This window comes from Anguilla anguilla, chromosome 14 (genome assembly GCF_013347855.1).
Source record: "Anguilla anguilla isolate fAngAng1 chromosome 14, fAngAng1.pri, whole genome shotgun sequence".
NCBI lineage: Eukaryota > Metazoa > Chordata > Actinopteri > Anguilliformes > Anguillidae > Anguilla > Anguilla anguilla.
The window spans coordinates 7295403-7439581 of record NC_049214.1 but is presented as its reverse complement, the minus strand read 5'-3'; the positions used below and the strand labels follow the sequence as shown (position 1 = coordinate 7439581).

At 39.5% G+C, this 144179-nt stretch overlaps 10 protein-coding genes across 18 annotated transcripts in view; 6 read left to right on the top strand and 4 right to left on the bottom strand.

Annotated features, from left to right (window-relative positions):
- Positions 1–18970, top strand: part of LOC118213329 (SET-binding protein-like) — a 48800-nt gene extending 29830 nt beyond the window's left edge. For both annotated transcript variants that reach the window (XM_035392199.1, XM_035392201.1), the window contains exons 2-3: positions 872–4286; positions 13688–18970. In XM_035392199.1, the coding sequence (XP_035248090.1) occupies positions 872–4286; positions 13688–14154 (3882 nt within the window). In that variant the 3' untranslated portion in view covers positions 14155–18970. The remainder of the gene's footprint in view (positions 1–871; positions 4287–13687) is intronic.
- A 6769-nt stretch (positions 18971–25739) lies between these two features.
- On the top strand, positions 25740–39063 carry LOC118212480 (urea transporter 2-like). 4 transcript variants are annotated; one of them, XM_035390373.1, is made up of 10 exons: positions 25740–25775; positions 31872–32015; positions 34237–34423; positions 34571–34760; positions 34974–35102; positions 35527–35719; positions 36211–36358; positions 36676–36810; positions 37957–38006; positions 38277–39063. In XM_035390373.1, the coding sequence occupies exons 2-10, from the start codon at positions 31914–31916 to the stop codon at positions 38589–38591; spliced, it is 1449 nt and encodes a 482-aa protein (XP_035246264.1). In that variant the 5' UTR covers positions 25740–25775; positions 31872–31913; the 3' UTR covers positions 38592–39063. The 4 variants fall into 4 exon arrangements, with proteins under 4 accessions (XP_035246264.1, XP_035246266.1, XP_035246265.1 ...); XM_035390372.1 differs by lacking the exon at positions 25740–25775 and adding an exon at positions 30617–30746; XM_035390375.1 differs by lacking the exons at positions 25740–25775; positions 31872–32015 and adding an exon at positions 30616–30746 and having other exon boundaries at positions 34294–34423.
- Positions 39064–39737: 674 nt separating this feature from the next.
- LOC118212263 (RGM domain family member B-like) lies at positions 39738–47859 on the bottom strand. The gene is made up of 3 exons (XM_035389980.1): positions 47234–47859; positions 44734–45239; positions 39738–43546 (listed from the first exon to the last, which is right to left on the bottom strand). The coding sequence occupies exons 1-3, from the start codon at positions 47337–47339 to the stop codon at positions 42830–42832; spliced, it is 1329 nt and encodes a 442-aa protein (XP_035245871.1). The 5' UTR covers positions 47340–47859; the 3' UTR covers positions 39738–42829.
- An 8676-nt stretch (positions 47860–56535) lies between these two features.
- Positions 56536–68370, top strand: LOC118213307 (antiviral innate immune response receptor RIG-I-like). Its single transcript, XM_035392171.1, has 18 exons — positions 56536–56887; positions 57506–57643; positions 58734–58915; positions 59168–59339; positions 59439–59525; positions 59683–59814; positions 60099–60252; positions 60545–60803; positions 61036–61198; positions 61733–61834; positions 63163–63320; positions 63451–63586; positions 63711–63859; positions 64537–64627; positions 64899–65066; positions 65186–65337; positions 66441–66590; positions 66768–68370. Exons 1-18 carry the CDS (start codon positions 56794–56796, stop codon positions 67080–67082), a joined length of 2802 nt encoding a protein of 933 aa, XP_035248062.1. The 5' UTR covers positions 56536–56793; the 3' UTR covers positions 67083–68370.
- A 6800-nt stretch (positions 68371–75170) lies between these two features.
- LOC118213454 (dnaJ homolog subfamily B member 5-like) lies at positions 75171–84403 on the top strand. 3 transcript variants are annotated; one of them, XM_035392454.1, is made up of 4 exons: positions 75171–75238; positions 77179–77434; positions 78932–79563; positions 82069–84403. In XM_035392454.1, the coding sequence occupies exons 2-4, from the start codon at positions 77224–77226 to the stop codon at positions 82300–82302; spliced, it is 1077 nt and encodes a 358-aa protein (XP_035248345.1). In that variant the 5' UTR covers positions 75171–75238; positions 77179–77223; the 3' UTR covers positions 82303–84403. The 3 variants fall into 3 exon arrangements, with proteins under 3 accessions (XP_035248345.1, XP_035248344.1, XP_035248346.1); XM_035392453.1 differs by lacking the exon at positions 75171–75238 and adding an exon at positions 75245–75407; XM_035392455.1 differs by lacking the exon at positions 75171–75238 and adding an exon at positions 76097–76253.
- A 2621-nt stretch (positions 84404–87024) lies between these two features.
- Positions 87025–89393, top strand: hwa (huluwa). The gene is made up of 3 exons (XM_035391586.1): positions 87025–88271; positions 88370–88568; positions 89213–89393. The coding sequence occupies exons 1-3, from the start codon at positions 87645–87647 to the stop codon at positions 89377–89379; spliced, it is 993 nt and encodes a 330-aa protein (XP_035247477.1). The 5' UTR covers positions 87025–87644; the 3' UTR covers positions 89380–89393.
- A 1038-nt stretch (positions 89394–90431) lies between these two features.
- LOC118213001 (transitional endoplasmic reticulum ATPase-like) lies at positions 90432–106324 on the bottom strand. Its single transcript, XM_035391585.1, has 17 exons — positions 106169–106324; positions 101401–101512; positions 100706–100878; positions 100061–100203; positions 99621–99751; positions 98634–98765; positions 98378–98480; positions 97844–97977; positions 96761–96896; positions 96146–96258; positions 95641–95805; positions 95322–95444; positions 94988–95200; positions 92606–92914; positions 92265–92420; positions 91664–91818; positions 90432–91003 (listed from the first exon to the last, which is right to left on the bottom strand). The coding sequence occupies exons 1-17, from the start codon at positions 106183–106185 to the stop codon at positions 90898–90900; spliced, it is 2421 nt and encodes an 806-aa protein (XP_035247476.1). The 5' UTR covers positions 106186–106324; the 3' UTR covers positions 90432–90897.
- A 3565-nt stretch (positions 106325–109889) lies between these two features.
- Positions 109890–112681, top strand: LOC118212990 (proteinase-activated receptor 1-like). The gene is made up of 2 exons (XM_035391574.1): positions 109890–109896; positions 111564–112681. The coding sequence occupies exons 1-2, from the start codon at positions 109890–109892 to the stop codon at positions 112679–112681; spliced, it is 1125 nt and encodes a 374-aa protein (XP_035247465.1).
- A 1810-nt stretch (positions 112682–114491) lies between these two features.
- Positions 114492–125601, bottom strand: LOC118213083 (E3 SUMO-protein ligase PIAS2-like). Of its 3 annotated transcripts, none has more exons than XM_035391746.1 (15): positions 125516–125599; positions 124651–124735; positions 123412–123880; positions 122900–122984; positions 122742–122792; positions 121222–121312; positions 119953–120087; positions 119534–119639; positions 119268–119341; positions 117681–117841; positions 117364–117497; positions 116976–117159; positions 116674–116813; positions 116395–116432; positions 114492–116117 (listed from the first exon to the last, which is right to left on the bottom strand). In XM_035391746.1, the coding sequence occupies exons 3-15, from the start codon at positions 123875–123877 to the stop codon at positions 115932–115934; spliced, it is 1851 nt and encodes a 616-aa protein (XP_035247637.1). In that variant the 5' UTR covers positions 123878–123880; positions 124651–124735; positions 125516–125599; the 3' UTR covers positions 114492–115931. The 3 variants fall into 3 exon arrangements, with proteins under 3 accessions (XP_035247637.1, XP_035247638.1, XP_035247636.1); XM_035391747.1 differs by lacking the exon at positions 125516–125599 and adding an exon at positions 125253–125509; XM_035391745.1 differs by lacking the exon at positions 124651–124735 and having other exon boundaries at positions 125516–125601.
- A 5591-nt stretch (positions 125602–131192) lies between these two features.
- Positions 131193–144179, bottom strand: part of LOC118212176 (AT-rich interactive domain-containing protein 3A-like) — a 56458-nt gene continuing 43471 nt past the window's right edge. The window contains exons 4-8 of the mRNA XM_035389827.1: positions 138164–138347; positions 137281–137525; positions 136144–136425; positions 134835–134924; positions 131193–134026 (exon numbers count right to left, since the gene is read on the bottom strand). Of these exons, the coding sequence (XP_035245718.1) occupies positions 133839–134026; positions 134835–134924; positions 136144–136425; positions 137281–137525; positions 138164–138347 (989 nt within the window). The 3' untranslated portion in view covers positions 131193–133838. The remainder of the gene's footprint in view (positions 134027–134834; positions 134925–136143; positions 136426–137280; positions 137526–138163; positions 138348–144179) is intronic.

Genomic DNA, 144179 nt, shown 5'->3' with positions numbered 1-144179 from the left:
TGCGGGTATGTATGAAAGAGTGGCACAGGGCTGGAAGTGCAGTATGCGTGCGATCTGTGCGAGTCATCGCAAGGATGCATTTAAGGGAGGATCTCACAAATAATGGGCGCACATATAATAAGTGTGGCTTGTTATGTATTCTGTTGAATATACTAAAGTTCACACAATTTGCAAGGGTTGATTGTTCCGTGAAATTTCTCAGCCTTTAAAGAGCAGGTGTAAATCAAGGTGCAAGCAAGATGGAAAAACAGATATATGCCTAGAAGGTGCACTCGAAAAGACTCAACTCCCCAAGCCAGAAATAATCAAGCAGCACAGATTAAGCACCCATGCAATAATTAAGGCTGGGTGTTTGTCACAGAAAATACTGGCTAAATTTATGGAGCAGTCATGGCAAAGCTGTTAAAAATAACAAGTGTTCAAAAAACAGATTTATTAAATTAACCAATAGATCTCCTGCAGCGGTGGGATATGATTGAAATAACATGCACACCTGTAGTGATAGTAACAAGTGCTTGACGTTTCAAAAAACCAGGGCAACTGCTAGTAAGAGATATGCGTAAATTGGCTGGTGTATTTAATCGCTTTTGTCCTTCACGGAAAGGACATGCTTTTTGCCTTTATCGGAACATTGTTAGAACTAACACTTCTAAAATAATATATACATACATACATGCATGTCCATGTTGGATCAAATATGTATTTATTGATTGATTGATTGGTTGGCATTTAGGAATCCCTTCCAGGTATAGACTAATGATGAACAGAAATATCAGGAGCAGGAATGTTATTCATAGTCTAGTAGAGCCCTGGAGAAGTACCATTTTACAGAATTGTAATTTTTTCCCCTTACTTTTCTGTTTCTCTTCAGATGTATGAGAGTCCTTTCAAGCCTGTTGCTGACCAAGATGCAAGTAACCATCTGGGAGAATCCATGAAACCAAAGCAGCAGCCCAAGGGCAGTCTCCAGCATCAACTGGATTTGATAAAGCCACCAGTCGGAAGGGGCTCTTCCCAAGGGAATGTTACTGATGTTTCTGAATCAAAAAGAGAACTAGCATCAGTTAACAGGAGCTCTCTTCCACATTCGACAAATGCTTACACCAAATCACTACAAAGGAAAGTGACAGGAAGCTCACCTTCATGCCCGTTTACTTCAGATATGTTAAGCCAAATCCCTGGCTCCCAAACAAGTCCGCTTTCTGCAGCAAATATGCCACCAGCCACACAGACAGAAAGTAGTATTACTACACTTATAACTTCAAAAAGAGACAAGGGTCTACTGGAGGTCACCGAGCTTGTCTTTGGTAACATCAAGAGGAAATATGGCCGAAAAGACTCGGTGAGAAATTTGACATCATACAATTCAGAATTTCAGATTGGGAAGAAGGCAGGAAATGACCCTTTGACTGAAACTCCAGATAAAGCTAAAGAGAAGCAAACTTTTCAGCTTGAAAAAACTAATGGACCTCTTTCTGGAGGGACCGAGACTGCTGGGAAAAATGCAGAGATGGAGGGCAAGTATCTTCCGGTAGCAGTTCCAGCAAGGGTCGATGAGTATAAAGTGCATCCTTGGAGAAAGAAACAATATGGAGAGTCATTGAAAGATCCCATCCCTCTGTGGGATTTAACAGAGGTGGCCTCTGAGTTGGACAGAAAGGCTGACAGAGGTTTTTCTGAGCCAAAACCTCCAAATAGGCTTGAGCTAAGGACCACACATCAGATTGAAAACAGTCACACTGAGGCAGGGACTGTGGTAGCAATGACTGAATTAGCTGACGTATGTAAGAATAAGCTGAGGAAAAACCCTGTGAGGAGACCTAATGCACCAATGGAACTGTATCATCATGATACAAAACTTCTAAAACCAAAAGGCAAGGAAAGGTGGTCACATCTGAAGTCCAAATCCTCCCATCACCAGACAAATAGTAGCTATCTAACATCAACTGTCTTGGAGCCTCCTTCAGCTTATCCCATAACACCCTCTAGCCCTCTCTATACCAATACTGACAGCTTGACAGTCATCACCTCCTTAAAAAAGAAGCGTGGACGACCAAAAAAACAGCCTTTGCTTACAGTAGAAACCATTCATGAGGGAACATCTAGTAGTCCTATAAGCCCCATTTCAGGAGAGTCACTTGGTAAGAAAAGAAGGAAGAAGCATAATTTTTCAGGAATTGAGGTGGCTAAAGTAAAAGCCTCCACTTATTCTAAACAACTAAACCATAATAAAAACGCAGGGAAAACTAATGTCTGGGACAAGAACAACCTCAAAAAGACAAAAATGGTCAAGATGAATCACATTTTGAATGAGATTTTGTCATGTTCAACCAACAGTAATCTGATTTTGAAATCCAGAGCTCCTGTGACAAATGCTATCTCAACTGTTTCAAAAATTGAGGCCCACTTGGGCAAGCAGATCAATATAAGTAAGCGAGGGACTATTTATATTGGCAAAAAGAGGGGTAGGAAACCGAAAGCTGAGCTACAGGCCCAGCAAGACCAACACAAAATCAATGGTAAGCATTCTGTGTCTAGCCAATTTGTGAATCCAACAGTGCCTTCTAATCCACAGTCAGTGTTAGCAGTTGCTTCTCCTAGGATCATGCCATTACCCTCTGCTCCAGCTGCAGGTCCTGGTGGGAAACTATGCCTTGCTAACACAGAGACAGGTCTGAGAGAGTTGAAGACCATGCCAAATCTGCAGGTTGTCAGTGCATTGCTCACAAAAGCTCCAAAGGGTTTTCACAGCAACACCTGGAAGCTCTCCCCCCCTAGACTTATGACAAACTCACCATCTCATCTCTCTGAGGTGACTTCTCTGAAAGAGGGCACCTTGTCTCCCATCAGCGAGTCCCACAGTGAGGAAACGATCCCAAGCGACAGTGGAATCGGAACTGACAACAACAGCACTTCAGATCAAGCAGAGAAAGGCCCTACATCTCGCAGGAGGTACTCTTTTGACTTCTGCAGCTTTGAGCCACCTGAAGGTGCTGCACTTGCCTCCAGCAGAGCCAAGCGGGGACATTGCCAGAAGCATGTGGATGCTGTCACTGTAAAGACTTTCCTTGCACAAGAAAACCTGAAAAAGCAGAAGCACCGTCGCAAAAGGAAGGGCATTCAAAGACGAGATGACCTTCAGTTTTTAGCTGACCTTGAGGAACTCATTGACAAGTTCCAGGTCTTCCGCATTTCCCATCGCACTTACAGCTTCTGTCGTGAGAGCTTATATCCAAGCATCTTCCGGGTGAACTTCAACAACTACTACCCTATGCCATACTTCCCTTTTGATCCACTGCATTATCTTCGCAGGAATTCGGAAATCAAGCCTAAAAAGCGGTGTGGTAGGCCAGCCCAAGCTAATGAGCCAATGTCAAAAATGCCTTTCATCCCAGGATTTAGCTATCCCTTTCCCAGTGGCAATTACTATGCACCTTACGCAATGCCTTATACATCAATGCCGATTGCCACCAGTATGGTGAACCTAGGCTATTATGGCCAATATCCAGCTCCTGTGTACTTGTCTCATACTCTTGGGGCAACAGCCTCTCCTTTCATGAGGCCAGCCGTGCCACCACCCCAGTTCCATTCCAGTGCCCATGTAAAATTAGCAACTTCTGCCAAACATAAGATCAAACTTGGATCTCAGCAGATGCCCTCTACTGGAATGGAAGATGCCAAGTCGTTGTTGGTGGCTCCTGCAGGTGGTGCGGGTAACTTGCCTAGTGTTCGGGTTCACAAGCGCAAACACAAGCACAAGCACAAACACACTGAGGACCAGCTCTCCAGGTCTGAGAGCAAAGACCTGGGTGGACTGTTCAGTGGATCAAAGAACCGTTGCTTCCTGAGCCTTCGGAGTGACAGGCTGGGGGTGTCTGACAATGAAGCCCCTTTATCGAAACTGAAAGATACGCTGCGGAACCAGCAAAGTCCGGGCACTCTGTTAAGAAGCTCCAGGAACATCTTTGAAGTGGACAACCTCTCTACTTTATCTCTGTCTGACTCACAGCAGTGGACGTGCACTCATGAGCAGGGGGAACTGGTACATGACCTCCATGCTGCCTGCTCCCACCGGCTCTCCAAGAGAATCCGGACCGGAAAGGATCTGCCTTCTGACCTGCTAGGCAGGCTGCCGTCTCCGCAGGTGGCCCAAGCTGCCATCAACAACAAGAGGCAAAGCTTGAAGGTGTTTGAGCTGTACAGACCGCAACACATGGAGCCCTTCAGGAAAACCAGGATGGAGAACATGGAGCAATCATTTCACTGCCCAAGCCCTTCATTGGAAGGTAAGTGTTCTTATCATCCTTATTTTTATTTCAGAGACATCAGTGAAGTTGTGATTAAGGCCCTGGATTAATATATTATGGATTTAGATTTCTATCCCCTTGATCCCTATAGTGGAAAATGTATGGATTTAATATTTAATGTATAATATTATACTATTTGATCATCATAAATAAGGAACATTATGATATACCCTTTAAAATTAAGACTTTTTCCATGGGTATAGATCTCAGCGTCACAAGCTCTGTACCTCTTTAGGCTGCCTTGGTTTTAGTTTCATATATACATCTTTATTTGAAGCGCCAGCTTGGAACAAATATAACAGTACATGTTGCAAACTTATCAGCTCTAGCCTGATGAAATGTAATTCATGGATGAAAACATTAATTTTCATCCAATTTTCCTCAAACTTGCCTGATCCCCTTGTTGCATTATTTACACATTTTGATGTATTTTGTATACAGACCTGTGCAACCCTTTTCCCTGAGTTAAAAAAGCTGGACAGCAGCCAGAAGTCTAATGAATCTGGCCTGTTCCATTGAAGGGGAATTGGAAGCCCTCGGTTAGATTGCATTCCTACTCCCTAGGGAAAAAAGGGAAGGAAATTGTTCTGCCTAATCACCATCCAGATCCTTGACTGACATGCTTTCGTGCTTGACAGATCTGTCTTTGCTACAATAAGCACAACTGTATTTTATGTATATTTCTTGTAAGCATAAATGTGTGCCTACATTAACCTGAATGTTCATGGAATACTGTAGCTTTGTGAGAACTTGAACTGACTTAATTTTCTGTCGGTGCAAGATTCCACAGAGATTGCAGTTTTTATTTGCTATGATTTTTTTTTTGTGCGTAAAAACATGCATTTTAAAATCTGAAATATCATACAGGTGAACATGTAACTTATTGTCACGTATTGTCTAAATGATAGCCTAATGCTTTGACCTTGTCAGTTGTTACCCAGTATTGCGTGAAAAAAATATGAAGTTGCTGTTGTTTTAAAAAATCTTGGCGCTTGCTTATAAATGTAATAAGTGACCTAGTTTTTCCCCCATTTACATTGCTGGAGGACACTTTCTTGCTTATTAATTTAGCTTTTCCACCGGTCACTCTACCACCTTTCCCTCTTCAGTTTTGTAATACTACATTAGGAAAGACAACAAAAAGTGCTCATTGGTTGAGCACTTCTGGTTGAAGGCAGCACTACGGTCGACTCATACTATCCAAATGAATGCCTAGTAGCCCTACCAACACTAGTTTTACAGGAGGGAATGTTGAACAGCAGTAAACAAAAAAATGACTTTTTTATTCAAAATATGAGGGAAGATTTTTACATTTTTGGAAACCTGTGGCAGTTAGTTAAGAGTTCTTAGTAAATACATTTTCTTTTTGCGAAGCTGCATCATTGTAAGTTTCCATAGCAGTAGTGTGCAGAAGTGATTATTTAGTATTAGTAGTAGGCTATGCAGAACATACAGTAGTATGACATACTGGCAGGAAGTCAGAGAGAATCAAGTTGATACCTGCACCGCAGCTGTTGAGGGGATATTAAGCATTTTCATGAGGTCAGTTGTGCTGGTCTTTGGTGAGTTGTGAAGTTAAGCCCTTTGCTATTCATCATAGGAAATGGACATGTGGTTTCGATTGGAAAGCTGATGGTATGCCATACTGTGAGGCTCACATGATCACAGTGTAGTCGGCTCACAGTGCGTTTGAACTCTTGATATCCTATGTGGTGTGTTGTGGTTGTTGGACTCACGCTCACCAAGATCATCCTGACCGTAAACGTTTTCTTTTGTTGCAAAAGAAAATAAAGAGTTTCATGATGCACTTGATGTTTGCATGCATGTGTGTAAGAATTTGTTTTAATCCATGTGCTGGCTGTTTTTGAAAATGTTGACCAGCCCAAGCTGTAAACAGTTAGGTCTATGTCTTAGATCTGTGTGCTTTTTCTGTAGGCGTAGGCAAGGGACGTGCATTTATGAGAAAGATGCTATTATTTTTCGGAACAAGTGAAGCTGAAGTGATGAATGGCAGGATACATCTTATTTAATATTAATATCAGCTTACTGTATCATTAATCTTATGCTTTAAAATAACCCCCCAGAAAGCATTTCACTCAAAGCTTTGTTATTGTTTAATGTAATGTTGCACTGTGGAGATGCTGTATACACCAGTATATTGGAAATTACACCGTACTATTTAAAATCTTGCCAATTTTTCAGTTTATTCAGCAAATAAAGTGTAGTTGTACAGTTATGTTTTATTTGATTGAGATATTTTAATGTGTAAAACAGATTATTTTCATAGGCAGGAAAGGGTCACAGCCTGTGTATGTGCAAATTTCAGTGCATGCTCGATATCAAGAGCTAGGATATTCTTTCAAGCCAATGCAAGGCGTGAATGTGTTATAAAATGGCTGTGGAGTCAGTCCCAGCAGAAAATACATGAGCACCTCCTGTCAGTGTGAAGTACTATTAAACCATCAAACATGAGTAAAGAATCCACATACATTCTGTTAAGCTAATCCATTTTCTGAAATTCTGATTCTCTCTGTGTAGCTAAATGTATTGCACTTCCTCTGTGTAAATATTATAACTACTGTTCCTGAAAATTGAAATTTGCATGACATTTGAGAAGGATTACTTACTTGAAGGGGTTAATTGCTCACATGATATTACCCACTTGTTCTCCTACTGGCTTTTGACCCGTGAACGAGAAGCAATTGCCGTGGGGCCAGTAGGCCTATATCATATCTGTCATACGATCAGCCGTGTTCCCTGTATCCTGAGAGCGAAAAATTACACTCTTGGGCTATTGCTGCGGAAAAGGAGGTGACACCTTATCTGGACCGTGCTCCTGGGGTTGGTAATTGACTAGCAATGCTCCCTGTCATCTGATAAACCATTTGCAATAGAAATTATTTGCTGGGACTGTTAAAACTGTGAGGTGTTTGCTCCACCCTTGTCAAGTCAGAATGTAGCACAGCTGTAACACCCAGCAGTTCCAGGGTATGTTTTAACCTCGAACCCCAGACATTGGTTTCAGACAGTGGGAAATTGGCCTCTGCCTGTGCGATGGGTGCTGGAGGGAATGCACAGAGGTCGGTCCATGATTGCGTGTCCTTAATGAAAACACGCTGCACAGGATGCCGGTAGAGATTTGGGGGGATAAATGGCTTGTGACGGTCCCTTTGAAAATTAATGTCTCTTGCACATGATTTGTTGGCTTTCAGGAAGGCTACATGAGGTTCTCGGCCTGGGAGCCTGGGATCGCTTGGGGTCCTGGGGGGGGGGGGGGCGTTTGGTTGGATCTTGTGATTAAAACCAAATGAGGAATTTGTCCGTGTAAGCTTGACCTCTCGTCCCCTGTGTGTATTTCTGGGGTCTAATTAATAATTCAAATGTGTTTTCCTCACATATTTCACTCTCGAGCATATGCTAGTCATGTGTGATCTTTCCACAAGTTCACCTTGTGAGTGAAACAAGGCGGTTGTGCTTACAGTTTTTCTTACATTGAAAGGATATGCGTGTTGCACCTGGAGGGGGTACTTACAGGGCAAGAGGATGTATGAGGAAAAACACTCCAGCCGAGCTCCCATGTCGGTGTCGACCTTTGTTGTGCACTAGGAAATGCTTCACCAATAAAAGATGTTTTTTTCATACCTCCTGCAGTGTTAGTGTTAGTTAGTGTTCCTGTTGTGTTTTTCATTGGGAAATCTATATTTTGGAGCTCAGACATCTATGTGTTCAGTGGAGGAGAGATTAATGCTGTATGACTATTTGAACAAAGGTTGATGGGCTCAATGTGTACTCCCTTATGGTTTAACTTTGGGTATGCATGCCTACCATAGACCTATACTGATTTCATCATAATTCATGTGCAACATTATCGTGTAATTTGACAATTTTTTCATCTTAAAATAATCGCTGACCTTCAGATTTAATGTCATGTAGCCTAGGCCTATTCATCACCCCAGTGACCATGCCATTCGTTAACAGCTATTTATTTGTTAAAAAAAAAATTTCACAAAATTAATTTTGCTGAACTGCACTGTAGGTAATTTTTTCATGCTATTCATTTTGTATTTTAAATAAATAAAGAAAGACCTGAAAAAGCTATGGATGGTATAGCTAATCTCTGTATTTAGTCATCTGTTCCTCACATGGTGGACCAGAAGCACTAAGCACAGCTTCTGAGGCACCATGGATAGTTTTTTGCAAACATTCTGGGTGATCGCTCTGTTTTATGTTGCTGTTGTCGGAGTGGTATTGGGTAGGGAATGCTCCCCAGAAGATTATTTAAATTTTGCATTTAGGGACATTTTGTGTACAGTATTGTGATTGCTAAATTCAACAGTACATTCAGTAGTACAGATTAGGCTTGTAATGCACCGGACTCCCGTAATGTTGCATTGTTGGGCCAACTTGTAAAATGAAAGGTTATCATTTAAAGTTACAATAACAAGTTATTACAATAATTGTCTATCACCTGTGTCTATAAAATAGACCTTTCTTAATCAAGCCATCATATAAGTAGGCCCTATATACTTTAGTTTAATGCATTATGTAGGCTATTATGAGCTAAAATAATTCATGATATTCTTTGGAACTTCCAATAACAGTCAAGCCACAATGCAGGCTATAGGCCTACATTATTTGTCATATATTCTGCATATACTTTGTGGACATTTTACTCTGAAAGGGCAGAATATTTTAGTTGTGCTTTTTAATACAAGAAATAATACTCCACTGAAATTTACTGAAGTCTGAAGTTTACAACTAAAAAAGTAAGTTGGAACGAACAGCCCCCCCCCCCCCCCCCCCCCCCCCCCCCCCTTTGTTTCTGTTGGCTCCTAAACTGAAAGGCTATTCATGAAGATCTGATTTGTAGCTAAAGCACTGACTGGCTTCCTGAAAGTGTATTAAGAAGTGGTTAGTTGGCACTCTTCGTATTAAACCTGGCAAGCCTACTCTATACTTAAATAGCTGTTTACCTTTGTTGAAGTAAATATTGGTATAGACCATCAGAAAATGTTGTTGATGACCTACCTGCCAAATGTGTGTTTTTCCCCTCTGTGACCCACTTATATGTATATTTTTCACCACTAAATTGAGAGAAGACATTCTTTATGAAATGTGATACGAAATGTCATTAATGGTTCACAGCTGAATTTAAAAACACCCTGGATTGTTTTCTAAAAAAAAAAATCTATAAAGAATGTTTTTTATGTAACTTCTCAAATGTTTATCAGTTTGACTTATAGGTAGGATATATGTACAGTACTTGGAGTTTTGAAGCTTCCATCAAACCGTGTTTGGAAATCTTTGAGAGAGGACTTAGGCTATTTCTTGATTTCAGGGAGAGTTCAGCTTGGTGTATTCTTTAGGCTTGGCGTATTTGTTGTCTCAGGTCCCATGCAAATATAATGAGAAGTGAAATCACTGGGGGAAAAAGGAATTTAAATTCTATTGAGGTATAGCCTAATAGTTAAATCCATTAATCCAGAAAAGGGTTTTACGAGCTATTATTCAAAACAAGTTGTGTACTTGCTGTAAAGTAGGTATTTTTTTCTGCTTCCGAATATAGGAAATGTAATGACTGAATTATGTTATATGTACAGCAAAATCTAATAGCCTACTTCATTCAGACAGTATGCATCTAATGTGTTATGCTGTGATGATGTCATTTTAGTCAACATTTCATGTCTTTTAAGCTTAGAGCTTAGTTGATACAGTTATTACATAGGCAGGCATTGCTTTGACTTTCTTCGTTCTTAAACATTCGTTTGTATTTTTTTGATGTAGGCATTTGGCTTTGTGAACAAAATTGAGAATATTGAATATGAGTGTAGTTTTAAATCCTATGCAAGACCCCGTTCTTATTTGGGAAATGTGTGATGTCAGCAGTACTGTACATTTACGTGTTAAAGGCTCCGCTTAGCTATTTGTTTCAAGGTTTATTAAATGCTTGGTCACTTTTGTTGTCGAGTGTGTCCCTGTTAAGCTGGTAAAATATGAAATCTGTAAAACGTTGTGCCACATTTACTCCTAGAAAATGTGACCGGACAAAACAAACCAGTTGGATTTGGCACCAGATCTGATGTAGATTCTATTTCAATCAAAGCAGCCAATCATCTTTGATCTACTATTCGCATGCACGTGCCCTGCAAAATGTAGTCTGTTTTCCTGTTCGGAGGGTATTATTTAACAGTGTCCGCAGGTGCACCCGTTGAGATTCATGGACGAATTGATCAGTCACATAATTATAACAAACGCATGTTTGATTTAGAGGATAATTACTTTGATGGGGCATTTTTATATAGCCTATTTTTTACAGTTACAATTAGCTAAAATAGTAAGTGCTTGGATGTAAGCTCTCAATGCTCTACAGCTTTCTAGCTAACTAGCCTGGTATGCTGTAGGGAACCTATTGTTTGCAATTAGGTATAAAAAACGTTTCCATTCAGACACTTCCTGCAGGGCCCTTTCTTCTTGATCCAGCTTCTGTTTCCCCATATGTGGCTCATACATGTATAATGGGGCTGCCACCCATCCCTTAAAATTCAGAATCATCTCATACTGAACAAAATGTTTTGTTTCTAATTAAATCAATACAGGATTCACTTGTTTTTTTCAAGTGCTCTTTGAAATTAGTCGTTTCACTGTGGTATGCCAAATTTAAGTTACATGGCAGTACATTTTAGGCATTTATCAGACGCTCATATCCAGAGCATCATACATAGCTTACATTCTTGTACATGCAATCTATTCATAGAGTTGGGTATTCACTGAAGAAATTCAGGTTTAGTCCCTGACTCAAGGGTACAACACCAGTGTCCACCTGGGAATCAGACCTTATAGCCTCAGAGTTCCAAGTTTAGCTGCCTAACCGTTATACAACACTGCTGTCCAAATTGTTAATGTAAATTGGCAATTTACATTTTGATAGTTGTTTTTTAAAATACTGGCATACAGGACATTCTTTTTGACATCTTTTCCTGTTTAAGCCTATGTGACAATGTGTTCCTGTTTAAGGCTATGTGACAAGCCTATGAGAACTAATGTTAAAAATAAAAAATAAAAAAAAACTCCTGGCAATCTTACCACCACTCTTGTCCTAGTACTGGTGTTGTACTAACGTGTAGTCAGATCATATCAAGCATCTTCCATGGACGTTCCCTGGTCCAGGGATATGCTCCGGGTTGAATGTGACTCAGATAGAGATGACAAACACTGACATTGTTCCTTTTTTAGTGTTAGTTCTCTGGGGTATTTAAATAGCACGTCCCCATTCCCACTGCTTCATTTAAAAGCTTTACAGGTTTTTAAACACAGGAAATCTCACTGGTTATTTGTCAGCGGCTTTGAGCAAACTACCCAGTGCTGTTTCTTATTCACGTACTTATGAGTCTGAATGTGGTCTCTGTGGTTAGGGCACCAAAGTAAAGAATTGCACATTTCATTTCTGTTTCAATATACTAAACCAGAATGCACAGATAGCACGAGTGCCTTTAGGGAGCGCGCGTGCAAACGTCAAAAAGATGCTTTCCTGCATGAAGCTCCTTAAATCCTGTGATCTGTTGCTAGTCTGGTGCCCCCCTCCGATCCGTGTTTGCCTATTAGATTCTCCGCAGCTCTAGCGGTGTTTGTTTTCTGGGACTGCTGCCCAGACGGAATGACGCATAGCAGAAGAGAGAGAATTCTCCAAGGATAGGTGAGGCTCACAGATCTCTGAAGTGGAGTACACACTCACCGGCAGCTTTTCTTGGGCAGCTTTCGGCTGTCTGAACTCATTCCACGCGAGACCAGTGGAAGGATAACTTCTCATCTGGTCTGGGCTGTCTTCCAAGTATCTGAAGCAAAGTGGGAAGGCAATAAATTAATCACCTATGCATCCCTGGCCCTTCGGTTTACAGCTTGAGTTTGCGGGGGGCTTATGTACAAAATGCGGAGGAGAAACGCTGATGATATTCAGATGGGGGCCAGTAAGACGGATGACTGCGCGTTCGCTAATTATGCGCACGGTCGTGGTTGTTTTCCAGATGTTAAACATAAAAATCCCTTTGTCTTGATGTGCCGCGATGCTTGGTTCTCTCGGGTCATCCTTGAAGAATGTGTTTATCTGCAAAGTGTGCTTTTTGTCTTTATTAAGTGAGGGTGTTTATATCGAAAGGGCGCACGGCTCTTGATTCCGGCTCTAAATCATTCTCGCGTTTAGTATTACCGACTGAACGGAAAGGTAAATAAGTGAACACACACTACCATCCGCTTGCATATGTACAGACGCGAGTGCAAATAACTATCCTGAAATCCAGCAGGAGTGATCGTTTCCTCCGGGGCCATTTCGTGTTGTGACGAGGAAGTCTCGTCTGTAAATTTAGTCTGCATGGATGAAAATGTGCCCCCAGAACATTTGTTATTATTATTATTAATTACATTTATATAGCACTTTTCCAGATGCTCAAAGTGATTTACAGTGAAGGGGAACTCACCTCACCCACCACCAATGTGTAGCACCCACCTGGGTGATGCACGGCAGCCAATTTGCGCCAGAACGCTCACCACACATTAGCGAAGGTGGAGAGGAGAGAACATTTATTTAGCCAATTAAGTCTGGGGATGATTTTTAGTGGCAAGTTTGTGAGAGCCAGATCTGGGATTTGGCCAGGACACCGGGGAACCCCCTACTCTTAGCGATATGTGTCATGGGATCTTTAGTGACCACAGAGACCTCAGGACCTCGGTAGTGCTTGGTGCTTGTCACTCATCCATTTTTAAAAATTTTTTCATTTTTTTGCCATTTTCTCCCATTTTCTCCCCAATTCCCCGTGTGTATCACGGTCCTGGTCGATGCGCTATCCTCTGTCGGTCTGGGGAGGGTGTAGACTACCACATGCCTTCTCCGATACATGTGGAGTCGCCTGCCGCTTCTTTTCACCTGACAGCGAGGAGTTTCACTAGGAGAGCGTAACACGTGCGGAGGTTCACGATATCTCCCCAGATCCCCTCCCTGTTAACAGGCGTCCGGACCAACCAGTAGGAGTCGCTAATGCAACGATCAGGCCGGAAGTACCACTACCCAGATGGCCCATCACTCACGCTTAAAGCTTTTTGGTGTCAGGAGACTGTGGTAATCTGTAGGGCTTGTCAGTGATGTGTTTACAAAAGAAGAACTTTATATTATGACACTTGTTATGCTCATTTGTTCCTCTGAATTACTGATTTTCATATGTGGTGTTGTGTAAAGGTGGTGCGTATCATTTTCACTTTAGTCAAAACAGCCAAAGTGTATAATTTGTCACACATGTTAATGCTAAACAGCAGGCTTTGACAAGGTGTTGAAAGCATCAGTAATGTTTTCTGGAACAAGCTAACAAATTCCTTCTGTCTGTCCACTGCAGAACACAGTCACCCGGTGAAAAAGATGTTCAAAAGAAAAGAAATTGAGGAGATTCAGTGTGAAGTGCGAAAGAGGTGTGCCTTCTCAAAAATCCTCTCCACCAAGAAGAACCTGGGTCACGTCAACAAAATTCTTAGGGCTAAGAGGCTCCAAAGGCAGGCCAAGACGGGCAACAATGTGGTGAAGAAGAGACGGGGAAGGCCCAGGAAGAACCCCCTGCCCCTGGACCAGGAGCCCGTGGGCCAGATGCCCGTGCTGGAGAGGTGCGTGGATCTCCCCGAGAGGAAGGTGGGCCACTCCAGCCTGGCACCAGAACCCTTGGAGTGCTTTAGCCAGGACTCCATCGTGGATGCCATTGAGTCAGTGGTCCACATGGTCCATAAGCAGCCTCAGGTGCCACCCACACGGGGCAGTAAACGTTGGTCCAAGACCCCAGAAGAGGCCCGGTCTAGCCGGCCACGGAGGTGAGGGGGGGAACACGAAGGAAGAGGGGTCACCGTCCCTTTGAACCAGAGAAGCCCTGGATTCTTTCCAGCCTGCGACTCCTTTGTGCGCTCAGCACTGTGATTGCTCCTTGCACTTGCAGCCTTTAACTATTACGAGGTTTCAGATGTGGAATATGCCGCTTGTTTGCTTTCCTTTTTAAAAAAAAATTAAATATAACAGGAAATACATTGCACCTGAATGACAGTATTCCAACAAAGGCATGATAGTGTTGAAGTAAGTTGGACTGAAAAGCATATAGTCTCAGCTGTGGCCCTGCAAGCCTTTACCAGCAAGTATGTGTCTGCGTGTGTGGGTGTCTATATACAGTATATGAAACTTTGGTAACTGGACCTTGATTTTTATTTCATTTTTTTTTGTCAAAGTACAACATATTGAGTATTCTGACCGCGCATTGACAGATGCTACTTTATAACCACACTTGTGTTCAGACTTGTTTTGTCTCTGATTCTAAAGGTAGATGGCAATACTGACAAGAGGACCCATTGGAGGTCATTTCTCCAGACTCATTCACAAAGGGCCTAACTGTATATGGGACGCTTTCTTCTAATAACATGCCTTTTTTTTGTATAATATTTCAGAAAAAATATAAGGCTTTTGTTGGTTAGTGACCAGGCAGGTTTACTATATAAAAACTATACTACATGTAGAAATATTATGCCATTGGCAGGAAAGAGTTATTGTTGTTGTATGTTATTTCGTACACTTTAAGTTTACACCAATTCTAAATATCAAATGAATCAGTTTCAGCACTTAAGATACTTAATACTTGTTGCCTTAATTCATTTTTGCTGGCTTTTGTTTGACACAAATGTTAGCGATGCATTTTAAATGCCAAAAATATAGCTTTAATATGCTGCCAGTATGCCCTTCAATTGTGTATGGTGATCTGTCAATTTGGAAGATGATATAGCCTACATACATTGAACTGGACTGTATTCAGACCTGCAGCATCCTAAGGTTCCAGTGAAAACAAAAGCAACCAGAACTATAAAAGGATTGAATTCAATCTCTAGACCCTAGTTCTCTGTCTTTAGATTATCTGGCCACAAAATATGCAGAAATTATTTTCTATGTTAGTGGTTTAAGGCCTATTTGTAAAGCAGGTATAAAAAAGCCCTATTAGAATGAAGTTATAATTTGGTAGTCCTTGTGATTCATGAAATTTGGACAATACATACACTTTCATTGTAATTGCCATGTAGCAGTTAATATAACCATATCCAAGTGGCACAACATTAAGTATTTATTTAGCTATAACTATGTATATATTTTAAAGACCTGAAATAGTCTGTAACACTATAATAGCCTTCCATAAAAATATAAAATTAGGACAACATACTTGGTCATTGGTCATTTACAGAATATGTTCACACTGACCGGTAGATTACAGTATTACAGTAAGTAGGAAAAATGCTACTTACTTGCACAACCCATTGCATTATTGCACTGTACAAAGTAATTCTCCTTTGAAATTTGAATGTTTGAGCGTGCTGTCACAAGGAAGATGTTTGTATTGGGCAAGTGTCTTGTCCCTTTCCCAAGAAATGCACTAAATACATATTTTAATTATACAGTCATGACAAAGCACTTGAATCATTGGTTATATTGGTAGAAGACTACATATTTGATTGGTTTCAGCCATGTTGATGCAAACTTCATAGTCATTGAATAGTGCCATGAAACATATTTTGCTGATGCAATAGTGGTTTTTGCAAGAAATGCCTTGATAATGCATTTTTTTCAGTATTAACCTGTTTTGGCTGTAGACAACTATCACCAAACTAATCAGTAATTTTTAAACAGATAAAACAAGCTTATAAATATATTTACTGTGGAATGTAATTTACAATACTGTTAATTCACGTATTTAATGCATACAATTACTGATTATATTGGAAGTAATGGTATAAATGGTAAGATACATGTGATACTGAGAAGTAACCTAAACTTACAATGGGAAACCACTAATTTATCTCTAGCAAATCAGGGCCAGGAAGAATAGCACTCTTTCAGTGTAAAACCATTTTGCAATGAGGATTGAGAGACTGCCATTATACATTAACCAGAATTCTTCAGCACAATATAATGTTAATGTGAATTGAAAAGACCGAGTTGTAGAAAAATAAAACATTGCCTGAGATTAGGTATTAATTGTTACGAGTTATGTGTTCTACAGATACAACTTATTGAAATACAAAAATCCTTGAATGGTTGTTTTAAGTATCTTTTTAAAAATGGCGTGATACTTTATGCATACCACAAGCTTATGAATCATTTCACTTAGGAAAAACTTACGCAATAATATCTGAAAGATCAAGGGCAATACTCCGTGATCCTTATTTCATTTCAACTGAATAATTTTTTTGTCAAGAAGTTGTAAAGAGCTTCATATTTTTTTTTACATCTTATTGCTTATTTCCCTATGCTTCAACTCTCTAAGGATGTGCTCAACTTCGGAAAAAACGCCCTGCTGTTCAGTCATTATTCAGTGTTTTATTGGAGTCCAGCATGGACAGTAAGTCAGTTCACACTTTATTTAGTTTGAAAAATACAGTGGATGCTCTCAGTAGCTAGCTCTGCATGTATAGAAAGATGATCGTTTTGTTTTACAGTAGTTATTAATGTGCCTTATGTTTTGTTTCCAGATGCATTTCATGTGTGGCAGAAGCCTATGAAAGTAACAGTCGACTCTTAACAAGCTTCTGTTTTTCATTGTGCCTTCTCACTGCATAGGCTCTTAGCTTATTTTAAAAATCAGATATTATTTGTTACTGTATAATATTTAAATTGTACATATTCCATAATGAAATGTGTCATTGCTGAAGACTGAATTGTGTATATTTGAGTAAATATGGCCACCAAAATAGACTGTGCCCTTGAAGGCTGCAGGTAATTTGTATTTAATGGCATCTACACATCACTACTTTATGTTTAAATAGTTACAGTACTGGTCCTGCTAATAAAATAATGACATTGTATATCAAAGATGATGGATGATATGAAAAGTGTTCGGTGTTTTTGTAATTAGCGGTGTACTCCCCACACATTCGTTGACATATTTGGTTTTTTTTTTGGTTTTTTTTTTTTGTTTGTTTTGGGTATACCCCTTCACAAATTGTAGGATTGGTCCAGTGCAGCCATACGCACATTAAGAATTTGTTTTTCACTTTCACAAATTTTGAGCAGGTGTCAATGTTTTGTGATTGCAAAAAGAAACATTTTGTGTATTTCAGCTTGGAGCAAAACAAAACAACAGCAACAACAACTGCCTTAATGTGTCATAGGTGTGACTAAGCCACTGGGATTGAGCCCACAAAGCAACTGGATTTATTTTTGAGAAAAGAATGTAATGAAAGTAATACAAGTTAAATAATGTTAATAATTTTGTAACTGCAAAATGTCACTATCACTGTGACTGTATTATTCAATGTATTAGCAAAATGCAGCTTTACTCTGAATTAAGACCATTGTAAATAATGTAAGTAAATTAAGCTTGACTGCATGGATGCAATCAAATTTAAATCAAAGTTGGACTGTTCATAGGTTTATGTCATAACTCCAGCTGGCTCAGCTTAAAATATTGCTAATAGCTGAACCCTGACAGGTCTGAAGTTGTTTTGTATTGTTTCTCAGCCATCAAACATAAGTCATTCATTTTAGGTACAAAATCAGAACTCATAAACTTTATTTATATGGGACTGATTCTTAACATCATTTCCTTGCCAAAAATTAAGAATGATGTCCTTGATAAAACCCTAAGTATTAAATCTTTAGCTTTTGAAGCCACTAAATCTTTATTTCCTGTCTTTAACCATCCTGCATTAAAAATGGAAACATACCATTGTTCATTGCTGTTAATGATCTTAGCAAACGTAGGGGTGGAGTGTATGTCTTCATAAATGTATTTCCCTTCACCTCATAGACCAATCAAAATGTCTCATTTATTTTTTACTCTACCCGCTTGTCGGTGCCTTCCAAAAAAAATCTTTATCTGGTTTTTAAACTTCTGCAAGGAACAGTGGGGTATTTTTGATGTGAACTGAACTGTGCTTATGTATTTGGTGTGAGCAATGCTGAGCTACAGTAGCATTATTGATTATAGTGACAGTCTACAAAACTGAGATTGTAACTGACTTTGAAAGGAACCGTTGGTAGCAAACTAAAATCTTATTGCTCCATTCATTTTAAACATCTCATCATTTTAGAACAGAACTGGTGTTTAAAAAGAGCATTCTAATGAAAGTTTGATAATAATAAATGTAATAATGTACATTTTGCAAGAGTACTGTGTAAGCTCTTAGACCATGCTGGTATATTTAAGTTTGTATACATTTAGTGTTTTAACCTCTTTTAAATGGAGTGTATTTTTTCCTTATTTGCATGTTCCTTGATTGTATGTATACATATTTTCAAAAAGCGTTTGTTGTATTTCACCTTTGAGGAACACTTGTACATTGTTTGATATGTTCTTTCTAATTCATAAAGCATTTTGTACATTATGGATATTGAAACATGTATTTGGCATATACATAGGTATATATTTGGTAAAATGCATACATACATTTATGGACACACACACACACACATATATATATATATATACTGGCATGTTTTTGGTCATGTTTTTTCATGATCTAGTTGTCTGATTTTTATTTAATTTCCCCTTTTTCTTAAAGAAAAGCTCATAATTTTGCTGCCATTTTCCTGGCTTGCAGTATAGAGCACTTAAAGCTGATCTTGTTCATTGTGTGAAAATAAATGACTTTATTGAAACCCATAAATGTACGTTGTATTTATTTTTTATTTTTATTTTTTGGTCAGGTACAACTTTACATTGGAGCAGTGTGGTAACAATTTTCTGTGCTTTAAAAAAAATGAAGACCTTTTCCAGCTCAATTCTGAATCTAATTGGTTAATGAATTCAAATACCCGAGTGCTAGACAACCCAGCTGGATTGATACTGGAAGAGGCCAGAACTATTAAGTATGTAGCAACTTCAGTTTAATACAATGACCTCAGGATTTACTCCAAGCAGTGTTTTTACATTCTTGGCTGCGGAATTGATATTTAATTTCATAATATCACATTTGAACATTTCACCCAGACCTCAAATGCATTCAATTGCAAGGCCTTGTAGACATGTTAAAATATATTTGGAGGAAACTACACAGAACTACAAATTACACTAGAAACCATAAAGTAACTGAGACAAATGACTAAATTTTCCAGTCAGTGCTTCACATCTGAAATGCTGTCATTCATAGCAGGGGTATGTAATGAAATGAAGTGAATCCGTGCTCATTTGACACTTCCATCTCATAAATGCTCAGTGTTTGTGTAATATTCTGGATCTTTAATAAATAGATTGGACCAATTCCCAAAGGCTGATTGGTGGGAGCTCGGTTGAAAGTCATTCACCATAGGCTGATGCCTCTCTGTAGAATCCTGTTGCCATGGTTGCTGAGTGAATTGCCCGTATGCTCCTGGGCAGTAGCACTACTTCCTTGCGAAAAGTGATGTTGCAGATATTTTTTCCACAGTGCAGAGCACCATTTCAGATATCTGCCATCTGAGGGAACACAAAATTTAGTTTGGCGCCATTTTAAGAAATGCACTGTCATGCCGATTCATACTGATACAGTTCAGTTCATTATCGCCAATAAGGAGAATTCTTCTGCATAAGAAACCTTAATTTTAACAAGCTTTATTTAATAAACACAAATGTGTAGCAGGGAATTTGTTTTTATTTTCTCAAATGTAAAAACTTAATTTTACTGGATTAATGTTGAAATATTGGTGCCAGCATGGTTCAAACATCATCACTTTAAACAATGACCGACGGTTGTAACACTGCCTTTGGCATGGGATAATATGAGTGATCAGCATGACGTCCAGGCACTGGGGAAACATCAACACTACTGTTTATCAAGACACTTGCAGAGAGTTTCCTGCATTTGGACCATTTCCCTCTACAAAGCATCGCTTTAAAGACAGAACAAAAAAACATCTGTTCCATTCTTAGGAGCCAGTTGCAGTCCCATGCATGTTACAGCGAATGTACTAATCCTTAATAAGATAGACGACCCAAAAAGACTGATGTATCCAAATTGATTTTTTTATGGTTAAAGTGGTATCATGCAATTTGAGCAAACATGAAGTCAACAACTTCTTAATCCTTTGCAAATGAAAGGATGAGTTGAATTTTAATGCAGCCCAATGAGCCCATGGCTATGTAAAATTTTGTGAATTTTAATTTGTTGCCTTAATGTGTATTCATGTTTAATTAAAAAGATATTCTGCTCTAATGAGACTGCCCAACTTTCCCTTATGTTTGCAGCACACATACAGAAACGTTTTTTACTCTTCCTTTGGTTGAGTAAAAATCTTCACCTTAATTATGTTAAAAATCTATATTTAACAAGTTAAATAGATACAAGGAGAAGCCTATATTGAGCACTATTGTAATTTAAAATAACTTTGAAAGTGTGAATTAAAACTTCTCATTGTAATGAGATATCCCCTGCTTAAGAACAATTTGGAAAGAATGATGCAAATTACTAGCTATAAATACATTTAATACGCTTACTTTGTGAAATGAAAGAAATAAGAAATGATTGCATGGAGAGTGGTGTTTAAACTATTTAATTATTTTCATGCAAGCACAAATGAATCAAACTGGCCCATTTAATGTGTTTAATTTTGACTCATGTTTAAATGTGTGTATTTTTTCCCCAAATCAACTCACCAAACTGTGTTTGTGAAGAAGAAATCTACATTTGCTGTTAATCAAATCCAAGAAATATGTTCTGTGAGAGAATGTACTTTTTCAATGAAACAGTTTAATTAGCTTTACAGCTAATATATTGAGCTGCCACAAATTCCTGGAAAATCTTCTCTGTGCCATGTCAATATATCAGTGCATTATATGAGTTGACACGGCTACTGGTCAGAAATATTCATTTTATCCAAGACCTTGGGTCTCAGTGTATTATTATTAACACCCACCCTTGTGAACACAGGCCTGTTACAAGGGGTATCCAATGTCTATTTTGCAGCATTCACTGCCATTAACAGTAGCCTTTCCTCGTTTTTGGGTTCCGAAGCCAGTCTTTTTGCATTCAAGCAGAAAATATTGAACAATGAATGTGTCTCTCCAAGGACTAAAGGTTATCAGTTTGAAAAACAAGGAAATGCACAACCACAAGGAAAATGTCAAGTGATTATCTGATATGTCTGAACAAGCAATAAAGCAGCCAACAATAAACAATGAATCTGCAGAGGCTTGAATTTTGGTATTGTGGAGGGTTTAGAATCCTGTACCAGGGTATCAATAAATTGAATGTTGAGAAAGAAAAAAGAAACAGGAAATTAATGTAAGAGCCATTCAGCTTGACATTAGCCCTCTGATAAGCCTTCACTCTGATAAGCCCTCACTGTACAGTATGTACAGTCTCGTAGAAACTAGTATGGATTGGATCATTCTCTTCAGACAACATGCATTCCCCACTGGGCAGGGCACATGAGTGGTTATTATGGATTCTCAAGAGAAATACATTTTTGCCAAGATTGTTTCAACTGCTGCACATCATTAAAAATAACAATTATGTGTTTTTATTTTTTTTGTCCTGCTCTCTGCCAGTTTGTACTTCAGCTGGATTAGTGTAATGCTTACGTTTACTTGTAAGTCAAAGTTAAGGACAAATGTTGATAGAATACAGGCCATGGTTTTTTCATAACCAACAAAATTGTACTTGTTACCGTTGTTCATAAGAGGATATCACCAGTTTTTATTTTGGTCGCCAAACCAAATAGTAGAACTGAAGAATTTCTTTTTTTTTTCTTAAAACGACACTTCCATCCACAGTACACCTCCGAGCCACATGAGGGCGCTCATGTGTAGGTATGTCTACCAACATTAGTGAGCTCCGCTGTGCATTGCACACCTTTTACGACATGAGTGACGACACTACAGTACATAGATATGCATATTTTACCAGACAGGAAAGCATACCCCTCAACCAACCGGAACTGTGAAGCCCTGGAGTCAAGCTTGTTCTGTGCAAGTCTGTACTGTGAGGGCAAAACATCAGAGCTCCTCATGAAAGTGATGGAGCACCGTTGGAGAGTCAAGCTCAGACAGCTTGCGTGACTGAGAAGGCCAAAAGCCCAGTTAGAGCACATAGAGGAAAATGATGCACCTTCACAGATATCAAACACCTCTTGTCACCTTGTCATCTTGTTTTTATCTTCTATATAATTATTTTATTACTATGTTTTATTGTTTCCTTTTATTCTTATTTTTATTACTTTTATATTCATTTTTGGTATTTTTAGCTTGTTCAAGCACTTTGGTCAACTGTGGTTGTTGTAAATGTGCTATATAAATAAACTTTGACTTGACTTGACTTGACTTGACCTGAATAGACTTATTCAGGCACATGTAGCTGCACTCATTGACAGATTTGATGGGCATTTGCCAAAGGAGAGAGAGAAGCAAGCCCTTTAGCAATCACTTTAGCAGCTCATAAGTAAAATGAAATAAAATGAATAGGCCTGAGTTAAATACATAGTTGGATTAAGTGAAGTGTTCCGATATTATTGAAGATATATTGCAAATAGGCAATACTAATAGGCCTGATGATAAATACGTGGTCAACGATTTTGAGGATAATAGCTACTGCACTTTGCCTAAACCTCCTGAGGGAACATAGGCCTACTTGTTTTGATAATAGGCTTCTTGATGATACTGCACTTTAAAAAAAAAATGTGATGAATGCACTTATTGAGAATATATTTTAGGACAATATTGATAATAATAACACTGAATTTATTGAAAAAAGCATGTGTTGGCAATATTGATAAGACTCCACTTGTTGAGAAAATTAACTTGTTTTACTAATGATAAGAGAAATTAAATGTAGTAGGTGCAAAAACTCCTGAATAGAGTTATTTTTATTTGGGTAGCAATGGTTAGTTAAAGTAGTTTTCTTTAGCATATTCTTATATTCTTGGTATATTCTAATAAATAAATAAATAAATAAGAATAGCAGATCTTTCTGGTTTTCAGTCCTTTTTTAAAGTAAAAATTTTAATGTTAAAAAGGAATATCACATGAATATTTAAGAACATTTTCTGACCTTTTGCCAGACCCGGCCTGTTCTTTTTTTTTTTTTGTCCCCAATTTAGTCTTTATACCAATTCCCCATGTGTATCACGGTCCTGGTCGATGTGCTATCCTCTGTCGGTCTGGGGAGGGTGTAGACTACCACATGCCTCCTCCGATACATGTGGAGTCGCCAGCCGCTTCTTTTCACCTGACAGCTAGGGGTTTCACTGGGAGAGCGTAACGTGTGCGGAGGTTCACGTTATCTCCCCCAGATCCCCTCCCTGCTGAACAGGCACCTCAACCAACCAGGAGGAGTCGCTAATGCAACGATTAGGACTCATACCCTCACCGGCTTCCCACCCGCCAACACTGCCAATTGTGTTCGTAGGAACGTATAAGCGAGTGCTTATACCTCTATACTACCCTGCCTGTTCTGAGGGCTCAGAATGTTTTAATGGTTTAACCTCACTGCAAAAAAAAAAAAAAAAAAAAAAAAAAAAAATAGACAAATTGTTACATGTCGCTTTTCCACCTAATATTACATTTTAGGGTGCATTCATTTTTAGTATAATGTACACACATTAGGCATTCTATGGTGTTGTTTTACAGCTTTGCGTCACAAAGTAAATATTTCAAGAAATTCCCTCTTACCTTTATCTTCCCTCTGGCAGCCTTACAATATCTCAATATACAAGGTTTATACAGACATATATAAGCAAAGCCAGGCATCAATAATTCAGACTGCCTGTAATACATTAACTGCAGATATGTAATCAAAATAAATCAAAGATGGTGAGAAGTTATTTCGCCACACCCTTGACATTGTACAATTGCCACTTTCGGGGTCACAAATTCTAAAAGCAGGCCAAATGATTAAACTTGCCAGATGTCGAATGTTGTATTCTGGAAAACACATCTGAAAGAAAATAGTACACTACTGAGAGCTGTTATGGCAGCCAATACTGAAAACTACGCAGACCTTTTGTATCTTGGGCCAGCTTCAATCTAATCTTTCCATATGCCTAGTTTAACTGTGCAAAATTCTGGTTATTGTTTTGATATACACAGTCCTTGATGATGTGACAGAAGGCCATGTTATGTTTATGGAAATTAGAACTTAGTGCTTGGACCCTCAGCACTGTATAACACTGTTTGGTGCCAAACTTGCCCCAACATCTTCAGTACTTAGAGAAATATGTTACTTTTAAACATTACTTGGTTCCCTGTTATTATAATTGTGGCAAAGATAAAAAACAATTCTTCTTTTTATAATTATTCATAGATAATAAATATACCTAGTACTATACCGCAATGTGACAAATCAGTCTCTGAGTCTTTGAAATGAATTTGGATGTTGTCCTTTGGATGGTTAGGCTGCATTTATAATGTTGAGTTATATTGTATCTTACTGGTTGACTGTGGCCATATTTTTTGACCCTACAAACATATTTTTACATGAACTTGGTAGATGTTCATAGAAACAGTATGTTCAGTTCATTTTAATGATATGACAAGGAGTTTAAAGAGAAACATTGTAAAAACACTTTTGAAAACATCCAAAATAGCAACCACTTTAAGATTCTGGCAGCCCATAGGGCAAATATTTTGAACTGGTGAAGGGATTGGTTACTGCAGGAAGATTGAAATCTGTGCATAGTAACAGAGATTTTAAGATCATTTTTGAAGTTATTTTAAATATTTGAAACTCTATACTGCCACCATGTGTGCTGATTGGGTCTATGCTGGTGCTGGATACTTCATATAACAGTCAATGTGAATGCCTAGTTACATCATTATGTATAATACAGTATTTTGTGGAAGATAACTGCTTAGAACACAACATAAATTCCACAAGATACTACAATATACCTAAAACTAGCAATTTCGGTAGTATTATATTGTATTTCATTGAAGATAATATTTACCAAGGCACAGTTAATATTTAATGTGTTTCTGTTAAACCACAATATCACAATCCTCAAACTTGACCATCAAAACCGGTACTCAAAAGCAGTTAAAAACACAAACCATACACAGCACTAAACCTTTGTGAAACTACTACACCGAATGCATTCGCTGACAGTGTTAGCCTATGGTCGGGATTAACCCCTTAAGGTCTGAGATCAAAATATGTGATTAGAAGGTTATTAACTGAATATTCTAATGCTGATGTACCTATCTCTTCTGGTAAAATGGTTAAATGAAAAACAAAGCATTCCAAAACCCCTACTCTAAGGGTTAATGGGGGGAGTGGGCAGGTATGCACAGGAAGCAATTAAAAGTTAGCGTTTTAAGATGCATACCCTCTGGACAAGGTCAGAAGCTGTACAGTGCAGTAAACATGCAGGGGCTATAGAGAAGGGACGTTTAAATAGTTCCAGACAGAAATATTATCTAATTAAGGGAATTAGTGAGAGTGCACTCTTCGTAGGTGGCTTGCCTGATAAATGCTTTCAACAATTCTCATTCTTTATTGGTGAGTATACTGCACGTTCTCTAAATTACCTTGAGTGATTTACCAGAGCAGGCACACAAATATAAAAATAATTGTACCTCCATATCACAATTTATATAAATAATCATACATGCTTGTTTTGTTTTTGACTATTTCTTTGTTTTAGTCATTTGTCCCTTTCAGTGACTGACTTTTCAATATTTTCTGTGAATGTTTTAATTGTTCATATTTCTATACTGACATTAACTTTGAGGGTACAGGGGATATTGGTGAAAAGGTTTTATCATCTTGGCAAATGGCACATCAGACATAAATTTAAAAATGTCTTTGCTTATGCAGTTCCCTTTCTGAAGTATTAAAGTACACTACAATGCCAAAAGTATGTGGACATCCCTTCTAATCAGTGGATTTGGCTACTTAATCGTACTTAATCATTAATCATAAGATGCCACCTTTCTAACAAGTCAGTTCACCAAATTTCTGTCCTGCTAGAGCTGCCCTAGTCAACTGTAAGTGCTGTTATTGCGAAGTGGAAATGTCTAGGAGCAACAACAGCCCAGCCGTGAAGCGGAAGGCTATGCTGGCTCACAGAATGGGATTGCCAAGTGCTGAAGCACGTAGTGCGTAGAAATTGTCTGTCCTGGGTTGCAACACTCACTACCGAGTTCGAGACTACCTCTGGAAGCAATGTCAGCACGAAGAACTGTTCGACAAAGGGCTTCATGGAATGGATTTCTATGGCCGAGAAGTAGCACACCAGCCTAAGATCATGATGCGCAATGCCAAGTGTCGGCTGGAGTGGAGCACACCGCCATTGGACTCTGGAGCAGTGGAAGCATGTTCTCTGGAGTGATAAATCACACTTCATTATCTGAAAGTCTGACGGACGAATCTGGGTATGGTGAATGCTAGGAGAACGCCACCTGCCCGAATGCGTAGTGCCAATTGTGAAGTTTGGTGGCAGAGGAATAATGGTCTGGGGTTGTTTTCATGGATTGCGCTTGGCCCCTTAGTTCCAGTGAAGGGAAATCTTAATGCTACAGCATACAATGACATTCTAGAGAATTGTGTACTTCCAACTTTGTGGCAACAATTTTGGGAAGGCCCTTTCCATGGTTTAGCATGACAATGCCTCTGTGCACAAAGTAAGGTTCATAAAGAAATGGTTTACCAAATTTGTGGTGAAAGAATTTGACTGGCCTGCAGAGAGCCCTGACCTTAACACCACCAAATGCCTTTGGGATGCATTGGAATGCTGACTGCAAGCCAGCCTTATTGGCCAACATCAGTGCCCCAACCTGGAAGCGAATCCCTGTGGCCATGTTCCAAAATCTAGTGGAAAGCCTTCCCAGAAGAGTGGAGGCTGTTATAGCCACAAAGGGGTGGGAGGTGTGGGGGGAAGTCCATATTAATGCCCATGGAATGCGGGTGTGATGTTTGGGTGTCCACACACTGTACTTGTGGCCATGTAGTGTATGTCTTACTTTTCTCTTTACAAAAACAAGAATGAATCCATCAGGTTTATAACCACTCTGTTAGTTGCCATGGAGACACTTGTATTTTTCCACTTCCTCTTTATAACAATGGATGTCTTGGAGTGTACAGTATGTGAACTCCAGGTCTGAAATCATGCTGTTTTTATTCATATTTTTTTTCTCTAGAATCTGCAGTCATGATAGGGTTCAAAAGAAGAAGAAAAAACAACAAACAAACACATGTATTAATTCAATTATTTGTAACTATAAGTAGTTAAATATATTTACATACTAGTATGTACATAAACAAACATACATATTAATAAGGGTAAACAAAATCAAATGTCAAATAACAGTTGAGAAATGCTTTTAGCAGTACATCATTTTGGAAACATATAATTCAGGGAGCGTATTGACAAACCAGGACATACAGTACATTTCCTTTCGACAGAGTAGGCAAATGGCTTGTAGTCCTACTTGTTGAAAATCAAAACAAGCAAGAGTACCTGTTTTGTCATGGGTCACATATAAAGCACATTTGACATATGATTTCTCATATTGGGTGCTATGCACTGACGTGTCTTGGTATAAAAAAAACTGTCTATGAAGTTTCCGGTTCTGTATAAGCACGTGTAGTATGAGCTTTTTGTAGTTCCCTGATCCTCGACCGACACATAGCAGATTTAAGCCATCCCTTCAGGTTGCAAGGTTAAAAGGATCGCAGAAAATGTTTGGTATGACTAAATCCTATTTAATTATTCATTTATTTTGGGTCACATAAAATCCCATGAAAACAATTAATTTCAATTAATTTAAAAAACAATTAATTAAGATATTTTATCCAGATCTGCACAGGAATAGACTAAGCATATTACTATTACTATCCTCTAGAGGGAACTAAAATACTACATAATTATCTTTAGAGCATAAGATATAAAGATGGCCATATTCAACCAAATGCACTTTGACTGTTTAAGGGGACATGCAATTAAATCAAAACCTCCATATTAACACTGTATCTCAATAAGTCATAGTTTATGCATATCAGCTACAGAATTGCAATGTTCCTGAAAAATGTGATGTTTCTGCAAATGTGCATGAAGTCATATTTTAATTTATTCATTGTTTCACATATACCATATTTTTGTAGATCAGGTAAGCTGAGCTATTTTTGTTACTGTATGATTTTATTTAGGATATATTACTATTTTCCTTACCTCAACAATATGTAGAAATACATTGCATTAATACAATGAACATAAAATGAGATGATTTTTTTGATGATTAGGAAGATGAAAGGTGAAGTGGTTGTATTGTGTACACACTACAGTGGGAAATATTTGTCATATGTAACAGGTTAATTTAAAAAGCATTCCATGTTATATGACACAGTTCATTCTGTCTCTTTGTGACACTTCATTGTGTCTCCGGCTTGGAGTTAGTTTTGATTCTTTAACGTCACCAGTTCAAGACCACTTACATAAGAAGAGGACACTTGACTTTGTTAGTCATTAGTCATTTTTTTTTTTCGTTGATAAGGCTGACTATTTGTTCTTCTTTACCGTGCATTTCTCAGTTTGTGATCTTGCAGACCAAAATGATTATATAACGGTTCCATTTCTCCACACATAGATCTGTGTTTTAAAGTACTCTGGCACCCTCTGCAGCAATTGGCTGGAGATCATGCACAACGATAACAATACCCAAAAATGGCGCTTTTCCATTTTTTATGCAGCTCTCAGAAACGTGAAATTTTACCCACAAAGAATCTTGGTCGGTCTTGTTTTTGTCATTTTTATATATTTTTTATTTGTTTATTTTTATTTATTTATTTATTTTTTTGAGAAAGTTTTGTTCTTTACACAATCATTAGAGAAAAAACAAGAAATGGCATATTCTAATGAAGGGATACACAATGTTTCCAAAGACATACAGTGTGGTCCATAAGTAGTTGGACTGTGACACAATTCGTGTTGTTTTGGAATGGAGCATCACTAGTCCAAGGTATTCTGCAAATTTCAATGTTTCTACCATAAAATGGTGAATTGAACACTAGGTCACGCATTATTTCAAAGTGGCCATTGCTATGATGTGTTCGTCCTGATTTCGGCAGCTGGATAAAAACGTACTCCTGCTCTTCCCTAAAACCTTGCTGAATAAGTTTCTCATCTCTGGCAGGGAGCATTTTAATTTTTCCCTCACATCGTGATACTGTATCACGTTCATGGCTTGGTCACTGCTACTTGCTTAAATCTCACAGGAAACAACAAGATTAAAAGCTCACAAAAAACAAAAAAAGCAGTTTTATTTCAGCGTCATAATTTTAAAAATGTAAATGTAAAATGTCAGATGCAACCTATATTTGCCAACAACACAATTTTTGTGTTCGATTATAAAAGGCAACCAATGTATTCAACTCTTTCCGAGACTTTGATGGCCCCACAGTTGAATAAAATTACATTCCTTTCTGCGTTTCATGCGCGACAAGAAACTAAACTAACAGCAGCACTCAAAAAGATTTGTGGGGTTGTACCATAGCGGTACCAGTCTTGCCACGCATAACTGGACAGTCCCCAAAGAATCTTCTTTCCTGCCCGACAGATTTATATGCACGCCCATTTTCACTCATGCATTTCAAATGCATTAGCAGCTCAATGATGAATATCCAATCAACCTGATGTTTCAACACTGTTTTCTTAGGAGTCCAAACATTTTAAAATGGAAGTAAACTGGGAAATGATTCCTACAACCCTCAACACTAGCACACCACATTCGGATAGCTCAGCAGTGGTCACACCAGGTAGACTTATCAGAGCTAGCCTTCATACTATTATATTATTACCGGCTGAACATAACATACATACATACACATATATACATACACACAAACACACATATATATATATATATATATATTGCTAATGGGTTAAATCTTTGTGGTTCCTAAAATATGCAATTAATAAACACAGTTGGTTGTTTCCTGGATAATTGTATAATTTACTACGAAATAAACTAATAATTTAGGTGTCTAAACAGTGGTAGGCAATTGGAATCATATTACAGGCTGGTCATATAGAAGATGAGATGGCTTCCCTTCGGATTTTTAGGACAGAATCATTTCTCTCTTTACCTATTTCTTTATATTTTGAGACTGTCACACGCCAATGTGACAGTATTCCAACTTTTCAGCTGAGGATCGCTTTCTTCTTGTGCTCAAAATAAAACAAAACCTGAACTCATAATTGCGCTCTCGGTGTTAGCTCCCGGTCTCGGCCCTGAACTGTGGAGAGCAGCACACCTTTAAGCACCTGGGCTGATTAGTCAACGCAGCCCAGGTGTGTGTGCTCTCTCCACCAGCCGGCACAGCTGAGACCAATCCGCCTCTCAGGCAGACCGACTGCCACAGAGACATCAAACTTCATTACGTGTGCATAGTCAGGGAAGAAAAGCTAAAAACGCAGTTTATGGACATGAAGAAGCAATCCGTTATATGCAAGAGAAATTAATAAATGCTCTGGTAAGTTATGCATACTTGTGAAAGATACACGTTTGGTGACTTCATTGGGTGGATCATACTTGGCTCAACAAATGCATTTGTCATGCGACTTCGCAATACATGAACCAAGTTAGGTTAAGCAGTTACATGGAGCAAGTCATTCAAAGCAGTGGAATGTTTAGGTGACCAAAGCTATGACAAACATGAGCTGAATGCCAAAATGACAATGAAAACAAAGGGATATACCTTTAGGGAGGTTATATAGCCTACTTCGTTTTATCATTCCTCATTTTTCAAATTTTTTGCTTCTCTCCATAATTGTACAAGATCAATGTTGTTTTTTGTTGGAGGATTTACAGTACTGGCAAATAGAGCCTGTTGAAACTTTGATTCCTTCTTGACAAAAGCATAGGTGTTTTAACAAATATGTTTTCCTGTGGCAGAAGAGTGAAACTTCAATGTTAAGTTTTTTTTTAAATTGCATGCGGATTGAGCATCAGATGTGCCATTTCGGTTGTAAATATGTGTGTCTGTGTGAGTGCAGGTCTGTGTTTGTGTCAGGGGAGGTGTCCATCTCCCTCCCCCATCCTTTCTTTCACTATATGCGCCTTTCTTTTAGTTAGAAGTCAATTTTTAAGCATCTTAGAGAGAAGTTAGTCTGTAACAGTTAGTTGGAAGTGCCATCTGAGTCCTGCATCTAGATCTGATGTTCTGCATTTCATCTCAGGTTTCTTGGAATACTCTACTGTCTTTTGGTTTTTGAATATTGGGATTGGGATTACTTCGGGACAAACAAGCTGCTGTTTAGTATCTTTAATACATTTCTTAATTTTCATCTGGTTGTGAGTTGTATATTTTGACAAGGGTTGACCCCAAAGTTTGCTCTACCTATGAACAATTTTGGTGATTTAATTTATAATTCACATCTTCGATAATAATTACCAAATTGAAATCAATAAATATATTTTACATGTTGGATAAGTGAGGTGTTTTAACAGTTGATGCACTTCAGTTTCAGTATTCAGCCGTCAAACGAGAGTGCTAACATTTAAACTGCTTTGATTGGAAAATAAAACATATTTCACATGATTCTCACCTTGTTGAACGTGTTTGCATTTGTGTTACGTACAATCAACACTCCCAAAGAGAGGCAGAAGAAAGGAGGAGCAATGTGGTGGAGTATAAAAAATGGGTTCAGATTTAAGGGAGCATAACCTTCCTCAGGATAACCAATTAATAGTACACCCAGCACACACTACTGGACACTTTTATGCCCTCTGCAAAACTGAGGTAACTGCCTATTTTTACGCTATGTACTGTGTTTGTGTGTATGTATGTGTGTATGTGCAATGCTGTAGCCACATATGAGGACACCAAGGTCCAGTTCTCATAAATTTTTCATGTGAAATTTGAAAATGTATGTTATTCATAGCTATAACCACATGAACACAACATATTTTATGCTGTGCCACCGCACTGTGTTAAACTGTGTGCCCAGCGCTCCCTGGCCCACAGGCTGGTTCAAGTGGAGAGCTCCTCTCTTGTCAAGGTAGCTGTATGTATGCACCCTTGTTCTGGCTTTACAAAAAAAGGAACATCACATGCCTTTGCTGGCTACCACACTATTTGAGTTATTTGCTTGCATCTCCCACAATGGATTCATTTTTTAAATAATTATTCATAGCTCCATGTGCAGGCAGCCATGCTTAATATGCTTAGTTTAACATGCTTGCTTTGAACACATCTCCCCACATATAATTGTGAGGTGATAATTTAATGGAAACGACAGAATCTGCCATTTTTCTATTGCCTAGTTCATATGGGCATAAAGTGCAGAAATATACTGCGAAAAAAGCAGGAAATTGGTGTTATACAGAATCCAAGTTAAATATCATACATTGAAGAGCACAGCATTTAGGATTAACTTATGCTGCTGCCCCACATGTTTTTTTGTTTGTTTGTTTTTTTGTTAATTAGCCTCTTTTACAGGACTCTTACACATACACACTTTAATTTTGAAGGCAAAAAATATTTTTGTTGATGGGCTTAAAATCTTTCACTTCATGCTTTCATGTACTTTTAAATGGTGTCAGCAGTGTACAAGTGCTATTTTAAAAAAAAAATCTTTTAGACAATAAAGTCTTGGATTGGCTTAAATGTGTAGTGCAGTGGTATTTCAACAAATTTCATGGTTCTGAACAATTAGCCACAATACAACCTTATCTTAGCACAAATGTGTGCCACCAATTATGATACTATATAAATATAAATACTATTCCTTGACAGCGCTACAGAATATCCCCAGGCCACATGTAAACCACAGATAAGGGACAGGTATACATCTGTGAATGAGCGTGACTGACATGCGCAGCCCACAAGCAACTCTGACGCCTCAGCAGCCTTTCACAGACGACCATGATTGAGAATGACTGAACTTCTCATGATTGACATGTTTAACATGTCTTTATGATGGTTAGACAGTTACGGCGTGCTTTTCAACGCAGTACACCCTGGGCCAATAAATCTTCAGCTACTTCCTTATTTTAGTGCAGCACATAAACTTTCCAAATATCTGAACGGCATGTCAAGCATTTCAATCTCCCACGCAAGACAGTGTGCTACTGAAGGCTGGGGGTTGAAAGATTTTAAGCTGTGCTAAAGTTACGCCATCCACATGAGTACCATGCTTTGCATCTTTAATGGACAGGAGTTGTAATTATTTGCAGTTATGGTCATTTCGGAATGGCAGTTAGAGAAATGGTAAATGGACTGCATTTATATAGCGCTTTTATCCAAAGCGCTTTACAATTGATGCCTCTCATCCACCAGAGCAGTTAGGAGTTAGGTGTCTTGCTCAGGGACACTTCGACATGCCCAGTGCGGGGATCGAACCGGCAACCCTCCGACTGCTAGACAACCGCTCTTACCTCCTGAGCTATGTCGTTAGAGTTGTTCAAGACAGAGATACGAACAGGCTCAGGTACATTTCACAGACTTTTGCGTCATGATTCATTTAATATTGATAGGACCTCCTTCAGGTTCACATTACATAGCATTACTGGTATTTAGCACATTCTCTTATGCAGACGTACAGATCACAGAAGCCCACGGACGGATATGACATAAAAAAAAAGAGTACTGTGTAATGGTTCATTTTTGAGAGATGTCTTGTTACCCTATATTTACCCAGGTGTTTTTTCATTATTCATTTCTCTATATATTTTTAGTATATTACCTTCTGACGTGTGTTCTGGGTAAAGCATTTTCCATACTTATGATGAAACATTTTCTGTTGGCTAGGCCATAGTGTATCACTGATAATTCAAGGTTAAGGGGGACAACTATTAAAGCCTATATATATATATATATATATATATATATATATATATATACATATATATATATTCATTAGTGTACTTAATTTTCCTTCCAAATAATCATAAAGCTACAGTTCTTTAAACAATACTTAAAAACATTTATTTGCCATACAGTAAACCTTGATGTCTCACAGGAACTGGAAGCTCTCGTAATGAATACAAATCCTGAGATGTCTGCAAACCGCAAAAAGCAGGACGAAGAAAATATTGGCCACCAACAGTCAGAAGTCCCCTCCACAGCTCAGAGGGCCAAGCTTGGGCTCTTCAGGGTGATCTCCTACTTCTCTGGAGACATGAAGATCTTTGGAGAATGGATGAAAAGTGAGATTTTGTCAGTGGTAATTTGCAGAGCAAGGGTGATAAATCAACTTCTTATTGTTTAATGCCTAGAGAAATACATCTAGCACAATTTCAGCTACACTGATCACAACCTGCTATAATGCTTTCTTCTTCTCTATTTAAATCTAGGGCAGTTTTTCCTTCTGCAGCTTCTAGACTGGGTGCTTCGAGGAGCAGCACAGGTCATGTTTGTCAACAATCCCCTCAGTGGCCTAATCATCTTTGGTGGATTAATACTTCAGAACCGATGGTGGGCACTCAATGGCTTTGTGGGCACGCTGTTTGCCACTATATCTGCCCTCCTTCTCCATCAGAGCAGGTATCAACACTTGTTTTTCAGTTTATACTAAAATTATGACCATTGACACTACATCATCTTTAAGTTGCTTAACATTTGATTAATGATTTGGTTGGTTGGATGATGGGGTTATGATTTGATTAAATAATATATTAAATTATATATATATATGACCTGCAAATTTTTGTATGTTTCATTCTTGTAATATTTCTTTCCATTTATGTTTTCCTACAGGGAAGCAATAGCTGCTGGTCTATATGGATACAATGGAATCCTGGTTGGCCTGCTAATGGCAGTCTTCTCTGATAAGGGTGACTGGTATTGGTGGCTTTTACTTCCAAATATCTTCTTGTCAATGACATGGTGAGTGTAAATTATTTTCTCTCCTTGGAAACATATCGTTACCAAAGCTTGAATTAACAAACCTGTTTTGGACAGGAAAAACCTACCAGTTTGTAATGTATTTATATCTGTAATATTTGATGTGAGACCAGTTTTGTAGCAATAAAATAACTGTGCTACTCTGAGATCAGAATGTAGTTATAAATACTGTAATATATAGAATTTAAATGGACCACGGGTCCAATTAAGAGGTTATTTTGAACCTTCTATTTAAAGTACATTTGAGGCAGGATGAATTCCATTTAAGTACATGTGAGGCAGGTTTAAACTTATAATGTTGAAACCATGTTTCTCTGAATAGTTTTTGAATACTGTGTGGTTTTCACTTGAACTGTCCATTTCCACAGTTCTGTACTGATTTACCGATTTAATCTCCATTTCCAAGCCCAATAGTTTCCAGTGCCCTGGCTTCAATCAACAGCAAATGGGATCTTCCTGTTTTCACCTTGCCTTTCAACATCTTGGTCTGCTTGCACATGGTGGCCACTGGTCACTACAACCATCACTTTCCTCAGGTCCTCATTCAGCCAAGGACGTCCCTCCCTAACATCACCTGGTCAGAGATAGACGTGGCCAAGGTAAGATAAACACACTTCCAGCAAACATGGTTCCTAATAAGCAACAGCAGACATGTGAATCAGAAATAAAGATCAGTATCCAGTGAACAGCTCTGTCAAATTTAATGAATTGAGACAGGGCTCATCTGGGAAGTAAACCATCCATACATAAGGATAATGGGACAGCAGGTCTGCAGTTTTGGAATGCTGGCTTAAGTGTGTAGATATGAGCTTGCCCCAACGCTGGTGCTGTCTTTGTGTTGTTCGGTTGAGCTGGAAATTCAGAATTTTCAAACAGTTGACCAGATTTCTTACACTCAGCCACAATAAATGTTCAAAGATAAGTGCCATGATATTCACAACTGGAGAAACGATTGTTTATATAGCTCGAGTCAATGCATGTTTTGTCTTGCTTAGGCAAAAAATTATCAAAACAATTTTTCGAAATATGGACAGAAATGTTGAAACGTCGATACAGTATGTTGATTTTTTTTCATTTTGTTTTTGCCCAGCTTTTTCGTGCAGTGCCAGTTGGAGTTGGACAAGTATATGGGTGTGACAATGCATTGACTGGAGGAATTTTTATTGTTTCCTTGTTCATTTCCTCACCAATTACTTGCTTGCATGCAACCATTGGCTCAACCGTTGGCATGGTGACAGGTGAGGGCTTTGCTTGTTTAACTTTGTGGCAGAGTAATGGACGTGGCAGGTGGTGAGTGACTATAGACAATGGATGTTTTGTGAGTGGGTGTGGGTATGGTCCCATTTACATTTTCTAGGTCTAATGTATGATGAATGTGCATATGCATCAAATGACCATGAGGGGAAAAGAGAGAGCAGTGGCATGTCATAGATTTACAGAGAGAAACCCTAAAACAGTAGCCTACTTGGACACAATTAAGATAAAACAAAGGGAAATATAATTTTGATATATTGTATGTAATTTACATCACCGACAGTGTCTCAATTTCTTCCAGGTCTTGCACTTGCTGCACCTTTTGAGGATATCTACTTTGGTTTATGGGGCTATAATTGTGTTCTGGCCTGCATTGCAATTGGAGGAATGTTTTACGCCCTGACCTGGCAGACGCATCTCCTGGCAATTTTCTGCGGTAGGTTATCTCAATACCGGCAGCCAGCTTTCTTAACCTGTGGCAATCCTTTCTTCCCAAGCATTTAAAATGACAATTTTCACCTGGGCATACTACTAACTGATAAAAAAAAAAAATTAATATTAGTTTGGGTTTGACCAAATCTCCACTTAATAAACATGAAAATAAAGCCGCTAATTAAGATTTGCTTTTTCATGCTCTTCAAATACTTCTGTCACCACTTTTTTCTCTGATCCACCTTAATTATGAATGCATTTTATAGCGCAATGGCAAGTTGTTAGGAGAACTAGCTGGCTTTTGGGCGGCGCACTCACTGTCAGCACGATATTCATGACGCAGAGCCCCCCTGGCAGCACGCAGTTAGATCATTTGGGACCCATTGACACCAATGAGGGCTCATTTCAAAGTATATAGTCAATGTTAAATTTTTTCTGTAAACTGATTGACTTAAAATTAAACCTATCACAGTTCAGATAACCAAACGGCTGCTATACAAAGTACTGCTGCACTAAAAAGACCACTATGGTAGTCAGATAAACCGGCCATGTTCTTAATGGATTCTTGTCGTATTGAGTTGAAAATAGAACGTGACCCAGCTAACAGCGTTAGCTTGAATACAAGCGAAATAGAGGCATTTTGTATTACAAAAATGTGTACATAGACAAAAGAGCCAGCATTGTATATACCAAAAGTGAATTCAATGTTAGTACATTACATATGGATATTTCAAACTTTTTTCTGAATGATTTATTTGGTTGATCTGAGCTACTGTTCTGAAAGTTGAAAGGGTATACGATTTTTTATCATGCAAAAATAAACGAGATGAAGTGATTGTATAAAAAAAAAAAAAAAGTTTTAGGATGGGGTTACTGTGTAATAAGTGATTGGGGAGTGGGGGGGCTCCTTTCATTTCCCTGCGCGCTGATAAGAGAACAAGTGGTGTTGTTGACCATAAAGGAGTCTGTTGCGGGCGCTGACCTCAAATTTGTGGAGTGTTTGTGGCCCATTTAAAAAAAAAAAAAAATTGTGATTCTTTGCTTTATTACCATTCTGTGTGCACCGGCGCCCATACAAATAGAGGGCAGAAGATGTTGTGTTAAATTCCTACGGTAATTCATTTGCAACTCTCTCCTCTCGTCTCTGCAGCGTTTTTCTGTGCATACCTCGGCTCTGCCGTTGCAAACGTGATGGCCACAGTAAGTCTTGTTCATTAAAGTCAGGGGTTAATTATTCCACACCTTAATTTATCGTGAAAAGTATTTTTAGAACATGTTGGACAATACTTTCTGAATGAACCTTCTGTTGTCAGAAAGGTATCTGTAAACCATGGGAGTATATGCAGGACATTGAGTAATCAATAAAGACAGTAGTAAGGCAGTATAGCTTCCATTCACATAGATTGGTTTCAGAGTAATTGTGGCTTGTGGCAAATGAGCTAACATTCCTTTGATTGATTTATTTTACAGTTTGGGCTACCAGCCTGTACCTGGCCTTTCTGCCTGTCAGCGCTCACCTTCCTGCTGATCACTACGGAAATCAAATCCATATACAAACTGCCTCTTGCAAAGGTGACTTACCCTGAGAAAAATGTCAGATATTTCTTGAAATTGAAAAAAGCTGAGAAGCTTAACAATAATCAGGAGGTGCAAAAGCCAGAAATAGATGAGGACTCGGCAATAGAGCGTAATACAATGGAGCAGGAAAACATAAATGTAAACAGAAACAGCTTGGTTATAGACCTTGACAAATTCATGAATGAGGATGTACAAATTCATGTATGAGGATAAGAAAATAGGGTCTAGCTGAGAACTGGCATTGGCCTCCAGTATAGTTAAACACTGTAGCTTTGTTGTATTATTAATAAATCTGATAGCCGGACTATATACCGGGGACTGAAAGTAGTCTAGCAGTGTGTACACCTATATTACAGTAGCACTGTATCAGTATAATATACCCACAAAGACACAGGAATTGCAAGAATTATGGATTGCAAGCTATCAGAGATTCTGCATAGGATGCCATTTGGCCATACAACACAGCGGGGAGAAGGACCAGTGCATCCTTCAGTGCATGGGACAGTCTTGCAACTCGGGCTGAAAGAGCCAGGACCCAGGCTGTGTCATGGGGTAAACAGATGACCAGATGTTGTCATGTCAGATAAAGACCAGATAAGGACCTACATTATGGACTGAAAGAATGCATTATGCGTGCATGTAAATAAATGAGGATGATGATAGTATATATCAGTGTTCCCTTTGTGTTCCTTTCCTTTTATCTGTTTCATTAAATGTGCTTTCATAGAGCATAGTCTTCTTAAGTTGTCTTATAAATAAAATGTTTACCTTTTGCCTGTGTTGAAACTGCCTATCCTCGGCTATTGCCAACCGTTGTTATAAACTGTTGTCCCTTTTCAGTGTATCCATGGTATGTGGTGTGCTTATGATTGAACAAAACAGGTCTATTTGACAGAGATTTATTTTTTCCTGACAAAATGACTATTGGGATCTCAGAGTCTGTTGAAGCTGCAGCTAGCGCCAGTGTTAATCAGACAGTGACTATTATAAGATGTACTTGCATTAAATTGCTAATAGAACTACTAGATTACTCTTTGAAAAATACACCTTTAAGAATAAATTATCTATTTTCATGCTTCATATTTAGGATATATCAGAGTTACATTGCAAGTTTTGTGCTTTGAAAGCAACAATAACAATGTACATTAGGCTAGAAAACTGTCTTAGTACTTCTATTTACAATTTCCAGTTTAAGCCACGCCCACTTTCAGGTTTGTATCGAAATATACAGCCTCATTTCACTGGACTGAAGAATTACAACAAAACTACAATTGCCATTCATGCACCCACAATAGTTCCGCACTCATCTTTAGATATAACAAACAGAAAATATAAATACCAGCACTCAAGTACAATTTTTCTGAAGTGTTTTATTATATTTCCTTAGAAGGAAAGCTTAATTGTTTGTATTAATAACATTCACCATCTCCAGCCAGTTTACATGCAGCTTTTTTCATATTACCCTCATGTGAGGGTCACTTTGTCTGTACATAGAAAATGTAATCATTCATTTGAATCAATTTATGATTATGAACGATCATCAATGTTTCTTTGCATTACTTAAGTTCATCCAATGGCTTAGTATATTTGATTTCTTGTCCTAAGGGCGGCCCTAGCCTTGCATAAGCAATACGTCTTCTTCATACATTATTTTAATTGAGAACAAAGCAATTATGACAATATTAAAATACTCAAAAGGAATTTTAGTTGTAGCATATGCAGTGTTATAAATTGTTCATGCAGTCTTTTAACTTTGCCGCTGCATAAAACACACTGTACCCTGCTGATTTTCTTTTCTACCGAATAGCTAATTGATCAATTAATGACACTGATTGGCCAGAGATTTAAGTCACCTGTTGTCCCAGGTTTATATCAGTCCTAAACAGAGGGGAAGAATGAAAGCCAGCAGCACTACAGACCTTGAGGACCAAATTTGAATATGTGGTTTAGCACTAGAACCTTCACTAGCAGCTTGTCTGCAACTGTCTACATTTATTGAATTTGTATTTAGTATAGTTATCATCCATCTGACTTGCTACACATCAATTTTATCAATATGTTCATGAATATTATGAAAAAAGCTAGACTTTTTATTGATTGGAACCAGTAAAATACTGAAGTAACAACTGCCCACTAGGTGGTACTGCAGTCATTTGAAACGATTTACAACAGCAATGTGCCACTTACGTTTCCTCTGCGTGCACACACACCTAATCAGAGTACTTACAAACTTAAATCATATTACATTCATACGCCACATTAATAAAAAACAAAAAAAAAAAAACAGAATGAAGGATACCTATCAATGGTTTATAAATAAATATTATCTGATACGGTACTGTACTGTATATAGTTCTGGCAATCTCGACACAATAAATCAACAGCCATCAGACAATCAGCTATTTGCAAAAATAATAAATAATAAAGTCATGTTGGCAGCAGTTTAATAATGGCTGTAGACTGTACTAAATGTTCTCTAATTTGAAGGGATTAAATGACAGGCATTGTGTGACATGCTGGTGTGCATTCCAGGCATACATGCATTCAGTGCATCAGGTACAGCACTTCATGGACTATCTAGCAGATGCTGTATTATGGATTATGATTATATTTCACACATGGAATGAGCGCACATTGTCTGAATTGGTTTCCTGAGCAGACTGCAATTTAACTTTGCATTCCATCCATCCATCCATTTATACACCATCTATACCCGCTTATCCTGAACAGGGTCGTGGGGAGTGCTGGAGCCTATCCCAGTGTGCATTGGGTGAGAGTCAGGAATAGACCCTGGACTGTGCCGCCCTTAACTTTGCAATTCAAATGAACATGACCTTACTGCACCCCCAGGGACACAAAACTCAATTCAGTGGAAGAATGCAGGAAAACAGAATGAGTTCACTGTATGCCCGTCTGTCATCCTTCACAAGACGCACCCAAACAATTCTGAGAATCAATGATTGAAGGAATTTTCCCCACTTCTGAAAACCAGTTCTATTGCTGACATTGAAACGGACACCTTATGCACATTTGATCAGTGTGTTGCTATTAAACCTATTTTTGCTGATTTCATTTAGCCTATCTCCTAAATTAAAGGCTGTTCTACAGGTTGATGTTCACTTAAAAATTTCCCACAATATATGTGGTGAATCAGTGATAAATTTGATTTTATCCTCTGGATTGGTTATTTGGAAATACATTTTCAACCGTAAAGGTAGTAATTGTACAACTATGCTTTGCCATTTTTAGAAAAGAAATGTACTTTATTTAATGTACTGTATTGTACTGACCAAAAGGTCAAAGTATTGCAGCAGTAGCTAAATTTAAAATTTTAAAGCTCATAAATATATAAAACATGCAACACTATAAAATTAAGAGAATTACAGTGCTGACTGCCAGGCTGGATTGCTCTAAATAATCATTTCTTTGTCCCAAAATTAAATAAAAAAATTACATAAAACTATTCAGTTCTAGTTCATCAGTTCAGTCCAGTCAGATCAGCTTTCTTAAATGCACACAATTTGAAATATAATAGGTTACTATCAGGAGATCTTGCTGTAATATGAGGGAACATATGTAATACATATTTGCAAAATAAAGTGCCTCTGTTTAAACAATGTGCTCAATGTCAGGGTATTTAAAAAGTCTCAAACAAATCACTACGCGCTGCTATATGTGCAATGTACCTGAAAATAACATAGCATTTACGGACAGGATGTGTCCTTTTCCAAGATTGTCTGTTCATTTGCACAGTACATACACCCAGTGGGCACTTTATGAAGTACACCTGCCCCCTAACAGCCGGCTCCTCCAAACAGCAAATAATGTATCCGCAACTCAATAGATGAAGCATGCAGATATGATGAAGAGGTTTAGTTTCCATTCGACTAAATATTAGAATGAGAAACAAGAAGCATCTAAGCAACTTTGACCATAGTATGAGTGTGTGGTGATTTTAGGATCTCAGAAACAGCTGCTCTCTTGGGATTTTCGCACACTATAGTCTGAGAGTTTAATGGTGAGATAAACAAAAAAACATCCACCAAGCGGCAGTTCTGTGAGTGAAAATTCCATGGTTCCATGAACATGACAGGGACTTCAGTTTACTCCAATGACCTGCATAGTCCCCAGATCTTAATCCAATACAGCACTTTTGGGATGAGGTGGAATGGCAGGTTCATAGCATAAAAATCTGAAGGGACTGTGTGATGCTATTTTGTAAGCCTGTACAAAAATCCCTAATGAATGTTCCCAGCACCTTGTTGAATCCATGCTGCAAAGAATTCAGCTGTTCTAGAGGCAAAATGGTGACCAACTCGGTAAAAGATAGGTTGATCTAATTAAGCAGCCATCAAGTGTGTGTGTGTGTGTGTGTGTGTGTATATATATATATATATATATATAGGTTTTTCAATACATTACGGCAATATCATTTATTATAAAGTTCACTTTAGAAAGTCAAACAAAAACATAAAAAAGAGAGAGCAGAGGAGAAATAGTCTGTGGTGGAGATGACTAGGACCAGGGGAGTAGGACCTGGGGAAAATCTGCCAGCGATCCCTCATAGGGTGGAGTGTCTCCATATCCTTTAAGGCATTGTAGGCAGCAGAGATGAAGTCGCTGTCTCCGGTGGTGAGGAGGTCAAACACACAGGAATGGAAGTAGATGTCCTTGACCTCCAGCTGCACCTGGCACGCCATCACGGCGGCTTCCAAGGTGACGCTGCTACGTGGGGCTGCCACGAGGCCCTGATTGGCCCTGGGGTGCAGCTGACGATACTGGTGCTGGGGGCCGGCCCAGCGAGGACTCCGTTCCGGCAGGGGGAGGCGCCCGCCCTGGTCGATGCGCTCGGCCGAGGGGCAGCCGTTCACGCAGAGCTGCAGGTCCTGGCTCTCGTCGAAGGCCATGGCCACCTCCCTGGGCACGCGGGCTGCCAGCGTCAGGTAGCGACCCAGCTGCCGCACGATCACCGTGGTTCCGATGTAACCCGCGCGGACCTCCACGTGCCGCCCAGCTGCCTTTTCCACAATCCAGAGGCTGTGGCCATTGCTGCCGCCCCCACTCACTGTGCCATCCATAAAAGCGGCCGGCAGGTCGTCTGTCTGAGCCTGGTACACCTTCTGGTCCGTGCAGTCCTGGTGTGGTTTGAATATCATTGTGATCTGAAGAAAAATTTGAAATAATGGACTTATATAATCATCCGTGTATTTTTTAAATGCTTGTTCATATGGTGTTCAAGGAAGTGGGGGACTCCCTTCACAATGATTTAGCACACATTTATTGGACATCAATAGGCCACTGGAAATCGTTGAGAACAATCTTCCTCAGAGAACATAATCCTCAATCCTCATTTCCAAGGAAGAATTTTTACAATTTGATAAAATAGATGAATTGTGGAAGGAAATTTTTAGTGTGGCTGCATGTTTTATGGAAGACCTGCAGATTGTAGAATTACTATAAACCCATGTTTCCTGGATCGATTTGAAAAATAGAATACACATCAAAGTTTTCATATTAGTAACAGAGACGGACTACTTTTTACAATAAAAATCTCTATAAAGATAAGGCTGCAAGTGTCAAAAGGGTTATTGTTTCCACAAGAGCCAGCCATCATATCAAAGCCTAAATATAAAGTGCTCAACAAGATTCCATGAATAAGCTTCATAAAGAAGTCTAACGACTCCTTACATCCCATGCAGAATACCAGTGTGCACAAAATCAAGGATTCCTAGCCTTTCTCTTGATCGGTTTTATCAGCTGGACACCACAAAGAGGGACGTATAACCGCTGCATACACTCATAAGGCCCAGTCATAGACCCTGTCAGATCTAGACAGAAGACAGCAACTGAGAAGGTTATAGGATCATACAGAGCAAGCTCTTTGTGGACTGTGGATGTATGCAAAGGGACCAGAGATGTCCTGTAGGACTGAGGATTTCAGTCAGTAATTCCACGTTGCCCTCGGAAACAGCAGAGTGCAGACAGCTTCCCACTGGGCTTCACAACATTCAATGGGACACAGGCAGGCATTACATTTTTTGCATCCAAAAAAACCCTTTAACTTCCAGCCCATGAGCTGCAGCAAAGAATCAGTGAGAGATACTGTACCAGTAAAGCAGACCTGTCTCATCACAGAAACCCCCACTGGATTCATCCCACGGGCAAAGGCAGCCAAAGTAATGCTACTACTCCATTAACTTGATAATCAAAGTCAAAGTGTGTAGGTAAATACCTCAGTATACTGGCTTTAATAGTTAAGGTCGTAAATATGATTTGTTCAATGAGGAAGTTATATTAGATCCACCCTTAAAAACTGTTAAAGAGGCTGCCATTTAAAGGAATGACTCACCTTAATGGTTGCTGTGGCATGGGAACCTGCTACAACAGGAATGTTTGTTACCTGCACTGACAGGTAGTTGTTGTCAATGAGGGGCCATGCTCCCTCAACCTTACAGGTTTGAAAGTCATCCTTAAAGGTCCTAAGGTGGGGATCCCCAAAGAGGCCACAGAAGAGGTAGCCGGGGTGAGAGCCCTCTCTTGCCCCCGAGCCATGCTGGCGGCTGTGGTAGTCACAGGGCTCCGTAGGGGCCTCCAGGCGGGTGGCGGAGGTAGGCCCGTCCCTGGAGCAGTTGCGCTGGGTCATGAGGTCGCTGATGCCCAGCGTGGCCGAGTGGAACACCAGGTTGCCGCGGCAGCTCCTGGATGTGTGCTGGGTGCAGGCGGAGTAGGCCCGGAGCGCCTTGCAGAACTCAGTGTCGAAGCCATGCAGGGACGGGTTGAGGAGGGAGGTGAGGGAGACAAAGCTTGTGGTGCACTTCTGAATGTGGCACTGAGAGTATTGTGCTTGGCACTCCCCTGGGAAGCAGAAAAAAAAATCAATATGTAATACTACCTTATTATGTATAAATTCACCAGAGCTTTTTTTTTCCCCCCAGTGCGCAATGTTCACAGCAAGCATACTAAAAAGGCTATGGTTCATTTACACAGAAGAAAAAATGCCTGTCCTTATATGTAAGCGTAACAACCTATACACGATTAGAAACATGATTTCATTGGCTAAAATGCCTCTCAGTCACCGCTATCATAGCTTTACATTAGCAGGTTATGTACTGGGAAGAATTTATGCTCTCCATGAGTTTTGTTCATTTCAGGGAGGCTTGGTCTTAATACTGATAGCACAGCAATCAACACATGTCCTGTGCATGTCCTGACATTTGGTGATGCAAAACATTACCAACTCACGGCTCTGTTTAAGTTTAGCTAGCTAATAGATTCTCATATTAATCTGATATTGAATCATTTCAAAGAACGATTAACAACCTTGCCTAGCTATCGGGTCACTTATGTGACAGCTCAAATTTTTTAACCACTCAATACACATATAGGCTACTGTTTGAACAGAACAGACTCTCACAAACAGAACTATGTAAACTACTGTAACATGATAAAAGCAATGCCATTTGAGTGTTGTGTTTACATACATGTGTTAAACTTATTATTTCCATAATTACTCATTGGTACAGAACACTCAAAAAATGAGGAAGACTCAAACAGACATGAAGACATTGTTCTTTCTTTCCAGGAAAAGAGTAATACGAAGAATACAAATGTACGTATTTTATAGCATAAAACTTTTTCATTCCTCAATCTATGAGCCTGCGTCACCATGAGAAAGATAGACACCCTGCTTTCCATTGAATGTGCACAGATGAGCAGGCGATTCATTTCACACAATCAAGGTTTGAAAAACAAAATAAAAACCTCCACATTCTGCCTGCTACGCAGCTGTTAAAATGAACTCCCTTAGTAAGCATCGGGATCCTTGACCTCACTGCCCTGGCAAAATTCCACATCTTGAAATTTCACTCTGGCACACTGACTGGGCCCCTTTAGAACCGAGGGAGAGAGGGATGAAAGGACTGCTCTGTTCAAACCCAACCTTTTTGCATTAAGAATGTACTGTGTTCTCTGACCAGACTACTTCTATTTCTGAAGCATGAACCACGTTAATCAAGCAACAGAGTAAGAGGAGGGGGAAAAAAAATGTGTTTTTCACCATTACACCGAGTATAATTAGATCACCCTCAAGTGCATATTCGTGTTTTACATTAGTGTCTCCCTCTTCACCAGCCTTGACTGAACTGGTTTTAACTGGTATTCTCTCACAGACATTGTGACAGCTGCAGTTTGTTTGCCTGAATTCTGTAAGAGAAGTGCCAATTCTTCCGCTGTTCTAAGAGATGCACTATGCTTCATTAATGGTGTTAAACTAGCTAGTGTGAAAGTGCCAGGAAGATAACTCAGGACAAGGGGAAAGGTCTGATGTGCGTCAAAAAAATAAATAAATAATAAAATAAAAAAATTTAAGTACACTGACCGGGATTTTGTTTGTTGTGACTTAAATAGATCCTCATTCTCCAAAAAAGAGAGTGCAAAATGTAACATAAATATAATAACCTACTGAAACCACGGATAGAACACATAAACACAAACACTTTTCAGTGTGAAATCAGCTCTAACAGAGTAAATTCTAAAAGAGTGTGCGTTATCCCTATATCCCAGATATTGCTGAATGTTGAATTAAACCTTAATTAATTGTGCATGGACACAAACATAAAGTACTGCCTCCGAAGCCCCATCACCAAAGTTAGGTAATTTCAGGTAAACATAAAGACTTGATTTAGACTTGATAAAGACAGTGGAGCATTAGCTTGCAAGAATGTTAGATAGATCAGAAGCCTTATCCAAGGTTTCGAGTTACTAAGGCAAATATAAGTTTTTTAAGTTTTCGTGGAACGTGAAAATTTGCCAACAAAGCACAAGCGTAACGTCAACAGAGATGTTCTTACCTTTTTCTACCCAGGAGATCAAAGCAAGCGACACTAGGCAAATTGATGCTGCGTTTATGAGGCGATCAGCCCCGGGATAGCAAAATCCACTTTTCCCCATACCCATCCATCCAGGTCTCTGTAGTGATGCACTCGGGTGCTCAGCTGAAAAATAGAGCTAGACTTGCCCAGTTGCCGGGAAACTGGGCCTCAGCTTGCAATCCTCTCGCCACCTTGGTCAAGCAACAGCATGAAAAATGCTACGGTACAAGTCACGGACGCACAAGTACAATAACGACTGCAAAAGTGCGGGACAGATTCTAGCTAGTAACGCGGCGGTGTGTGCAGCTGCATGGAGTTTACGTCAGTTTCGGATGAGGTTACAGTAGGCTAACTTCGTTGTACAGCCTTCTTTTTCGAACGGCTCCAAGTGATATCTGCCGCTTTGACATTACACACGCACAACATAGAACTCACATAAAAAGGAAAATCAGATCACTTCAGTTTGATGTGATCAGCTGCAAATTCAACAATACCCTTCACGCATGACCGGAACACCCGCCCCACATCTACATGCTAGCACCGCCCAGACAACCCAAAGAAAGCCGAAGGAACACAAACGCCTATATTGGCTCTCGTTAGCCCACGAGACAACATGAAGTTGACGAATTACTCTAATCTGTTATATGAATCGGGTACCATGTGAATGTAAACGTAAAGCAGTAGGCTACTCTGCATAACTTGTGTGTAATAAGGCTGAACATTTTGGTGAGGATTAAATTTTATGTTCAACAGCTATATACAATTACCCGAATAAATGAGAAATCACATCAGTTTCTACATGCAGAATAAAAGTTTAGAATTAGCTGATGATTTCATTGCCTTTTCCTCGAAATATGCATTCTAAATTGAAGGCATAGGAGTTCACAGATTTACGCATGCTGAAGTAAATAGATGCGAAAAAGTACAGTAGCCTGCACTCACAGCCTTTATGTCAGATGTTTAACGATTCTTTCGTGTAGAGTTGTTGTTTTTTATTGAGCCATTGAGATGTACTTTCAGGTGTAATTAAACAGAGACATTGAGGTGTACTTTGAAAGGTATATTGTGAAATATTTTCACATCACACAGCCAACGAATCTGTCTTTCTGACTGATTGGGGAAAGTCGTTTCAGCATCTTTGAATGAGGGCAGAGATTAATAGTGGCTGCCGGCAGCCTGAAGGGATGGGACAGCCAGGTGGAGATACGATGCTGATCGGAGGGGTCTGGGTGAGTGTTTGGTGTGATCATTGTCTGGAGATAGGATATGGCAAATACCATTTGCAGTGTTCAAACGTGGCTTAGCACGTGTGAAATTTCAGCAGGTTTTAGATCAGGTGGACAGCAGTATGCTGGACAAGTTGTAGTTGCCTGAGGGCACAGGCTGGTAAGCCAGCCAGCAAGACTACAGTAGTCTAGATAAGTGATTATAAGGTCGTATACAAGCAGGTCAGGTGAATTGTGCAGTTCCACAAAAAGCACATTTCTTCTACATTCATCCTATCACTGCTTTGAATAGAGAATTATGTTTTGTTACAGAATAATTTAATTTTTTTTCTTCTAAATTGAATCGCTGTTTACTGCTATATTTGGTGTGCTATATATGCCATATGTTGCTTTCAAGACCCCAGACCACCCTCTTCCTGTTTTTCTGGCTCCCTACATATTCTGGCATGAAACCTCCCAATTGTCTGGGTATGGCCAGAAAGGAGAGATTTAATATCCATTGAGGGAGTTGAGCAAGTCTTGCCAGTAAAGAGCACTCGCTTGACATCAAGATTATGACTCGATGCAGTCATGCAAAGTAGCAGGCATACTAATAAAGCAAAATGTTGTCCTCATGGTTTTCTTTGTTCCGTTATAATACACTTATGGAAATAAACCGTTTCATGGTCACTGGGTGTGTGACAGCAGATACTGGCTCATGACTGGCATTATTACATTACAGGAATTTTTAGCAGACGCTCTTATTAATTTAATAAGTTTTAGGAAGTCTGTTTCTCCAGGCAGGACATTGCCTGTCAAAGGCAGCTCTCTTCATTAGGATAACATCTCATTTTTTGGCAGGAGGTGCTAATTTCTTTAACTCCTAGGTGGGAAAGAAAATCTGAGTAGAACACTTCAAATACTGTGTATCATATTCTCTAGCTCATGCTCAAAATTGTTACTGTAATGCTCTCTGCCATTGGCCTCATCTCAGACTCTGTAAAAAGGTAAAATATGATCTACTGTTCTCTTTGAGGAAAAATGCATAAACCAGTTTCCTTGGCAAATGTGTGAGGAGATCAGAGGTCTTCCCTGGGTTTCAGTCTCCCAAAGATTCAACCTTTAATAAACAAAATCGAGTGACATAGCTATACAGGTTAGGGTAGCGTACAAAGACACTGAGCGTGCTAGGCCCACACACAAGATCACAACAAACAAATACACCAGAACAGATTAATCCAGCTTCAAGTACTTCACTTTGAAATGATAATATAGGACAACTGGAATAGCATAAGGCAGTATGCAGGGCAGCTCGTATGTCTCACACAGACAAATCACTGAATCACAGGCACGTAATCTCTCTCTCTCTCTCTCTCTCTCTCTCTCTCTCTCTAACACACACACACATAAAATGCCCACAGTGTCCATCCATTCTTAAGCTAATATTATTCTCATTGCGCAGTTTTTCTTCTGGTCTCTTGATTCCTCTCAAAATGCAAAGTGGATATCTTGCTAGGACAGTGCTGAATTTAACAATATGTTTTTTCACTCGCTGCCATTTTCATTACTGAGCACAGATATCCTGTCTTTTTGCAGACACTGTGTTCTCCCCTCGTCTAAATGGCCTTTGCTTGGTAACCACCCATTGTATCACAAAACATCATGTCAGCTGTCAGCCTGCTCTGTCTGTAACCTATCCATTAAAAGCACAGCCAAGGAAGATAATATCTGTAATACTTGTCAACGGTGGATGGAGTCTGATTGTCTGCTGCTGTGCTGCAGTGTATAAACTGAGGTAAGGAGATATTTGGACCTGTCAGTGCAGAAAAGTGTAAATCCAGGGAAGCGGTTTGTAAAATGAGTGAAATATTATCTCTTGAAAGGGGAAATAATAGAGCGGCATATTGTTTTCTAATGACAGAGATGCTGTCTGATGGGAAAATGAGTTGCCAGTGGTTTATATGGTATTTACAGTGTATGACTTGATTTGTTTCATATATTTGCACAAAAACACAATAAAAGACATAAAAAGATACCAACATCATACTTAAAATACAAGACAGTTGTGCGGGAGAGGAAAGAAACCCTAGTGGGCTTATAAGAGTTCTAAAATGCATGTGTGCTTAAGCACTCAAAGAGGTGCATAAAAATGAACTTTTGAGGAAAGCATCACAAATTCTGTCCAGAGTAATTGGGAATTGCCTTCCAGTTGTAAGGTGTTGTTTTATTACGAAAATCTGCAATCTTTCTATAAGAATATTAGTAACAGAAAATAAGTTAAATAAGAGCATTTGATGGAGGAGCTGGAAGATCAGTCCTTGGTTCAAAAATGAACAGCCCAGAATTAAAGTGTGTCTGAGATGAGAAAACCCTCAACCTTCAGAAAATTGCAAAATTGAAAATTCAGAAAATATCAATGATAATGTGATATAAATCACTACAAATTCAAATTCAGCATGTGTCTGAAAAATACATAAAAATATTAAATACATTGAATCTGAATGGGGTTCCAGAGCTGAAGACCAAGTTACCTGAGAGTACTTTATAAAAAGTTTTTTTTAGAGACATGGCAATGAGTGTTTACACTGAAAATGTGGATGAGGATTATTTGCTTAATGACATTTCATTTTTATCTTTTTATTCTGTCTGCTGCTAATAAAATTGTTCTGCATCTCTGTGGGGCTCTGTTTACGGTGGAAAGGATCAAATGTACAGTAAGAGAAAACTTACCCTGGCAATTTGAAAAAGAGTGTGGCAGTGGAAAGGCTAGTCTAAGTTTGCAATAAAACTGAATTCAATAGAAGGAATTCCTGATCTAAGCCTAATACAATAATGTGTGACATGTGGAGTTGTTTAATTTGCCATGATACTGTGACTGAAACACTATTTTAAAGTGATAATGAATATGCCATATCAAAATGGATGGATGGATTAAACAATTGATCTCAATGATTATCTCCCCTCATCTTAATCATTAGGTGTAAACCAGTCCCTTTAAATCCACCTGATAGCCCCACCGAGACAAGAAGACTCAAATTGGATTTAAAGTATGTAATTACACTTCCTTTAATGACAGAAAAGACTGCACATGGATGTAATATGGTGCCCACTTTGTGCAGCTTTATGCACACATATCTTTTTACAGGTACAAATTGAATCCCTTTCTTTGAAAAAAAAAAAAATAGCCATTGCATTTCATTGCTGACACCATAAATGCAAAGAACACCGATGATATTTCAGAGAGCAGAAATGCTACTGGACAGAAGTGGAGCTCTGTGGGTTAGATAAGTGATATTTAATCGCTTGTGAGTTCCATGCTGGCATCAAAAAAGGTTTTTATGCGTGAAATGGGACAGGATCAAGCTGCACTGGGGTCTGATTTACATATTGTGTAACTTACCCTTCCACCACAATATCCTGAAAATGGCAATGGCTGAGCAGCAAAACGGAAGTGAATGTGTTGTAATTAAAGTAACCGTGCAGAACTGATCATCAGTAATAGCCATAGTTCAGATCTGACTATTAATTTGTGAGTTAATTTAATGGAAATAATAAGTAGTAGTCATTCAGATATTCTGAAAGTAATTTGGTAGTGAAGAGAACTTGCAGCTGAGAGTATCAATAGACATTTGTAATCTCTAAGTCAGGGCTGCCCAACCCTTTTTTTGGAGATCTATCATCACCCCTATTTTGGCACACCTGATTCTATAAATTAGCAGCTGAACAAGTACTCTAGCTGTTGAATAATATATGCTTTGTAAGGGCTGGAGTGAAAACCTACAGCACGGTAGATCTCTAGGAACAGGGTGGGGCACCCCTTCTCTAAGCTCTGTTCCCACGGCCATGTATGCATAATAAGTAAATTTTAAAAACATCAGTCTGACTCAGTGAAAGGTATGTGTAAAAATGCTTCTATATTTTTAATGCCACTCAAATAATGAATACAACGCTTAGTTCACGTAGAATTATTTCACTGCGTCATAAAAAAAAAACATTTTTCCTACAGTGATCCTTTATGGATATGACAAATACAAATGACAAATACAAATGAGACAAAGAATTATATGAAATGGATCTTCCTTTTCACGTTTTCCAATATGTGTTTAGGACTTTTTTTTATCACTAATTTGAACACTGTCCTTTTTTTGATGATAATAATTCACCATTCCAGTATGTGTTGTCTACATTTTTGTTTTGGCTTTTTAAAATGATACCTTAAATGCAAAATGTCCACCTCATTTTTTTATTTTTTTATTTTTACTTCAACTGAAAGTAATATTTTGTTTACATTACAATAAGCATAAAACATAAAATGTGCATAAACTAGAGCTCTGCTACCCAAGGCAATTTTATTATTTAAAGGCTAACTCTACAGCTGAACTAATACTTTAACTGAAACAATGGCCTCGAGGAGAACAAAATGTCTTGAGTAAGGACACCCCTGTACCAAGCATTGGACCATTACAGATCTCTTTTTACCCCCCTCTCCTTTTCATTTCCTCTCCAACCTACGACCCCTCCTCATACGCACAAATACGCACACACACACGTGGACACAATACAACTGCTCTCTTCTGTCTGCAAATATGCTATCACACACCTAATTAATTTATTACTATCAACATAATTATTTATTTTCCTCTCTGTTTAACCCTTGCTTTGCATATATATATATATATATATATATATATATATATATATATATATATATATGCATTAAGTTTTAATGAAGATGAAGACCGATGTTTCAGTATTAGCTTTCTTCAGTAAAAATTACAAATGACACTGGGAGGCCTCTATGTGCAGATCACCTGTGTTTAATTGAAAACAATTAACGGTCTTCATTGAATTGTTTTTAAAGGGCCAATTGCAATAATTTCAGTGCAGTGAAAAATCAGATGTTAAGACCAATATCCAATATATAAGTAGTATATCATTCCGTAGTGAGAAAATAGCCTTACATTTAACATATCAACAGGGGGGAGGGATTGTATCTTCAATTTATACATGTAAAACAATACATTACAGTTCAAATATAATAGAAAACAATTTTTACATTACAGATGAGCAATTTTTCATTTATAGACAGTTCATTTAATTTTTAGACAGTTCAGTTTATATATCCATCTAGCTTCCAGTTTTAAAAGTTATTTTTCCATATCTCCCTCTCTACGATTGAACTTTAATTTGTCAATATCTGTACATTTAAGGTCTTTTGCTTGATTTTTTTTTATCTGTAAAATGATATTGATGCCACAACATCACTTCTCTTGATGCTAATTTTGTTCTGTTAAATGTGTTTTACTTTTATTGAAGTTTTTCCGACATAGTACAAATTTCATGGACATGATGATAAATAAATTATATGGTCAGAATTACAGGTCATACATTCTTTATTCTTAGAATGTAGAATGTACCATTTGCATAGAAAACCTTAGTGCGATCCATAAATTTAAATCCAGGTTCTATGGTTCTCAGTAATTCTCCTGTGGACATTGCAAAATAATGCACAACATTTTCGGAGTGAGTTGTGCTTTGTAAAATTTTTAAATGCTATGAGACCAACAGCAACTCTGGAGCGTTCAAGAGAAATTTCTCCTTGAGGCAATAATGTTGTATCTATTATATATCTAAGTTGCATCACATCTGAGGGAACTGTTCACAGGCTGGCCTTAGAAATTCCCATTTTTACATGGCTCTCCAGTGACACCTTGTGGAAAGATGCCTCTGTCAATACTTAAACATCTAAATTTCTCGCCAAAATATATTATGTAATCATAAGTTGTCATGGATATAGCTGAAATTTATCCAGAGGGAAACATAGCACACGCTGGTATGAAAAACCCATAAAATGCTTTTTATTTTCTGAAATTGGAACTGTGGAAAAAAATGGAACTGAAAATGTATAGGTAGAGGGAATTGACCATTACCCCTCTGATATCTAAAACTGGCAAACATGTATGTATGTAATTGTATAATATATGTATAATGCAAGTGTTTGCTGACACCAAATTACAACGAGATAAACCAGCATTGTGTTAAAATATGATTAACCATACAATTGTGGTAGACCTTAAACATGTTGTCAAAACCTTCATTGATCAAGAGATTGCCTTTGACAAAAAAACAACAAATGCAGTGGTTCCCCATGACTGAGGAAGTGCAACAGTGATTTAGCTGACCACACCAAAAATCAAGACAGCCTGCACAATATCAACGAGCAACAAGCAACATGAAGCAGCTGCAAACTAACGTAAAGGTTTCCTTAAAAGTGTTTTTTTTCCCTCCTCAGTCCTTAATATTTAATTTAAAACGTTGTGTCATATTTTGAATCAGAAATAAGAAATATCTCCCTCTACTACAGCACCTCTCAATAGAAAATATTTCTTATCATTTATAATTTGTTAAAACAACCACTAAATATTTCTGAGTTTCACAACATCTTTATTCTTTTTCACAATAGTAACCTGAAACCAGAATTTGTTTGCTTACATTTGGAATGCGATCACTTGCATACAGGCACAGTTTAGTCTTTATAGCCTAGTAACAGGTCAGGTCACTCAATATTTCATACCACATGTACATTAGTAACACAATCATCTGCTAAGCTTTTCAACGTGTAAGAAGTCAGTCCAATGTCTGCCTGTTTGAGATATTAGACGGAAAACTAAATGCATTCTGCATTAGCAGGCCATCAATGCTGGAGAAAGAAAAGCCAAAATCAATTGTTCTGGACACTCTCCATCAGAAAAGTCTGAGGTCCAATCATGGCTAGAGCACCTTAAGTGCCTCTCTGGGCCAGGGAGACTGACAGCTTCTTTGTTTTGAGGTATGTGTCCTCCAGCTCAAATGGTGTTGAGTTGCACTGTGTGTCATATGTGGAGACTACGTCGTCTGGAGGCCTGGAAGATGACTATGAGAAATTGCTGTGGCCCTCTCCTAAGTATACACTTTCCTACATTAGTGTAAAGAGACACACAGATGGAGAAGAGTCTCATATCATGCTTTCTAGAGTATTTAGGCATTGTGCTCACATCTGCGCTGTTAGAACCTAACCCCTAAGTTTATAAATCTGTAAAGAGTGGAAGGAAGGTTGTTTTCTATAAAGCTAATATCTCAGGCAGTGGTCCTCTTTCTAATTCAGCTAATATTGGATGTATAGAGGCTACCATGGCAATCTTAGAAATCCATTCATATAACCATCCATTTTCTTAAACTGCTTGTTCCTGCTCAGGGTCATGAGGGGGGACTCTGGAGCCTATCCCAGCATGCAATGAATGAGAAGCAGGACAATTCACTCTCACTTTCATACCTACAGACTCTCAACTAGCCTACTGCATGTCTTTGGGGAGTGGGCGGAAACCAGAGAACCTGCAAACTCCACGCAGAAAGGCCCTCGGTCAGGATTCCAACTTGGCACCGTCTTGCGGTGAGGTGAAAGTGTTATTCCATGCAGTAATGTGCTGCCCTGCAAGCACAGAAATGCACCTTCTAATAACTCTCTGTGAGTTTGTGAATGAGCTGTGAATTATCCACTCCGGTCTTGCTTCCCTGAAAATATTGTGGCCAAATTTCAAATCGACTGTACAAGTAATCGTGTATACGTATGTAATCATAGGTTTATTTTACTGTACAATACTGAATCTATATTTGCTTCACTTTAAACAATGTAATACTAATGGTTTATATAACAGATTCTTAGTCAGTATTGTGTCATGAATAAACTGTTGCTAAGCATTTAATTTGTACACAGTTATCTATTTTCAAAAGCTGTGGTTACCATTCTCTATTAACTAGCCTCACTTATGTGTGTCATGCTTAGTGCTGAATGAGACAGGCCTGAACAGTACAGCCATACCAAGTTAATATTCAACTTTCAAACTATCTGTGTTGACATCTCTCATGTACTACACGAGTTAAATCCAGTTTTGCTTGTTTGGTAATTTATTTATTTATTTTTTGTCATAGCAACATAAACAGTACTTTTTTTATTTTTATTTTTTAATGACTGACTAAGGCGGCACATACAGTTTATTCAGCAAACAAAAAACAAAATGAACGACAGAACAAACACACACCAGTTCCCCTAGAAACAAAATCAAGTTATTTTTATGTGATGGGCGTAACCATCAATGGGCAACAAACACAATGTCTGATATCACATCAAATGTCAAGGGATTCACTGTCTATTCTGAAGCACTTTTTTTTCTTTGCTTCCGTGTTTCGTTTCGTTGAAAGTTACCTACCCTGGACTGAACAGATTGCTGGGAAACGAAACTGAACCGGGTAATAGATCGCGTCGCCGAAGTGCGAGTTTACACTCATCCGTAGAAGATGACGAATAAGGACGTTCTACGGCAATATCAGACATATATCACAAATATTATCCAGCCATCATGTATACTACCCCTGGTTGAATTTCTGAATGGTGAGTCAGACATACTTCCGTTATATTGAGCATTTTTAAGTAGTTTGTTGTGTATATTTCCATCTAACAGCAGCATCAGCAGAACCATTACAACCACTTTATGTTGGAGATTATGGTGGCCGATTAAGGTTATCATTATGCATGTATGTACGTATCCATATATACCATATATATGCACACGCCACGTCTCACGTAATCGAAGCACGTATATGGTCATGGATATGAATAGGTTAAATAGAATGTTTTAGACAGGTACTGACACTCGTCAGTTGTCAACCTCCTGTGAGTTTTTGGGAATTGTCTTTGTCATTTGGCCACTATTGAGCCACATCTGTATAAAACAATTGTGATTTTGGCACTTAAATGTATTTGGATAATTTATACAGTAGACGAATGAACCTGACAGTGCACATTGTCAACATTTCCCTGTTAGTCCAGTTGCACTTTCCACCCAATGTGGAACTTTGCCAATTTTCAGCTCACCAACCACCGCTACGTCAGAGCACACGCTGTACCTCATCTTCACCGCTATTAGGCTTTAGCCTTAGCAGTTATTGTTGTTAGCCACAGCATTATAATCAAAATTGTAATATGATCATCGATAATCTGTATTTGCAGACCATGAGGGTCAAATCCAGACCGTAGAGGACCAAAAGGGCCTGACCGAGGCAGCCACTCTGATGATGTCATTGATTTATGACCTCCCAGAGACCCAAGGCTGGTTTCGCATGCTCCTGGATGGCTTCAGCAATGCAGGTATACATCCACCCATCCTTATTCTGAAAGAACCATTGGAACAATTCAAATAATTCCAGCCATATTACCAGGTTCATGGTTTTATATCGGTGGCTTCCAAAAAAAGAAGATGGGATCAATATGGTGAATCATATTTTTATTTTTTATGTAGCCTTTATTTACCCAGGGCAGGTTCGCTGAGCACGCTGCAGCAACGCCCTGCTTCACACTCATACACATTCACACCTGGGAGCTGCCCAGTACAACCACAATCCTGTGTTGTTGGCCACTGAGCAGCTCCACTGGAGGGAGAGAACATTTTTTTAGCCAATTAAATCAGGGGATGATTAGGTGGCAAGTTTTTGCAAGAGCCAGAGCTGGGATTTTAGCCAGGACACCAGGGAACCCCCTACTGTTTGCGAATAGTGTCATGGGATCTTTAATGACCACAGTGAGTCAGGACCTCGGTTTAACGTCTCATCTGAAAGAGGGCATCTCCTACAGAACAGTGTCCCCGTCACTGCACTGGGGCATTGGGGTTTATTTGACCAGAGGGAAGATTGCCCCCTGCTGGCCCACCAACACCACTTCCAGCAGCAACTCAGGTCTCCCATCCAAGTACTAACCAAGCCCACACTTGCTTAGCTTCAGCCAGGTGGCAGGAGCAGAGTGCATGGTGGTATGGCTGCTGGCTATATAAGGGATTGGGGTGAATTTAATGACAAAGATGATTAAAAATAACTTGCTGTATATTCTACATTTTCCATTGGAATTATAACCTGTCAAATTAAACACTACACTTGTTACAAGGATTTCCGAAGTAACTGAGTTACTATAGTTTGTTTGGCGTACTTAAAACTATTTTCCCAGTCAATAGATTTCATTAAATGGAATTTCTTCTTATTTGTGTTGTTTGTTCATCTTCCTTTGGATTGTTTTCCTCCATTGGCTTGTTCGCTCCATTTTCTACCAACAGTGAAGTTTACAATGTCCATTGTATATATTTCAAGGTTAAATACCCATAACTGTAATTTTGATACTGTCCAATGTTATCTCTTGGTTTGCCAACAATTGCTGTAACTTCTGTGATTTCCACTGCTTGTGTTTCCAGGTTACTCTACCCTTGCTGAAGCCATTGAATCCAATGACTTTGCTGACATAGAGAAGGCAGCAATTCACAAAGAGGAGGTGAGGAAGCTCAGGGTCATGCTGGCGAATCAGCTAAAGCCCCTGGACATTCTGCCATACATGCATGAGGTACTGCTGCCATCCCAGAGGGAGAGGGTTGAGCAGGTGAGTGAGATTCAGTCACAGAGCTTCACACTCAATACATTAACAGTGGGAAAGCTTTGTGTCAGCAGCATTACTGCAACAGTTAAGGAGCACAGCCTGTAACCCAAAGGTCATGGGTTTGACACCCAAGTGGTGGACTGCTGCTGAAGCTGTTAACAAGGCCATTAGCTTGCTACGTCTAGGTCGTACCATAAAAGAGCACCTGTCCATGTTTAAGAAGTCACATGCCCTTTTTTCTTCTCACCTTTTCAGATAACTGAACTGAAGGGAATGGTGCGTGGAACTCATACACTGCTGGATTTCCTGCTCAGAACAGATAATCCCCGGTGGTACACTTGCTTCCTGGATGCCCTGAGGAAGGGTAGATTTGATCAAGTGGTGAATGTTCTGGATGATCAGAGTGGCAATGCATCTGAGCAAAGTGGTAAATTATTTGCCCGCTAGTTTGCATGTGATGCCTGTGTTGATCCCCAGGCAGCTATTAAGGTTGATCCCTCCCCCCCCCCCCTTTTTCTTATTTCAGGTGTTGATGGCAAGGAAGAGGCATTGGAGGAAATGGAAATTTCTTTCAGCGAGGAAGCAGGTCCCTCCAATCTCTTTGCCAGTGCAGGTAATTTTATCCATGTTTGCCAAATACTGTCCTGTAACTCCAGTGTAGTCATTCCTTGGATATATCTGTAACTCCAGTGTAGTCATTCCTTGGATATATCTGAATTCTGACCAAGGTTGCATAGGTGCATTGTATGTTTTTATATTGTCTGTTTCAGATGCTGGAAAAGATGGGTGCCAACCAACATCAAACTATGATGCGCCTTCTTCTGTGGCACTGCGAAACTACCAACTAGAATTAGCTGAACCAGCTCTGAAGGGCAAGAACACTATTATATGTGCTCCAACAGGTGGGATTATAGCATGTGAAAGCACTTTCCTAATTTTATATGAAACAGTATGTGTTTGAGACAAGTTACTGTCACGTCAATTCAGTGGTTCTTAAAACATTCCTGTGCACCAGTTCCATCCTATTGAAACACATGCTGTAATTTGGGCTAACATCAGAGGTACAATCCATGTGGTAGACTTTCTGAGCCGAGACATTCCAAATACAGATTTCCAGATGATTCAAAGAACTCGGTCTGTCACTTTGTCTGGCCAATGAGACCAAGAACACTTTGTCTTGGCTCAGGCTCAGGGAAAACGATGGTTGCCATGGAGATCTGCAGGCATCACTTGGAGCAGAGCACAGAGGAGAGGGGGCGGAAAGTAGTGTTCCTGGCCAACACTATCCCACTGTGCCAACAGCAGATGGAAATGTTTCAAAAGTACTTTGAGAACACAGAGTAAGGCCTGCCCCATTTTTAGCCATTTTATCTCACCTGTGACTCCTATGATTCATGTTGACATGTAACAAAAAACATGTCTGTATGAAAGGTATGATTACAACTTAAGGGTCCTGCACTGTGTACAGTTAAGTATGTTGGATGTAAGATTGTGTCGATGTTCTATGTATCCAGGAGGTGGCAGGCATGCCCTGCTTAAAAACCCAGTGAAAACCAGTTGAATTTGTAATATGTGAAAATGGGTCTGGTTGGAGATCTTTGTTTAAACCCTGATATTTGTCTGTTGTATTAGCGTTGGAGTGACCGGTCATTTTGGGGACGATGCCAACCCAATAGCTATCCGTGTTTCAGTGGAGACTTGTGAGATCATAGTGATGACACCAAAGCTTCTTGAGATTAACCTTCAAGATGGAACAATCCCTGGACTCTCAACATTCACCCTCATTTTCTTTGATGAATGCCACCACACCATGAAGAACCACGCCTATAATGCAATCATGAAGATGTACTTGGACATCAAGCTGGGTCCTGAACCAACACCACTCCCACAGGTAGCTTACTGAAGAGTCCGAACTAGATAACCATGTCTTCCTGGGTTAAGCAGAAGTCTATGTCATGCTCCATAAATATTAAAAAAGAATGGTGAGGTACATTTCAGCAATCATAAAAACATCTGCAAGTATGTCAAAGTATTATCATTTAACCTATAAGCATTTTGAGTAAAAAAATAAGCCTCGACTACAACATCCCTCTACATGAACATACCTGTACACCACTCTTCAGATTGTGGGTCTGACAGCCTCTGTTGGAGTGGGCAAGTCCAAGAATGAGCGGGATGCCAGAGAGCACATCTACCAGTTGTGTGCCAACCTGGACACTGACACCATCTCCACTGTGAGACAGAATGAGGGAGAGCTTAGTTCCCATGTCTTTGTTCCAGATAAAGGTACAGTGCAGCTCATTATCTCCTGGTTATGCATTTCCTTTAAGCACTGCCAGCTTATTCATTCACCATTCTGGCCTTCTGTGAGTGTGTCTGTATTGATGTAATTACTACTTCAGAATATGTTACTGTGGCCTTCTTGCTTGTCGCTTATCAGAGAAAGATTACAGTTATGTGATATATTGATTTCCTGGCCAGAAACAGCATTTATATGTGTTCGTGTAACTCTATCAATACTGGTGGAATAGATTGAGTCAGAGGTCAGCCCACTGTTGGGTTGCAACTTACACCATTCAAGTACTGATCTGCTGCCTGTATATCTACTGTCTAAAACTGCATTGTGCTGCCATTATTCATATGAGCCTCTTAATGGTCAGACAGCAGGGAAACATCTTATCGCCCACTAAAGATAGTACTGTAGTCTCAGTTGAATACTGTTATCATTTCTTGTGATATTATTTGATGTCACAAATATATTGTATCTTCTTGTGCGGATCATGGTTTCAGTGTAAGAGAATATTCACATATCTTTCATAGATACAAGAATTGCCAAGCGCCGTGTCGCCAACCCTTTCATGGATATTGTGTTGGAACTGATGGCCCATGTGGAATCCCTTGCAAACAATACCTACAACATTGGTAAGAATTGCTCCAAAACCACTGTCTCAGTGTTTGGTCGCTAGGCCTATTGCTCATAAGTAAGGCCACCAGTCTGTCTCCTCTCGTTTTCTCACATGCTATTCAGTTCTCTGCCAGCTAGAGGTCATGATAGCCTCTTTGTCAAGTCCCTTCTCAAACAATTATTCCATTTGCACCACCTCGATAATCTAAGTTGATGAAGTAATTGGCACTAATCAAGAACAGACAATGATTGACAGTGATGTTCACAAGTGACACTCCCATGTTAAATTGAGTTCAATTACTACTGTGGACATGTTGCAGTGAATATTTTCAGTATTAAATGTTGTACAACGGCATGATAGGTTTTGTTGAAAGCAGTGAGAAATGCCCACATTAAAAATGGAGGCAGTTATATTACATTTAACTTGCACAAAAAAGTAAATTAAAAAAGAAAAAAAAATCATGATTCAACTAATTAACTAATCATGGTCTTCAATGAAGACCTTAAGTAGAATCAAGTGTCTTAATGCTGTGCTAAAACAAAAATCTGCACCTACACCGGCCTTTTTCGAATAAGATTGGATGCCCTTGCTTTATATGGATGCATTTTTCTTTTTACTGCAACGATACTCAATCCTGGTCCTGTAGAACCACAGATCTGCTGTTTTTATTTGTTTGTTTTTTTTTTCTTTCTCTTAAGATCAGCGATAAATTCAGACCCAAGAAAACAGGTGACCTGAGTTAATTGTGTAATCGACTGCTTTAACCGATCAATCTGTACTGAAGTACTGAGTCACAACAATAGCCAGCAGACCCTGCAGCTCTTCATGACCAGGAGTGGACCTGCATTTAAACTTCTATCCATGTTCACTTTTCTTCCTGACTTTCCCCAAATTAGATCAACTAATTGTTTATAAATGTCTCAATTAGTAACACATTGTGTGAATTGTCATTTACCTGTGCCATTGAAGTGCCTATGGGCACTCCATCAGGATAACCATGAAAATACAAGTTTAAATCCCTGTAGGTCACATGGTGGAGACAAACAGGTGGCCCAGGTGGTTGTTAGTTGAAATTATTTTGTGTATTGATGTAGTAATTTAATCAAAATACACACATTTATTTTGTTATTTATGTATTTATTCATGTATTTAGGCGCCATGCATACCCAGAGTAATTTAACAGGTTAATGTGGTTCAACACAATATGGCACTATACATTAAATGCATCACATTAGAAGAATAGCTATAATGTAAGGGCAGCATTATTTTTAATAGAAGGGTCACCCATAATTTTTGCTTTCTGTCATTGTTTGGGTGATTATCTTGGCTCCTTAAATCCACCAGACTCCCTGTCCAAGATCCCACGTAGCACACGTGGGAGTCAGTCTTATGAGCAATGGATTGTGGAGGTCCAGAGGAACTGCAAGGTTCTGAGGCTGGACAATGAGGATGAAGAGAAAAAGGTCTGCAGAAAGCTGGTGACCTGTGCAGAGCACCTTAGGGTACGACCATACCCCGTTTACCCACAGGCGGTCACATGACCCAAATCCACCTCCAAAACGTGATTTTACTCAATCTCTCCCTTTCTTAGACTATAATATTATATTTGCCTTGTGTTTTTTCATTATACAGAAATACAACGACTGCCTGATCATATCAGAAGACGCTCGGGTGAAAGATGCTTTCAAATATCTGCAGGAGCATTTTGACAACTTGGATCCAGAATATTTCGATGAGACTGATGAGAAACTGGTGAACTATTTTGAAGGTAACTTTCTGTTTCTGAACGCTTTCCTCCTGCAGTATCTCTTGTTCTAACACATAGAACACACTTTCATATGCAGACCAAGGAAATGTAACTGCAGCAAGTCTCATTCATAATTTTGTTCCAGATAAGAAGGCCATGTTGAAAAATGTTGCGAATGAGAATGGTATGGACAATCCCAAGCTGTCCGAGCTGCAGCTGGTCTTTGAGGAGCAGTACAGGTTCAAACCTGAAACTCGCACCATCCTGTTTGTCAGGACCAGGGCACTAGCAGAGGTGAGGTGTGCACTCTTTGAACATATAGTGAACATATATCAAACCAGTGAATGATCCATCCCCATAGCTCCTATTAATGGAACCTGCTCTTGACCTATTAGAATTTTTTTCTTTTTTTCTGGAACCATGTTTCTTTGGACAATGCATGTCAAATGACTAGAATAATGTGCATCGAAGACCATCAGGCAAGCAGACAAGAAGCTGCAGAATCTTGTTCATTATGAAAAATATGAAAATAGCAATCGCCCCCCCCACCCCCCATTACTATGCCCATTTGACCCATTGCATTATATTTCAAAGTTCCCTTTGTCATTTGTATTGCTCGGAGCCATTTAGCAATTGCAGCTTTAGTAGGTGATCTGAGACAGCAATGTTTCAGAGACCCCTTCATTATGATTCCCAGAAAATGGCAGTGCATTGCAGAGACAATCAATCAGGAGCAACAAAACAAATGAAATTATTTTTGTACAGACAACTGTCTATAGTACCATACATCAAGAATAATCTCTGCATTAGCCCATATATAAGCATGCGTGTCTTACATTTTTAGCTGTTTAGTAAGACATCTTGCTCTTAAGGAAATTGAGGACTGGAATGTTCACTGGATTTGAAAACTATTGAATATTTCCTAATTGTATATAATTACTACTTACTGTATCTTAATTTTCTTTTGCTAGGCAATTAAAGAATGGGTTTTGGAAACACCTACTCTAACTCATCTCAGACCAAAGGTTCTCATTGGACGTAGAAAAACTGACAAAGTTGAAGGTAATGCATTAGGGTTAGGATTGTGCAGACACTATTGGGAAAAGCCTGAAGCCCAAGAAGCAGAATTAAGCTTTACTGGGAAGTTGAGCTGTTGAGAAGAAAGAATGTTAACATTACAGTAGGGAGGGGGTTTACAGTAGAGCTTTACAGCTAAGGCTGCTATTTTGTCAGTCCATGAATTGGCTTCCTCCTATAGAAATATTTATGAGTGAGTTCTGTATGGAGGACCTACCGAAGTGTGTTGTAAGCATTCTTTGTGTGTGTGTCCTAGGAATGTCCCTGTCCAATCAGAAAGCCGCCCTGGACGCCTTTCAGGAAGGTGGCAGCAAGTTGCTAATTGCCACTTCTGTGGCAGACGAGGGCATCGACATTGCCAGCTGCAACCTGGTACTGCTCTATGACTATGTGGGCAATGTCATCAAAATGGTGCAGACCAGAGGTACATTATGATAGAGCTCTTGTGCAATTGGGTTGCACTTTTACCATATCAAGCTTGCTCTTTCAGTGGTGTAGAGCATTGGTTCTCAAAATGCGGTGGCAATGTTCTGTGTGTCGCAGGCCGTGGCAGAGCAAAGGACAGCCTCTGCATCCTGATCACCAGCAACTCAGAAAGTGCCACTAAGGAGCAGATCAATATCATACATGAGAAGATGATGTATGATGCTATAAAGAGCATACAGAGAATCGACCACACCCAGTTCCTGGCCAAGGTAAGCTGCAGTCCACTCTGCAGAAGACCATCAGTCATAGTGGCAGACATTTTACTAAGCAGAAAAGCAGCATGCTGTGACATGACTCTGAACACTTTCCTCAATGTTGATGTTTGCTTATTTTAACTGCAAATTAAGCATCTTTAAATAAACAGATTGATGCAATTCGGTTTATTCTCTGCTAAAGAATTTCTAGTTCACAGGTGGCAGGCACGGCAAAAGTTCAAGATTGCTGAGATGATTGCATTAAAAATGTATGACACAATTTGACACAGTTTAAATGGCTTTTTCTCTAAGAAAAGTCATTTATCTGCTATAATGAGGACGTGGCTGGACTTGAATTGCTTGAGGAGAGTGAACACTACAAAGCAACGTTTTTCTTCTTGAAGGGATTTTTAATTAAAAACTTTTATTGTATGTTTTCAATTGGCCTTTACAGTTTTATGAGCAAGGAAGAATATTTTAGACACTTAAAACATTTCTGATCACCTGAAAAGTTCAAGTAGCTGTTTGTACAGCAATGTTTTGTTTCCAGACTGTACATATGATTAAGTTAATTTACATAAATGTCAACTTTTATGTAGCGCTGGTACTTATTTCCTTCTAATTCTCAAGAGGCACAACCTCTTCCCTCTCAAGAACCAGAGAACCATGGTTTAGATTCAGGTGGCAATGGGGTATCTGTCCACTCTGCCTGTGCCAGTTGTTACATGCCTAACATTCGCCAGGTTGCTAACAAATTGAAATTGAGGCTACAAATATGTCCAACTGTGAAACAGAGAAGAGTTTTGGCTACAATTCCAAACCTTATTTGTTCAGGGTTCAGGTTGGGGAGAAACTATGCAATTTTACAAAACTTGCATAGATTTGAAATAATGTGATATAATCAGCTGGGAAACTGACTAATATGACTTGCATTAACTTATCCTGAATACAATGTGGTAAAACCTGGCCACTGAGAGAAAGAACATTTTTGATTGATGAGCTGAAAGTTGTGAGCGTGCATTTTGGTTTCAGCTCACATACACAAAATTAGTCTATCTGATCAGCTGACTCCTAATTCTAACATCTAGTGGTTTATTCATTTCCATTTGATAATTCAGGTGAACAAAATGCAGACAATCATGAAGAAAACATACGATATCGAGAGACAGATGGCCCAAACCAGGAGTCAGGAAACGGACCCCTTTGTGCTGCTGTGCGGAAAATGCCGAAAATTTGCATGCAATACAAAAGATATCAGAGTCATTAAGGTAGAGTACACATGATTTTTGTTGTTTGATTTTTAATTTCTCTGTTATTTTAAAATGATATTATCAGAATATCGGTATGTATCGATAGAAATATCTCAGCAGAAAGTGGTGTGCGGTCTGTGCATATTTGTAGGGAGATTTTTTACGAGTAACACTGGATGTATCATTTCTGTGCAGAACGCTCACCGGGTCGTCATCAACAAAGATTTCATCGACCTCTGCAATGTCACACCCCACCCGAAACCGAAGAAATATGATGATATGGAAATGAAACGCAAGATAGCCTGCAAAGACTGCAACCGTGACTGGGGCATCATGGGATCATACCTGGGGCTTCCTGAAGTGCCCCTCCTCAAAACAGAAGGCTTTATCTTTGTCAACAGTCGCACCCAGAGCAGACCGAAAGTGAATAAATGGCAGGACTTTCCAGGAGTCATAGAAGAGTTCGACATCCTGGATAAGAGTAGTACTGCACAGGGAAAAGGAGTGTAGTTCCATGAAGTACAGTAGCTCTCGTATTATTCACCAATCGTGTCTTAATTATAATTCTGACTTTGAAATTATATTATTCATGAGTTCACGTGGTAATGGGAATACAGGTGGGAAATACAGGCAGCATTAGCCTTTGGTACTGATATGATGACTTTTTATTACTCTGGTATATCCTGCTTTATCATTGAATGTTTGACAATCATTCTACATTCATTTGTACTAGTGTCATTTTATTTGCACTTAGTATATTTTGTTCAGATTTTTTGTCGTATTCAATCTTGTTTTTACAAATCGTCTTTTCCAGCATCATTTTGTATTTTCACTTTTTGCATCTTGTTGATGATACCACCCTGTTATAATTTTCTGTTAAGCACTTGAGGCTGTATGAAATGTGCTGTATCATGCACCTTTGTATTTTGAATGAGCATTCATAAGTAATATTCAGTGGAACGAAACAAATCATTGTGAATAAAAATGCAACTGAAATGTTAGGGAATTGTAATTCAGCTCACTTTTTAAATCAGCCCGTGTGGGAATGTGTAGACTGCCTCGGGGCACGTGGCCTGCCCTGTTGAGCAGGACTGTTAGATGCTGGTTTGTATTCCAGGTGTGTGCGGGTCTGGAATGGATGGCTGCAGTATTGCTGTGCCGAGTCTCCCAACGACGCAGCAGACAGCTGCGTGACCTTAATTTACCTTAACTCTCTAGCACTGCCGCACTGCACGTCGTCCTTTCTAAACCAGCAGGGAAAAATCTACATCCTGAACAGCATTCTTTTTTTCCTGTCACACAGAGAAGAGAATGTGGTTAACAAGCCACAGTAAAAAAAAAAATTAACAAAAGCAGTCTGCATGCATACAAAAAGAACATCTTAACATGAGCTATTTACTCCATTTTGTACTCTTAAGATTTCTGGAATGTGTAAAACACATGTACAATAACAATACCCTAATCTGTTATAGCCTTAACAATGGGTTTGATTTTTGATAAAGCATTTAATATAGATATGTAATATGTGCATAAAATGCAAGAACATTTGCTTGTCTGACAGCCAGGGCTGCTCAGTAGCTTGCAGTGTGGTCTGTCTGTCGCTAGGCAGAACGCAGCAGCCTCATGTGAACTTGCCGGGGGAAGTAATAACTACAGTGTCTCTGTGGTGCAGATACTGTTGAGCTGTGCGCAGAATTTTAACAGACGGCTCTTTATTTTTTATTACTCATGTATAAAATCATGTATTATGCAGAAAGATCAGTTGGACAGTCACAAGAAATAAAAACATGCAATTATATTGATTTGTAATTATTATCAACGAGACATTGTCTTCCTGTAAGATTTTACCTGAGAACCACACATTCACACATACATGCTGTCAGCTGTTATTGAATCAATCTGCACTATAAATAGATCTTTTTCACTCACTTTGTAAACAGAACCCCTGGCGGTGACCTCTACTAATTTAGTTCTTTACAGTAGAAGGCAAGCACTGTTGCCAATGCTATAGAGGAACACCCATTCTGCCATTCTGGTCTTTTTTGGAATAACTTGAGGATGGATACTCAAATCTGGACCTCAAATCCAAATCCAGCCCTGGTTTTCTTTTCCTCCAGGTAACTAACTGAAAAATTAGTGCTACTTATTGGGCAGACTGTATTTACACCTGACTCCCAGGTAAAAGGAGGGTGGAAACCAGAAGTTATTGGACCTCAAGGACCATGATTTCAGCAACAGGGAACTACAATATGAATACTCAAAAAATGGCCCTTGAATCAAAATCTGGCCCTGATTTTCATTTCTCCCCAATAATTAACTGAAGAATCAGCGCTACTGATTGGCCAGACTGTCTTTGCACCTGATTCCCAGGTAAATGGAGGGTGGAAAACCAACAGTTCTCAGCCCTTGAGGGCCATGATTTCATTAACAGCAAACTAGAGGATGTAATTCTTCCCTCGCTGTTCCCTACAGTAAGCAACCCTCACTATCCTACTCCTAAAGTAATAATATTCTACAATTAAAAGTCAGAAAAGTAGTCACAACCAATAGTAATTTCCTTTTTTGCCCTCATGGGACTGTAAAAAGGCCTGCAGGCATAAGAGATGTGCTGAAAAATATGGCAGTGAATATTATGCTTTAGGCAGAAATTGAGTAATCTAATACACACTGGTACACGCTTATCAAAATACACTGAGTAGTATAACCCACAAGGCTAATATACAGATAAACAACGAATGATAATATACAGATAAACAACAAATTTTTAAATTAATGTATCCAACACAGGCCAATAAAACCCCCCAATTGACTGATAGCTGAGGTGTGTGGGTGGGTGTTGGTCCTAATTGTGTAATGTGCAAGTGAACAAGCCACTATTCGTTTGATGTTTGTATTCAGCCTCCTGGCATCTTAATTAAATTCAGAGCAGAGACAGATGCTAAATACTAGGAAATTGTCATCACAAGTTGAACATAATCAAGGGGTGTTACTAACCCTGATTTTCTCCAGACCTGTATTATCATTATTAACTGCTGTAAAATAGCTGAGCAAACATCATTTATGAGTGAGCTGTTGTGCAATAGGGTGAAGGGACACACTATCCCTTTACACTGCACTAAGGTGTGAGATCCTCTCAGCATTACACCACTAATGAGAACAAAGCACAGTACCACACCAGGATATAAAGACAACAGGAAATAAAAGATTGAATTTTTTATGATACATTAAGACAGCACAATTCCCATTATTTATAAACTTGAATGGGCAAGTCTGAAATTCTACTCACAGTCATAAACTTGAATGGTGACTTTGAATTGCAGACCTGGTCTAAACAGCAAAGCAAACTAAGATGGAAAGATAGACACCTTGCTGGGTATTCTGGGTGATTTGAAGTGGGACACTGCTTTGAGGTACTGCTGCCAATGCTTTTAACCACCCCATGACACTTTAAAAAGTATTACATCTAAAATACCTAATCCATAAAAGCATGCATAACACATGTACATCCATAAACAAACATGTGCCAAGAAATATTAATAAAAAGCAGAAGGCCAACATCCCTCTCAACTCTCAGTGCCTCTGGAACTGGCATTGCAGCTAATAAATGGGAGTCCTCCTTCTGTTTTATAGATTGCAGAAATCCCCTGTTACTATCTGAATAAACCGGTCTATAGAACGTTCACTTCACTTGCCCATTATGCAGAATGAAATCGCCAGAGAATGATCTCCAGCTAAAGTGCAACACTCTTGCACAGCTAAAATAGGAGCTTTGCACCCAGAGTAATGCCTGTTCTAGATTTTCACATTTGAGTCTTCACAACCTGTGGAAGAAATGCTTAAGGGACATGAATTACTCTCTAAAGAGGCAGAATGTGAACACATTAAATGGAGTTTGAAGGGCTGTTGCCATTTTGGTGCTGTGCCATTTAAGAGCCTTCCGTACCCCAAGCAAACAATTAGTGAGAAAATGGGGTGTCAGTGGAGATGTCAGCCATCTGGTTACCATGGTCACCGTTCCTCTACAAATACACATTTCCCTCAACTCCATCAGTATTGCAGTCATTCCCTCTCATAGTCACTACTATCCTCCTCACAGCATGTAAAAATAGCATCTTTCACCGGAACCTCTCCCCCTCCTTCTCTCTTCTTTACTTGGTGCAGCTCCACAAACGCTCTCTCTCTCTCTCTCTCTCTCTCTCGCTCTCTCACACTCACACACACACGCACACACAGCATCCACTAGCTGTGTGGATGCAGTCACACTCACAGACATGTGCGTGGGCTGTGGCTGGTAGGAGAGAGTACACAGTGAGACTGCTGCAGCGCAGTGTGCATATTACATATCCATAGTGAAAACCCGGCTTCCCACGCCTGTGGGCAAGGGCATCGCTTGCTGAAATCGTGCCTGTCGGAGAGGACAGAGGAGGGAGAGGGGTGGGGTGGGGGGTGGACGGGGGACGTGAAATCCAAGCACAGCATGAGGGAGAAGAAACGGTCACAACTCAAATTAGGACAGAGCCTTCTTCTGTGAATAATGTATTAGTTTATAAATAAATCGTTTCAATCCAAGCAACATTCTTTGAATTAATTTATTTCACGTTTGACCAAATTATCCTTTTTTTGTGTTATAATGTAATCATTCTCCATAGCGTTTTTGAAGGTGTACATTCATTTTATATCCACCATAACGGATGACTCTTTTGGTCCACTGTTTTTATCTCGTCCTGGGCATATAATGATCACAAAGTCTGTTACTATGAATTTTGTAATGGCACATTCAAAGGATAATCACCTCCTTTAGAGAAAATACAAAATTGTGCGATAAAAAAACTGCAGCAATTTATTTCTGTATATTTTTTTGTGTTTCCCTGGGAAACCAGCAGCTTAGCATAATGAAATAATAGATCTTGGCCGTTTGAAAATAAAAAAAACTTCATATCCCTTTTCAGACATTTCAAGGTGAGCAAAGTGCACTGTGTGAGATTCAGCACATAGATAAAATCAAGGTTGAAGGATTTTCTGCACAGGGTGAAGGGTGTGCTGTGAAGGGAACTTGTATGTGGAGATCCAGAGGCCAGAGGAGGTTTCTACATGACAGTGTGCATTTTGCATATTTATCAGCAGACATTCCCTTTCAGGGTTCAGGGGATAATCTGGTCTGATGGCATGAGGCAGGGTCCAAAAACATGATATTTGAAGCTCAATGTGCGAGACTAAGAGCCTGACTTACTAAAACTTTAAGGGTGCGCAAAACCTTTTAGCGCACGCAAAAATAATAACACAATCACTCGCATAACACAATCATTGGTCATGTTATTGGCGTTGTGTGTGCTGCTTATGGAGAGGCTAACCAGATAATTATAATTAGGTGAATTAATCCGTTAGTTACAATAGACAGAGATACTAAACGCAAAGACACTTAGGGCCTGGAATAAGACCTGTAGCATGAGCAAAACCTTCTAGCAAGAGCAGAACCTCTAACATCAGATTTGAGCGTGGTAGCTGCATTCCCACAATATGCTCAAAAGATGTTGCTCTTGATATACTGTCCTGCTGCCCACTGAGTGCGTGCCTCGCTGTTTTTTTATGACGGACTCGGATTGCCTCATCTGCCGAGGAATCTGCCTCCTTCCTGGGCGAAACGAAAGAGTCACTCCACTCTATCACACCTCCCTGCCGCCTTCTCCCAGGAACTTGACTCACAACGTGGCTGGGATGAGATCAGACTCCCTCTGCCTACCTCTCCACCACCACCACCACCACCCTCCCGCTCGGTAGGCTACATTTCGACGGCGGCAGGCGGTCCGTGATCCTCCTCCCTTCTCACTCCCACCCGTGGGCAGCGGCGAGTCCGAGGAGCGTGGCTCCACAGGTAGAGTGAGCCAGAAACACGTCGCCTGACATTTGAGCGCAGCGAGGAGGTGATAGAGTGATGCAGTCAGACGGATGCTGTCTGTTTTCTCCCCACAGTCTGTGTTCCCCTATTTTAATACCCCATTAGCACCTGGTGTCCCTTGTATCGTAGAAGAGGGAACATTTGTATTTTCTTATCGATGCAGGTGTCAGATGCAGTCGCAAACTATAACACCACCACAAGTACCGGATATATATACACACACAAGATGTACTGAAACATAATACACTCTTCACAGGAAAATAATGTAATTTAGCCACATATTTTAAATACATGTGGAATATCCAATGTACAAAGCAAACGAGCGATATGCTTAAGACGTGCTTAAAAAACGGATCTCTGTATCTTCTGTGGGTTACGTAACACATATCTTTAAATAGATGGATGGATGGAAGATGACAGACCATGGCATGCAGAGGTCTCCAGTTTCTACAATCAGGGGAGATGCAGTAACAGTGTAATGATATGCTAATTATCAGTGCAGTATTCTACAGAGATGTGTGTGTGGGGGGGGAAGGGGGGAGGAGGCAGCTTAGTGAGCCTGGAAGAGAGAAAGGGGTGGTGGGGGGGGGGGGGGGGGGTGAAAGGGACCTTCCTTAATGGAGAGCAGAGGAAGTGGTGGGCGTACAGTGCGTGGGCGCACAAAACGCACGGCGATTAGGCTGCAACCGGAAAAAAATCTCTGACTGCTGCTTCCCTGGGTTCCTAAACCACGCCGCAGCCAAACTGTTAATGTAACTTACATGTATTAATGATTGTTATCTCCATGATGCCAATGTTATTCCAATTAAGTACTTTTAATTGGGATAAACTTTATGAGGGTGAAGACAGACATTATTACATCACTACGGGAGAGGGGATTATTGATGCCAGCGGGGGGGGGGGGGGGGGGGTCTCTTCCACTCTTCAGGGGTGTTTTTTTTTCATTCATTGAGGACCAGCTGCTCAGAGTACTGTAACACGAGCCATTATTGCTCTACTCAATGCAGGTGATCTGTCCACAAACAGGGGAAATTAACTTACAGTCACACTGTAATGCTGGGCTGTGCAGCAGACTATAATAAATCACAGCCACCTTAAAATCCCTGAAATAAGACGCATTTTAAGGCCCTGTACTCCAGATCGTATTTACTAGCCTGATAAGTGTGTACCATGTCATGTATGTACCAATGTAACCTATCATGTGCTTGACACATCTGTACCTTACATGGCTAAAAGCATGTGGACACCTCTTCTAATTAGAGGATTCGGATACTTAATGATAATTAATGATAATTAATGCAAATTTTCTATTACAATTGGCAATGGGAAAAAAACATTTCAACATAAGCAATGCTATGGTGGCATTAACATCTAACACCATGTTTTTGATGTAAAAGATAAACGTTATAAAATTGATTTATATGACATTGTGTTGCATCTTTTAAATAATGACATGGATCTGTTCCCATGGGGACAGAGACTAGTGATTGATAGCAAAAGTAGCAGTAGAATTTTCACAGCTCTGCAATTCATGTAAACCTTGGTTCCGATATTTCCCAAACCTTGTCCTTGGCATTGTAGACCCAGTGATTTCTCTGACGCTCCTGGCGAGCATATTAAGACCATATTTGTCCCGGCTTCCTTTTTTCTGTGGAGAATCCTTGGATACAACTTGCATTCTATTGGCTGAATCAAGGAACAGGAAGCATGACCATGTATGTCCTTCTCAGTCTCACACACCATGCAATGCTATGTTTCATAATTCAGAGTCTGAGCTGGTGACATGCACACACTCTAGACAGGAGCCTACTACAAAATGATAAATCAATCACTTACTTAATATGTATTTTGATAAGCATTTGAACAAATACTGACCCTCCACCCCCCAAAAAAAATCAATATAAAATTTTAAAATAAAAATAATAAAATTTTTAAAAGCTTGATAGAAAGAATAACAATCCAATGTTCTAGGGGTGAAGAGCTTTGCTTCAGGGGTATCCATATGCTCTTCAGCAACAGATACATACATATAACTTAAGAAAATAAAGAATATAATATGTATGCCTTATGAACAAATTCAACAGACTAGTTTCTGTGCATATAAGAATGTTGTTTCTCATTGTAGGGGACAGTGTATAATGGGTAAGGAACTGGCCTTGTAACCTAAAGGTCTCAGGTTCGATTATTGGGTAGGACACTGCCGCTGTACCCACGAGCAAGGTACTTAACCTGCATTGCTTCAGTATATATCCAGCTGTATAAATTGATGCAATGTAAATGCTATCTAAAAGTCACTCTGGATAAGAGTGTCTGCTAAATGCCTGTAATGTAATGAAATGTAATGTAATGTAATGAATATATCTTAAGGCTGTAAGGATCCCTTTGCCATTTGGTTTACTACAAAAAAACGAGGGCGCAATCAAAGAGGGAGAACATGTTTCAGCCATGGGGATGTGTGCTTTGGAAAGTAACTCATAAGCATCGAGCTACTTATATAAAAATACAACACAGTAATATACATTCAAGTACAGTAAGCGCATAACCAACACCGGAAACACCAAATCCAAAGGAAAGCAGGCGGATACTCTATCTGACAGATTGCTAGTGCGCCAATGATTGCCTCGTAGTAACGATTGGCAAGGTATTCCCTCTAGTACGTAAGACTGGGCGGTTCTTGGGGATGCTCGGTCGTTTTGTGTAGGCGGAGTTTGTGGAATAGGGTGACAGCCAAAGCGGAGGCAGACAGTCGGGAAAGCGATACACAGACACGGTAAGGTCCTAGGGTTTGTATAAATACCGCGGCACATGTAGATACGCTACTGTAGGTTGCAGACTTAACTTTAACTATGGTTTTGATTTGGACTCAGTTTGGTTTGAAACACAAAAACCTTAAGTGTAAGGTTCGTGTTATACACAGAGATGACAGCTGGATAATGGGGGTAAGATTTAAACAATTATTCACTAATTTTTCCATAATTTAAAATTCCATTTGTTTGAAATCCATTTAATGTATATTCTTCGTTTTGCTGCACCACGATGGCTCTTTAATGTTATAAATGTATCATTTATCACATATCCATCTCATGCCATTAAGTGTTGTCCCACCCTGTACTGTCTGGCACATCATTAATTGAAACAAAGTTATATAAATTTGTGTTCAGAGTTTGTGACAATGCCTCTAATGAAACCATGCCTCCGGATTTCCATGACTTGTAACCACGGTTAGATTAGTCGCTTTGATTGCATGCTGATATTAGTTTAATTCTAGATATTTTAGCGGCTATCGATATCTTCAACTTTCTTGAAAGATTCAAGATTATAAACTCTTTCGGGATTTGCTTTGCTTTTCAATTAGTTGTTGATTATAAACTGTAATTTTGTTTTATTTCGTTAAGTACTTGCTATTGAATACATTTTACAGGTCAGTGCTTGCGTTTCACAAATAAAATGTATAATAATATTAATAATAATAACAATAATCGTTATTATTATTACTACTAATAATAATAATATTACTATTATTTCCAATAGTGTACACGCTGTTCTCAGACTAGCCTCTAGTTTGATTATGCATTGTTCCGGTTATCCGGGGTTCTGCTCGTGTAAAGAGGAGCCACTGACGTCAGCTTTGCACCGTCGCCGGCTATTTTAGATTTGGGGGGATATCGCCTGCTTATCATTTATCATATCACAGATCAACTACGACCGGAATATTTTATTTAAAGAATACTTAACCGATTTTGCACTTATATGCCAAATTGCCTCGGTGTCAGCAAGTGTCTTTGGTAGGATTTTTTCTTTGTAAAATTGTTCTTTCACTCGTTCCCATGTACAAATTGCCGCATTCACGGTGTCATTTATTCATAGGGATACGCGTTTTCCTTCACCGTGCATACCCTCTGCTCAATTTATCCTCATTTTTCTACACAATCCATAATTTTATGTTTCACCATGGAAACATGGGCTGTCTTTCGTCAAGTTATCTCTACGTTTACGGGCGAATGCGATTTCTACTGTAACATAATATGCATTGTCTTTGTTGCAGTTACGTGTATTCTTAAATAGAATGTACCTTCTGTTTTGCACGGTGACAGTCCGTATTTACATTTCATTACCATGAGCACCAATGATTGCTGATTTTCTTTTCTCATGCCTGGCAGCAAGTTAGCCATATGCAACTGCAAACAGGTGTATTGATTATGGTACTATATATATATATATATATATATATATATATATATATATATATATATATAATTTTTTTCAAAGCCACCTGATAGAATCTGTATTTTATGGAATTTCTTGAAGGCATTAGGTCTTCACATGGATTTAAGCAGGTTTGAATGGCAGAAATAACATCACTACCGATAGTTTAGACACCACAGCCTGGTTTTAAATTAAGCCTCCGTTTCTGTGCTGTAGGTAGGAGTTCTATCTAAACACATTTGTCCACATAGTTCACATTTGCATTATAACCTCATATTTTCAGGACATTTCAGGACAGTAAGGGAATCCAGATCCTGTTTTGCGAACTGAAAAAAAAAATCTGCATTCAATTTTGATATGTACCATAATTTTTGGAACGTTGTCATGCAAACTTAAAATCAGATTCAAACGAGACTGGACCCCGTTTTTCTATGTTTATCTTTCTACTGTTATACTAAATTAGCCTGTATGACCAATTAACACGATGTGACTCTTATTTTTCAGCAAGCACGGGTGGTCCCAGAAGTGCACTGTCTGTCCATCAAGGCCATGGGGAAAGACTACTACAAAATCTTGGGGATCCAGTCTGGCTCCAATGAAGATGAGATTAAAAAGGCTTACAGAAAGATGGCCCTCAAATTCCACCCAGACAAGAACAAGGATGCCAACGCTGAGGAGAAGTTCAAGGAGATCGCCGAAGCCTATGAGGTGCTGAGCGACCCAAAGAAGAGGACAATCTATGACCAGTACGGAGAGGAAGGTGAGTATTCTCTGATCTGAAAAGGCTACAGGCGGTGCACAAAGCTGGGGGCTGAGCATCCTACACTTTGAAGCAGAAAAAATATAATTTGGAGAGTCAAGATACGTTATACAGAACTGTGAGACCCTACACGATTGCTAGACTGCTTACAGACTAGACTAGTGGGCTGGCTATTGCAAAGATCCCAAAATAACTGACGCGGTGCTGTGTTTTCGACTGCGGCTGCTCAGTGCTATTCTGTATTCCAACACCAGTTTGCCTTCTCCACCAGGCTTTTTGCCAGCCCGGTTTTTTCCTATCTTCAGAGTGAAGGCTTTGATGATCCACAGAATGATTCACCTCACCTCTTTTTATACGGTGTCTGCCATAGAACCCACATGGAGCAAAAGGGATAGAGCTACCTGGGGCTTTAATGCTAGATGTTGAACAGGACTAGGATTCTTATGCACAGCCTGCATAAGCAGGATTTTCCCTTGCTAGAAAGGTATTATTTTCCCAAAAGCAGACTGCTAAATACACCCTCCGTGGTGCAATATTAGCACAATAGTGGGCAGCTTGTGTGGGAACAGAGTGTAGCTCAACATGCCAATTTATAGGGTTATTCTAGCAAATCAGAATGAAGAGAAAACTACTTGACATACTAACTTGATAAAGGAGAAATTAGCAAGACGGGGATTTCCTGGGCACTGGTTAATGCAACACACTTACTTTTAAAACAAGGTTCCTTAGTAGAGTTTGCTTTTTGACAACATGTGATGAGACTGCAGGGGCAGGCAGCAGAAGAATTTCAGCCCTTATCTATATGTTCAGAGAAATTACTGCACTGTCTCTTCCAGCACTCTGTTAGAACTGTAACCTTCTACGTTTTATATTTACAATCACTTAGCAGATGCTCTTATCCAGAGCGACATACCTTCTTCCACTTAAGTCATATGGCCCTGTGAATTTCTTGGTCTTATTACTTCTGTTACAATCTTATTAAATTGCGCTGCCAGTCCATAGATGCAGCAGCTATAAATAGAGCTGGTGTTCTTCACATCCACAAGACAAGCAGATCAGGTCTCCAAAGTCAAGAGTATGATTGTCGCCAGTGGCTGTGTTCCTTGCATAAAGTATTTTAATTTCACGGCCACTACATGAGACAGACTTCCTTGTTTACTGTAACTCCTAGTGGTATACAGATTATTTCCCTTGTTTTGTACTGTCAGTTCATTAGAAACCATATTTTACTTCGTTCATAAGTAAAGCTAATCCATGGGAAGACAACAGAGTCATTCTCTCTGCATCTTGTCTTCGGAGTCCATAATGTTATGGCAGCTATGAATTTGATTAGTTCTTCAATCAGAACGCTTCACTTCAGTTTTCAGATCACAGCGCCTTCCTCCTGTCATCCCTTCAAGGACAAACTTAACTCACTGGATGCTACTTTTATCCTAAATTTTAGAATATAATTTCATGTGTATATTTACGATGGTCTTTTCTCCTCTTGTCTTATAGGTCTCAAAGCTGGAGGTGGTGGGCCCACTGGAGGGCAGGGGAACACATATCACTACACCTTCCATGGGGACCCCCACGCCACATTTGCCTCCTTTTTTGGGGGGTCTAGCCCCTTTGACATCTTCTTCGGTTCAGGACGCACCCGGGGCAACACCAATGGCTTTGGAGACCACGACATTGAAATTGAAGTGGATGGAGACGATGACCCTTTCAATGCCTTTAGCCGCTTCAACTTTAACGGCATCAATGGTTTCCACCACGGCCCCGGGGCTGGCAAACGACACCATGCAGAGGCCCTCCACGGTCGCCGTAAGGTCCAAGACCCGCCAGTGGTGCATGACCTGTGTGTCACCCTGGAGGAGATCCTCCACGGCTGCACCAAGCGCATGAAGATCACCCGCCGCCGCCTCAATCCCGACGGCAGGACCCTGCGCACAGAGGACAAGATCCTCAACATCGTCATCAAGAAGGGCTGGAAGGAGGGGACCAAGATCACCTTCCCCAAAGAGGGCGACGAGACGCCGGAGAACATCCCAGCCGACATCGCCTTCATCCTCAAGGACAAAGGGCACCCGCACTTCAAGAGAGACAGTTCCAATATAATCTACATTGCCAAGATCAGTCTCAAAGAGGTGAGTTTGCCCCTGAGCAGTGAGGAAGTGGGAGCACTGCCACCATCAAAATGTGAGAATATTTGCAACAGAGCGAGCTTTCCTCTCTGAAGCCTCTCTGTAGAGTCAAAGCAGAAGCCACAACACAAGAGGTTAGACATTCATAGCATCATACTTTTCTGCCGGAAATGGCTGTGCTGGTTAAGCCCAGACAGGCAGCTGCCTCCCCAACATCCTATAGGCAATGATATAGGATTTGTTTCCAGCAATATATATGACAGTTAAGCCTGATTTTATTTTCACTATTACCTCCAACTTCTAGAGGTGAAAAGTTCTCATGTTTCAACCTAATTCCCTGCATTGCTGCAGAGCTTATGTAGAGGATTCTGCGGCCCCACTGAATAGTAATTGTCATATTGTGCTTTCTGGTTTTGTCTCTTTACAAATGGCAAAGACAAAAGAATTGCTGATGAAACGGTCTAAATGAGTAGTACCTCTTGTCGTTTTAATTGTTTGTCCTGAATCATATTCTGCATTGTAACTAGACCCACCATGTTCTGCCTACATAATGTCAAACAATATCAAATTTTATTCGTTTGAGATAAAAGCTCCCTTATCCTATAGCACAACAGCTCAGAGAATTATCTGACATTTTTAGACTCACAGATGGGAGTGTGATATAAGTGTGACACGGACAGTGAAGAAGGGATGACTCACTTGTCTACCAACCAATGTGATTCGTGTTTCGATTTGCGGGTGACTTACAACGCTTACAATCTTACCTCTTACACAACATGTTAGGTAATCTATTCATACAGCCATACAGTTTTATTAAAGCAAAGTAGTTACGATATCTAATTATACAATAGGAGAGCCTCATTTGACAGTCCAGTCTACAGACTGTTATACAATAGTGAACAGTTTTGTTCTTTAGAGGTTGCTTTGTTCATTCAGAATGGCTTTGTATGAAATGGTCTACACTATAAGAGCTGACTGCGTCACCATGTGACAGTCACACTGTTGACAGAGATCTGTCAGTTGAGCTCTGGTCCAGTGATTACCCATACTCCTGCGAGTTATATATATGCTTCTGAGCTGGTTCCTGCGCAAGGCCCCAAATGCTGTATATTATTTACTCTGTCTTGGCCGTGTGAAGACCAGGGAATCTCGCACTTGAGCGTCATGCGCTCAGCAGACCTCACTCTAAAAAAGATATGCCAGGAACGTAAGACCAGCTTGTCCTGCAAAGATGACTAAAACATACCGCCAGTTAAGTTAGACTTAAATGAGGAGTACACTTCACTCTAAACCCAGAATGTAAGGATGCCATCGCAAGTAGGTGCTACTGAAATAAACAGCCACAATAAGGGCTTCAGTGCTGTCACTAAATGTCAGACTAGAGTGCCCATTATTCCTAATGAGTGTCTCGTCTGCACACTGAATCAACAGCCCTCCAATGTCAGGCACTTTAAAGCACAAGGCCTCTGTGCGAAAGAGATGACATCACAGTGAGTAGGCACTGTGGTGATGGAGATATTTTTGATCTATTTGATTACTCGACGGCAAACAGGATCAAGCTGTATTTACATAGAAAGGCCTGAATAGTTACTGTACACTTCTTTAAACATGCCCATATGATGTGAAACACACATTTGCAGGTTGAATATCTCCAAGCTTCATCAGCCCTTTAAATCCGTCTATCCTTCCATCCATCCATCCAATATTAGAAAGGAGGTGTCCGTAAAATGAATTCCATTCCTGGCAGCTGCTATACAGTCCTGTCTTTTTTTCTGAGTTTTATCAATGTTAAATTTGTGATATTCATAAACATTCCGAGATGGAATATTGGTAATATTTCAGTATTGCTACCTAGAAATTATGCAAACAACAAGGTAGTCATTGCTTTATCTCCAGCTTAACTGTGTTTTGGATTTATGTAAATGTATTTAAAGACATGAGCATTATTCACTTATCTGCTGCAGACATGGCGGAGAATCTCAGCAGGGTCTGAATGCATTTTAGGGATCCGGTTTGTCTGAGAACCTTGGTTATTGAACATTTTGTTCTGCTCTCTGCCCCTCCTCCCGAGCCCTCACTCCCACACAGCTGTCCTCCAACAGTCTTTATCCCAGCTTGCCCCACTCAAACTCTGCCTCACTGCTAGTTTATGCCATCAACTGCCACAGAATCAGAGTGGTGGCTAAAATTAGCCCTCCTTCTACACTCCCCCACACGCCACATTCAGTTGCACTCCCACAGAGTACGCGCAGTGCACCATTGCGTGCTCACAGACATTCATTTGCCCTCCCACACACAGAGGCTCTCTCACTCATCTTCCTCTGACGGTCTGCACTCCTACTCCCACACACCTGTCATAGGCGACCCACATTACAGCATCGTAACCTTCCTGTGAGAGGCATCTTGAAACATATTTTTGCAGGTTTTGAATAACTGGCAAGTATAGTTTTCAAGAGTAAAAAAAAATTAACAAATAGGGCCTCTTCTCCTCCTCTTCCCTCTCTGCAGGCTTTGTGTGGTTGCACGGTGAACATTCCGACCCTCGACAACAGAGTGATTCCCCTTCCATGCAGTGATGTCATCAAGCCTGGCGCAGTCAAGAGACTGCGAGGGGAGGGGCTGCCCTTCCCCAGGAGCCCCTCACAGCGAGGGGACTTGATAGTGGAGTTCCAGGTGCGCTTCCCAGACAGGATACCCCCACAGTCAAAAGAAATCATCAAACAGAACCTGCCTGTGTCCTAGGATCGTGGGTTCACTGTGGAATTCTGGGAATTGCAGGGAAGAATTTTTTTCTTTCTTTCACAGACACCGATATTTATTCAGAAGGCAAACTGAGAAAATGGCCACAGAACTGTTGAGGTGATTTGTTATTTTGTGTAACATCTCTGGAAGGACTGGGTGGTTGTATAAGGCTGTGCTCCTGAGCTTGCTGCTCTTTTGCAGGGTACACTATCAGTCCTTTTTTTCCTAAAGGACTTGTTGCAACTGTTCCTTTCCTCTTGAATCTTTTCTGTGAGAGGAGTTTGAGGACAGATTTTTATTTGTATAGGATAAAAAGTAAAGAGTACTCGACAGTGAAAGCAAGATGAATGCTGTGACATGTATGTTGTCTGTGCAGTTTTGTTCTTTTCTCAGCTAAATGCTGTTTATGATATGGGCAAATGTATGCTCGTGTGACTATTATACAAAATAGATATTGTGTGTAAATGTTTTGAATATCAGATCATTTGCAGTAAAAGACTACAACACTAGGGCGTAGTCATCCCAAACCTGGTCAACTACTGTCCAATTCAATTTCAGGCCCAAATTAATGCCAGAAAGGCCTACAGTTAAAAAAGGTGCTTAGTTCCCTGTGGCCTGGGTGCATTTCCGAATGATAAGCCAGTCTTAGCTGCCTTAAACTTCCCTTGGTTTTTAAGCCGGGTCAAGCATCAGAGATTTTAGGTGCCTTATTTTGGCTCACACCAGCAGCCCTCAATAGGCCTACAATTGTCAGGCATCAGGTGTATTTCACGTTTTGGGGAAAGTACAACAAAAAAAACTGAGAATAAATATGTAAGAAGCCATGCTTCCTATCTACTACAGTAGGTTAGTGTTTTATTGTGTACTGATCCTGAGGTACCATCTGTGCTTTTTATTCTCATGGTGTTCAGTTTTAGGATGTGGAAAGTGAAATGATTCTCCCATCCTGACCTCAACCCGTGTAACAGGCAACATCATGAACAATGCTAAATATACCTGACTGATGACAGGCCATTGGTATCGACAAGGTACACGTCAATTTCCACGAATGCTAAATATTTGACGAGTTTCTTCAGTTAACTGAAGGCATGTATTCCCATAAGACTGCATGTCTTTTTCTTTAAATGAAAACGAGTAGCTGTCTCTTAATATAATAAACAAAAGGGATCCATTGATATGTTCACTTTTCACTCAGCTTCAATTCCCTCACTGGTGACACAAAAAAAAAAGTCCAAGGCACCTTGGAGCATTGCTTAGTTTGCCCTCGTTGTTCCCACCATGTTCGTTGCGCTTCAGTTTTGGCATTCAGCAGAGACACTGTGTGGGTCTAAAGTGCAAAATGTCTTGGTTTTAATCTAATTGCGACGACTGTTGTGTGACTGTTATGTAAAGGGAATACAGCCTCCCTGGGAGGCGCACAGACTCAGCAGTCAGCTGAGGCAACCCTTGTTCATGCTGGTGCAACTGCCCATTAATATGAGCAGCGCCAGTCATCTGTGGTTCCCTCACTTCCTGTCAAGCAGCAAGGGACTTGGAAAAGGCCCCTTGGTTTAGCTCTTCGCTTCAACTATATATGTGACATGTAAGACTTATTGCTGTATGTTGTTCAGATTGCACCATTTTAAGTCAACTGTCAACATGTTTAATGTTTATAACGAACAGTAAATTTGGTTAAATATATTTCTTGCTAAGTTTGACAGGTTTCCTTTGTAAAACAATATTCCAACTTTTTATGGAATGTCTATCAAAGGTCTTGTATTACTCTTTCCCATAGATTTTTAACAATAAAAGACTGATGTATACAAAATTGCAACATATGTTAAAACAATCCGCAACCTTTGTTGTTTTGAAGGGTGGACATATAAGCTTTAAAGTGTTGGTATACTCTGGCACATACAGAATATGGGCCCCTGTGTACTTTTGTACATTAATTTCAGTATTATATACAAAACAATTGCACTTTACAATGAATCTGTTTTCACCTTTCTTAAGGCTGATAGGTGTCAAATGCAGTCAAGAAATGCATTGGTTTTCATACGCTTTGTAACATGAAATACAGCAATGAGGGTTTGTAGTTAAAATATTAAAAACATAAAACCTGTTCAGTAGTGCCTTCTCTTTATTTTCTCTGGTTATTCAAGGTAAAATGAGGACACACACAAGCCACTATGAAGCTTGGCCAGAATGTACGAGTTTTGCTCCAATCAGGGGGCGGTATTATTCTGTAATCAGATGACCTTCCAGTGTTTCAAAACAAAAAGTGAGGTAACTGAATTTAAAAAACTGCAGCAATGAAAATGCATTCGGCTGTTACCATTGCTAGTAGAAGGTGGCATTATAGCAACACTGCTGATTCCATTTTAAAGGCTAATATCCTGGGTGAATTTGATTTGACAGAAGTTTATATGCTCAAATTCTGACACAAAACCTCTGGATATATCCCTAAAACTGATTTGGTGAAAAATCTGAAAGTGAATGCTGTCCAGGCTGTTGCATCTGCCACTCTTCACCCGCATATCCAGATTAGGCCATTCCAATGTTTTCACCAGTCTTTAAGAAAATAATCTGACATGGATAATTAACCCATATCAGTTTACTTTGTCAAAGATCCTAAATAAGGCGAAAGGCAAATATACTGGGAATGTAAAACATTGCACTAAGCAGCACATAAAGTACCACTTAATCATTCATTCACTGCAAAATGTACAGACGATAAGATGGCAGCCATTTTGGAACATCTTCAGACTCCTGTATCTGTTAAACTATGCATGATACCAAGTATTCTGTTCTATTAATTTTAATACACAAAGACTGCCTGAAAGACGTTCGGTTAAAAACTGGAAACATAAGCCCATAAAAAAACTCTCAAATCCTGGATGAATTTTGATAGAGAGACCCAGCTGGGTTCAGTTCTGTCTAGACTGACTACCTCGTGCCAACTATATTTTTTGGCAACGCAAGAGTGTATAAGATCAGTTCTCATCCTTACAGAATGCAAGAATGCCTTTGGTGACCTTTCTTATGTTTAAATCACATTACATGCCATTTGAAGAATTCTGCTATGGATAATGTTCATCATTGTGATCCCGTAAGTAAACTAGTTCCAGTGGTTTGAAATCCACATCACATAGTGTAAATGGAATGCATGATGTCATCACATACACACATAAGAATGAAGCACATTAGTCTTCTGCTCAGGAATCCAAAAAAGTGCAACATTTTTTTTGTTAAATAATGGAAATCTTGAGAGTTTCTAGAGGGTATACCTACTGACTCATTTCAGGGATAATTTACTTCAGTCCAAGACAGCCATTTAATAAAGAAACTGCTTAATGCAAAAATAAAAAATAAAAAAAATTACTAGACAAATGAATTCTGTAAATATTGTATTTCAAAAAGCCCAGGTCAAAAATATAAAAATAATAACTAGAATGGATATTTTTATTTCCTACAGTGAGACAGCTCTGTTCCAGAAAGATCATTACTGCCATCTAGTGCCACATACAATGTAAATGCAAGTTCTAACACCAAATCATACTGCAGCTAAACCCAATGTACATGCTCTAGTACCTCAATATTTACCAGAAAACACAGCATTTAGCCATGGAGTTGGTATAACAACCTCCACTCTTCTGGGAAGGCTTTCCACTAGATTTTTGAACATGGCTGTGGGGATTCACTTCCATTCAACCACAAGAGCATGAATGAGGTCAGGTGATAAGGCCTGGCTTGCAGATGGCATCCCAATTCATCTCAAAGGTGTTCGATGGGGTTAAGGTCAGAGCTCTGTGCGGGCCAGTCAAGTTCTTCCACACCAAACTCAGCAAACCATTTCTTTATGGACCTCGCTTTGTGCATGGAGGCACTGTTATGCTGACACAGGAAAAGGCCTTCCCCAAACTGTTGCCACAAAGTTGAAAGCATAAAATTCTCTGGAATGTCACTGTATGCTGTAGCATTCAGATTTACCCTCACTGAAACCAAGGGGCCTAGTCCAAACTATGAAATACATCCCCAGACTATTATTCCTCCTCCACTAAACTTTACAATTGGCACTATGCATTTGGGCAGGTAGTATTCTCCTGGCATTCGCCAAACCCAGATCCATCCTTCAGACCTTCAGACTGCCTCCATCCTTAAGTCAAAGACTTTCCTTTTGGTAGAACCAAGTTAGAATAGGGTCAGAGATATCCACCAAGTGCAGTAGAAAATGGGACACCCCAAGGTAGTGTTATCAGTCCTTTACAATTCTCCATTATGATAAATTACATTTTTCAGGAATACATATACGAGTTAATTTTTCAGATGATGGGGCATTGTGGAAGAGAGGTAAGAAAATTCCTTATGTGGTTAGAATAGTGCAAAAAGGAATTATTGAGGTGGAGAGATGGGGAATCAATTGGGGCTTTAAGAACTTTTCACCAAGAAAAAGACTGGAGCAAATACTGGTCATAAGATGTATGGGGATCAGTTGGGAAGAATGCAGGTCATTTGTTTCTCGGGTATTTACTTAGATTCCAAATTAACATGGAAAAATCATGGGAGTAAAATGGTCGAGAAATGTAAGAAAGTTTTTAATGTGATGAGATGCCCAACAGGAAGGTTGTGGGGAGCAGACAGACTATCTTTAAAGTAAAGTTACATTTTTTATAGTCATCATGATGGAAAGTGCTCAGAGTTCATAGATAAGCAGATGGCTCAAGGTGGAGGGGGGGAGAAACGCAGACGTATTGTTCCACTGAGTTCCATGCCATGCCTCTGGCACGTGAGAAATAGCCAATCGTATGTGTTGTTACCTACTTGTAATTCTTATTTCAAGGGCGTATCAACAAGCCGAGGATCAATTTAAAACTGATTACCAAATTTCTCAAAGATGCTACGGTAGCCTATATTATCTACAGCATTATATTCTTTTTTTTCGCAGGTTTTTTCGGGAGACTTTACTCCGAGCGGCTTTCCGCCATTGCACGTATCAAGCTTAGGAAACAATTTACATAGGCCTAGCTAGCTTTACAAAATACGGCATTATAGCAGTCGTTTAAATTTTACTAGGCTACAATTCATAAAACATGGCTTTTTTAAGTTCACATACCTTGTGTTTGTGCAAAAGCCCGTTTGGAAATCCAGCCAGACGCCCAACTGAGTATTGCAGCCGTGACAGAATTGTGCGGTTTGAAGCGACCTGTCTGTCTGACCTTTGGTGGAGACATTGCGCACCTGTGTTTAACGACAAGAATCGGAATTTTTGCATTTTGTTTTAATGCCACCGCAATATCTGAATACTTTAATCATCTGGTAAAATACTGGGCCTAACGTTAGACTAACAGTAAATTTGAAATGCAATGTCGCAAACTGGTCCATCTGTAACGCCCTCCGCTTTGACCGAAGGTTTGCCTATTTCAAGTTTAACTCTGTTGATACTCTTACTAATACCATGCGTGGTTCTTCTCCTCTTATTGAACTGCGTGATACTGGGATACAAATTATTCCTTTTTGCGAAGAGAAAGAGGGGTAGGCGACGTTTGAGCCCCGAAAGCACGCTTTTACAATCAACGTTATCAACAGAACAGAGAATTACAAGAATCTCGATGCCTTCATTCTCGAACAAAAATGGGAAAAGAAACTTTATATCGGTTTCAGAGCCAATGTTAGCGCACCCCGTGACTTCATCCCTCACCTCTTCCAAAGAGCGGGCGGCCACGGCTCAGAGATTCAGGGTCATGGTGCCAGATGGAACTAGACGAGGAGGATCTGAGTATTTGAAGGCACCAAGCACAATACTAGCCACGATGTCTACAACTGGCTCGACCTCGAGAGCCGACCTGCCCCGTAGGACATGCATGTACGCAAAGAGCGCGCTGGACTGGCGGAGAAGTGCACCTGTCTTACTGCAGTCCAGCGATTCAGAGGCAGATCGTCCTAACAGAGTGCCCCCAAATTCCCCGGAGCTGAGTGCGCCGACTTTAGGGGTGAGTAGACGACAAACATAGTCTCTAGTTAAATTTGTCAATTTATAATTTATCGGTAACATCTAAATGTGTTTTTAAATTTGACGGGTATGACACAGGACACCTCAGGGACCATGCGTCGGAGCAGCACTATGGAGTTGCTGAATGAAATTAAAAACACGAGTGTTAACCATGTTGACTCGAAGCTGGAGTACGAGTATGCCAGCAGTATTCCCCCAGAGAGCCTGTGCTTTATTGCGTCTGCCAACTCCTCCATCGTGGGTCCTGGCTTAGACAGTGACTTCGGAGCCAGCGCAGGTGGGTTCTAGAAAAATTGCCTACTTGCAAAATGGCTGAAAATACACTCTATGGCCTAAAGTATGTGGACACCTGGCATCCAACATCTCATCCAAAATTGTGGGCATCAATATGCACCCTTAGCTGCTATAACAACCTCCACTCTTCTGCAAAAGCTTATATGCTGGATGTTGGAGCATTGCTGCAGGGATTTGCTTCCATTTAGACAGAACAGTGAGGTTGTGCACTGATTGGGCGATTACGCCTGGCTCGCAGCTGGCTTTCCAGTTGATCCCAAAGGTGTTGGATGGGGTTGAGATCAGGGCTCATTGCAAGTCAGTCATGTTCTTCCACACCAATCTAGAAAGAAACATTTCTGTATGGACCTCGCTATATGCCAGAGAGCATTGTCATGCTGAAACAGGAAAGGGGCTTCCCTAAATTGTTTCCATGCAGTTGGAAGCACACAATCGTCTAGAATGTCATTGCATTAAGATTTTTCTTAAGGGGCCTAGCCAAACCATGAAAACAGGCCCAGACAAAAAGAGTATCAAGATACTTTTGGTCATATAGTGTACATTTTCTTTAATAGGTAAGGTGTGAAGGCTTGAGGTTCATCATGCTGACAATAAATGTGCCCGTCTGGGAATTATGTTCACTTCTAGGTGTTTCCCTGCGGATCCTCTCGTCTGACAGTGATGGCCTTTCCAATGCATTCTTAGGGTCAGGCCTTGAGTGGGACTACTATGATCCAAGTTATGTGAGACAGAACCATGTACCCAAACACCTGCATCACATGCCCACCGTCACCACCAAACAATATTGGGTTTGATGTACATTTTTTTTTTTTAAAAAGCTTTTTATTACTTTTCCCTATGCACTTCACATCAGAATGTCACAAATGAAAAAAATGTTATGATTTTCCCACAATATAATTTCAAATGTCACACCACTGTAATATACCTGTCACTGGCTGTTATTAAATTGATTATGAGACTGTCGCCTTAGCCACTTTTCACAGTAATTCTAAAACATTATGTTCATGTTATACATTTTTCCACAGTTAAGAAAAAGTTGCACCAAAGCCCTTCAACTTTTGTTTGTTATTATAAACACCTTTTGTGTGCACAGACCGTTTTTTTTTTTTAGGTATTTTCGGTTTCACACATTTTCTAAGATGACATCTCTACATTTGATTTATGCTCACGATTTTGTTTTTTAAATGAATGTTCTTATAACACGTACTTAGTTGTGGTTTTGATTATTTTTAAATAAAATACTTAATTGTAAACTGTATCCTACAACATGTCTGTGTATAATAAAAAATTTTAGCCAAAAAAAAAACACTGTCAAGTGTTTTTTACTTTAGGATAATTTGACATTTGATTTTTTTTAAATATAACTGCACTGTATTTGTGCATCATCAAGGGACAGCAAATGGAATGAGTCTATGCACTGTAAAAATGATTAACAAATGTGCTGACATTCGATGCATTTCTTTTCTGATAAAGATAAAGAAAAAGCTTACAAGCCAACTAAATCAAAATTCTGTTAATCCTTTACCAATTTCCAGCTATAAAACAAACCAGTTCAAATAAACCATTGATATTACAAATCACAACATTCTTCATAAATTATTTTTATATGTGCATAATATTAATCGAATATGCAAGACCCTAGCTTGTCAAGGTTAATGGCAGACTATTCCACAGTGATGGGAGTGAGGCTGCACTACGTGTGCAATGGCGTGACTGTAATATCTGAATGAAATCGCAAAGTTAAAATAAAAATATATATATATATAGAGGAAAGGAGGTTATGCGGTCTGCTCTCCTTAAAAAAAAGAAAGAATAGCATTTCAGGAAGCCACCAGCATCACACGAGCATTTGACAGGCACCATCACCAGTTAATTTATTGTTTTCCGTTCCATAAGGTTTTATTTTTAACAAACATTTTTCAAACTTCTAATACATTATATGCTACGTTCATAAAAAATGACGCCATTAGCAATTTTCATTTTTCCCTTACAGACTAACATAGTAACCATGACTTACAGCGGCTCAAATTGTAAGGTTGTGAATTATAAAGTTGAGGATAAAGCCCCTCTACAGAGAATGTTCCCCACCCACCCCCTTCCATCTAATAACAGGCTCTGGAATAATGTTTCTCTCAAACCAGATCAAATATGAGCGGCTACATGCTTTCTCTGACATTTGTAGAGGCAGAGAGAGAGATGTTTTTTAAAAATTAACATTAAGAAGTATATAGTCTTAGAAATGTGGAATTTTCATATGTTTGTACAACATGGCCTGGTTGGATGGATTATTTTGGTCCAACGTGTGGTCAAGTTTAACCATAGAGGTCGTCATCATTGTCCTCGTTGAAGACGTTGCCACCGCTGCCCCCTGCTGATCCCTGGCTTGGTCCAGCACCACTCTGGCTACTGGTGGGGAATCTGAGAGGAAGAGGAGACGGCAAGGGTTGAATTGCAAGTTACATTGGCAGGTCTTCTTATATTTCAATCACCATCAATTACCAATCTGAAGGTACTCTTGTTAAAACAAGATAATTCTCAAGTGCTGATCAAAACGTGAGTCTCTTGCAGTGTTCCCCAGACCCTGTGCTGTAATTCCATTGTGTATCACTAGTTTCTGCTTCAACTTGTAGGATAGACTGACCAGTTATTTAAACCAGGCCATCCTTAGCTTTTTTGAATCATTCAGTGGTTTTTTCAGATTCTGTAAAGAACATCTGCCTATTATTGTTTCACTTATAATTCCCTATTTTAATTCTGCCTGAGTGGCCAGTGCTATCAGCCTGATGTCGTCCATCAATTTGGGAGGGTGCACACTGTCTACGTGTCCCCCCCAATCCATGCAGCTAGCCATCGATGTCTCACTCTACAATTCACCAGCTGGCACAGGCACTCAAACTAAGATTTGTTCTGCCACCAGAAGAAGCCTCATTTCCCGAGACAAGGCTATGCCTAGCGCACACCTACTGGCAACAAACAGTCAGTTGCCCTAACTGCTGAGTCATAACCCTTTCAAACTCCATTGCTTAAACACAACAGTAAAACAGAGCGGATTTATGCAAGCTCAAGGCACCCACAAACCTGAAGCTGCCGAACCCTCGGCTCTGTTGCAGTGTCTGTGCGAACATTTCGTATTTGCGGATATCGTTGTCGCTGACAGAGCGGCGGGCAAAGCGCATGGCCTCCTCAAAGTGGTCTTTCCGGATTTCGGGAACAGGATCATCCTCTTCGACCTCCTGCATGGAAGAGAGAGAACGTTAAATTTGTTTGTTCATTCTTTTTTTTTTTCCGTTTCCCCCTTTTATCCCAATTTTAAATCGCCTTATCCTATATCATTGGACCCCTGGCTATGGATTTTGGATAGCAGGCAGGCACGTGCCGACTGAATCCTCCCTAACGGTGGACGACGCCACTGCCAATGTTGCTTCGCTCCGCGGGGCTGCTAGCCACGGCTGGTGCTGGAGTTCTCCAGAATTGCTAATGGAGCTCGTCCATGCACTGGAACTAGAAGGAGAAGAGCGCTGTAACGGATGAGTCAACTAGCAGCCCCACGTTTGTTTATTACTCGCACATACGCAAGGGCAGATGTCCCTGGAAATGAAACTGGCAGGAAAACCTCTAATCGCAATCCCGATATTTGGGCTTTTTCCAAAGTCGTTGAATATTAAAACCAAAGTTTTACCATTGCAGAGGGATTGGTCTGCCTCTCTCGCTCCCGTCTGATCTCGTTCTCGATGCACTCTCTGATGGCCAGCTTGCAGGCGCGCTGGCAGATCTCTGTCAAGTCAGCTCCGGAGAAGCCATTGGTCATCTTAGCCAGGAAATCCACGTCCACATCCTAAATTACACAAATAGGACACATCATTTAGCCTCTTATAAAAGTATCATTGGGGCCACGCACACACAAAGGTATCATATGAACATAAATGTCAACCCATAGACCACTGATCAGGAATACACCACTGAATATTAGTCAGTGTTTATGACCATAGGCTGCTGATGGCAGGAGAGACAAGTTCTTGCCTTAGCGATGGGAGACTTCCTGAGGTTGGCCTTCAGGATGGCGATTCGGGACTTCTCGTCAGGCAGCGGGATGTAGATGAGCTGGTCCAGGCGTCCGGGTCGCAGGATGGCGGGGTCGATGATGTCAGGCCTGTTGGTGGCCCCGATGATGAAGACGTTCTTCTTGCTGGACATGCCGTCCATCTCGGTCAGGATCTGGTTGATGACCCGGTCAGCGGCTCCGCCGCCGTCCCCAACGTTACCGCCGCGAGCCTTGGCGATGGAGTCCAGCTCGTCGAAGAACAGCACGCACGGGGCAGCCTGACGGGCCTGTGGACAGTACAGCAGGGGTCGCAATGTCAACTTCGGTTCTACTGCAGTCATAGGAACATGAAAATAGTGTGCTCTGGGCTATTCTACGCACTGCGCGGAGTTCTCTTTCCTACAAGATCCAGAACCAGATCTTCCAAAAAATGTTTCATTGTCTCCTGCGTGCGTGTGTGTGTGCTGTATGTATCTACACACACAGGAGACAAGCACACATTTTTTGGAAGATCTTGTTCTGGATCTTACGAGGAAGCAGTTTTCTATGCAATGCGCACAACAAGCAGGTGGATCTGGGTGTAGTGTATATATATATATATATATATATATATAGGGGTGTAACGATTGACAAACTTCACGACTCAATTTGAAACAATATGGTGATTTCACGATTCCATGTTTTTGATACAGTGAAAAAGAATGCCTGAGGATGTGCAAATGACACCTTGTTGTTAGCTGTATATGCATTTCTGTATATACATTGCTTCTAGTTTATGATCCAGGCAAGTGAAAGCATTCATTTTAAAAATGTTCTCCAAAACGAAACAATTCCATTTATATTCTGTTCCAAGTAACTTAAGCCAATACATACACCAAAACCATGACCTAAAAACAGTGAACACACTTTATTGTAGGTTTAGTGAACTATTATACCGCAGAGTGACTACCGTACACAGCATACGGGAAGAAAATTCTATTTCTTGGATTACCTTATATAAGAGGATGTGTTACATAATATATCTTGTGTAACAGTATACATTATGTAACAGTAATAGCTACAATTTATCTACACTGTCCCATAATGTATAATTTCAAGATGGTTTCTAATTCCAAACACATACAAAATGACAAACAAAAAAGTAATACACAAAGCTGTTAGCAAAGTCTTTCTTCAGACCGGCTGACAGGGATGACAGGTTTCCAGCATCTAAGCTTTAAAGCATGATAGAAGAGGAGCAACACTTTCTGACTCATACCAAAGACTCTTAGCCTACGGAGCAAATACAGGCGCTGTTATACCTTAGAACAGATGCTCTCTATGTGGACGCTCCATGTCAGTTTGTTATCTATATGTACTCCTAAATACCTATATGAGCTGATCTGTGCAATGCTCTGGTCATGTATGATCACAGGCGAGTGATCACCCGTAGTCTTGGGGTCAAACACCATTTCCTCTGTTTTCTTGGTGTTAAGGATGAGGAAATGCTCATTGCACCACTGTACAAAGCTCTGGATCACTCTCTCCTTTGTTATGTACGGTTTATTGTTTTGGGAACACCTTTGTCTTTTTGGGAATTACAGTGTCAACACAGAATGTGATGTAATCTGTAATAACCTCTGTGGCATCGTCTAGGGTCGGCTCACTAAAAAGCACATCCCAATCAGTGCATAGAAAACACCCCTTGAGTGTTTCAACGCATTGACAGATTTAATGGTGGGCTTGCTGCTCACCATTAAATCAATATTTTTTCAATTGAGGTCAACAGGAAAATTAATCAGGAGAAACAATGCTTGTAGTATCTACTGCATATCTGGCAGCAGCATGGTGGTTTGAGGCTCATTTGATACTTTGGACTCTTGATGACTTAAAGCCATTTAGCCAACAAATGTGTTCCATACTGTATCAGCATAATTTACAGCTAAATCTAGTCCCACCCCCCAATTCCCATAGAGATCCATTCAAATGCAAAGAGTTTTTGTATCGCTTGTAGGACAACCTGAAAATAAGATATCCAGACTCTGATGATGTTGACAGGTCACAGACATCAGGAAGTCATGGCATGCAAATGATATGCAACCAAATACAAAACATGACTCTTTTACTTGACATTATGTTAATTTGTCTACTGTATAAGTGAATTTCCCTGTTTCTAGCTTTTCCCCAAACAGTTCACTGCAGCAAAAGTAAACAAGCAAATGGTGGCACAGGAGATCTCAGGAGTGCATTTGTTTAATTTTCGCTAATTTTCTAACCAATGATTTGTTGTTAAGACCATTAAAAGCTTAATTTTTGGGCTTGGCCCATTTTTTTGCCCAGGAGTGTATGTATGTATGTATGTATATATGTCGACTAATCACCTTGTCAAAAATTTCCCGGACGTTGGCTTCAGACTCTCCGAACCACATGGTGAGCAGCTCTGGGCCTTTGATGGAGATGAAGTTGGCCTGACACTCATTGGCGATGGCCTTCGCCAAGAGTGTTTTACCACAACCAGGCGGTCCGTAGAACAGCACCCCCTTGGAAGGGGTCATTCCAAACTTCAGGAATTTGTCTGGATGCTCCACAGGGTACTAGAAGGGAACAAAATAATGAATTATTTTTTGAAAAAAACAAACGTCAGTCTGTTGATCTGTTCATCTGTTCAACAACTGAACTGAATGCTGCCATGTAGCCAGGGCACGTGTAACTTACCTGTACAAGCTCCTGCAGCTCTCTTTTGACGTCCTCCAGACCACCGATATCCTCCCAGGTGATATTGGGCACTTCCACCACCGTCTCTCGCAGGGCTGAGGGGTTACTCTGGCTCAGGGCCCACTTTAAATCAAGCGCATAACACAGAAGTCAACCAATCGGTTTTTCAACTGTAATTTAAAGCACATCCCGCCAAGTGGCTTTAAACAGCATCTGGGCAGTCAACAGCACGTATTCACAAACCTACACTGGTGAAATCTGGCATGGCACAAATCTAGCAGTGTCATGTTCCAACAGCATCACACTGTGAAGTTCTCACCCTGAAGTCATCCATGGTGACGGCCAGGGAGTTCATGACCTCTGCGTCGATGGTCTCGTCCTCCAGGTCGATCAGGTCCATCTTCTTCCTGATGGCCTGGAGGGCGGCTTCTGAGCACAGAGCAGCCAGGTCTGCTCCCACGTGGCCATGAGTCTCGTTAGCGACCTGCAGTCACACACACGTGCGCACACGCAGAAATGAATAAATCCAGAATGAGGCTCTGTTAAAGAACATAATACAAACGGTCTACTCCCCTGCTCCACATGATATAGGACCTGTTACATGTAACATTCAATTCTACCACTCTCTGGAACAGACTAATGCCACTAATTCACCACAGTGACATTCCGTATGAGGGTCATGTAAATCCTGGTATCGGGAAAACAACTGAGCTTGAGTAATGGAGCTGAAAGGGCCAGTGGAATGGCTTATGTTGAAGTAAGCTCCATGTATATTGCTATGGGAGTAATGAAATGGATTGCCAGACTACATTTTAGAGACAAACCTGCTCAAGATCGACATCGTCAGCCAGTTTCATGTTCTTAGTGTGGATCTGGAGGATTTCCAGTCGCCCTGTTGCATCTGGAATGCCAATGTCCACCTCCCGGTCAAAGCGGCCTTGACACAAAGTCAACACATCGATCAGCAAAGACACGGGTTTACACGAGAACAGACACCCAGCTAAAATATTCATTTCACACTCTGAAATACATTGCCTGTTACAGAATTAAATGAAAGCACAAAAGTCAAAACTTCAGGGGGCGGTATAAAGGGCTTCCCTCGTACAAGATTCAAATTCAGAGATACAGCAAACAACCTCACAAACAGTCCTCCTTCAGATCCTGGCAGATATTTAGGCAGCACACCTGACCAACGTTCCCACAACGACTGAAAAAGCACAAGCTCAGATTTCGACAGTCGTTGAGACTTTTTGGGGACGTTTTTGAGTTGACTGATGGATTTGAGGGAGAACATAACTGCATAATTTACTTCACAGAGGAGAATGAGCATATGAAAATCTAAATGACACTCTTTTTTTAAGCGAACTCCTTGTGGTCACAGGCACATGAAGACAGATCACAGAGTTATCGTTGCAACGACGATGTGAGAGACTGCTCACCGAATCGCCTGAGGGCTGGGTCAATGCTGTTGGGTCTGTTTGTGGCCGCCATGACGATCACATGGGCCCTCTGCTTCAGCCCGTCCATGAGCGTGAGCAGCTGGGAGACAATGCGCCTCTCCACCTCTCCGTGAGTCTGGGGGAAGCAGAGCCACTGCCGTGAGCCCTTCATTCACACTCAACAACAGTCTGAGACAGCGGCTGTTAAAGAGCCAGGGCTCGAACTGAAGAGTCCAAATTCTGTTCAGTCCTAACCCAGCGGGACTCTGTCAAAGTACTCCTGGATTAAAGACACTGAAGCTGAAATCACAGCGAGAGCATTGCGCAAGCATTGCACGCGTGACCCGGGATTTTACATGTGCCTACCCACACTTGACATGCACATGCCCTCACAGGCAGCAGTTCCATGATCAATCCCCGGTAGGCATGCATGCGCGCATGAACGTGTGTGTGTAAACATCGATTCATCCCGGGAGTCGGTGAAAATATATCATTCAACCTTCTGACTGAGGTTTTTATAGAAAATAAGTGTTATTGTCCCATGTGTTATTGTCCCATTGGTTGGGTGGCTGGTGGAGTGGCTGGTGGAATTTGTCTAATGGAATTTGTAGCCTGCATGTTGTCCGTGTATTTAAAGCCATTTAAGCTTACTTGCACAGCAAGAACGACAGACTTGGTAGTATAAGTTCAGTTACACCACTGAACAAAATTGATATACGGACACCCTGTAAATAAAGCATTAGGGGCATTTAAACAATATTCAAGCCTGTGCAATTTCCACTTCTTGATTGTTTTTTTCCTTCACCCTTGGATTTTACAGTGTGTGCTTACGGTCTTTTCCTTTTCAGATCGATGTAAAAAAATAAATAAAAAGTCTGCTCATTCACCCAGGGTGAATTGGCCTTCGGCTGACTTAGTTCAGAATACATCCAGTTCCACAAGCGGTCAAACGTGAGCCGTTTAACCCACTTCTGAAAACAACGTCAATTAATTGAACTTCACTGATATATATGTGCACGGCCCAGTTTCTCATATAAACACCTGACAATCTTCTAGATGGTTATGAAGGTGTGTCAGCTTTACCTTTTCTCTTTTTGGTGCAATGGCATCAAGCTCATCAATAAAGATAATGGCTGGAGCATTCTTTTCAGCTTCTTCAAAGGCTTTTCTCAGATTGCTTTCTGACTCTCCAGCAAGTTTACTCATAATTTCAGGGCCTGAAAAGCAAATTAATAAGAATTAAACAAAAGCCTAAGGCTCACTTTCACCAAATGAAGACCACAATACTTTAAATGCTCTTAATTACAACCATTTAACGGGAGTGGTCTCCAAATGTATTCATACCCACAATCCATTAACAAAGACTAAAAGGAAATACAAGCACACCATCAACTGTTTTTCTTAAATGGTTGCTCGAACAACGGTTTAACTTGTGAATGTCTTTTCAAAAAAGATGTATAATATTCACAATGCCAATGTTGCGTACACCTACAGACTTCCCCTTGACGACTGTACACTTCCAAGCCTTCAACTAAATATTTCTGGTGCAATTTAGCAATGACATGGATAAATGTGGAGGCTGTTGTAATGAAGCTCTGTTTGCATACACTCTCTTACCATTGATGAGGAAGAAAAACGCTCCCGTTTCATTTGCAACAGCACGAGCAATCAACGTCTTTCCTGTTCCAGGAGGTCCATACAGCAGGATGCCACGTGGGGGCTGGGCACAGAAATTGACAACGAAAATGTAACCGTTAAACACAAAATATTTCGGATTTTTCTCATTTATATTACAATGATTTAATTGAATGTTTTTGGCTTATTTATTAGCATTAATTTTGAACAACTTCAAAAATGACAGAGCTTCTCTCACCTTCACACCAATGGCTTTGAACAGAGCCGGGTGTCTCAGGGGTAGCTCCACCATCTCTTTGATTTGGGCCAGCTGCTTCCTAACTCCTCCAATATCATCATAGCCAACCTCATTCAGTGACTCCTCTTCATCCTGGAAACAGCAAAGTGTGTTAGTGACAGCATCTTCTTTTTTGTACTTTAGTTCAGTTTTGCTTTCATTACAATGCAAAGACACCTCAGCAAAGCCACTTAAAAAGAGGTGCCTTTTATCAGAGGAGCAGTTAAGAGCAGCTTCAAGTGAAATTTATATCTGGGTCTTGTTGGTAAGCACAGAAAGCTAAAGAAAAAGCACAAAATACTGAAGGACACCATTTCTTCAACTCTTGTATGATTACACTACGTTTTGTAGCTCTCGCTAATTCTATTCTGCAAGTCTCCTCCACCTATTTAACAAAATACATTTACCTTTCAATAACATTGTTTTCAGTAATTCTGAGACCACAGTACTTTGAATTTGTAATGAACTAAAAATTGTAATGAGTTTCAATAAAAACATGACTCGTTTAGCCGGTAAAATTTGAACACAACCAGTACATAAAAAAATAAATGGAGCCTCAGGACAGTAAACTTGAAGAGCAAGCAACAATTTTAGGATTCAACTTTTTAAATTAAAGAAAAGTACAACTCCGAATTTATAAGCACTATCGTTTTCCCATTTAACGTCAGTGAGATTACTATGGTGATATTCAAATTCCACTTCATTTGTGTCTTGCTGGCAACAACTGAATCGTCGTCAATCAGCATTCTAGTGTTACTGGACCTGAATTTATTTTACATCTGTACATTTTAGGAAATAAAGTTTGTAAGGTAATGAGCAACATCAATCACAAAATCAAATTCTACTATGCCTCCCTAGTTGAGCTGAGTAGTAGTAGTTGAGTTAATGGCCATATTGAGGAAAAGCTGAATCCAAGCTAGTGTAATCACGTCTGCAGCTCTGACCTACCTCACGTTTTATGGGCTCTCCCTCACAGTGGATAACTGTGTCTGGAGCCACTATACAGTAGGGGTTGGGGTCCGTCTCCACCACTTTGAATTCAACAGCTCGCATCCCTCCTCTGACCAGGAAAATATCTCCTGCAAAGACAGAAGCAATGGGACTTTCATCTTCAAAAACATGATCTCTCAGAACCACTGAAATAAATCACGACCATTTCACAATTAATTTTGAACTTCCCCCAACCTTTTGGCAGTAAAATAAAACAGGATATGATCTCATTACATTTCAAGATGAAAATTAATCTGGAGGAGGTGAACATTTGAAAAATAAACTGACTGAATTCCATTGTGGGGGACAACCGTACCAGAAAACTAAAAAATGATCACTTGTACTATCCTGAGAAAATAAATGGGTTCACGGTACACATGGTTGTTGCTCACATTTACCTTTCCTTATAGGCCTGTAGGCTTCCAGGAAATATGGCTTGAGATAAACCTCAAACAGGTTCCCTGTGATGCCCTCCACTGTGTCATCAATGGGAAGAACATGAATGCGCTTCCCATACTTCACATCCGGACATGGCTGAATGCTATACAAAAACAAAATGTCACCATCGTCACTTTTTTTTTATTGAAGTTTAAAATATACTTTCACTAGTAACCTACATTCATAAGATAAAGCACTTGGTGTTTTTGTCAGTTCACATGAGGATATAGATTCAAAGATTTGTCCAGCTTCTTTAATTGGTGATATAGGCGGTTTGTGCTAACAGCAACCTTACTCTAACTAAAACTTAACAACCATTCAGAGCCTCCTTTTTCAGGTAGGCTGTAAGTACACGCTCACGACAGCTACAAAGAGCATACCCTTTGGAAAGAAGTAAATACCACTCATTTCAGATATTAAGTAGGAAATGGCTGTGCAGATCAAAGGAATAAGGAAACTACACTATTTATTTTCATTGAAGAGGAGTATAAAAATGTAAATATTTCAGTTTACTGGCATCATAGTCAAACAATAAAGCACTGGCATCTAAGTGCGCATGCGATGCTGAGAGCGAAATACTGCCGTACTACCACTACACAGCTCACCTGATGACGTCTCCCAGGCGCACCCGCAGGTTGTTGCGGACGACCCTGTTCATGCGCACTTTCTCGTCGGAGCAGGTGTCGTCGGAGAGCACGATGCACACCGTCTCCCTCCTCTTCTTCCCCTTCATCAGCACCGTGTCTCCTCTGAAGAGCTGCAGCTCGTCCATCTTGGCCTGCCGAGCGGAGCAGAGAGGGGAAAAGGACGAGGGCGATCCCTTTAAAAACCAACGCGGGTCGAATTCAACGGGGCGCATGCGTCGCCAAATGGATGCCCGTGCTGAAATCAGCTCACAGCCGTGCGCATGAGCGGAATGCTGCCCCTTTATCTGCTACTGTGGCCAAAGCTTCAGAACAGAATACGACGAGGCAGAAATTATCAAAGGGAGAACTATACATACAAGGATTGCTCATACGTTTTAAATGGTATGTCAGCATTCCATTATCTTATAATGTAAATGAATAAAGTTTGCTCTGCCTAACCGCAATGTAAAAATCAGATGTGAAAACAGTGCTGGACATTAAAATGTATCTCTACGGTGACGTATTGGTAGCAGTAGGATATTTGTATCATTAAGTAGGACTGGGACACAAAAGTATGAGTAAATTCTTAATGATACCCAGCCATATAAATAAACTGGTATGATGTTATTGTAGAAAACCAAAAATCAAGTATAAAAATGAAGTCAAAAACATACCTGAGAAAGAGAGACCACACTATTATCTTCATTTATGGATTCATCCACAATCAACCTGTTGGGTCTATTCTTTTGTTTTAAAATTGCAGTAGACAGGTCATCATTTTTCTGTCTGTGAAAAAAAATGACATTCATTCTTCTTTACAATTGTCATTTATGAGAAGCTCTTACCCTTTATTATTCTAAATCCAATCAAATAAATTATATGATTCAGCATTTGTAATATAATCTTGCATTATTACACGCTTAAGCAAATGCAATTTCTCTGTTCAGTAATTTAATTATTTAGACAGCATATATTGCCACACACGAAGCAGCCCGCAAGTTTTTGACAGTGACAATATTTGTTGTTTTGGCACTGTACTCCAGCATATTGGTGCAGACTGTCAGCTTTAATTTAAGGGTGTATCCATATTCAGTCATCCATAAGGGAATTAAAGCCCCTTTCATACATAGTCCATCTTCAGTTCCTGTTTGATTCAGGGAATTTTTGCCTTCAGTCTTGTCTTCAGAAAGTGAAATCCATGTTCAGTTTGATTCAGGTCGGGTGACTGACTGGCCAGTCAAAAACATTCCACTTTTGGGCCCTGAAAAGCTCCTTGGTTGCTTTAGCAGTGTGTTTGGGGTCATTGTACTGCTGCAAAGTGAATCTCCATCCAATGAGGTTTGAGGAATTCAGCTGGATCTAGTTCAGGTTCAGGTTACTTTATTTGTACCCGTAGGTAGATTGGGTCTGCAGTAGATTCATCCATCTTGACACAATTTGAAAACAACACAGACAGTAGACAAACATAATACAATAAATAAAATAAATAAAAGTACTCAAGATTCCAATCATTACTAAAACCACTAAAACTAAAGATAAAATAAATAAATAGATAAAACCTTGCTTCTATATCATCTGTGCAATGTTGCTACGACTTGGTCATCTGAGTGACGGCTGCTGGAACATAGCTATTTTTATACCACTTTGTTCTGCACTTTGGGACTATAAACCTTCATCCAGGAGGAAGAAGCTGAAATTCACTGTGCAAGAGGTGGGAGTCGTCATCTGAGCAATGTTTCTGTACACGTCAGAATTCATCCTGCTGCTATAAGAAGTCACATCATCAATAAAAACAAGTGCGTCAGTTCCAGAGGCAGTCATACATGGCCAGGCCATAACAATACCTCCATCATGTTTCACAGTTGAGGTGTTATGCTTTGGATCATGAGCAGTTACGTTCCTCCTCCTCACTTTTCTCTTTCCATCACTTTGGGGCAGGTTAATATTCCAAAATACTCTGTTCCAGAATGCCAGTTTCCAGTTTTTCATAATATACTTTTTAGCACTCTCCTCTGGCTGTTCTGTCCTTGAGGCTTACCAGTGATTTGAATCTTGCAGTGACCCCTTCATGTTATGTGGGCTCACTTCAGGTTACCTGGATGTGATCAACTTTTCATTTCAGTCTTTGACACATGTATGCCGACATGCTGGAGAGTGTTCCTGATCGGTTCCTCAGTTGAAAAAGGGTTTTTCTTCACAACTGAAAGTATTCTTGGGTCATCAACTACAGTGGTCTTCCATGGTTTGTCAGGTTATTGCTAGCGCTGAGCTCACCAGTGCGATCCGGCTCCTTAATGTACCAAACAGTTGACTTTTGACACCCAATGTTTTGGCTATGTCACTCATTGATTGATTATGCTTTTTCCACCCCATGAGGGCTTGCATCACTGATACTGTCACTTCTGTGGTCCGCACATTGTGAGACAACAACTGGCTACAAATGCAAATGCAGCACCTCAAATGAACTCTAGACCTTTTGTTAGCTTTCATGTGCATAAGCTGTTTCTCTGCCAAAGCAAACAGCTGGCCAAGAAACAGCTGAGTGGCCAATTGTCCAGTTATTTTCAATACCCCAAAACGGGGGGACTACGAATATAAATGGCTTCAATTCCTACATGGGTCACCCAATATAGATAGATAGATAGATAGATAGATAGATAGATAGGCTAGATCCAAATACCCGCAAATTACAGCTGACAGTCTGCATTTTATAAGTATATTCATTGTTTCATTCCAAATCTGATGTACTGTAGTACAGAGCTACAACAACAATTGTGTCACAGTCCAAATACTTAGACTGCACTGTACATAGCCTAGTTCAAATGCATATTGGTGTAGGCTCATCGTATCAGGGCTCTACAGTGCTCCCATTTTAGGAGCATATGCTCCTTAAAATTGATATGTTCTATCTGAAAAAATAATTTAGTAGCACATCTAAGTGGGATACATTAGTGTGCTCCTAATTTTTTAAACTTAGGAACAAATGTTCTCCTCTAGGAAAATGTTAGCATAGAGTCCTGCATATAAATATTCAACATGGGAAACAAAAAACCCTATTATGTTATATTTTAAGAGACACTACTGAGGTCAGGGCTCTGTGAAGGCCAGTCCAGTTCTTCCACATCAAACTCGACAAACCATTTTTTTATGGACCTTGCTTTGTGCACAGGGGCATTGTCATTCTGAAACAGGAAAGGCCTTCCCCAAACTGTTTCCACAAAGGTGGAAGCACACAATTGTCTAGAACATCATTGTATGCTGGAGCATTATGATTTCCCTTCACTGTAAGGGGCCAAGCGCAATCCATGAAAAACAGGCCTAGACCATTATTCCTCATCTACCAAACTTTACAGTTGGCACTATGCATTCGGCAAACCCAGATTCGTCCGTCAGACTGCCCGATAGTGAAGCGTGATTCATAACTCCAGAGAATGTGTTTCCACTGCTCCAGAATCCAATGGCGGTGTGCTTTACAGCACTCCAGCTAACGCATGGCATCATGCATGGTGATCTTAGGCTTGTATGCAGCTGCTCAGCCAAGGAAACCCATTTCATGAAGCTCCAGACAAACAGTTCTTGTGCTGGCGTTGCTTCCAGAGGCAGTCAGGAATTCGGTAGTGAGCGCTGCAACACTCAGACAACTATTACGTGCTACACACTTCAGCACTTGGTGGTCCTGTTCTGTGCCCTTCTGTTCTGAAGCCTACTGCTTCATGGCTGAGCTGTTGTTGCTCCTAGACGTTTCCACGTCACAATAAAATCACTTTGATTTGACCAGGGCAGCTCTAGCAGGGTAGAAATTTGACAAACTGGATTGTTGAAAAGGTGGCATCCTATGACAGTGCCACGTTGAAAGTATCAGAGCTCTTCAGTGCAACCCATTCTACTGCCACTGTTTGTCTATGAAAATTTAATGGCTGTATGTTTTGTTTTATGCACCTGTTAGAAATAGGTGTGGCTGAAATAGCCGAACCAACTAATTAGAAGGGGTGTCCACATACTTTTGGCCAGGTAGTGTAACTAGCAAGCAAGTAAGCTACATTAACTGACGAACAAAATGCTAAATAATGAGTTTGTGAGCCAACCGTGGCTCTTTAGATCAAACGATAGCAAGCAAATAATTAGCCAGATGGCTAGTCGCTTGCCTATCCGACTAGCGTCAAGTTACTAACTTAGCTAGCAAGCGCTTGTCACTAAGTGTCTGTATGTAACATAATAAGTAACGTTCAGACAAGAACTCAACATTGAACTAATGTTAGCCATATAATGTTAGACTATAATTAACCTTAGCGTCACCGCTTTGTAACAAACTAGCTATACATCTACACACTTGCAAGTTCGTGAGTGCAGGCCTGATGTGATGACACAGCAAGAAACCGCAAGAGATCCTTAGTCTAAACCGTAACACTCACAATCTGGACACTTCTGTAATTTAACATGAATTAGCTCGACTATATACAAGGAACCTGTTATGCGAACGTTGGCTAACAATTAAATTTCGAATTATCTAGCTAGGTATTCTCTCAATCGTGTCATTGTAGCTGTCGTTTTTGGTTAATCTAACCTTAACAGACTGGGGTAAAAGAAATTCCATTTTGATTAGGATTATGTGGCATCGTGGCGAGCAAGTAATGGAACGCACGTTAGCCAGCTAGTCAAATTAGCTAGCTAGATCTACATATAAAATAACATTGACTTTCATTAGGAGCTGGCTATGGTTAGATCAATAGTTAGCAAGCTAAAATTGATACACTGAGCAGGTAGCGTTAGCTAGCTAACGCAGCACTGTCTTTCTTATTAGCCTGTGCCGGTAAAGTTAGGCCAGTGCCTGCTCGTTGAAAAGAATGACTCGCTGGAATAAGTTAACGTTAGCTAGTCTAACCACATGCCGTTAGTTAGCGAGGCAGTAACATTGCAACTTATGTTTAAGTACACACTAGCTAGCTAGCAACAAAATCATTTGAAACAGCAGCACAACAAATAGCTACATTTTGTGTGCCCACTGTTTTGAATCTTGATATCAATTTGGCTTAAGCTAGCTAGCTACTAACGATCTGGGGTAGCTAGGTAGCACGCTTGCTTCGCTTCTGGCTCGCTTCTCTACAGTGCTCATATAGCTAAATGGTTAGTTAGCAGCTATTTAACAAGCTACTTTGAACTTAAGGTTAGGTAGACTAGTTAACACTAGCTCCCTTGCTCGTAAGTGATGCGTGTTTTTACAGTGAAGGACTCGGGTGCAAATGATGATAGTTAGAACAGCTAGCTCTCTACCACCTTGAACATTTGGCCCCGTGACGTTGGGATAAAAACGTCAAGACTGTTTCTGTTCCTCCCTGTTTGCTGAGGTAAAATCTCATCGGCGACGAATCATTACTAAATAATTTTCTAAAACTTAGGGGGAAAATACTGTCATGTTTTATCAAGGTTAATAGATATACTTACTCTCCACCTGAAGCCATGTTGGTCCTCCTGATCTCTGAAAAGTGATTTTTTTTTTCTTTCACAACGCTCTATCCGCAGCTATATTCCTGTAAAACTGAATCCAAGGCCGCTCACTCATCTCAGAGCTGCGGAGAAACTACCCATACCAGAGGATAGAACTAACCAATCAGAAAAAACGTTATTGCTTCACTTCATTTAGTATCTATGTGGTCATTGGTCATGTTACACAAGAGCTATCCAATCGGATAATAAATACAAACTGCGGAAACATGTTCCTCCAAGCAACGTAGATGCTGTCTGATGAAAAACACATCTTCAACGTACAATCATATGAAGTTACTCACAGATCTCCTACAAAGTACTGTGTCAAAGTCATTAATTCAAATCTAGGCCTGCCATTGAAAGTATTGATATTAAAATTGTGCCACGTTACATGATTTGTATGGTATAAAAACAAGCAGAAACTATTTTTTCCTGACAGAATAATTGTTTTTGTACAATTAACGACCAGAGATTTTTGCTTAACGATGGTGCAAATAGAACAATTAACCAGAGTTTTGCTTGACAGTGATAAAAATACACAAACATAAAAGTAACTGATATATAGGCCTACAGATCATTGTGGTTTATTCCTTATACACTACATGACCAAAAGTATACACCCCTTAGCCTGGGGCTGTTTTTCAAGGTTTTGTCTAGGCCTCTTAACAATTTCGTGCTTCCCCAATAGTTTGGGGAGTCCCCTTTCCTGTGTCTGAATGAAAATGGCCCCGGGCACACAGCGAAGTCCATATAGAAATAGTTTTGTCCAGGACAGTGTGGAAGAACTTGACTGGCCTGCACAGAGCCCTGACCTCAGCTCCATCCAACACCTTTGGGGTCCATTGGAAAACCAACTGCAAGCCAGGCCTAATGGCCCAATCAGTGCCTGACCTCGCTAATGCACTTCTGGTTGAATGGAAGCAAATCCCTGCAGCAATGCTCCAACATCTGGTATAAAGCTTTCCCGCAAGAGTGGGTGTTGTTATAGCAGCAAAGGGTAGACCAACTCCACATTAATGGCAATACTTTTGGATGAGATATTGGATGTCAGTTATCCACACTGTGGTCCATGTTACAATACACACACACACACACACACACGTATATATATATATATATATATATATATATATATATATATATATACATAGCCCAAAATTATTCATACTCGTGCCATATTTTGAGTTATACTGAATTTTTATTTAACAAATAGGTTTCTTCTGGCTGGAAATGACATAAGAAGGTGACAAAAGACGGTAAAACATTGTGTGGGGCAACATAGCTCAGGAGGTAAGAGCGGTTGTATTACATTACATTACATTACAGGCATTTAGCAGACGCTCTTATCCAGAGCGACTTACACAACTTTTTTTTTTTACATACATAGGTTGTGTGGCAGTTGGAGGGTTGACGGTTTTATCCCCGCCCTGGGTGTGTCGAAGTGTCCCTGAGCAAGACACCTAACCCCTAACTGCTCTGTTGAATGAGAGGCGTCAATTGTAAAGCGCTTTGGATAAAAGTGCTATATAAATGCAGTCCATTTTACCATTTTTTTGTGTTAGAGATATTAATGAAAAATATTACCTATTTTTATGTTTTTTTTTTTTTACATTTTGACAAAACATTCCATGTCCAAAATTATTCATACCCTTTCTCAGTAATCAATGGCAATGCCTTTATTTGCCATCACAGCAGTCAAACGGTTCTTATAATTGCCAACAAGCTTTTTGCACGTCTCTACTGGGATTTTGGACCACTCCTCTTTTGCGAAGATCTCCAGGTCCTTGAGGTTGGAAGGCTTCCTTGCCATCACTCTGGTCTTTAGTTCCCTCCACAGATTCTCAATGGGAATCAGGTCTGGCTGGGCCACTCCAAAACGTTGATGTTGTTTTCTGTTAACCATTTCTTGACCTCTTTGTATGTTTCGGATCATTGTCTTGTTGGAAGGTCCAGTGCTGCCCAAGGCCAAGTTTTTCTGCAGACTGCCTGATGTTTTCCTCCAGAATCTTAATGTAATAATCTTTTCTCATGATGCCGTTTACTTTGACAAGGTTGCCTGGCCCATTGGCTGAAAAACACCCCCAAAGCATTACATTCCCACCACCATGCTTGACCATGGGGAGGGTGTTCTTGGGGTTGAATGCTTCTCCTTTCTTTCGCCAAAGGAAAGCCACGTCCCTGTGTCCAAACAACTCCATTTTCATCTCATCTGACCACAGAATTGGTGACCAAAAGATTTCTTCTTTGTCCAGGTGAGCTTTTGCGAAGGCTAGGCAAGCTTTTGTGTGCCTGTCTTGGAGAAGTGGTGTCCTCCTTGGTCGGCGTCCATGGAGGCCAGCCTTGTGCAGTATCTGGCTGGAGTGTCTGCCTTGAGATGTTGGTACCAGAATTGCTCAGATTCTTCAGGATGGCCTTAGTGGTGATCCTTGGATTCTTCTTGGCTTCTCGCACTACCATTCTTGCCAGCGCAGGGGTCACTTTTGGCTTCCTACCATGCCCTTTGAGATTTTTCACAGTGTGGAACTCCTTGTACTTTTTGATGATGATTTGCACTGTGGCCACTGGCACTTGAAAACACTTGGATATGGCTTTGTAACCTTTCCCCTTCTTGAGCAGCCACAATGCGCAACCGGAGGTCCTCACTAAGCTCTTTGGTTTTAGCCATGATTTGCAATTGACTAGAAACTGACTAAAGAACAACTGCATCAGCTGTTCTCAATTTATAGTTGATTAGAATGCTCTAGAACATGGTAGAAATTACCAGGACCATTTGGAATGGTATAGAAGCTTGCATTTCCTCAAAAATTTGCGACAATTTCAAGGGGTATGAATAATTTTGGACATGGAATTTTTTGTAAAAATGTTTTTTAAAAAACATAGAAATTTAATCATTAATATCTCTAACACAATGTCTTACTGTCTTCTTAACAGACACTTATCCACAGTGACATAGTTCAAGAACATCAGTGACACTGTCAGGAATACAAAAGTGCAATATAACCAAGAAGGCACCGCAGACAAATTTATAATCAATGTGTAAAGTTAGCTGAACAAACCAACAGTTAATAGTGTGAACAAAAAGAGAACACAGATAAATTAATCCTTACACCTGGTCCACACCACTTACCTCGTGACGGCTACCTCACTGAACTGCTGCGGCTCGCATGCATGTGTGTGTCCACACCGCCATCATTGCTGCTGCAGCGCTGCTACTGCCAGCCCTATCTTTCTACATTGAGTTTGCCTTTGAAAATGGCCATCAATGATAGAATGTTTGATTTCATTTCATTATAAATTTAATTTATGTTTAGTTTAGACAGAAAAAGGTTAAGAAGGGTGTGCTCAATTGTGAGAAAAAAACAAAAAATTATAATATTTATATTTTTTTCATGTCTGTGACATATTCAGATATAGCCTAGACATTGAAACTATAGTGAAAGGTGTCAGTTATGTAATTTTGCTGGTATGATGTCAATATGACTATCAACAGCTCTATTCACTGTCTATTTTTGCTGAGAACCGCGCGCCTCACGTGTGAAAAATAGGCTCCATGGCAAAACTCTAGATGACGCGCCACAGCAGCGAGGCTGGAGCCGTCTCACGCAGGCTGTGTGGCTGCTCTAACCTGTTAACATGGGCGCCGAAATGAAAAGCAAGAGGTTCCGCGACCGTCACGCACATGCGAGGTAATCGGTGTGGACCGGGCCTTACACAGCAATGGCAATTACATTGCATCTACAAAAAGAAATTCAGAAAGAACGAAAGAGGGTCAGGGGAGCCACAGTGCAGTTGGTTTTTCTGTCTGTTCTTGAAGATGAATAGATGGCTTTGAGCATTCTTTTGTTTTGTACATAACACAAATAAGCTGCAAGGTGGTCCTAGGCAGTGGTTCATGCTGCTAATGCACATTAAGAGCAGCCATTGCTTAATGACTTCCTGTGTCTTTTTAATGACAGCTAATGTTGTTAGACCACAATTATGCTAGACCACATTCATTTTTGTTCTCTTGAGACATTGAATACAGTTGTACTTCATGCACTATTTTCAAAACTGAAAGAATATAAATTATCTATCTATCTATCTATCTATCTATCTATCTATCTATCTATCTATCTATCTATCTATCTATCTATCTATCTATCTATCTATCTATCTATCTATCTATCTATCTATCTATCTATCTATCTATCTATCTATCTATCTATCTATCTATCTATCTATCTATCTATCTATCTATCAGAATGACCTTAAGATAATACCTATGAGACAGCCTACAAGTATTGCAGTTATTTTAGTGCGCTTATAATCCACTGTGATACAGTGAAATGAGGAGAAAATATCCTACTGCAAGATGTAAACTAGTTTGTGTTTATTCATGTGGAAGTGCAAATAAACCATGATGCTGACATCATCTGAATGTTAACTGTGGTTGACCTGCAATTCAGTGCTCATTACTAGAAGCAGGCACTGGTGAATGGTCGGGCGAAACACTTCTGTCAGTTATCATATTGAACCATTTAATTTCAGTTCATCGCATATATAATAACAATAACCTCAAAACGTACATTTTTCTGGACACTGATACTTGAAGTGGAAGCTACAGCTATGTTCTTTGTTTTTTTGGTTTTGCTTTGTCTGCACTGTGCAGCTGCACAGGAGGGTAAGTGTCGTCTCTATTATCTTACCCATGTTTATTAGTTAATTGAATTGTCAGTGTAAAGGGGAGTGGGGGCAGTTAACTGAACTGTGCACAAATGTATGCATTGCAAATGTTTTGATAATGTGTTAATATTTATTTTCTAACAATGCTGATAAAGATTTACATATTTCTGAATCCACTGAATTATGTAAAAGCTTGCAAAGCATTTTAAGAGAAGAACAAATACTTTTTTGTTTTAAGCAGCATTGCATGAAGGTTTCATATTCAAAAGGTACATACTGTTTTTAGTGGTTACTATTGCTAATATGCCACATCATAGAGTATTTTCTTTTTGGTTACATTCATGTAAACAAGTTTGTATTATATTCAGTTATATAAATAAATGTTTCTGTTTGTTGGAGGGAACTGTCCATCATAAGGAAATTAATATACTATAACACTCACATTGAAAGTAATGTATATAATATAGTATATGCAGCACCGTTCATTTAACATCTGAATCATTAGTAAAGCTATTCAGGAGTGTTCTGGACAAATAATATCCTATTGAGGATTGAAGCCTTTGAATCACAAGCTTGACTATTACATTGGATTTGCACTGTTTTTGCCAAAATGAGCAGAGCTACAAAAAGCTGACATCACCACACTTCAAATAAGCATGCGTTAATGCTGCGAAAATTTTTTTTATTTCAGTGACCTTTGAGAATGTAGCATTCTCTGGGAAAGAAATACTCGAAAGGAATCCTGTGGTTAACAGCAGTGGGTCTGAAAACCTTACTGGCTACTGTAAAGTACCAGAGAAGGCGCTGTACATCACCAAAGAGGCTGAACTGTTCCTGACTGGCTCTCTGATGACCACAGTCATCCCCAGCATCTATGTCCTGGTGTTCATCACCAGCGTCCCTCTCAACGCCGCCGCCATCTTTATGTTCTCGTTCAGAGTCCAACCCAAAAAGCCGGCAGCCATCTACATGCTCAATCTGGCCACGGCCGACCTACTGTTTGTGCTGCTGCTCCCCTTCAAGGCGTCATACCACTTCAACGGCAATGACTGGGTGTATGGACCGGCCATGTGCCGCGTGGTCACCTTCGCCTTCTACTGCAACATGTATGGCTCAGTCCTCCTGATGATGAGCATCAGCGTGGATCGCTTCCTGGGTGTGGTCTACCCCATCAGATCGCTGGCCTGGCGCTGCCAGCGGAATGCGGTGGCCGTGTGCTGTGCCATGTGGCTGCTGGCTGTTGCCGGGGTGATGCCCATCCTCCTGTCAGAGCAGACCATGTGCCTGCCCGAACTGGGCATCACCACCTGCCATGATGTGCTGGACGTCAGGCAGCTCCGGGGCTACTACCTCTACTTCTTCCCTGCCTTTTCCTGTGTGTTCTTCTTCATCCCCCTCATCGTCACCACCGCCTGCTACGTGAGCATCATCCGGGTCCTGCTTCGCGCCAGTGAGTCAAAACGCTCTATGAAGATCCAGGCCATAGTCATGGCGGTCATGGTGCTGACGGTCTTTGTGGTCTGCTTCACCCCATCCAACGTTCTCCTGCTGGCTCATTACATACAGTTTTCCCACGAGCACAGTGACAGCTCCTATGCTGCTTACCTGGTCTCCGTGTGCATTGGGAGTGTGAACTGCTGCCTGGATCCAATCATCTACTACTTCGGCTCGTCTCAGTGCCGGGAGCAGGTGGCCCGGCTCCTCTGCCGTCAAGCCCCTCCAGGGAGTTCATCGCAGAAAACTACAGAGACCAGCCAGTCGGCGACCTTCCAGGGCAGCCAGGAGAAACACTGCAAGCCAATGGCCTGACACCTCTTTAATTAAGATATTTCTGCACGTATGCATATACAATGCATACATTAAGCTTACTTATGATATAGATAAATGGTATGCTAAACTGTTAAAATGTCTGTATATAGCAATCTTCCCCAGGCATAAAATGGGTTCCCTCTAAATTAGATCTGTTTTTGTCTGATATGCATATTGGAAACAATGCACATTGAAAACATGCAAAATAATACATGTTTATTTAAATAATTAGTAATACATATACCTTTCAGTACTCAACTGTACTTTTACAGTACAGTTAAAACAATAATGTTCGTATTGTTGTTGCTATAGAAAATAGCCAGACTCAGTGTCTGTGTAAGGACTGTGTAAGGTATGTTCAACTGTGTCCCTCCCTCCACAGATACAGCTGATAGCAGTGAGACAGCATCTCAGTACAGTTCTAAGTATTGCCATAGGTTAGTGTAGCAGTGTAGTATAATGGGTAAGGAGCCGGTCTTGTAACCCACGGTCACAGGTTTGATTCCCAGGTATGTCACTGCTGTTGTACCCTTGAGCCGGGTACTTAACCTGCATTGCTTCAGTATACACCAATCAGCCACAACATTAAAATCACCTGCCTAATATTGTGTAGGTCCCCCTGGTGCCGCCAAAACAGCTGACCCGTCAAGTTTTTTAAATTGTGGAAATAATTCACCCTCTAACAATATCTTAGCTTTTTTATAGCAACAAGCCTTGCATGTTCCAAATGATACACATTGATTTTGCCTGCTTGAACTTCAAAAATATCAAGCCATCTTTGATGGGATGATGGCTATATCTTTTATCTTTACGAAATGCTTATTTTCTAATTGGCCACATTGCCTATTAAAGGATTGACAATAGTTATGGGGTCTGCACTGTTTCAAAATGTGTACTCAACAAAGCAGATGTAATGTAAAATGTATGCAAACATGAATAAACACAACGTACATTTTCAATGACATCATGATCTAGCATTTGTTGTTAAATCTACTGTATATTCTTATGCCACCTGTCAAGACAAACTTTTTTTTAAAAGAGCAGTCAGACAGAGCTTGTGCGATGCAAGAGTTTATCATTAAAAATAATCTCAGGATTCCTTGTGAAGTCACCACGGTTAATCTAGCTGACAGATAGCAATGCAGCTAAATATCCCAATCCCTGTTCAATTGTCCAGTAGGTTTTAAACATCATGTAAAAAGTGTAGAGCTGTGTTGTTTCAAATTCCTTTACAGTAAAGCATACAGAAACGTGAATTAATATGAATACATCCAGTTGTAATGCATTTGCTTCCAAATGTTGGGTGGCTAGTATTTCACCTCATTTAAAGTATGAAAAACCAAAATTAGTATATGTGTTAATGAAATTAACATCCAGAGTTGTTTCTAAAGTTATAAACAGAGAAAACATAAAGAATGAAACTCTGAGGTATTATATAAGGATTTCCATTTAACTTTCAGAGAATCATGCATTATCAGTTTACCTCTATCTGCATATGAACAATGTCCATTTATCATTGTTCATTTGCAGATAGGTCTAGGAACAAACAACCAGAAACAATAGCCAGAAATTTCAAACACTAAAAGCCACAACTATTTTTCCACTGACTTCTCTCTACTCAGATGTCAGGCATGCATGTGTTTGGAGAGCTGAGGGGAGAGGGTTTAAGGTGGTCCAACCCCCCACCCCCAAAATCTGGCGCACTTGCTCGTTTCTCCAAACCTATATACTGCACCTTTCACCTCTAATTATTGGTTTCCATTTTTAGTGCAGAGGCATGGATACTTTTATTACCATTTTCTTCGACAAAAATTTTCCAGAGCAGTTTATTTCCAGGTTAATTAACACAAATTTGGAATTTCATGACCATAAACAGCAATTACATTTTATGAATTGGATGTAGCAAAGCAGCTGGTGATTCATCTAGGCAGGTAGGTTATTATTTCCTGAGTTTTACATAACAGTGTTGGGTTCTGTACAGTGCAAGCTGGTTACTCCCCAATCTGCTTTTTCACCATATGTATTCAAAGCATAGGACAACAAACTTCATATTTTACATTTTGAGGAAGAGTAATTTGGGTAACACACATTCATAACCAAACTTAAAACATACCCCTTAAAATGTTTAAAAGGTCCAAGTACTCGACATAAACAAGAATGTGTGCCAAACATGTTACAGAACATGGCATCAATTCCATCAGGAGCAGCTCAGATGAGAAATGATGTCCTTTAAAAAAGGTTAAAAAGACACAAAAATAAGTAAATAAAACCATCTTATTACAGAAGCAGTTGTTTTCAAACTGTGTAAAACTTTACACCTGGGTGACAAAACGAATACAACATTACCACTGATTTCACAGTACCGAGTCAGGACATGCTGGAAACCAATAGGACTTCGGCAACAAATCTTGGTTGCTTTGCCACTGTTGTTACCTGGCTCTGAAATGTCACACTAAATTTAAAACCACCGTAGACCGAGAAACAAGGTAATATAAATTGAAATCGTTTGATAGTTTGAACAACAAATTATCGGCAAATCTTCCCTTTTATCGCTGCTTGAAAACAGCTCTGCAGTAATGAAAGCACCCATTAGTGTAACTCAGTTCCAGGGTTGCTTCTGTCCAGGCCAGCAGCAGACAGGCTGTGGAGTAAAGTTGGTATGGGTAGTTCTTTTTTGGCTTGAGTCTTGACAAAAACACACAAAAAAAATTAAAACCCCAAAGCAAACATTTAGCCAATCAGTTAGGTTCCTGCTCTACAAAGAAATGAGGTAGTTTTTTCCCCCAGATCACATCAAACAGAATGGACTTTTCATTTACTGATAAAACTTTCAACCAACGTATGCATTGTTTTATACAGAAAACATTTTATTGCTATCCAGTCAGATGGAACAGCAGCCAGAAGTTTTACAACATTACCATTAACATGGTATTAATTATTCCAAAGTTGAGCTGCCTCCAAAGTTGAGTACCCTTTGTATTGCTTTTGCTTTTCCTGTGATTCAGCCGGCAAACCAAAACGATCATTCATGTTCAACGCATCAATCACTCTTCCTTCAAACAAAAAAAAGTCTTGAAAGTTCATCGATCCAAAAGAGGCAATACGTAATATTCTAAATTACAGTTAAACAATCACATTTTGCCAACTTCAAATATTAAAAAAGGAAAATAAAAATTAAAAAAAGGGACAGTCCATTACAAATGGCAGTATTTGACACCGAGTGGTGGAACGGGAGATTCCGAGTCTTGGCTCAGTCCAGGGAGATGATGTCGGAGATGCTGGCCGCTCCGGTGATGACGCCCGTCTCTGTGTGGCTTGAGCCGCTGCCGTGAGCACTGCTCTCATACAGGCTGGAGGAGGACAGCAGGCCAGAGCTGGAGGTGGGGATGGGCAGGCCGCTGGGCATGCTGTCCAGGAACATCGGCGTGCGGTAATGCTGTCGGACATGGAGAGGGTGGTTAGCTTCTTAACTGCTTGTGCTCAGTATCACCTGCACTGCACAGTGTTGTTCCATTATAAAAAAAATACCATTACTGATTACCTGATCACATTTATGTCAATTATTTGCATTTTTACCATGACAGTTCATTTTTAAATCAGGCTACCATGATATAGTGGAGCCACAGAAGTGACATTAAGAAGAGGGAAATACTCTAAACTTGAGGAATGTCTGCAGGTAATATTAAAAGGGTCTATCAAAATATTTCACGCACCTGAGCATCTCCTTGAATCAGTGAGAACAAATCTAGACCTATAAAAGATAAGCAAAAAATGAAGCATTTCAATATGGTAAATGCAAAAGGTGTCATATTCTGTCCTTTACAGCATACCACCATAACAAATACACACTGAAGAAACACGCCTCCTCTCCTGCTTCTTACACTTGCTTCTCACAATCATTCATTTACAGATCTATCTAATTCTACACTAGATTTTCTTCCTCTAAAAACAGGGGGGAAACCATGTAAAGCATAAGAGGGAAAAGGGATAACCTGGCATGTCCGCAGAAATAGTGGACAAAGCAGAGTGATGGAATGGAACTGCATAGTCTGCAAGTGAAGAAGCCAAGTACGATGTCTCCAAAGCTTGGATGTTGGGCATTCGCAATGTCGACGGCTGATAGGCCAGAACTCTGAGACAAAAAAGGGGAAAACAGAAACCTAAATACACCCAAATGCATTTCTTTTGTGTTTTTCAAACCCCTTTTACACAATCAATCATAAGTCTCACAGTAGCTCAGCAGAAACTGAAAATGTATAGAACACTTGTTAAATTGAGCCTTTAAGAAACAGACCCCTTTGTGTGCGCCTCCTCTGCCTTCGACATGTAGAGACACCGCTTCTTTAGCGGAGCATCCTCCACTTCCTCCTCCTCTTCCTCCTCAGAGCTCGAGAGCGTGAGGTCGATGACATCTGCTTTTTTCGTGCCGCGGGGTTCGCTGGGGGGCACCACCATGCAGGGCTGCACAATGGCAGGGCCTAAAGGACGGAAGACCAGGGCCACTGAGCAACACAGCAAGGGCTGTTTAATCGCCAACACAACTTCTGAGCCAATGCTCTGTGCCAGCGCTGAAATCAAGTCAACCGCACGTCATCCTACGGTGAACTCTTGAGTAGGCCGGCCAGAGTCCAAACGGTTACGAGATGCATAATGGACCGTGTGATTATTATCAACAAACTTACTTTCTAATTTTGTGCAAAGCTGGGATGACACTTCTAGCGATTCCTTCTTTGGCCTCATTGGACACCAAGTTCCATTTTCCTGGAACTTGATTTCATCCACGTCTGAACTGTCATTCAAAATCTCCATGAAAAGCCTGAGGAGAAAGACGAAGTGCATTGTCAATATGAAGACGAAGCATTCTTCCACGAGAGCATAGACTATGTTCCAGACAAGAGCACCGCTATTATCCTAATTGATGGAGTACAATAAGGGACAGTAAAACTAGCTGGTTTGGGAGAAAACCATTAGAAGTCACGCAATGTCAAAAGCCACTTACCCATCAATGATCAGACTCTGGTAGGCAGCTTTCTTGTCGCAGACGGGACAAATCCAGGTGGGCTTCTTCTCATTCATCTGAAGGTAGAGAGCTGCGTCGAAACACTGCAAGTGCGAACACGTAACCGCTCGACAGGGCACGGTCAGCCGCATCTTCCCCAGCTGGAGAGAGAGAGAAAGAGAGAGAGAGAGAGAGAGAGAGAGAGAGACAGAGAGAGAAAACCTCGGTCACTACTAGGGATGTATCCGAATCCGAATACTGTATTTGGGAAAGCACGAATAATGCGATGGAAGCAGATATTTCTTCTGCCCGAAGTTGCTCGTTATTATTCGGATTCGGGGGGAAAAAAAAGTTCTCATTATGTTTCTTCAAATCGATTCATATCATTGTGGATGGACACTAGATTAAAAAAATGACCATTCAGTTTTCGACACAGGACTTTGATTTCACAAACTAGTCGTTTCATTTACTACACGATTGAAAAGTGATCGCTATATTCTGTAGTCGCCCCCACCGAGTCAGCGCACAGCAGGCTGAGAGCTGGCCGTTCCCGGCTATCACTCAGGGAAACTCTCGCATCGAGGAGAGGAGCTAGCTAGCGAGACACAAGCCTGGTGTGGCAGCCGGATCTCTTTCAAACCCCCGCAACCTATACATCAAAATCAAGCTTAGAGCCTGTAGTTTTTAGCTGTATGTGTTAATTTCCTCCATTAAAAAAAACCCAGTCTAAATATTGAAAAAACCGACGTTTTACCTTGTATTTCAGTCAATATTCATCCGTTTAAGATGTAACAGATGTTACCATGAAATCCATTCATGGTAACAGTTGCCACCAAGGGAAAATATGAGGACATCAGATGGTTTGCAGCCCATCCAAACTTAGTTCAGTAGGGGGAAATATAAATAAATAAATAAACAGGCAAAAAAGTTAATGTAGGCTATTACTGTTATGTAATTATTGTTGTAAAGTCGTAATTCACATTTCCCTAGCGAACTGCAGTAACGTTAACACGTCAAGAAACACGAACGCAGCATCATTGAAATTTAAGATTATTCCCTTCAACTGAAGGATATGTTTCTGTATATCTTTACTGTAAATAGTTTCTATTTCCAATGCAAAACAGAATCTTTCGATTTATAAAACATTTTTTTCTGTTTCTGATTGTTCAATGTACCCCAGTTAAAGGGGGGGGGGGGAGGGGGGTGCTGGGGTTCAGATAGTTCATAAAACTTAGTTTAGTTAGAAATAAATTAAAAAAGAGAGAGAGATGAAAAGTACAGTATGAGGATGTGGAAATATATTTCATAATTAATTATATGCCATTGCATTGCCAATGAATATTAGGTTAGAAAATACAACATTTGCCTGATTTAAAGCGACGTCCGGTATAAACCACGCCCACTTCCGATCTTCTATCCGAACACAGATACAGATACAGATAATTTTGTTGGTTGAACAGATACAGATACAGATAATGACGTCTCTCCACACCCCCAGTCACTACTGCACCTCAAGGACAAGTTATTAACTACAGACCTGCATAATTTGTCCCCCAGGGGAGAGGACCATAACGATAAGAAACTTACTGGGCACATGAGAGATACTCTCAAACTAGTCGTTGCAATCTCGCTGTCCGGATCCGCAGTCAGTTTTTCTTTGACTGAAATTCAATCAATAAGGGGAATGAGTTCTCAACATAGGTCATCTGTGCATAGTAAATTTATATTGTGCCTAAAACAGAGAAATTGGCATATTTACATTCTCTATTATGAATTAAAAGCCACCACTTCTCTTACTAAGTTTATTCATTTCTTTCTTGTATCAATGCTAAGGGATTCAAGGAGCATATTACTTAGCGCTCTCGAATGGTCAGGATTCCGGATGCCCTTCATTTTTAACCGCTGCAGTAACAATGAAGATGTGAGCTGTCTGACCAGGAACACGGACACAGAGTACGTCTAGAAAAAAAGCACAAAAATGACACGGCACATATATCACAAAATATGCAAAAACTGTTTCATATACTACCTTGGAAATTATGGAATTTTCAAAAAACAAAAACGAAAACTGCATTAAAACTAAATACTTATGTATTGGGTGGGTAAAGAACCAAGGAAGAGTTAACAGAGTAAAATCAAACTGCATCTGGAACGGTTTTATGGCTGTTATAATGAAAATATGTTTGAGTTATCTGAATCAATGAACCGAATTCATGAAAAAGCATAACGGCAACTGAGGGAGGAAGAAGGGAGTGAAATGCAAACTCTTTACCTTTCCAACTTCAGGTGCCCATGTAACTGAAATCTGATTGGGTACAGCCGAGGATAATCTAACTAAAGAAGTAATATTCAGAGGTCTCCCCGGTCTCTTCTGTTCTACTCCATTCTTAGGAGGCGGTGCATAACCCTTGGGCAAAAAATAACCAACATATGTTATGATTCACATTAACGTCATGGAACAACTACTGTATATATACAAATTATACAAGTATGTATACTTTTTATGTGTATAAAAAGTACTAAATTGTGTGTCTGTTTGTATATTCACATACACACACACACACGTACACGCGTATAATATATGCTGAGTATGCACAGCTCCATAATGTTTAGGACATGTGTGTGGTTTTTTTTTTTTGGTCTTGCTCAGTAATTGCAAAGGACTTGGCAGGCCAAGGAAGACCTCTACAGATGACCAAAGAAATCTCACCATAACCATAACTAATAAAAACAGTTGATTTTGGTAAGTCTAAGGTTTGACCTATGTCTCTAACTTTTTATATTTCTCAGCCCCATAATGGCATCCTTGACTTTCACTGGCACATATTACATGCATGTGCACATTATATGTATATGATATATGACATATATATGCTGTAAGTGTAACTGTGTGTGAGGTTTGCATATACACACACACACAAATACACACACAGTATTTATTGTGTACAAACACTCACCGGCCACTTCATTAGGTACACCTGTTCAACTCCTTGTTAACGCAAATATCTAATCAGCCAATCACGTGGCAGCAACTCAATGCATTTAGGCATGCAGACATGGTCAAGACGATCTGCTGAAGTTCAAACCAAGCATCAGAACGGGGAAAAAAGGTGATTTAAGTGACTTTGAACATTGCATGGTTGTTGGTGCCAGACTGGTTTGGTTTGAGTATTTCAGTATTTCAGAAACTGCTGATCTACTGGGATTTTCACACACAACCATCTCTAGGGTTTACAGAGAATGGTCCGAAAAAGAGAAAATATCCAGTGAGCGGCAGTTCTCTGGGCGAAAATGCATTGTTGATGGCAGAGGTCAGAGAAGAATGGCCAGACTGGTTCGAGCTGATAAAAAAGCAACAGTAACTTAAATAACCACTCGTTACAACCGAGGCATGCAGAAGAACATCTCTGAACACATAGCACGTCAAGCCTTGAAGCAGATGGGATACAGTAGCAGAAGCCAATCCGGTACTAGCAAGGTGTACCTAACAAAGTGGGCGGTGAGTGTATATGCGTTTAATACTTTTTCCATTTTTACATACCGGAAGAGGGAAAAGCTTGCCATTCACTTTAATGCACAGGCTGTTTGGGTAATTGTCTTCTTGTGGGCAACTGGTCTCCGCAAGGCAAAATCTGACAGAATAAAATGACATTAGAGAGCACGTGCAAAGCAGAACCTCTGAGTGAATTGTCTCTTAAAAGGCTCTCCGATGTACTAGAGCTGCCGCAGTATTGATTTTTTCCTTACCGCAAAAATTAGCGAAGCCAATTCAAACCGTTGCGGTAACCGCCTTTAAAAAAATAATTATTTAAACCTCAGATGTTATAAAATAATTGGTTCCTAAATAAACTTTTCAAATGCATTTATTCCTGTAGTAGTCTATTCTTTATAGCCTCTATAGTATAAACGTCTATCTTTATTCCAGTGTTGTCATTAAGAGGCTGACTTTGCAGCAGGAATATTGATCGGCATTCAGCAAGCACGCATTCGTTACTGAAATACAGACAACACAGGATAGGCTACTGAACACTGTTTATTGACAGTAACACGCTTGCAAGAACAAATTGTTCTTGAAACTAAATGTGCAAATAACAACAGAAACAGCCATTACACATTCAGTAAGGCTTTGCACTGCAAAGTTGAGTAATAAATTAAAATCCTAAAGCGCAATTTCTTGAATAAAGGCCACTCGTTTAAAAAAAAAAAAAAACATTAATTAAATAATAAGATCTAATAAATTAAATTAAAAGCCATTTCTGCTTTTATTTTCTCACTTTTAGCCGCTATATAGGCTACATGGAATAAACATTCGAATGCCTTGAACACAGCTTTTAAATGCACTTTCGTTGCGGCAATTGCTTGGACAAAAAAACAATAATGAAATAATAAAAGGCCTAATAAATTAAAGGCCATGTTTCCGCTTTAGTTTAGCCTAAACTCTCTCCCCCGCTCTCTCGAAAGGCCTTTGAAGTGACGCTTCCTACTGTGACTTGGTATTCCTCGCAAGAAAAACCAACATATTAACCCTATCGGGTTTGAGAGATGCCCTCAATGGAGTGACGATATTTCAGATCACATAGCTTTTACAAGTAAAAATTGGAACATAAACAATAGGCCTAAAATAAACGGGAAAAGAACAAAACCCAGCGGTGAAGTGGTGATCAGCCTGACTCTGCGGTGGACATGACGTGATTGCTTTACCGCGGTAATGCAGTAACCGCGGCAACTCTACGATGTACAGTACAATCCATCAGCACACAAGCATCAAACAGCCATCAAATTATGGTTATATCCTTATAGACCTTCATGTAGTAGCAGCAATCACAACTGGTTTGGGATCACTGAATAAATTAATACGTTTAAAATATTTTTAACTCTAATTAAAAAACTTCCGAACAATATTTGTTTTTGTGTACCAGATTTTGGAAACTGGAATATTAACATAAATATTTAATTAAGATGAGCATATTTATTTGAATACTTTGGAAGAGCTGGTATTCAACAATTATTTTAAATACTACAAATTACTGAGTACTTGGTTGATATTTTGGCAAGTCTCACCTCAATTGTATCTGAACCATGTAGTCTCTTCTACCACCTGGGAGAAAGTCCCTTTAAACACAAACAAACAGATAACAACAAAAAAAAAACCTTCAATTATTTTAGATTGTACTGCATGAAAAAACTTCTAGTTAGCGTCATGTGAGAAAAGGACTCACCTGGAAATGCAGACTTCCCGTACTTGTTGTGGTGTCAGTGCAAAAATGAAGTATTTCTCCTGGAAGCGCTGGATGCTGCTGGCACCTGAAGTAAGATGTTTTCAGGGAAGGAAAGTTTCAGTTCTCTTTGACCTATGCCCTGAACTCCTACATCCCACCCCCCCCCCCCCATTAGTCAACAATACACAGCTAAATGAGAGAAGCTAAAATAGCAAATGCTGCCCATCATTTGTTACAGACTCATTTCCAATTAAACTATGAAGTTCATTCCCATTGCTTTTTAAGACAGAATGATGTTATGGCCCTTGATTACGAATGTTTAAACTTCCTGTAGGAGAAACAACATTTTTGTTAGTTTGGTATTTAAAATACTACAGTACCCACAAGCCTCAGCACCTAGTAATAGAGTGGGCCAGACCCTATGACCAGAACCCATGGTATCAAAGAATTCTGGGTAGCATTGTCAAAATAATTTTCATCCTAATGAGAACATAGTACAAACAAAAACTAACCCAGACTTGAAGGCCTGATGAGAACATCCAGGACATCATAAAAAGGAAGAGACTTCAACTGCACATCGGGGTGAACAGGAGGGATGGCAGGCGCAGACTGCTGCATGTCGATGCTGTGCTTGGTCTCGTGCAATAGGACAGAACTGTAGGTCAGAGTGTGCTGGGACTCCAGGTTTGAACCGTGGGCGTGCGCAGCTCTAAGGGAAAGGTCCACGTCCACCAGTGAAGACTCGTTTTCAAGGGAAATAAAGGAAGACTTAAGCGAGGAAAAGTCAGGAAGGCTTTCTAATGTCCTGGGATAACGGCGTTGATACAGTTCTTTGATTTTGATCTGCACTACTGGACTGCATCCACTCTTTAACAAATGCAGGGCTCTCAGTAGTAGTTCATGCTTGCGGCCACTCTTGTTATGTCCGGCAAAGCCCAATAACACCTGCAGCTCCGAGACTCGGAAACTTGATACCATATTCTGAAAATGTAAAAATAAAAATAAACACATTAATTATATTATATGGTTATTTGCAAATGAAAGAGAAACTCCCAAAACTCTGATGGTATGCTGCATACATATTGGTACTCAAATAGAACTTTATCTAGGCCAGGTGTGCACAACAAGTGCTGATCTGTTTCAGGATTCTGTGCCAACTTATGCTCTTAATTTCATTCTTAGTCATGTATTTATCTAATATTTGCACCAGCTACAGCCAATACTAAATATGTAAACTAATGATTTGCTGTGCTCAAATTCAGACAATGTTATTCCACGTTACAGAGCTATCAGAAAGAAAACTAAAGCAACTGGTTTGAAGATAGACCAGAATGCAGAGTTGTGCACCTCTGACCTAGGCCAATAAGGTTTAAACGAAATTTCAAGTTTCATTTAAAAACCCATGCAAGAGCCTACAATTTCTATGACGCTATGAAATTGCACGTAATTAAAAACTGTTCGAAATATTTTGCTATGATACAGCCGAGTTAATGATACAGTTTACAAATAACTGGAAATGAAAATGTCCTCAACAAATTAGTATACTAAGGCAAGTCTACAAGTTAAATAAAGTTTGACAACAATCTCTAACTTACAATTAAATATTAGATATATGAAACGACGAAAGAAAGTAAATGATATTTCGGAAAGACATAGCCTATACCCTCCGTGTGGTTTGAGGCCACCGTCCCTCCCACACACAATCCCATTCCTAACACCCAAAAACAGGAAAGAAGAAAACCCCGACTAACCCTTCGTTATTTGGTCCATGCTTGATTGTTCAAACGTGTTTATCCTTTTCTTTAAAATTCCTTAACAAATGTGATCGTAAGCAATCTAAAATGTTAAGAATAATTCCATGACCCGTTAAAAGAAAGAACAAAACACACAGATGATAAAACACAAATGTTGCAAACAGAAACAAGCTAGTAAATCTAGCGAGCTTGATTACTATAAAATTTAAGTTGGCCAAATACGGAAATTTAACAATTGCATACAATATCTCCAGTTCTCAATATGTACAGAGAATTGGTGCGTATACAGTTGGCTAGCTACAGGCTGAACAATAACAGCCATAGCCAACGTTAGCATGCTACCGTCACGATTAGCAAAGAAGCTAGCTATAGCTGGGTCCATAAAAACAACATAAATTAGCTAGCTATTTGGCTAAAGTTGACAACAAAACAAAGCCCAGCTGTAGACTAAGCCTCCAAATCTGAAAATAAAAAACAGGTTATACCATTACAAGACTGCATTAGATGTATAATCTGCGAAAAGCTTTAATATTAGATCTCCTCACATTCAATAATAGTAGTTTTTTTTTAATTTTTTTTTAAATTATAAACCATCTTACCAAATATTGCGTATCTAACGTTAGCATTGGCTAGCCACAATTGCAATTGTATAATGCAGGCTAGCTAATAAGTTAGCTCGTCAACACTAAACCACTAGAGATAAGTAACATTTGCAAATCACATGCAGAAGAACACATCGTTGCATCCTAATCCAGAACTTTCTTCGAAAAAACTGCTAACATTATGTACAAAGGACGTTCGGAGCTCATTTTATTTAATTTAAAAGTACGTGGTATTTGCCGAAATATATACTTGTCCCTACCCTTAGCTGCTCAAAATCCGCCATTTTCCTGTTGCGACCATCCTGCACCTCTCCAACGTGGCATAACATTGGCTGGAAAAAAAACTAGACAGGAAATCGTCATGAAACAACAAAACGCGTAATCATTGAACTGTATAATGTAAGAACAGTTCATTCGGCGTAATCACTGACCTGTGTGTCAGTAATCTTTTTCTGTTCGTCACAACTGAGAAAAATGACCAAACGCGGTATTGCCACTCAGTTTAAGGGGAAGTCGTAAGCCCGATTCGGAAGATGTACCCCCGGTTTTTAAATGGGGCATATTCTATGCAGTCTGTCAAAAGAAAATCCTATAGGAGTGAGAATGGAGAAATTCTCCCTCGTCCCATACTACCACACAGTTTTCTGCACAAACTTCTTTTACAGTAGGCTACTAGACTACAAAACCAATGCTGGCCAGTTAGCTGGCTTGTTACCAAATTTTGTACCACCCACTTGCTGTACCCTAACTTTAAATGTGGGGAGGAATGCAATTTGGCTGTATTCCTTTGAAGGCCTCCTGCCTCCTGTCTGTAGGCAGGAAGCAGTCTAGCTGGTATGAACCTCCACTTGAAGAAAAAGACAATGACTAATCATTCTTGCTAAAGGAGAAAAGGATTATCAATGGCACACAATTTTTCAGCAGTGTAATTTTCCTGTAAAATATCCTTGCATGCAGCTCTGGATAAAAAATAAATCAATTCACAAGGATTAGCCTCTTCAGGAAAATTCTGGACAATGAAATGATCAACAATGGCCACAGGCTTGCAACTTTACGCATTACCACAAGAGTGTGCTGTAACCTTTCAAAAGTATATAATGAAATAAAAGTATATAATAAAAATAGATATGAAAACTTATCAAAAAATCAACTTTCTTTTACTTTCGATTGTCCCACTCATATGAAAATAGGGCTCTGGTCCCATTGCTTAAAGCTTATCCTCTATGGAGCAAAGGCTAATCTGAACATGATCTGCTGTGTCTATAGTTATGATGTCATTCTGCAAACATACAGTTTAACAATTTCAGTGAGGCCTTTGATGGATTCATACAAGAGCTACCCCCTGTGAAACCAACACAGGACATGCAAGTAGACAGAAAAGCCACATTCAAGTAAATTGGCTCTGTGCAGCATTGACTTTTGATCTGTAAAAAATGTTTCATATTATTGACCACAGCTGTAAGACAAGGTCAAGAATGCATGATATTTCTAGTGGCAGAGATTGTATACATTCTTAAACATGTGTATTTTGTGTATTCTTGTATTTCTTTTTTATATTATCCAGCATGTTGCAAGTTTTGAGCATGTATTTGTCAAGTACACCATCAATCCAAATCAGTGCATGGTTGCTCCTTCTCATTAACCAGCCACTATCTTAGATTAATTGTAACCTGACTCCCTGCTGATCTCTTCAATTTCGGGAACTATACTCAGCTCACAGCACTTATACTCCTTAATTTCTGGGCCTTTGCTGTCCACACTCAGCCTAGCCTTTGGAACGAACACCTGACGCTTTTGCTGTTATTGGATCTTATTGGCAGTGCTTGGCCGAGGTGAGACCCCAATTATAGCAGAAATCAATCTCCTGCTAGTTTTCTCATAAAGCAGCGTGTGAGCTGCATAGCAGACAGGGCAGCTTGTTAAGCGGATGCATGTGAGCTCCTCTGGGGTTTGTCCTTTCAATATCTGCCTTTAGCTCCATTGCTACTCCAGTTCTTCTTCAAAACACAACGAGGGAAAACACCTTCAGTTATGTTATATATGCCTCGGTAATGATAAATGAAATTAATGTGTTGTTTAATAATACATTTAAAAAATGAAATAAAATTAGTGGCATACAGTATATCTGCATTATTTTATGTGGTCCTTGTAGGATCAACCAGTTGAGTGATGGAACAACAGGATTCTCTGCTGATACATTTTTGGGATATCCAGTTATAATTCTCAATTCAAAAACTTTATCTATGGATTTTGAGAGATGTTTAAATAATATTGTAATGTGCAAATTAGAAGTAAATATTCTCATGTTAACTGATATCCCTGTTTACAATTATAAAGTACAATGCAGCATTAGAAGAGAACCATCTGCTCTATTTCATGCTTTGGCAAGAAAATGGGTGCCATCGCAGGACTGCCACAATGGCTCAAACCTTGTAATGAATCATATTTTTCACCTATCCAATACAGCACAATGGGGTGGCAGAATAAGTTATTTAATTACTATGAATTCTTTGGCATCTGTCTGATTCTACCACAAGTTTTATTATAGCACCTATAGGCTGGGAGGATGCAGTACCATGCAAAGTATACATTGGTATATTCCTTGTCATTATTCACATTGAATAGCTTTAGGACAGAGTGGAGAAGTCAAAGAGGGGACCAGACACTAAATAACCAACACAAAATTAATTTATCTGGGATTATTAGTACCAATTGGATTTTTTTTTTTACATTACTAAAGTTTTTACATATTACATTCATCAGGTTTTTAGGCACTTTGCACCCACTGCTCTAGGCAAACTCTGGGCTTCTTGGAATTTCTTCCCTCAACAGCTGCACTTCACAGACCTGTTGCTTTTACTCACCTTCCCTACAGTGCTGGAACTAGATAGAAGCATCTCATATCTGCAGTATAAGCTAAATTGTTATATTGTTTGATACCAGCATTCTTATCTAACTCATTTTGAAACAAGAGGTATGGCTGCAGATGGCCACATACCAGCATTTGACACTTTTTTCTTTTTTTGTAACCCACCTAGTACCCCACCCAACAGTGAACTTCTCATAAAAAAGCTTAACACTGTTGTTGATGTGGATCAGATAGAAACACTTCAGCTAGCACATATGCTTTAGGTAAAACGTAATAATTTACAAATGGTCAGAATGTTCAGGTCATTTCCAGTGTTTCATATTTTATTCACAGTCCACGGACTATTGTTTGAAATGGCCGTAATAGTTGATTTCATTAAACTGACAACATTTTTTTCGATTGCCATTATTGCATTGGATCAAATAGAAAACAAAAACAGGGTGAGATGTTTTTCTTCAAATGTTTTCCTGCTACAGAACCTTCCAATTCCAAATATTTTAATATAACTTCAGAATGGCATAATGCTCAGGCCAAAGGAAACCAGGTTAAATTAGGACACCTGAGAGACATTTAATTAATCTGCTGAGATTAATGAATTTAAATGTTGGTTGTAATCCACCAGTAAGCTTTCAGCAGCAAATACAGAGTGTGCAACTCTATATAGATGTTCAGTATACTGTGCTCAGTGTGTCTCTTACAATGTCAAATTAATCAAATAACTAGAGGGAGAGATATGTGATATAGAGAAGCATATATTGGTAAGGAGTCATATAATTATTAAAATAAATGAATAGAGAGACTTTGATGCTCAGCACTGAGCAGGTTAATTAGTATTGACGTAACAAGATCCAGTCTTTCAGATCAGCTGCACAAATCCTCCTTGACAACCTGTGAGGTGATTGTGGCCAGAAATTCCAGGATGAAGGGGAAAGGTCAGTGCTAAATCAACGGCCACCGAACAAACAGACAGAAAAGGTAGAACCTCTCTTTGTCTTATTTTCTGTTGGCTGATAAATAAAGACATTACGTGCATGCCAAAAATGAAATAGAATGTCGAATTGTTTTTTCATTTCAAATTCAGAATTGTAGAATTTAGAAGTGTTCAGGAAAAACAATATTTTTAATTGTCAAGTTTAAATGAAAAGTAAACTCAACATGCTCCCAGAGGCATTTTATGAACTGGATTCAAAGTAATATAAAGCACCAATCTTACAGTTCAACCTATTGCAATTTATGAATGCACAGAAGAGAATTGCATGCTATACTGCATCATTGCATACTGTATACTAACAAATACAGTCTAATAATAATCTCAATAATCTCGAATAATCTCAACCTCACAAAATCACTGTTTCAGGACAACCTAAATGTACTGTAAACAAACTCTTTTCCCTGCCGAACTTCAATCTGAATCTCATGGTTTTCTTTACTTGATAGCAGCATTATTGATTGGTGAGGTCGTCAGTGGTGCATAAAATTGACACCATGTTACAGGGCATGGGTTTCTGTCAGTCACTGACAAGATAACCCATTATTGGAAGACTGCTCTTAATTTGTTGTTGTTTATTCAGAAGTGTAATCTAATACCCTTTGAGCCCAATAATGACTCTATTACCTGTAAATCCCATCAAGACCACTGACATCTGCTAATCTCATGCTGGGCCTACATCAAGATCTCAGTCCCTCATTTACGTATTTCTTCTCCTTTCCTGCCCCTTAATTCGACACACTCTGACTTCATTAGTTTAATTGCCCACATTGGCAAATGAGACTGTGACCTTTGTCCTATAAAGATGGCAATTTCTTTTGCTTTTTACTAATTGGTCTATTTTACATAATTCTCTACACCTGTTTGCAAACATTTTGCCATCCGGAGTTATGTAATCATATCATATTTTACTTTTACTACTATACAGCCTGTGCAACACAGTCTGAACTAATTCCTTCTGCTTATATATCAAAACATTTGTACAATAAACTAACAATAGAATCAGTCATTTTAGCCCTATGTACAGTACATACTGCAGCCTCAGCCCAGAGAGGCCCAGACAGGTCTGCCCCTCGTTAACAGTGCCAATAACCAGCTGCTTCCAGTACGCCACCTCCCCATCAACCCTATATCAAGGCATCAGTCCAGCAGCTGAGATCATCTAAACTCCGCTATTCAGACATAAGTAACTGTTGTGGGTTTTTCTGCACAGATGCCAAAGAGCTGCTTCTGCAGCAATACTGATCTTGGGGCTCCCTACTTCACTGTCCTCACCTGCAAGCCCACACAAGATTTCTCCAGTGCCGGGTTCTCCATTTGGTGGCAGCCACATTTCAGCGCCTGACGGATGTGGCACTCCTGGGAAGAGCATCTGAGCCACATACTGTATGTCAGGTGCTGTCCGAGTACTAAAGTACTGCATGGCCCAGGATGATGAACACTACCCACCTGCGCCATTCGGATAATAAATAAATAAAGTGCATAAATGTAGAAATGACTTGATGCATTTATTAATAACCATAACACCCTGGTTCCAACTGATGTTCCAGTGAAAGCTGAACCTTTTGTCCACACACACTAGTGGTGGGTTTGGCATCGGAAAGATGCTTAGGTTAAAAAAGATGTCATATTTTCGGTGAAATCTGGCTGAAAACATGGTCAACAGCTAGAACTGGATTCCAAGGAAACTACATTAATATTGCTACTGAATTAATAGTTAATAGTACTGTATAATTAAGTTAAACAGGTCAATGATGTTTCATGGAGGAGATACTTAAAAATATATATGGCATATTATAGATTATTTATCAAGATGAAATGACAAAAAAGATTCACTGAAAAGCAGCATTTTATTTCTACATGAGCTACAAGTCAAATGGCAAAAACAAAAAACTCTCTCTTTCATGTCTTTTTTTGTTTAAATTTTAACCCCTGAGCACCACAATCCAGCAATCCCATAATGCACTGGATTTATCCAAATTAACAAAAGGAAAAAAATATAAGCTTCATAAACAGCATGTAAAGCCATTGTAGTGTCTAAAATCTAATAGCATAGCACAGATAAAAAGAGTAAGCCACATACTGTTGACACATATGAATATTTATTTTCTGATGTGCTATGTTTTCTTTTACAAATATGTTTTATTGTTGGCTTGTTCATCTTTGGTTACAATTATTACTGCAATTTCATGTTTCACAGTCAGCAACACTGTTCTTTTAAATCTTGCGGTCCAGTTATTGCCAATCTGCTCTTTTCACATTACCCAAGCACTCACTGATGTGAGGGGGAACCGTCTTATTTCCACAGTATGCATAGACTGTGCCTGTGCTGAGATAAACAGTTAATACATTTCTGATATGTACATCAAAAGCTGTTAAAACAATACATTCAAAAATGTGCGTATTTGTCTGTCCTCTTTTGTCCTCATACAGTATATAAACATATTTAAACTACCCTTTGGTAGTTTCTCTAGCTCCTAACAAACAGTGATAAAATGAATACGCAGAATGTCCAGTCTTTAGATGACTGAAGGTCTGCAGCACAAAAGGATGTCTGAAATGGATTTTCAGATGAAATGACACACATAGGCCTCTCCCAATGTGTAATTTCCATATGACTAGATGTGGTTAAATGACACCACCCATTTTCTTTACCATGGTATCCTTTTACTGGGGCCTCCCACTCACTACATTTTAACTTTATATGAACTAGATTTTATGTATTAAATAGATTAGTCAAAACAGGTTTCAGAAACAACCACCTTCAAAAAAGAACAAAGACCAGAAAATGTTTCATTGAAATGGTCTTTGTGATATTACATTTCGTAAGTTAACATTATCTTTCCTGTACACATAATAGAAAGCTATTGAACTATTTAATATGAACTTGTAATTCAAATACCTTGACATGGTATCATTTGTACAGAAAATAGAAACATTCTGTCATTTTCATAATCAACAATACACTCTTACAAGACAAACCTGAAACATAAACAGCTTGCTTCTTGTCTCACATAGTCTGACTACTCTGTTTTTGTTTTAATACATATTGTTCCAGCAAACAGTACATCTGGACCTACAAATTTAAACAGAAAATTAAGATTATTATCATATTTGTTGGCACAGTCTCTAACAAATGAGGTAGATGTGCTTTCATAGAATATTCCCTTCTTTGGTATAACGATACAAAATAAGAAGAAAGAAAAAATCCAGTGATTCGTTGAAAAATAAGTTTTTCAAGTGGTGTTACAATCAAAATAATAGAAACCATAAATATAAATAAAAAGGAGGTATATGTAAATATTTTTTGGACCTCTAGCTAGATATGAGAGGTATCTGCATCTGAAGGCTTGTTGAAATATCTTTAAATTAAAAAAAATTCTCTGTGGATAATTTCGAGTTATAAACTCCAGAATAATTACAAAATAAATGCAAAATTAAATCCACGTGTTCAACGATATTAATAGGAAAAAAGTCTAAATACAAACCTCTAAACCCTAGTCATATTAAAGTCATAAATAAAAAGGAACAATGACAAATTCCAAAGTCTTACATACAAGTGCATAAAGATAAATTCAGTTTAGTACAAAGCCACTACATGATAGTTGCATCATTTTGTAATGCGTGTCAATTATGTCACATTGATTTATTGTTTTGTTTTTAGTTTTTTGCTTTTTTATTGCAACCTTGATACAGTGTTCAAGTGCCGGCTTTTGATCAAGATATATTGTTTGTCTATAAGCTATCTTTATGATTTACAATTTGTTTTTTCCACTTTGATATGTTTTTAAATTTTACTGTTGATAACAAAGTAAGCGTTATAGAACCTACTTGTTTCTGTTGAAAACAAAGCCTTTCAGATTTATTACAAGCAGCAAGGACTCAATCCAGGGGAAACAACTGTGGGAATTAGTATACTTTTTACCACAACTGGTTTGCTGTTGGCTGACACTGAAATACAGAACAGTCTGCCATGCTTTTCAGTAGTCCTTTTTACGATGCTGTCTTAATGGCTAAAGCCAGGTTCACCCAGTCAGCGATTTCGACAAGGAAACAAAATGAACACAAAGCGATGCAAGTAAATAACCTGATCTCTGGAATGACTTCTTCAAAGCAGCTGCCCTCCATGATGTGCAACTCTTGTGTTAATGCTGAATAGAAAACACCTTTGTGTTCAGACTGAGCAAGCCAACATGGCTTGTAAATTTATGATTTTGTTTGATCATGTCTTTGGTATAAGCTGGGAGTACCCACCTCTGTCTGTACCAAAACAAAATTCAGAGACGTATCAGAACCATACGGTACACATTTCATCAAACACACCCATACTTACAGTTGTAATAAAAATTTAAAATAATAAAATAAACGGCTTTTACAGAGGTTAAGATGGAGTGAACCCCATCATCTGCTAATGACCAGCAAGATCCATGTGCCTTTCTTGTGATCATTAGCATTTTCTTATCAGGTGTTTCAGGTTCTCTGGACTGGATATCAGGGAAGGAAGGCCGATTCATTTGGAGAACTGTTGTTCAGAAAGTATCCATTTTTTAAATATTCCCCAGAAGCCTCAGGCCTATGTAAATAATCATTTTACTCTTTCACAGGAAAGGTGTTTAAAAAAGCAGGAAAGAATTCGCTTTCAGAACGATTAAGTCTTTTTAACTCTTACTGTCCCAACACCTCTCAGTGTATTCATGATTTAGGGATTTGAGATGAAAACTGGGGCTTAGGGGGAGGAATTGCTGGAGGTATGTCCATGGACTGAGGATGAGATGGAGCAGAATGACGAGGAAGAAGAGGAAGGTTGGATGTGAGCTGGCAACCCCAGGCTGGTCTTTCCCTGAGAGCTGGTGAGGCTGATCCCATTGTTTCCTGGCATGACTGGAATGGCTTGCTTCCGGGCAAAGAGGACCCCTGAATTTAAAGTGAAGGCAGCATGTCAGTTCCATGTGGAATGGCTGAAAATGTTTTCCACTTTCCTAAAAGCCTGCTGATCATTGGTACAATATTAATTTTTGATTGCTGCATTCCAGAAAACTCCTCAGTTGAACTCCTGGAAACCTTCCTTTATATTCACATGTTCAATATGAATAGTGAAAGCCAAGTTCATTGATAGATTCTCTTATAATACTGCAATAAATTATCTGCACCAGATATGAAAATGAAAACAAATATGTGTATATGAAACAAAGTTCCTGAGGGATTTAAGAGAGACTTGTTAGGCTGTCAATATCTTCCATTTCTACAATACATTTTGTGAAAAAATTGGTTATAATGGCAACAGTTAAAGCAATTGCAGCAGATGCAGTAGATTCTAGTGTGTGAGCAAATCTCAGCCTTGGGAGGACATTACTAGCACTTCATAAAGCTTTTGAGACAACTAATTTGGCTGTTGTTCTGAATGTTTTCAACAGGTCAATGAGGTTGCATTAATTACCCATCAAAAGGTAATAAAGCACCAAGCCCAGGCACACAGGCACCATCTTCTGCTAAAACTAGTGGTCTTTCTCTCGGCACGTAAGACAACAAGTCCCATCGACCTGAAATCAACAAGCCCATTTTTGAGATATTTAACTTTTTTAACGCTATTGGACTGCCACTTCATTACAATGGATTTTATAGCAAAGACATCAAATTGTGAGGAGGACTAAGCACAGGGGCGCTGCCATAACTTATTGAATTTCCTGCCTGCAATTACATCAGCAAGTGGCCCTCTATTTACCTGTGTAGACAACTCCATTTATTTCTATTGACATGTTGATGCTGCTAATGCAGTTTGTAGACAAGTTCAATGCAGTGTCTTGTCTGTCATCTGTCAGAAAGAAGCAAAAGAGAGAGAGAGAGGGAAAAACTCAATATGAACATTTCTTAAAAGGAACACACAAAGCACCAATAACAGTCATAACCCCTGAGTGACAGGACTTTTCCAGCAGTTTATCAAAGGTTTTGGAGCAAAGATAACTGGAGAGTATAAATCAATTTCACTTTATTACAGCTATCACAATACTGTATATAGCTCCATATGCCAGAGCACATAGATGGTATTTGTTAGTTCAATATGCTCTTTCAACACAACCTCCCATACATTTTCAAGTGTTGCCGAACTCACTTATTACATTGGAAATTGAGATTATGAGTGAAATTTTCCCCAGGGTGCAATGCTGGCTGTTCATTACTTCTTTCAGAATCACTTTATTTTCAAAGTATCACAAATTTGTAATTTATAAAGTCATCCGCTGAATTACAGCATTTATATCTACAGTGTGTATGTATATATCTATGTATCCACCAAACTGGTAAATGATGATTAACAACCAAAACCCGAAAATGCATATTTCATCAAATATAAAGAATTTAAAAAGCACAGTATAATAGGTATAATATGCGCGAGGCAGTCACATGGAAATAAATGATATCACACATGAACCAATCATTTCCTCATTCTCTATTTAGAAACTTTTATTAACTTAAATGTAACTAATTGCTTGTCATGAAGCAAAGAGCCTGCAACCATTAATGGAATTTTAGTAGATTAACTCAAGCCAGAGAGATATACTACTTTTCCTCTAGTTAATGAGTCATACCTCTCCCCGACAGCTAGAAATATTGATGCATTTGGAGTCAGTTGATATTAGTTCAATATTTCTCTTTAATATTTCTCCAGATATTGTTCACAAATTAGCTAATTTACACCTAAAAGAACACTGGTTGCATTCTCCTGCCAACTCAAATATCTAAAGTTGAGCTTTTATTGTAGAAGTGCAGAGAGGTTTCAATGAGGTATGTTGTTCATTTGCTCTGACTGCTAACTGCAGTAAGAAAACCATTGTAGGAGGCCAGCTAAATATTCTTCTGTGATGAATGTAATTTAATATACAGGCAAGTTCAACTGACATCAGAACTTAGAAGTTACATTTTTAAAACAACCGTCTGATACTATACTCCCGGCATATGTGTAACTATACAGATGAGAACGAATCGATAGCATTGATTTATCTCCGCGCAAATTCTATACGAAGTTTGGTCCTCACCTCTGTTGCTGAGCTTGATGTTCATTGGCAGCTGGGTTGCCATGGCGAAGAGGTTCTGCTGGAGCGCGTGCTGCATGATTCTCTGCTGCTCCTCGGCCATCAGCATCATCTTCTTCTCCGGGGGCTCGCCGGACTCCAGCTTCTCCCGGAGCTGCTCCAGGGCCGACGCCTGCGCTGCGGCAGCTGCCTGCGCTGCGGCCTGTGCGGCCGCCATGTGGTGCCCTGCCATTGGCATGGGGATGGCCAGCTGACTGGGCCTCCTGCCTAAGAGCATGGGCTCCTCTGAAGAGGAACGCAACAACAGAACAATTACCACACAGCTCTTTCACAGGCATGCTAACTGTGAGTGCTGATTTTATTTCTGTAGATCTGTGTCTCCTGATGATATAATCCAATAGAATATGCTAAAGCCTTTTCACCACTATACAAAGTACTTGATATGAATTTGCTCAGGTTAAATAGAGCAAACCAGAACAGGAATGACATGCAGGGAACTGATGATATCATTTTCAGTCAGCCACCCATTTTTACTCTCATATCATCTTGGTTATTTGACCAAACACAGTCATGCATTCCATCTGCAAAAGAAACACAAGCAACAAACACAAAAACAGATGCATATGATTTTCTTTTTCCAGACGAGCACATTAAATGAATCTCATGCTCTTTGTGTCAGGCTAAGCTGCGGAAATCTGTGTTGAGGACTTGAGGAAGTCCTGCAATATGTTTCCTCTCAGCTACGATGGCCATATTGTCCGCACATTTCACACAGCACCAGGATCTCTGTCATTGTGAAAACAGTTAAACACAAAGCCTTCTTCTGTGTGGTTTATCATCAGTTTTATGGTGGTTTAAAATCATTTGTATATGATGAGGCCAGATTGTGATGTGTTGTTCTGCATTTCCCAAATAAGATATTGAACCAATTATACAACATGAATGAACTAATAAAAGACATGCACTACTTGTGGTGTTAGTCTGTCAGATGTTGATTTTAACTGAAGATGCAGACAATTACAAAACTGGATTTTTGGTTCTCTAGGGCCCTAGTCAAAGTCAGTGCTACTCTGTTGTTTCCTTGCCCTTATCTCCCTCCAGTGGCTAAACCAAACCAACAAATGAGCGCACTCTCCTGACCTTTCTTAATGGAGAAGGCCTGGGAGACAAGGCTGCCATTGGGAGCGACCATGGTGGCGTGAGGCATGTGGATCTTTGGGGAGGCGAGGATGCTGGGCGTCCCAATGGGAGAGTAGCTGAACAGGGACGACCCGCAACTCTGCCGTCGCCCCTCCCGCCGGTTACTGTCAATGGCCGCCTGGAGCTCGCCCGGGGAGCTCAGCGCTCGTTTCTCACATTCGTAGGGGTAGAGGTACTTCATATACCTGAGAAGTCACAATAAGTCAAATTACAATCCTGGCGAATGTCTTGGTAGATTTAATCTCTAACAACGCCTGCTATATATCCAGGTTATACATGCTGTGATATAAAGATGGGATTAACCGGCATCATGCCATCCAATAAACATTACTCATATGTCAGATTAGTTTTGAACATATTATTCTAGACATGCTTTCAGTGAATGAGTGTTAACAATTTCAGAATATGGAGCACTATTCTGTTTTCGGTCTTTAAAACACAAAATATCATTTGAGAACAAGCCTGTAACAAAAAACGTTTTACAATAATAATTTTGTCTTGAAGGTAGCATTGTGCATGACAGGTCTGCAAATAACTATAAAAACTATTAATGAAATGGCACTATATTATCTGTCATTACATATTTTTGCAATACTCATTTCTAATTATTTCATATTTACATAATCTAAAATCATAATTTTTTCAAACTTAATTTCTTAAATTTAATTTAACTTAATTTAAAATATACTGTATGTAATAACCTATTTCAAATTCTATGTATGAAAAAGACAGCTAAATAGTTGTTTTTTAATGCACTTGATTGAGGCCTAAATTTCAAGACACAGTCAGCCTCCCTCTCTGGCTTGTCAGGGGTGTTACGCACTGTGTTCGGAGAGTGAAAGCTGCACTTGTGATAGAAGTAGGGAGGTTTAGACCCTTGGTGATCTCACGCCATATCTTCTTATTGATGACCTCCACTAAGCCGCCCTTTTCTGTCACAAGCTTGTAGAGAGTGTAGAGATCCAACACCTGCTTGGCCATGATAGGAATCCGATTCACTGGAGTCCCTGTGGAAACAAACACAATATCCACAATCAATGCCATTAACTCCAGCTCATCGACAGGCTTCTCCGCTGGTTATAAGGCCAATTAATCTCCACTAAGTAAAATGTCTAAAAGCTCCACTCTTTCGCAAATGGGAAATGTCACTTCCAGAACTTAAATATAAAATCAGTTTTCTCCATTTAACATGCCAGGAAAAGACAGTGCTGTTTTTTATTGTCAACCACCATCTACATTCGGCATTTTTTCTTACCTCAGAGAACAACAGCTACAAATTGCAAGTGATTTGTGGTTAATAGGACTTGAAAATATTGAGAATGTGTCATAATGTCAAAAATGGCGCTATGTTAACATTTAAAATAATTGAAAAAATAATTTGAAAGACATAAGCCACTTTAACTTTGTTTATCATAGGCTTTCCTTTCATGATGATAAAAGTAGTTACAACACAAAGCTTTTCAGATAATCACCCAAAAAAGAGAAAGTTTAGTCTTTTTACGAAGACAAAGTCAAAAGTTCAAAATCTGATAATCATCCTGTGCTGGCAGAGACTAAGAAATACTGTTTGGCTTAACAGGATATATTGAACTACATCGCTCCTCTGGGTAAGATCCATTGGAAATCATTGCTGAGGCCAATAACAAATTTAGGCTGAGCTTCATGCTTACAGTTTTTCTGTTGTATTTGGAGAAAATGAACACACTCCTGATTGAAGCCGCACGGGCTGCATCAATGCGCTAACCCCTTAAGAAATATTTTAAAGAAAAGTAAAAGCTTGAGACATGTTGCTTGAGCTGGTTAGAATCTGAGACGTTCATTTTTGTAAGCTTCTGTCCTGCCTCCCCACAAACATACCCACACCCACAAACGTTGTGCAATTTCTGTACATAAATGCTCAGACAACTAGTCATATTTTTGATATTTTCATTTCAGTTTCTTGGTCATACTAATGAAAAGCACGCTATGGTCAATATACACAAAAGGCTTTTTGAAAGGTAATAATCACAATAAGAGAAAGAAAATTATTTCTATAACTCCTGCATAGCCATTAATTAGCAGTTTAAAAACACAGCCAATTTCTTATTTTGACTTATAGTGAGCTATAATGTGAGGGGGCCAAGTGTTCCATGTGGATACAAGAAAAGCTGAGAAATAATTAACCTGCATTTTGCTGATAGAGTGCTATTGTGCACATTGAATTTACCATAATAGCAATCAATAACCAGGGAAATGAAGTGCAAACAACAGGCATGCAGATTATGCTGGAAAAAAGATGGAAGCAGAAATATTGTCTAGGATGGTTAAAACACATCAATTAAGTCTTGTAATTATAGCTGAATTTTGCCTCTTTGGCATGCGAGGAGAGACGCATTAAAATAAAAGATGCATCCCCACTGTCCTTGAATACAATGCAGGCATTATATTTCAAGTAGTGACAACTAGACAACCCACAGATTTTTCTTTTAAACAACTTCTCCTAAGCAGTCTATATGTCAAGAGGTATTGAGAAGAAGCCGAATGTCCAGAGGACTTTAAAGGGTAGTTTTAATTAAGGTGCTGAGATAATTAGTGTGCATGTGCGGACAGCTATCTTGAGAGATCTTTTTTCTTTCTTTTTTCCATTTCCTTTCTTGTTCTGATCACTTTCTGTACGTGACTAGCTACAGTTTTTAGAGATAGCATTATTATCCTGCACATGTAAATACAAATGGTTACTTATTTGCATTAGTACAATCTTTTTTTATTGCCCAACAAAAACAGTTCTTATTCTTCCATGACATTACAGCAGCAATTTTTGTGCCGATGTTTTGGATTAAAACATTTTTAATGAAGGAAATAGATACTAAAAGATATTTCAGATCTTTCAAGAAGAGCACAACATGAATCAAACATTTGTTAAAGAAAATGGAAACAGACCCACAGGATGACAAAGGTCAAATTATTTGTGTTTTTTTAATCAGGGAGGGACAGTATTCCTCAGAAGGGTCTGTACGTATGTTGGGCAATAGGAATAGGAATAGTTTTGCATATATAAATACCAAAATGGAAATTCCTTCTTCTCTGCTGCAGAAGAAAACTGTGTGCTTATCAATAGACTGCCCAGGCATGTTTTACTGAGCAGAGACCTGACCCATTAGATGATGACTTCAGGCAGTTTATATTTTATTCTGTCACATGCATGAACACACAATCCTTGGAATTATTTTTAATTGTCCAGCTGTGGGTAAGCATGATGGTGTATATTTACGAATGTAACAGTGTTGCAGTATTGCAATTACATTGATATTTAAAAAAATAAATAATTTTGCTCCCAATTTTAGGGGAAAAGTGATTTAGGAAAAGTGATTGGACAAATTAACATAATACATAACTATATTTAAAAATATATTAATATATATATACAGAAAAATGACCTGCAGCCCTAATTCTTTGAAAATACTATTCTGAAAATTGGATTTGCATAATCCATCTTCCTTAGACAGCAGCTCTCTTTGTTACTGACAGCAAAAAGTACTGCAACTGTTTAACCATTTAAGATGAATGAACTGACATTAATTAGTGCTGAACTGACATTTATTATATTATCAAGATAGATAGAGGTCTTAGAGAAACAAGAGCGCTCAACAGTAATGCCAGCAGGAAAAAAGTGTATGCACCATGGACAAAAATAACCATGTGTAGGCTTGTTTTGACAGGACCCTTTTATACCAGACCTTCAGGAGATGCCAATGATGCAGAATACATATCATAATGGCCAGAAGAATTCAAGTGGTTCTCTGAAACGTCATAACATGATAGTTGATATTATTTACTTTACTGTAATTAAAATGTGATGTTCAAGACAAATGATCAAGGTTCAGCCTTACTTACATCTGCTTTTCTGATGATCCTCAAATCAAAGAACAAAAACAGAAATATTTCAAAACCCTTTGACCTTTTTATACATACTGAATAAATATTCTTAGTAGTCTGTTTTTCAATTTTTATATTGGATGATAACATGGAATCTATGCTTTCTCAATCATTTCAGTATATTGCCAGCTAACTACTGGCAGTATACCAGTCATACTATCTATACAGCATACTATCTCTTCAAGGTCTAGTGCTTAATTACACTCATTCTTATTCAATGTCACCCAAACTGAGAAAACTAGATTTCCCTCTGACACTCCGGTTCGATAATGAATGTTATCACAATAACAGAAAAGCCCAAAGAAAATCTCTAAACCTGTTATTTATCATATGAGAGGGTAACCATACAGGTATTGGGCCCCTAAATAAAAACTGCTCCTGGAGACTTTTGTGTGGCTTAATCTAAAACTGGCCAAGCCTCTTAAAATGAGATTTATGCTTTTTCAATAGCCAAAGTGATGTATGTCTCCCTCAGATTCTCTGAACAGATTCACAAAGAAAAAGACGGCACAACTTTTTTCGTCAGCAGAAAAGATCTTTGAGGCCATGGATCATTATGACAACGAGCAATTGTGAATTAAGAGGAAATGAGCATCAGCAATTTAAATCTCACACCTGCTGTGTGAGAGCTTGTTTAATTGGAGTTCAACACAAATGAGTCTACATGGCTTGGGTGGGCATATATGACTTCATACCTCAGAGACATAATCAGGAATGCTTCCTTTTTTATTCTTGAAACTATTCAAACCACAAAACGAACTCAGTATGGGAGGCCCCGAGAACATACTTGTCTTTGTAAATGTTCGTTTAATCAAATAAAGCAACAAAACAGCCAGCTTCAGTTTGCTTTAGCTGTGGTCATAGTCATTAGCTGAGAGCAAAAAGAGTAGAGACAGGCCAGAGAAACTGCTCACTTCCCTGCAGATCAAATCGAGGTGGACCGGGAAGACAGGCCTTCCCAGGGGAACGCCAGTTTGAAACAGGCCGAGAGAAAAACAGCAAAATTAAACAAAATTTAATTTCTATTGAATCGCCATTATTTCTTGAAAAATTTTGCTTATTGGAACAATACTCTCTCCTGAGATATATGCTTTTTTAATTCATTTCAACCATAGTATTAATTTTATACATGTTCATGATCAATTTTTCAGAAATGTAGTCATCCATATAGTTTTTCTTGAATTCAAAAGGAGATTGAATATTTAAAATACGCCTCCTGAAAGTCCTAGCTTAAATTCACGAGAAACCACTCAGGAAAAGCTGCCTTATGGTTAGAATGAATCTAGCCTGTGGGGCAGATTTTTAACCATATCTTTGTTGCAACACTAAAGCTTGACTGAGAAATTAGGGGGCTACTGACCAGAGGCTCATACATGCTTTAAAAAGCAGGTTTCAAACAGTCTTTTATTCTGTGTGCTGGTATTCCAAGCTATTATAAGGAAACAAAAAAGTTCACCTATTCAGGAAAAAGTGCTGATGCCCTCTGGGGCCGGATCAATGTATGCTAACAGCTACGAGGAAACAATTTATCAGCCTAGTTATTTATCACACCACAATAGTTCCTACACTCTTATTGTCCGGTTTGATATATAGGATCAGAACGTTGCGAGAGAACAGTCCTTTTTTAACAAAACACATCATCTTATCACTGAAAAAGGCCACAGACATTTTTTGTTTTCAACATTCAGGGTTACAAGACTAATTTTACAAATTATGAAAATAATTCCAATATTTCATACAATGGACATGCTAATGGTTTTATTAAATGAATAGTCAATTAAAACATTCATTTTTAATTTAAAAAAATAATTTTACTCGCCTAATAATTAAAATAATATTATTATTGCACATTTTTGGAAAGGAGCACTTGTTTTGAAACAGAAAACACATCCTTTTCTTTTATGCACTATTAAACCATCAAGTCATTACTTAGACTGGTAGGAGAGGAAAAACTTTCTCTGAGAGTGTTATGCATATCACCCTCCTTTCTCTCATCCACATCCACAGAGAAAAGGGCCAGGCTCCACCCCATTCAACTACACACTATTAAAAGCAGTGTGAAGATACTGGGCTCTCTCTGGTTTTAGCTGTGAAGCCCCAGGATTTGAAAAAAGACACCACCTTCATAATACTGGGGTCCCCATGACTAATGATTGCAGTTTGACAGCTTATGATTAATGGCCCCAGGGCGAAAGGACACAGTATAGGTCACTGACCTGCTGACTGGGCCACGCCTATGGGGACAGAAGAGTCAGAAGGCACAAATTCAATTTCAATTTCAAGACTTGATTTTTACATACATCTGACACAAGATATATTTTTGGGTAATTTATAATACACCCAACTTTTTTATGAGAAGTGCACATGTAAAGTCTTGGGAATGGTTCAGAATTCCAGCTCAAAAACTGAAAGAAAACTCAAAGGCAACAGCCCTCAAACCATTTTATAATATGTAATATATTTATAATAAGGTAAATGGCACCCTTTTCTTTTCAATTGTTGACCTTTCAAAACACACATTTCTCATTTACAGAAAATGTAATATTTAAATTTACATTTACTTGTGTGGCTGGTTAGTTAAATGATACTTAAAGGTCAGATCACATACTGTATGTGATACTGGTTAACATCTGATATGACCTTAATAGAAGATCACATGAAAGTGTATGTTATGCATTAATTAAAACATATCTTTTGAATCAAACACCTGCTAAGATATATATTTTTTATTTGAATGATTTAGGGGCCAATATTGTGCACAAATAATTAAGATCTGATGATAGAGGCAAAGCTATCACCGCAAAATTTATTTCACTTCTGAACAGCCACTTACTGGAACAAATTCATATTATTTAGTTCATTATTGCCATTCATGTATGTCATGAAATGACCTGCAATGCATTCAATGAGTGGGGGCTAACAAT

Excerpts from the sequence above, each read along its gene's own strand:
- LOC118212480 (XM_035390373.1), top strand. The coding sequence starts at position 31,914 with ATGGGTTCAGATTTAAGGGAGCATAACCTTCCTCAGGATAACCAATTA. Across the intron at positions 34,761-34,973 it reads CTCCTTCTCCATCAGAGCAG|GGAAGCAATAGCTGCTGGTC; the intron begins GTATCAACACTT and ends GTTTTCCTACAG. Across the intron at positions 35,103-35,526 it reads ATCTTCTTGTCAATGACATG|CCCAATAGTTTCCAGTGCCC; the intron begins GTGAGTGTAAAT and ends TCCATTTCCAAG.
- LOC118212263 (XM_035389980.1), bottom strand. The coding sequence starts at position 47,339 with ATGGGTATGGGGAAAAGTGGATTTTGCTATCCCGGGGCTGATCGCCTC. Across the intron at positions 45,240-47,233 it reads GATCTCCTGGGTAGAAAAAG|GGGAGTGCCAAGCACAATAC; the intron begins GTAAGAACATCT and ends TCTGCTTCCCAG. Across the intron at positions 43,547-44,733 it reads ATGCCACAGCAACCATTAAG|ATCACAATGATATTCAAACC; the intron begins GTGAGTCATTCC and ends ATTTTTCTTCAG.
- LOC118213307 (XM_035392171.1), top strand. The coding sequence starts at position 56,794 with ATGACGAATAAGGACGTTCTACGGCAATATCAGACATATATCACAAAT. Across the intron at positions 56,888-57,505 it reads CCTGGTTGAATTTCTGAATG|ACCATGAGGGTCAAATCCAG; the intron begins GTGAGTCAGACA and ends CTGTATTTGCAG. Across the intron at positions 65,067-65,185 it reads CAAAATGGTGCAGACCAGAG|GCCGTGGCAGAGCAAAGGAC; the intron begins GTACATTATGAT and ends TGTGTGTCGCAG.
- LOC118213454 (XM_035392453.1), top strand. The coding sequence starts at position 75,315 with ATGGTTTTGATTTGGACTCAGTTTGGTTTGAAACACAAAAACCTTAAG. Across the intron at positions 75,408-77,178 it reads ATGACAGCTGGATAATGGGG|CAAGCACGGGTGGTCCCAGA; the intron begins GTAAGATTTAAA and ends CTTATTTTTCAG. Across the intron at positions 77,435-78,931 it reads TGACCAGTACGGAGAGGAAG|GTCTCAAAGCTGGAGGTGGT; the intron begins GTGAGTATTCTC and ends CTTGTCTTATAG.
- hwa (XM_035391586.1), top strand. The coding sequence starts at position 87,645 with ATGTCGCAAACTGGTCCATCTGTAACGCCCTCCGCTTTGACCGAAGGT. Across the intron at positions 88,272-88,369 it reads TGAGTGCGCCGACTTTAGGG|GACACCTCAGGGACCATGCG; the intron begins GTGAGTAGACGA and ends GGTATGACACAG. Across the intron at positions 88,569-89,212 it reads TGACTTCGGAGCCAGCGCAG|GTGTTTCCCTGCGGATCCTC; the intron begins GTGGGTTCTAGA and ends GTTCACTTCTAG.
- LOC118213001 (XM_035391585.1), bottom strand. Across the intron at positions 97,978-98,377 it reads GTTTTTCTTCCTCATCAATG|GCCCTGAAATTATGAGTAAA; the intron begins GTAAGAGAGTGT and ends TTTGCTTTTCAG. Across the intron at positions 96,897-97,843 it reads TTGCACCAAAAAGAGAAAAG|ACTCACGGAGAGGTGGAGAG; the intron begins GTAAAGCTGACA and ends TGCTTCCCCCAG.
- LOC118213083 (XM_035391745.1), bottom strand. The coding sequence starts at position 125,584 with ATGTTATGCCACGTTGGAGAGGTGCAGGATGGTCGCAACAGGAAAATG. Across the intron at positions 117,842-119,267 it reads GAGTATCTCTCATGTGCCCA|CTGGGGAAGATGCGGCTGAC; the intron begins GTAAGTTTCTTA and ends CTCTCTCTCCAG. Across the intron at positions 116,814-116,975 it reads GAGGAGGCGCACACAAAGGG|AGTTCTGGCCTATCAGCCGT; the intron begins GTCTGTTTCTTA and ends TTTTTGTCTCAG.